The sequence below is a fragment of the Hydra vulgaris genome, chromosome 03 (assembly GCF_038396675.1).
Source record: "Hydra vulgaris chromosome 03, alternate assembly HydraT2T_AEP".
Classification (NCBI taxonomy): Eukaryota; Metazoa; Cnidaria; class Hydrozoa; order Anthoathecata; family Hydridae; genus Hydra; species Hydra vulgaris.
The window spans coordinates 30079137-30223315 of NC_088922.1; the positions used below are offsets into that span (position 1 = coordinate 30079137).

Sequence of the window (144179 nt, forward strand, 5' to 3'; positions counted from 1 at the left end):
ATAGTCATACATATCACGACACTCCAAATGAATCTGAATACCCATATATAATTTTTTTGCACTAGAACACATGCTTATTGTATTTAAACTGTTTGTTTTGGCAGAAAGATCAATTTTTTCCTGTTTCCTAAACCGATTGGGAGGAGCCTTTCTTTTAACTTTTCTTGCATTAGTTTGCTTATTTCCATTGGTCATTGCTATATATTTATGTCTAAAAGAGTTAGAAGTAATAAAAAATACAAATAAGTCATTACACCTCAATATACATTCATAAAAATCTAATAAATAATATATTTTACGTTGCTTAAAGCGTAAGATATTCATTCAACCGATGACTTTAAGTTTATTAAAAACCATAAAACCTAAGAAACGTTACAAGACATTACGTTCGATACGGAGTTGAGGATTATCTGAGGAGATAAACCCAAGATATTTGACATTTCAATTGAAGTTACAAATGAAGAAAAACGTGAAAAACAACAATGCGAAAAAAAACATTATATACCACTATATAGAAATGAGAAAAAAAACTTTATATAAACTGAACATATATGATCTATATACCATTTTAAAGAGGATAAAATTCTGCTCATGAAAAAGGTTTTTTTTTTTTTAAAAAAAATAAAAATCAAGATTTATTTCTTGGATAACCACCTTAAACGTCCTTCTTTCACTTCCGCAAACAATTTTCTTCTGATTGCAACCGTTTCGCGAGAAAAATCTTCATTTACATAAACGTTTGTTCTTCTGAGACGAGTTGCGATGTGCACGTTCAATTTCAATGCCCTTTAAACCCAGTTTTCGTAGAAAAAATGAATGAACCTTTTCTTCGGTTGCCTCCCAAGATTTGACTTCGTCTTCTCATATTCCATCAATTCTTAAATTACCTCTTACGGATTTTTTCGTTTAAAAATTCATTATTAATTCTTTCTTTCTCTAATTGTTTGTTATCGATTTTGTTAAATAAATGTTTGATGTTATTTTTAATCTTTTTATCAATTACGTGTTCGTTGAAGTTTCGTTACGTGTTCGTTGAAGTTTAAACTTTCTTTTATTTCTTCAAGCTTCTTTTTCAATTTTTTTTGATTTTATTTGCATTTGTAATGATATTTGTCTCAAGTTTATCCATTCTTTCGATGAGTATTTTTGTGTTTGCACTAACAATAGCAATTACAGTTTTTTCTTGGTTTTGAAATATAACTTCAATTTCCTTTTTAAAATCATCCAGCATTTCTTTCATAATTTTTTTTATTTGTTAGAGTGTTACCGCCATACTTAAAATTGATAAGATCTTTTCAGTTAGTGGATTCGTAGGTTTTTTAAATGTTTCTACATTATCTTTAAAATTATTTGACTTTATTTATTCACAAACTTTTATTTACCGGGTAAAATACGGAAATAAAGAGCAGAAAATTTCTCCCATTTCCACCACTGCCCCAGCCTAAACCTTCTGTCAATATAACAGCGTTCTTTTGTGAGTTCTCCTTAAGTCAGTAAATGTATGTACTGAAGCCCGCAAGTCTTTTACTTCCGACTTTTTTTCTTGCACCGTTGAAAATTCCTCATTTTCATAAATAACCGCAATAGAATGCAAAATACTTTAAAAAAAGCATTAAGTTTTGCACCAATTAACATTAAATATAAAATTATTTTGATTTTTGATACTAAAATTGGCTTTTTCCCTGTGGTATCATCTTAAGTAAACTGAGATATCATTGGTTTGTATTAATTGAAATAGATTTGCGGTTGATGCGGTTGTGCAACCACATTAAAAATTCGACCAATCTTTTTATGTCTTATATATAATAATCAACAAATTAATTTAATTTACTGACTTAATTTGTTTTAAAACTGTATGAAACTCTTTATTACTTCTTCAACTTTTATCATTATTAAACAAAAATATTTAATAAAAATAATAATTTTAAAATCAAATTATTGATTTGATTTTAAAATTTTATTGATTTAATCTTAAAATTTTAGTAATAATAAAACTCAAAACTTTCAGTTTAAAGGAACTCACGTCAGATCACTCTGTCTATGTCTTGCAGATGTTAAAGAAACAGTTAAGCAAAGGTGATTTTAAAAGTCTACTTTTGCTAAAACCTTTAAAGAATATATGGAAAAAAGAAAAACCTTGATGAGTAATTTATTTTTTTGTGCAGTGGTCTTTTCAGATTTCTGCTACCAATGCTTTCTTTACGAAGAACAGCAAATACTATTTTTGATTAATTTTTTAGATTAAAATTTTTTTTTAACTTCTAAAAAAATATGAAAATTAATATACTAATATTTTTGGCTTTGTTTACTTTGATTAAAATTTTAAAATGTGAAACTTCAGTAAAAGTAACTGAGATTGGTAAGATGGTTTTAAATGTTTTCAAATTTGGCAAAAAAAAAATGTTTTATTTATTCTCTATTCCAATTTCAAATTAAAAATTTCAATTCCAAAACCCTATCTCTGGGCAGGTTTTGCGACATCAGTTAGGAAGGAGGCGTGAACTTCCAATTAAATGTTCATCCGCGGTGCTCTGTGATTAGACCGTAAGGACTTCTTGAGGCACCGAAATAAAAATGAAAAAAAAATTCAATAAGTTGATGAAGATGCTCTGTGATAAGACCGTAAGGACTTCAGGGAGCACCTCATTTTTTTTTCAAACTATTTTTAGGTGCCCCAAGAAGTCTTTACAATCTTATCACAGAGCACCGTGGAAGACCATTTGAAAGGAAGTTCATACCTCTTTACCGATTTTATAAAGCTTGTCGAGAGGTGACGTTATACTATGGATCTCTAGCTTCTGAGGCAAGAGCGCTAACCCCTGCGTTACCGGCTCCTCAACAAGTGTAGAATCACACACACACACACACACACACACACACACACACACACACACACACACACACACACACACACACGCACGCACACACAAATATAATTAACTTATTAATCACTCACACAAAAAAATAACTTTGGTTGGTGCAAAAGCACTCAAATTCTCACACGTTTGAGTTTTTAAATTATAAGCAATTGACGGAATCTTTTGTACCGACAGTACGAATGAAGAAGCGAAAAACTCCCAAAATGAAAATCCTTAAAAGAATGGAAAGAGCAAAAAAATCTAGCAATATATTTAAGAGTCTATCCAAAATAAGGGAATAGAATAAAATGAAATTCAAAAATACAGTTTAAATCTGACAAACTTGCTCATAACCTGCCGAGTAATTGGTAAGCTTTAGAGGAAATAAAACTTTCTTCTTCTATTATCAAAGCAGCACGCAAAATCACTACAACACTTCCACTTACTGGATATTTTTTGTTATTTTTTTTTTGTTATTAAGGTACTCACAGAATACTTATCGGTCTTATTACAGAGCACCACGAATGAGCATTTGATTAGGAAGTTCTTTCTCCGCTAATAAACGCGTCTCCTTTGTAACCTCCTGGATCCAGTCAGGTATGGAAACTTTGTATACCTTTTCATCAGTTTCAAGAAAAACTTCATTTTACTCTATAATTTTCACTTTCTTGAGCAGCTGCTATATCTAATGGTAATTTTTTAAAATATTTTTCTAAAGAACAACCCTCTTGGGAATAAACGTCAATTTTTAATTGTAAGATATTAATGCAAAAAAGGTAAGTCTAACTATTACCTCTCTCAAGGATAAGACAGAACTTTTAGCATAGAACTTTTCTTCTTATTCAAATATTGAATTTATGGCCATACTATTCCTGTCATTCCAGTTAAACCGATTTAATTTTTGTCAGACAAAAATTAAATCGGTTTAACTTTAAACCGATTTAATTTTTAAATTTTAAATCACTCTGGCTTCCGTTGCTAAAGTCTCAATTAAGCTCTTTTACAGCTTGTGATCTAGACAACATTCTTGTCATCGTCTTACAAACAAGCTCTCCAGAACTTTCTTCAAATCTCTCAAAATTATTTAGTGCTTAACTGAACCTTAAACTTATTTTAGCGTTTAACTGAATCTTGTATTTCTGCTGGAAAATGGCATCTGTTCCAATTTTTAACAACTCTGGAGTACATTCTGACCCCTCCAACTATCGTCCAATCAGTCTTTTCTCTATCATTAGCAAGGTCTTTAGGCCTTTGATCAACAAATTTCTTACATCCAATTTTGAGTCAAATAACTTTCTTTCAGACAACCAATACGGTTTTCGATTATCTTGTTCAATGGCTGACTCGCTAACTGCTGTGACTAAACAATTCTACAATATATTATATAAAGCCAGTGAGTCAAGGGTTATTGTTTTTGACACAATTAAATCTTTCGATAAAGTTTGGCATGCTAGTCTTCTCTATATCTTTGGCTCATTTGGTATATCTGGGAAAGTTTTTGAGATTATCAAATCATTTCTTTCTAACCTCATTTTAAAATCATCATCGAGGGCCAACATTCTTCTTCATTTCCAGTAAGTTCTGGGGTTCTATTTTCCACTCTTCTTCATTTCCAGTAAGTTCTGGGGTTCTATTTTCCAATGTTCTTCATTTCCTGTAGGTTCTGGGGTTCTTTTCAAGGTTTTATCCTTGGTTCTGTTTTGATTCTCATCTAAATTAATGATCTTACTAACAACCTTGCATATAAAGTGGCTCTATTTGCTGACAACTCAACTTTATACTGCTGTTTTGAGGAAAAGTATTATCTTTTTGATCGTTTAGAGAAGCGGGATCAGATTCTAATGATTCTCTTTCTCTTTTAGACTTTTAGATTAAATAGAACCTTGGCTGCTATGAGATATTAGTTTGAGTGAAGTCAACTTTTCTTTATTCAATGCTAAAGTGTAAAATTTAAACATACACCATTATACTAACAAAAACGTGAAAAATGTTTTAGTTAAAGAAGTTACTGCATCACGCTGTACGCTCAAAAGATAACATTGAAAAAAATTTAGCAACATAATAAAAAAGCTCGAGGTAACAAAAGTTCGGGTTAAACGGTTTTTTTCTTACCGCGAATTAACTTTATTTTTAAAAATTTGTCTTCTGCGAAATTGTCATTACTAAAATAATAAGTCCATAATAAACCGTAAAATGTCTATGTCAACTATAATAAGCCAATTTATCTGAAAAAACTATGAAGTCCTTGTGCTTGTTATTTATATTTTTTGACTGCACCTTAACTAAATATTTGTTAGGTGAAAAAAATGAAATCAACATTTTAAAAAAAGAACTCAAAGTTTTGCAAGAAGCTGGACGTCAATTAAAAACTAAGAAGAACATCGAAGATGCTCATTCGTTATTGTTTAGTAAATATGTTACATTGCTAAATCGTCCTTATGCTTCTGATACAAAAAAATGGAAGAAAAGACTAAATATATTTAAGGTAAATATATATTTACTCTATGTAAATAGATCTAAAGCTTGATTAGATGATATTAACTCTATTCTATTTGACATATTCTAAATCATCAAGTTTCTTTGTAGACAGTTTATATAAATCTTCAAATTTGTTGAAAGGACTCTTGTTCAAAATTTTCTTTTTCTCTTTTTCTCTTTTTTCCATTTTTTAACATTTGCATTTGGTTTTTTGAACTCTCTGATCTTATTGTATCTGTATTTATCAGTCAATTTATCTTCCTTTATTTTAGGTACGTGGACTGATTTTTTTAAAATTGATTAAATACTAATATGATATTTATCATTAAAAAGTTCTCAAATACAGTATTTTAAGGGTGAAAAAATTATGAAAATCAGACAATTCTATAAAAAGTTATGACGTTTTTAGTAGCAAGTTTTCAATATATGGATTTCTTGATAAAACTGTCAAAAAAAATTTTTTTTTTACATAAATTGTTATAAATTTGTCAATTCTTATACAAATATCTATAATTTGGTATCAAAAAATGTTTTTTTTAATGAAATTTGTAATATTTATGTATAACAAGTTGTTATTATTTTACTCCACATCACTAGCCAATATTACAGGTTTATCTTAAAATTGGGTTTTGGGTTGTGGGTAAAGTTTAACACACCCTATCAAAATTTCATTCTTGGGTAATTCCACATCAAATCAGTCCATTGAACCATGTGTCTTCTTTTTGTGTTATATTTTGACACATTATTCTTATTTATAAAAAAATACTGTATGCAAAATTTCAGCTAAAAATGTTGAGTAACCACTCAAGATACTGCAGTTTTAATATTGACCTGGTTTCCCAAAATGACCCGGTTTTGATAAGATTCTGAAAAAATTTCTTAAAAAAATAAGAAATAAAAATGACAAAAATATGAAAATAAACATATATAATGTTTTTATGATGCTGAATTCGATAAATGTACTTAAAATGCTGACATATTAAAGAAACATACTCAAAAGTTAATAAAACAACTAGTTTCTATAAACCAACTTTGGGGCCCATTATCTAAAAACACCCTGCCAAATTTTTTTTTTTGCTAATAATATTTTCAGCTGCTTAAAATCTTACTAGGCACCAAAAATCTAACTGGAAAAAAAACTGAAACATATAGAACATTAACTTCAAAGATATATCACTTTTTCAAGAAATCCCCAAAAAATATTTGTAATTAAAATAGAAATAAGTTAATCGTAATTTAAAAAGTTACTTAAATATACAAGATTTTCAAAGGTATTGAAGATTTGAGTTATTTTGACTGTATTTGTAATAGTTCACAATATTATTGCCATTTTACTTGTACTTCTTCTATTTCAGCATTTCTCCAAGATGTATAAATTGATGAAAGCTACAAATACCAGGTAGAGTTGTTACGCCAGTAGATCTTTCTTTTTGCTCTTCACGTTGCAATTGTAGACTTACAATCTCTTTATGCAAATGAAGTTAACAACCTTGATTTTCTTAATACAAAATTCATACATAGCATCTGATGTGAGAATTTGGATTCTGTATGATCGTTTTAAACTTTCTTGCCCTGTTAACCATTTTACAGCACCACTAATCCAATTGCTAGTAAGCGACCAGGACACCGGCTAAAAAAAAGAGACTTAATCCAATAAATTTGCCAGGACCGCCAAACCCAGCTCTGGCAAATTTATTGGATTTAGCAGGGATTGATAGCCGGGTCTAGAAAAAAATTTATAATTCTTAATATATTATAATTTTATGCTTATATTTACTACTTATTAAATATGGGCATACATTTATATATTTTTAAACTACAATTTACTTTCAACAAGATTGCAAGCAACCACTATTAAGTTATGAGTTACTTTAAAATAGAAAACAAGTTAAAATACTAGGAAACGTATAACTGAAGACTTAAAAAGCTGTAAGTTGTATAAAAAAGATAAACATTAAGATAGGTAAGAGTTATAAGGTTTTTTTTGATGTTCAAGCAAAAAAACTAGATTAATAAAAGTTTTTATAGCATGAAGGGACAGGATATAGCAAAAGGATGCAACTTCTTGAAAAAAAAACCAAACAAAAATGAGTTTTGGTTTATCATTATAGAGATGATAGCTCGTTTGAGCTTAGACCATGATTGTATTTGTAGAAAAAAGAAAGAAATGCAACCTTACAACAATGGGAGAGTGACTCAAGTTTGGCAGATAAAACAGGTCTAATTACATTTACAATGTGCTTTTAGACTTGGTCTGAGAGTAAGAGAGTTGTTATTCATCAATATAGGAATGCCAACAATATTGCAATATTTTTTGCAGCTAATAAATGAGTTTTGTAGTCTAACAAAAATTGTGGACTTTAAATCCAGACTTAAAATCCAAAAGCCACTGCAAGCCTTAGGCTGTTACAGAAGAGAGATCAGATTAAAAATCTGCTGCTTGTTCTAAGCAATCAAAAAGTGAAGACTTTTTGTCAAGAGAAGAGTACTAAGTCGTCAGTAAATAGTGCCACTTTAGATTTCATGAAGATTGTTATTGTAGAAAAAAAACAATACGAGAGCAAAGGTAAAACCTTTGCTACCCTTAAAGTTACTTGAAATAAAGAAGAGGGTAAGCCTTCAAGAATTACTTTGCTACTGCAGCTAAAAAGAAATAATTTAACAACCTCAAAATCTTTATATAAAGAAACTAATAACAGAGTAAAAACTAATTGTAGGATAGTTGAAGAGGTCAAAGTGTTTTCTAGAGTTTTGAAAAATTGGAACCACTTATTTACCACTTTTTAAAAGTTTAGCAATAATTGAAGAGAGTTCTAGAGAACACTTTTTTAAGACTATGATGGAAATCTATTCTGGAGCACAAACTGTAGAAGTGTTTAATTGAGAATTAACTTTAGCATTAGAATTGGATGTTTAACAATGGTAAGTTTGTTTAACTGTTAGGAAGAGTATGGCCATTATATTAAAGAGTCAAATTAGAGAAAGATTTCTTTGCAAATAACTCTGCTTTATTCTAGGGAGAAGTAAAAAGATCAGACCCATGAATTAAAGATTAAATGTTAGATTTACTTTAGTTAATGACACTATTGAACACTAACCAAAAGTCTCTAGAACCTAACATCTGAGATAAGGTACAAGGTTTAGTAAACTGAGAATAACAGAGCTTAACATCAGGCAGAACTTTTTTAAATTGGCTTTTTGCAATAATTAAAGGAAATTTGTTCTTAAGAGAGATGTTTTTGTAAAAAAGATTAAAAAAATCATAAATGTTTAATAAAGCAACTGCTCAAGATGGTGAAAACTGTGGAGTAGAATGAGGTTTGACTTTAAATTGAAGAGAAGTAATAAAAGCTTCCAAACTTATATTCCAGAAGGAATAAAAGCTTCCAAGATGCATACATATTATGAATATAAACATATATGTTTGCTATTTATTTAGATGCTGGTATTCAATATCCTTTCATTGTTATATAAATGTTAGTATTTATATGAATTTGTATTTGCCGAATTAGAAAATAATCATATGGATGTGTGGTGTGACTCAAGCAAGACAAAAAAAGAAGGCATAATCTTAGACAGATTTGAAAAAACATTGTATCGAACAACGTTTGGTAGAAAAGAATAAAGTAATTTAGGTATCACATGTAAAGAGGCAGCAGCTTCAGTAGAAAATGGTAGTGGTAGAAGTAAAAAAACTCGAAGAGAGTGCCTTACATATTGTATGAATGAGCTTTAGTTAAGAAAAAAAAATGCTCTAGATTGTTTATATTAAAGAAACGGCATAAAACTGTACCGTCCTGCGCAACCATCAGTGAATAAAAATATTTTTTGGACAGATTGGAAAATTTTGTTTATAATATTGGTATGATTAGTTATAATATTTTGTACACATATGTTACACGTGTAATGTCATCTGATATAAAATAGTAAGAAATATGTTTCAATACACCTTTATTCAACAGTATATCACTAATGAATGTAAAGAACATTGTTGGGGTTCCAATAATAGCTCTGTATTTCATCTTAGACTACAAAAGCATAATTTTCAGCAAAGTCGCCAATAATGATAATGTTTGATTGATCCATATTTTATTTTAGTTAGTTAAGGTACTATGGTTGAGAGTGAGCAATAAAAGAATGAGCTTGTAGCTTTTCAAAGCAAGATACTAATAGTTCAACAAACGTTGGAACATCTGCTGTTTAACTTAATAGTGTTGCACGATCAGTAGTTTGCCATTGCTTTTAGTGTCTCTCAAAATCATCTTTGTATTCTACAAAATTCTCATGCAAATATTTAGTGAGGGGTTCTTTACCAGGACAATTATCACGCTGTGCAAGCATGCAGTTTTTTTTTTCTACTGAGTAAACAATTTTTGAAAGTAAATTCTTATACTTTAGTGCAATATTTAAGGCATCTACTAGCAATATGGTATTTTGGTGATAAGAACAAACACAAACTGAATGTGTAACGCTTGCACCTGGCAAAATGCACCACTTTGGTCTAAGTGAAGCAAATTTTGAGTAACTTATTTGTATTTCTGGATTTTTTTCTTTGTATAATACATATAGTTCCTTTAAATTACACAAAAGCAATTTTTTTTGTTTATAGACCTTCTTTTAAATGCTAACATAATCTTTTTTTCCACAATTTAACAGAATCTTTTATTTCTTTGTGTTTGACTTTACCTTTATACAACGGAGAGATTTTTCTTTGCTTGTTATTCTGTAACTGCAAAGTTATTTTGTACTTCTAATATCGACCAACTTGGGAGTGCCAGTGTTAGAAGTTGAATTTTGAACATAGACTTTTTTCTTTTTTGATAAACTCATGACGTCACGCTCGACTTAGAATAGTCAGTATCATACCATTCGTGACAGAGTTTTCTGATAACAATCCTTTCAGACATTACATCATCTAAATTTTTAAGTTGCTTTTCCAGATAAGTGTTTGTATAAATTCTTCATTTCACTGATAGTTAACACACACAGCTCGTGTTCTAACTTCCGTTTTTGTTTTTCATCCATTTTTTGGCTTTTAAATGTCTGTCTCTTAGATATCTCTACTCAAAGTGTATTATGTTCTAGTCTTGTTCTAATTCTTTTTTTTGTCCCATGTAAATTGACCACCTAACTACTTTTTCTCTATGCAATTTTATGCAATAGATTATCTAGATCTATAGTCCTATTCTTTTTGGATCTTAATTTGCTTGATATATAACAAAGTATTGCATTTGGGCATCTTCCTTTGTTATCACTAAACATGCAGAGTCATTTTGATAAGTTGGTCATCAATGAAACATAAAGTTGTAATTGGTTTTAAAATATTTGGGAACAGTTTTTTCCTAAAAAAATCTGTACTTCTGCAAAATAAAACAAAATGCAACAGGATTAGATTTGCAATTAGTAATTGTTTTTAAAACATCTTTTATTACCTGGATACCAATGACATGATCAAAACTTGCATCCTCAGCTGATACATGAAATTTTGTCATCCATGGTCCATTGAAGTTTTCCAAATAGTGTAAATCTTTATAATGTTGCATAAAAATAAAACAAGTAAATAATGTGAAGGGGGTTTCTTCGATATCTTAGAATAATACAGCGTTTTTATTACATCTTTAAATCTCATCTTGTTCACAACTAAAACAGTTTTGACTGCCATACAATCATTTTCAAATAATTCGCAGTGTTCCAATTCTAAACACTTTAAGGCTTCATGACATAAAATAGCATTGTCTAGACAGTGCAAATGACAGTTTAGCTTGTTCAGATTCTTGCCCCAGGTATCACATATTTTGGTAATGGTAAAATGGTTTACTGACGCTCTGTCAGACATTGTGTTGGATATATTTGAGATTATTGAACTACAACATTCATTGTAGGGAAGCAAGTAAAAATCTCAATACGTAAGAGCTAAATGATCAACTGCACTACATATATGGCTTTTATAACCAATTGCTGTTCCACCCGGTAATTTGTCTAGAGCAATGACCTGACAGTTGTTTATAGATGTAACGTGAACGGTGTTAATATGAACACCCTCTTGTGTTGTTGCATTGAGTCTATGGGTAAGATAAGAATTACAGACAGCCCATTCTGCTGATTGCAGTTCCGCTATAGTTCCAAGTTCACGAGTCATTTGCTCAACAGTATAAGGATGAAGAATATCAGTAAATTTAACGCCTAAATATTGCCCAATTTTTTGATTTAGGAATCCGATATTACTTTTCGGAACATAAGCTAATAACATGCTATAAATTATCATCCTTATTTGTAAAGGGTAGGTCTTTTTATCTTCTGACAAATTAGCATTTGGTATTTTCCCCTTTTTCATCTGGTTCATATCATTTTTTAATTGAGCAATAAACTTTTATTTGCCTTCATGTCAGTATTATGTTTTACTTTTATTTGCATTAAATTTTTCTTTTACTTTTAATGTCTTTGTTTTTGCTTTAAGGTTGCCAATTATCCTTTTGTAATGATTTGATTTCATTTGTTGTTTTAGTTCTAACTTCTGCTTTTAAAGCTGAGATGTTTTCTTTTCTTTTGATATTTTGCCTGAGTACTTTTAACTTATATGACATGCTATTTAATTTCGGTTTTACTTGTGCTATTTTTTCCCAGTGATCTTTGGTTGAGCTTACTAACTGAGAAGATAAGTATGATAACTTTTTGAGGATTTTTTTTTTCATAGGGGTGAGTTCTTCTCATGCATGCTTTCTTGTTTCATTTTTTGTAGTATTTAAAGAAGAGAAAGGTTTGCTATTAAAGAAAGGTAAAATAGCAATTTGTTTATTGGTTGATAAAACAGAATACTCAGAAACAGGAATTGATGAATTACATTGATTAAGGTACATTGACTATGTCATTGAGATACTTTTTGAATGGTTCACAAAGGGTTTATTACAAAATTCAGTGAACTTTGAATAACTTCATACATAGTTGCTAACCCATTTTTTTGAAACATTAAGAACATTATCGAGTTGATATTTATTAGTGCTTAAGTTAAATATCTCATTGACTTGTTTAGGAGTTTTAACAATTGACTCACTATTAGTAAGAAATAAAAAGATTACATGTCAATTTTTATTCAGAATGTGTTTATTTTGTCATGCAAAGTGAAGTTAACAGCTAAATAATTCTTCACTGCACCACGAAACACACCACTTTTGTTTTTCGGACCCTTTTCTTAAAAAATTTCTTTAAAAAGTATGTAAAAACAGTTCATAAAATATAATTTAATTTAGGAAAAGTGAATCGATGAAATATTGTAAATGGTTAACAATTGTTAACATTATAATCAGTCGTGGACAGAAAAGGCGTGCGATCACACTCTATTCCTCTATACACATTTATTTATATTTTGCAACAACTTAACCACTGCTTGTTAGGTTTTTGAAAATGTTTTAAAAATACACTAAATAAAGTATAAGGTAATAAAACGAGAAATTGCTTTTAAAGATTGTATACCATAAAAGACATTTATTTAAATTATCGAAAGATATTATATTGTTAAAAAGTGAATATTTTACGATGAATGTAAATGTTTTTAAAACAATTTGTACAATCAATTTTATAAACAACAACAAAAATGATTGTTTTAATAAACTTTTTTTGAGAGTCCATAAATTTAATAGTGGAAAACATAACAAAGTTATTATTTTTATGTAAACTTTCTAATAAAATTTGTTTACACTAAGGTAAATGGTTTTTAATAAAGTTTTGAAATGCTATTAAATAAGTTATCATTGAATATTAAATAAATAATTAAAAATAATTTTTTATTAGAGTTTTAGTTTTTCAGATTTATATTAGTTGATTTATTTTTAGAGTTATTGGTTTTAATTTCTCTTTTGTTAAGATTTCTTTTTTTTTTTTATAGTTTAGCCTGTTAAGTCTTTTGTTGGTTTTTAAGCTCGTTTTTAATTATCTAAAGAGCTGTGGTCAATAAAAGTCAAAATAAATTAAAACAATACAAATAATTTTCATAAATTTGCAAAGTACTGATCATATTATTAGCATAAAAATTGGTTCCGTAAATTACGATTTGTGCGTACCTGTTTATCTATTGGTCTATATATATACAACTCTCGGAATTAGGAAAAATGAGGTCAGCCATATATTGCTGACCTCAAACTGTTAGAGCTTGGCATTAGGCCGGCAAAAAAAACTGACACAAAGGGATTAACATGAAACAGAAATGAGGTCAGCAATTGCCAAATGCCGACCCTGATTCAGAGGGTTGTGTGTGTATATATATATATATATATATATATATATATATATATATATATATATATATATATATATATATATATACATATATATATATATATATATATATATATATATATATATATATATATATATATATATATATAAAATTTAACAAATTGTTGCATTAGATGTTGCACTAGATCTTCCTTTAGCTCTAGTAAACATATTACTTCTTCACTTTATATATATTTTGAAACCTTGCACTTGCTGTCTCTTTTTTAAGTGTCTTGGTAATTGAAAAATATCTCTGTTATTAACAATTTATTACATCTTTCATCATGTTGATAAGTTGGCCATTGATAGAACATAAACCTGTAAAAATTTTAAAATTAAGAATGCCAAATTCGATGTTCTGTGAAACAGAACAGTGCAACTGAGTTCTATTTACAAACTTGAATTGTTTGCAAAATGTTTATTACTACCTGCTGGGTTTGACTCGATACAAAAAAATCTAATAGTGAAAATTATTTAAACACTTTATTTGAAATTCCCCTTCCCCACTTGTCTTTGTAATTACTTTATTTTGTAATTGCTACTACATATTTATTACTATTAAGATAATATTTTTAGTAATTGATTATACTTAACATACTTTAAAAAGTAAAATGCAAATATTACGATATTTAAACTACTTTAAACAGTTATAAAAAAATTTAAATTAGAATTGATAAAAAACATTATCGTCATACAACATTAAGCTTAATAATGTTGCAAACATTATTAAGCTTAATGTTTTATGATGATAATGTTTTTAATTAATTTTAATTTTTATAATGTTTATTATTTAATTTTATTATATGGGTGTCACTGCTGTTTCCATTTAATTAAATTTCTAATTATTTTGAGTGAACATTAAAAATTTGCAAAAAGAAATTTTAGTCTTCTAAAATCCTATTTGCAAATTGTTTTAAATTTTTATAAAATTTTTTAAAATTTCAAATTTCAAATTCAAGATTATTTGAACAAGAGAATTTTAGAAGACTAAATTTCTCTTGTTCAAATAGATTTCTTTTTAAAATGAATTCCTAATAAATATCTTGATATCACTATAAATAAAATAAAAATATGAAAAAGAAATTGTATTCCCTTTTCCATAATCTGTTCAAAATTTCTTCTTAATACAATTTTTAGTTTTAACAATAAATATGGTATAAATAAAAACTTTGCAAATGCTAACTTTTGCAAGTAAATTTTGAGCGTATTAAGTATATTTATTAGTTAAGTTTAGAATTTAAATTTATGGTTGTTTTGATTTGCAATATAGGAAAAATTAGTGGGTTGTACTTATCCATTAAATACATTCAGGGACCGTTTTGGACAGCGATACAAATATTGTTTTTTTTTGTTGAAAAAAACGACGGTATTCAACAATATTTCCGTTAAATTTTTCTGCGACGGGGGTACCGCTGCCCAAGTTTTTTTCCTAGAATAGTCCCTGACATCACACTAAATTTAACTTCAAAATAGATGTTGGAAATTATTGACTTCCATAATAAATAAATTTATTTGCAACAATGCAAATGATCCCAGTCTAAACATGGCTCAGATAAGTGGCACTTGTGAATTTTTGTGCTTTTACACTTACAAGATTCTCATCTCGCCTTGCTCATCTCATGTGCCTTGCGGTCTCCGAATTCACCCTATGGTGTTTTAAGTGCTTTGCTTGCACTTTTTCACAGGTAAAAACCCACTGGTCTTGATAAAAATACAAAATTACATCCACGAAAAGTTTAAGTATTTACTTTTTTTAATAAATAGGAAAGCTTGGGAAGACATCAATTGTTGAATAACTATGAAGTTTTATATAATGGCACAGCTAAATATGGTATCAATCAATATTCAGATTGGTCTCTTGAAGAGTTCAAAAATTGTAATTTTTTGTTTTGTTTCTATTGTTACGTTTTACTTTTAACTTTTTTTGTTATTTGTTAAATGCAAATGCAGTTTTTGTTTTATTTTATAATGAAATTAGAGAGCAGATATTTTTTCGAATTTTACAGAAAAAATATATAAAAATTATTTAATACTATTTTATAAATATTACAGATGTACAATTGTATAGTATTATTTCTGATTTATTTGCGTTTAAAAAAATACGAAATAAAAAAAGGTAATACAGGTAATATTAAAATTACTCTTATGTAAAACCAAAATTAAAAAAAAACAACTAGTTAAAATAGTGTGCAATGGTGATGAAAATTGTACTTTTTTAAATTTGATTTGAACAAAAACAAAGTGGGCGAGTAAACAATATAATCAGGTAGAGAATTCCTTATCTTGATAATTTTTTCACAATAGAAAAATCTTTGTGTATTATTTTTACATTTAATCATTTAATATGTGAATTAAGTTTTATATATATATATATATATATATAAAACTTAATTCACATATTATATATATATATATATATATATATATATATATATATATATATATATATATATATATATATATATATATATATATATATATATATATTAGGGTGTCCCAAAAAACAACATTTTTGAAAAATATATGCAGAGACCCCCTTAATGTGTTCTATCTAATACAAAAACACTAGATTTAAAATTTTTTTAGATAAAAAGTATTTTAAGGGGTCCCTCAAGACCCTCGAATATTTAATGGGTCCCTAATATTTTCAAAAAAAAAGTTTTTTAAAAGTATGTCAACCTGGTACTCAAATGAAGCAAAATTATATAAAAATTTCAAAAATAATATTTAATTTGGAAAAATTTTAACTTATTTATTAAAATTGTCATAAAATTACATAAAAAATGCATTTTTTTGTTTTTTGTTAAAAAATGTAATTTTTCATAAAATAAAACCAAAAATAACAATTCTATATTTGAAATCTATATTATTTTTGAAATTTTTATATAATTTCGCTTCATTTGAGTACCAGGTTGATATATTTTTGAAAAATTTTTTTTTTGAAAATATTAGGGATCCATTAAATATTCTAGAGTCTTGAGGGACCCCTTAAAATATTTTTATGGGGTCCCTCAAGACTCTCAAATATTTAATCTTTAAAAACACTAGATTTAAAATATTCAAAAAAATTTTAAATCTAGTGTTTTTGTATTAGATAGAACACATTAAGGGGGTATCTGCATATATTTTTCAAAAATGTTGTTTTTTGGGACACCCTAATATATATATATGTATATATATATATATATATATATATATATATATATATATATATATATATATATATATATATATATATATATATATATATATATATATATATATATATATTAGGGTGTCCCAAAAAAAAAAAAAAAATTTTTTTTTCCTTTAGTTTTGTGTGTAGTTTTGTCCATTAAAAGTGAAAATAAGAAGATTATTGGAAAATTATGAAGTTTCCCCCCCCCCCTTCTTTTAAAGATTTTATGTGTACCTGTCATTCACCTCAAAAATGTTTGTTTTGCTGACCTGGCAGATTATGGAAAAAGTTATAGAGAAATTATCACAGTTTTGTAAATTTACTTTACTATTTTATGTGAAAATATGGCTTATGTGCACAAGCACAGTCGATGCCCCATTTAATGACTTGGAATTCTGCAAAGAAATGCTTATTTATAAAAAAATTGACAATGATGTTGCTGTTGCTGCCCTGGAAACATTTAATCAGCATCTTTGATATTTAACCGAAGAAATATCCCCTCTTTCATTATTTTCTGATAAGATATCTGATTGTGATAAAACTAAAATTGGTGAAACAATTCTGAAAAATATAAAAGAAAACTGTGAACATGATATAGGCTTTGGTTGGCAAAGTCCCCAACCACCATCCAAAAAAGTCAAAAATAAAAATTTTTCGATTTTTTTTTTTTTTTACTTTTAGTAGATAAAAATACATATGAAACTGATTGAAAATCTAAAAATAGTTAAAAACTAAAAAAATTTATGTCATTTAGGGACACCCAAATATATATAAAAATTATTTGAACATAATGAATCTGAATATTTAGTCTTTTGAACATAATGAATCTGAATATTTAGTCTTTTGAACATATTATCTTCTTTTGGAAATGAGTAAAACTAAAACATAATAAAAATGAAAAGTTCTATTAATGGTGGTAGCAAATAAAAGCTGCTTAAAAACAAGTTCTTTTAAGAAGATACTTAAAAGTTAAGTTAAAGCAAGGACATTTTTATTTAAAAACATTTTATCATCAAGTTATATTTTAACAATGACTATCATTTAGATCGTCTTACTAGAGATCTGGGAATGTTTTCTGATTTTTCTACTCAAAAGATTTATTTGAACAATGAAAATGAAATTTGTTCCATTCAAAAGAAAGCATATCCTAATTCAAAAGATTGGTAAGGAAATAAATAAAAAATTCTTTAAAAAAAAAAGTAAAATAAAACGTCTAAGAAAGTTTCATTTTTATAAAAGCTTTTTTTAAAAACCCTAAATTATGATAAATTTAGAAATAGAATATAAAAATCTGCAAATGATTATAAATATTTCAGAGGTGTATGAATAAATATTTTATATTTTTATATTTTTTCAGAGTTGTATGAATAAATATTTTATATTTTTGAGTTGTTCAATAATAAGAATTTTTACTAATTTAGTTTAATATAGTATAAGTATATATAGTATAATAATATAGTATATTAATAGTTAAGATTAAATTTTTTATTTTTTAATTTTTTTTTAATTTTTTTAATTTTTATTTCATTCTTTTTAGTTTTTAAAAACTTTGAAACTTAATTTATAAACTTTAAATATTATACTTCAAGTGAAATAAGTAACTAATAAAAAATAAATATTGTTCATTGTTTAACTACTCCAACTATTTCAGGTGAAGTAAATAATTCATAAAAATTAAATATGGACAATTTTCCCTTAGTAAAAAAAAAAGTTTTTAAAGTGGATTACCCACATAAATTTGCCCAAGGTTATTGCACAGATAATCATCATAGATCAGATACCCCTTTCGTTTTTATGATTGACAAAGATTTTTTCTATGAGACAAAGGTGCAATATGACTTCTTGTCCCACTAACAATGTTTGCTATTGAAAATCTATTAACAGTAATCAAAATTTTTTTTATTATGCAGTATTTGACCTGTTGTCGAACTTTGTAAACAAGCAACAAATCTTTTCACAGTGCCATCTTTTTTATCACATGTTGGTTTGTCATGGTTTGTTGCAAAAAAATCCAGATGCAATGAACAGAAAAATCTTCAGCATGGTGACATAAATTGTTAAAATGTTTGCAGTTTTTATTATGTCCTGTACACAGAAAAATAATCAATCTTTATAATTATGCAACAAAAATTTATTTGATATGATTAATGGTTTGATGCATTGTCCAATCCAACATCATTGTTAGTCTAACATCATTATCCAATCCAACATCATAGTCTTCTGAAATTGCGCAAGAAGAAGATGACTCCAATTTCTTTTTAATATGGTAAATCATAGTTGGATAAAAGGAGCACTACCTGCTTCAATGGTAAATCTGTATTTCATCTTGTACTAAAAATATGTCTCTGCAAAATTTGCCAAGATAGTTGTCTCATTAAGAATAATTATCTCCTTGAGATCATTTTAATTGCTTGGATATGATTTGGTGATAAATGAACAAGGATTAAATTTATCAAGCTTTTTACACAAAAAATGCTTCATTGTTAGTTATAGTTCATAATTATTTCTTATTGTTTGCTTCAAAGGTCAGTTCTACCCATTGTTGCCCACTGTTTAAAAGCAACTGTTAACTTCATTTTGATTACTTTCATCACTTTTATATTACTCTTCATAATTATTATTTTGTGTAAGATAGTGTTGCATGTAATTTATGGCAACTTGCATGCTAGGACAACTGTTGCATTGGTTCATCTGCTGCAGACATGATGTTAATTTATGTCTGCATTGTGGACAAAGTATTCTATCTAGTACTAAAAATTTTATTTTATTGTATAGGACTTTGCTGTGCACAAGTTGTTTTACAAAGGCTGTCAGTAAAATAAAATTAACTCTTTAAATATCTATACAAATATTAATAAAGCTATCATAAGATAAAATTTGTCTGTTGTTTAATCTATTTAATTTAAAATAATTTTTTTAAACTTGTAACATTCTCCAACATTTATTGGCAAATTTTAAACTAATTTTAGTTTAATGTCTCTAGGAATAAATGAAAGTATAACCCAAAGTAACAAAACAATTTGTCTTGCTTATTTTAAAATCAAAAAAGGATCATCAAAAATTTTGAATTAAGTAATTTTTATTCCATCTTCAGAATTTAGCAACTTAATTTTTTTTATTTTTATATTTTAGCAACAAAATATTTAGGTAACTTTTTTTTTTCGTTTTCTTTAGATAGAGTTTAAAATTTATCATAAAATTTTTTTGCTATAAATAATAATATAGGGTTTAAAATTAAAATAACTGCTACAAAATCTATAATGGAGAATGTCGTGAGTCCAGATAGGGAGTTTTTAACCTTAGGTTTAAAATGTCATATCTTCATCATGCCCCAAGAGGCCTAAACCATATTTTACATTGAGATAGATCAACTTTCATTTGAAAAAAAATTTGAATCCAAGGAAGTTAGGCAACTCTGGGAGTTTATGAAAGTGCGACCTATAGTAATGGAACATAAAAATTGTCTTAAAACTTTAAATTGATCGTCACCACATCCTTGAAAGTACTGTGCTTAACATGTTTCTCTGTGCAATGATCTTGTTTGCCAAGGTTAGTATTTCAGAGTTAAAATTCTAGAGGTTTAATGACGCATCAAAAAAAAAAAAAAAAAAAAAGAGTAGAGACCTTGTCTGTAGTCAAGGAGGGGATTTTGAGTTACTAGCTTTTAAGTCTTTTTTGAAAGCATCAAATCACATGGTTGGCGTTTATATGAGTCATCCTCGCCAATTTAAAAATAAACAACATTTTTTTGTTAACATTATTATTATTTGAACATTTTTATATTATTTTAAAAGCAGTTATTGAAGTGTATTTTTTAATATTATTTTAAAAGCAATTATTGAAGTATATTTTTTTAAATCAGGATTGGAATGTCAACAAAGATTAAAGATCAGAAAAATGTAATTTTTTTACTACTAATTTTTATACTAATAATTTTTTTATATTGGTGATTATAGTAAAAAGTGCATTATAAAGGTTATTGTGTAAAATACTATTTTTTAATTTTTAATATTGCTTTATTAAAGTTATTCATTGTATTTATGGAGTGTGTTAAAACCAGTTTTGCTTATGCTTAATGGTGTCTGGTATTACAGGTTTTGTGGGGATTTACATGACCCTTAAAGTCTTTGATATAACCTTTTGTGATACAACAAAAAAGTGCAAGGTTTTTTATATTCCATTAAATTGTCAAAGTTACTTTTTGAATTTTAATTATCTTAATTTTAAAGTGTTTCAGGGAGATTGTTATTATTCTTAGTTAGCTTAGTAACAATTAAATGAAGTGTTTTTAAAATCATGATTGCTTTTTTATTTATGTTATTAACAATTCATTTAAATTGTTTGATACTTGTATTACTGAATATTGGTTGAGTAAATCTTCCTTATTGTGAAAATCAACTTAAGTACTTAGTTTTTACTTTTCTTTAATATTGTTTTTTCAAAAAAAAAAAATCTTCTTTTTTTTTTTGTAACATTTTGTTAATTGTCATCATATTGGTATAATAATGCAGGTTTGATAATGCCTCCTGGTGGTAAAGTAACATTCTGTTAAAAGGCTAACATTTTAGGAAGGCGGAGGCTATTGGCAGTGGCCTCGTTAAAAATGTTTGGAATCAAAATAATTTGGTTTCTGCCTCCAGTGGCTTGAACCTCTCAATTTGCGTTCACAGTCAGAGTTTTTTATTAGAGACAAAAAATTTTGAAGATCAACGGTAGTAAGGAGGCAGAAGCCATTGGTAGCTGCCTCCAGAAGAAATTTAGGAGGTAAAGTGATTTGGGCGCCCTGTCCAGTAGCTTCTGCCTCCCAACTGACTGTGGCTGTGAAATCGGAAGCGGAATTTTTGCCTCCCACCAGCGGAAGTAATGAAAAACATTTTCATTGTTTTTAAGTTAACAATTTAAATATTAATTAAAAGTATAAAATGTTTAAATATTAATTAAAAGCAAATATTAAAAGTTTGATATCAAAGTTGCGTTTTATATGATTTCATGCAAAACAAATAATTATTTTAAAAAATTTTAATTTTTCTTCTAAAATTATCGAATAAATTAGTAGTTTAATATTCAAAATAAAAGTTAAAAATGTTACTTTCAAGCCATTGGCAAAAAAAATCATTTAAAAAAAAAAATAATATTGAGTTGTCACAATCTATAAAATGTTTAAAAGTATTGAATTAATACTTTGAAATTTTTAAAAGTTTAATATGTTAAAAACGTTTAAAAATTTTAAACTTTTAAAAGTTTAAACATTTAAAATGTTTAAAAGTTCAAAAAGATTTAAATTGAGTTAAAACATTTTAAAAGGTTCAAATTGAGTATTTAAACATTAAAATTGTTTCAGCGGCATTTCTTTTTGTAAGTTTCCAACCTATAAAATGCCATCAAGCATTATTTGTATATATACCGTCAATTGATATATGTTTACTTCACTGCGCCTATCCCTATTTATTTCATTCAGTCAATGTACACTATACTAATACACTTGGACTACAACTTGTTGTGTTGAAGTTGTATGTTTTAGCGGATATTTTTCATCATTGCACTGTTTGTCAAAGTGTGGAAAGACCATACAAAAGATTTCTCAAATTAAAAAAAAATATAAAAACAATAAATAAGTATAATTTTTAATACATAATTATAGGAAAAATGGTCATGCTACCTCATAATGTAGGCTTTGTGACATCTAAGGAGCTACACCATCTTTAATTTAGAATCGCTTCTGATTGATTTTAATTAATGGAAAATTTTTTGCAGTCATTCTAAATATCGAGGAAATACACTCATCAAAAGTCATTTTTATTGTTCACTTTTTTTTAAATTCTAACCGTCTTGTTTATAAAGATCCCCCCATTTATTTGGCAGGTGAGAGTATTAAGTTTTTTTTTTTTTAACTGAATAGCTGTCATCAGACTTTCATCAGACTTAAAAAAATGCTAATTTAAGAGCCATTTTTTAACATAAACCATTTTAAAAACCATTTAAAAGATAATCCAAAGATGGTGTCAATAAAAATGATTATGTATTAAATTTTCATTAAAAGTAGTCTCTAACGTTGTCCAATAGCTTATGAAGCAACTGTTTTCCCTGTTTAAAAGAGCTGCAGATTCTTTATTTTTTGAAATGTTTAATATTCTGACTCTCCCGTTTATCAAGATTCCCCTGGTTTATAGATCTTATAATTTCTGACCACTCTGTTTAATTTGCAGGTGAGAGTATAAATTTATTTGTTATATTTCAAGCTGAACAGCTTAGACTTTCATCAGAACTAACAGAATACTAATATAAAACCCACTATTAATTATCAATTAAGATTAGTATAAAATCTTATGCAATTATAGTTGTATGTAGTTGAGAATATGATACGATTTGTTAACAGTATATCAAAATATTTAAAGTATAATCATTTCCAAAAAAAAAAAGTTTTTAGTCAACGCTTTTAAGTATTTAAAAAATCTGTTTTGTGATCAGGTTGTATTTTGTAAATACTATTGAGTCAATAGTATTCACAAAATACAATTTTACATGGGGAGTAATACAATAGGAATTGTAATACCAGTTATTGGTTTACCGGTAAATACCTAAATTTGGTTCAAGTTTTTAACTGGTAAATTTTTGTTGTTTACTAGTAAATCAAGCTTTTTGCTATGTCAGAATTGTTTTAATTCCTAATTGCTAAATATTTTTATCTAATAAAGAACGTACTCTAAATATTGAATAAATTATTTATTTTCTTGTCAATAAATTAAAAATTAAAAATATAAGTGTAAATCATTCTTTTGTTTGAACTTATTGCTTGAGTAAACTTAACCACTCTAATTAAACAACATTTGAAATATCAATTCTGTTGTAAGAAATTTTATTAAAAAAAAAAGTTAAACATTAAAATATATTAATTTTATTAATTCTTAATGATTGTTCTAAAGATGTTGTAGTTTTCAATAGAAAGGTGGATGCTACTAGAAATATGGATAAAGGTGGATGCTACTAGAAGCTTGAACATTTTGCAGCTAAAAATTTATTTATTTTTATTTAATTTATATTCTCATATTTAATCAAAGATGAAAAAAGGTGCGACCTTACAAAATGACCTTAAGTGGAACACACATTTCCAAAATATCCATCAGAAATGTTGCGCTGGAATGTCTGCTATCCATCGCCTCATTTGGTATCCTTTAATATGGAAAACTTACTAAACTAGAGTATCATTTTTACAATGTTTAAAAAAATACTCAGATCCAAGATCAGTAGCAAAGTGACATACAGATTAACACATAATGCAGAATATTTATTGAAAATATTTAAACCAATTGGATAAGTTGCAAAGAGATCAAACAAAAATGTGACACTGTTGAAATTCTTAAGAGCTGATTTCATTTTTATCAACTAAAAAAAAAAAATATTGGAAATAAGATATCTTAGACTGTCAGTGATGCTTATTTCCATTGCAAACACACTAGATCCCAGATATTTTGGATCTAATCTTTCTGAAAATGAAAATGAAGCTGCAATGACATTCACAGATAAAGAAATTAAGAACTTGGTACCAATAATATTCTAGCTGAAAGCCAAATCTGCTCCATTCGATAAAGGCTATTTGTATAGTAAATCTGATTTAAAAATGTAAAAAAATTAACCAATAGAATGGTTAAAACCTCTAAAATCTTTGGACTGCAACATAATAGAATACAATAGAATGTTAATAGAATACATAATACATAATAGAATACAATAGAATGCAACATAATAGAATACAATAGAATGGTTAAAACCTCTAAAATCTTTGGACTGCAACATAATCATGGATATTGAATTTTTATTAGAGGCACCAGCTTCTAGTGCTAATTGAGAGAATTTTGCTAATTGAGAGAATTTTTTCGACTTTTGGGCTTGTTCATTAAATAATGATGTATTGGTTGATAAATTAAAGCAGTAATGTTAATAGAAAATATAATTTACTCAAGTAAAACAACTAATGCTTTTTTTTATTGAAAAAGTTGACTAAACAAGGCTTATTTAAAAAAGGAGTTTAAACCAAAAAAAACATGTTTTTTTTTTTTGCAACTCTGAGGAAAATGTGCATTGAGCAAAAACAACTTCATAACTTGATGAAGCAAAAACTACTTAATAACAATGAACTACACAAAATAAACTTGATGAAATAAGATTGAAACAAAAACAACTTAATAACATTTTACAAAAAGAATTACAAAAAGAAAATTTTCCAAAAAAGAAGTAAAAACAAAATATAAGTACATTTTATTTAATAACAGTGCAAACAATTATAATCTAACCACTTGGCATCTTTTTCTGCACAATTCACATGTGCCCACTGCTGACAGCTTAAACACTATCATCTTTTTTCTTGTTGCATTTTTTTTTAAAGGTTGGCTGGTAAAAATCTGGCTCATTTTAGACCCTTTGATTTTTGTTTTTTTGCTGCTTTCTGTACCTGTTCCAAGACTTTTTAAACTGGTGTATCAGTTAATATAGCAGAATTTTGTTTCCGATTTCTGGGCTTATTTAAAGAATTTTTTCTAGGTTGAGCTTTTTCAAAAAGCCTCACTTTTTCAGAAGATGGTATAAATGAAGGGTTTGGACTAGTACCTGGTGTGCTGTTTAAATCTGGAAAATTTCTTTTCTTAGATATTGATTCGTTTGAATTAAATTTATTGAGATTTTTTTGTTTACAATCCACAGCTGAAACTTTGTTACTAGGTGTTTATTTACAATCCATCGCTAAAACTTCAAGTCTAAGCCTTTTTTTTGTGATGCTAAATCCGCAGATGACACTTAAGTTCTAGGGTCTGGTCTATCTGTTAAATATGATGGAAAAAAATCACTTTCTGAAAAATATCTCTGCTAAATGGATAAATACCTGTTGCTTGGAAACCACTAATTATGTTCCTTGTTGTTATAGTATTAGGAAGTGCTGTTGTTATAGCATTAGGAAGTTGTTGCACTGTTGTGATTCCAGTTTCATCAATGTTCCAAATATCTAAAGCAGTTAGTTTTAACCTTGTCAAAACATTAACTTTAAGTTTTCAAAAAATAAGTTAACATTACGTTGATTAAAACTTGTGTACTGAGCTAAACTTTTTGTTTGAGGAGAGCGAATAGAAAGCTTTGAATGTCTTTTCAAGAACTCGGAGAACCAATCACTACCAGCAGTTTAAAGTTTTGTCTATGAGTGGGGAATTTTTCTGCTGCATGCAACAGCATATATTTATACGCAAACCGTTGAACTTCTTTAGGAGAAAAACTAAAGTAAATGTCACTTGATTTCATTTTTCAGCCAAACTTCCTGCTCAGGTTCAAATACCTAAAGAAATATAAAATGTGTATTACCATTAGATATTACAAATCGTAATAGGTATCTGTCCTAGTCTCTAAAAAAAGTCTTTCAAATTTTTAAATATACCATAGCAATGTTTTATATTGAAGTGTCATATTAAATGTTTAAATAAGTTTTAGTACTAAATTATATTTAAAACAGTTAGAGAAAATAGAAATACCTAAAATCTTTTTACATAGCCCAACTTGTGCCAAGGTTTTTTATCTAATTTAGGCGATAGTAAATCTTTCCCTGTAGCTGTGTTATCAGGCTTATGCTCTGTGTTAGGCTTATATACTGTTGCAATAACATCAAACTCAGGTATGTTATTATTGTTAGAATTTGAAGGAATCACTTAGCATTCAAGTTCAGCTTCAAATTGAACCAAAGATGTAGATAGCGACCTTTTAGATATGTAATACCTTCCTAGAGTTTTATGTGGTATGTTAAACTCTCTACTAACTGCTCTAATTGATCTTTTATATTTTGTTACTTGTATCACTGTCAAATAACATTGTTTCCTCTGACAGTTTTCTATGTTGTGATTTGCTAATATAGTTTTGTACCATTATTAGGTAGATCGAAATAAACAATGCAAAAACCAAAAGTATATTACTATATTATAATATTTTATATTTATTTATTGTTTTTCATTCATTTATATACCTGCATACATATATATTTACAAAGTTACATTTTACATTTTTATTTTTATGTAAACATTTATGTATCATATTTTTTTAAATTTACATATATAAATTATATTATAAGTTAAATAATTGATATAATAGTAATATATAAATATATATAATATTTAAGTTTGGATATATGTAAATCTAAGTTAGAATTGCATTTATCCAAATTTAAATATTATGTATACAAGTAATATTTTCTTATTATCACCATATAAAATCATCATAAAATTAACAAAACAAATGTCAATTTTTTGGCTGACTACTCGTAAATCAACTTCTTTATATATAAATGCTATCATAAGTATAGCTCAAGCCTGCCAAAATTTTGGTTTTCTAGGTTTAATCTCCCAACTAAATGAACATGTCTAGGTCTCATGTCAGGTCTAGCGTATGATCGTTATATTGGTAGTGAAATAGTTAAAAATAAAAAGCATAAGTTATTCTTATCTAAATGTGTTGTTAACAAAAATTTATGAAAAACGCTTGACTTAAAAACAGAAAGAAACTTTAACAAAAAAAAACCTGAAAAAATGAAACTAAACAAAACAAAGCTTAAAAATATGTGAAAGTTTCATCAAAAGCTAATTAGAACTAAAAGTTAGAATTAGAACTAAAATTAATTAGAACTAAAAGAAAATTTTACCAAATTATGTTAAATTATGTTAACAATTACGTTTAGAATAACTAGAAATATGCAGTTAAAGCTTAAATTAATTTATTCGAAAAATATGACAGTTGCTGCATTTTATAATATTTGTAAAATACAGCAATAATTATTATGTAAATAATTGTATATTATGTTATTAGTGTTACTTTTATTTGTTTTTAATTGTTATGTTATTAGCGTTACTTTAATTATTATTATTTTATTTTTCAACAATTTACTTTGTTTTATTTTTTTTTTAGTGTGGGAGTTGCTGGTATGTATTTAAGATAGCATTTCTTTTGTATCCAACTAGAGACTTAAAGAACTATTTAAAAATACTTTGTTGCATAAAGAAATTTATTTCAAAACAAATTAAAAACATACATTAAAACAAATTAAAAACATACAGGACAACAAATTAAAAACATATATCACAACAAATTAAAAATATACATCAAAACAAATTAAAAATATACCGAACAACAAATTAAAATCTTTAAACACAATTATCCAAAAACATAAATCCCAATAAAAGAGTCTTTTAAATAGTATATGACAATAAACCAAATAATGTAACTTATAAAATAAATTTGATTAAAATTATGTACATCATTTCTATTGTAACAACTTAAAAAGTAATCATACATATATAGAGGTGTATGCGTACATATATAGCTTTTTTTTAGGGCTTTTGTTGCAAGTGAGCAAGTGGAAACATATCTTGCAATAGCTGGTCAGCCAATTGTTGAATTAAGTCCTCAAGAGTTAATATCTTGTTCACCATCTATGGGCTGCCATGGTGGAAATACTTGTACTGCACTAAGTTGGATGAAGCAGGTTTTTATAAGAGTTTCTTTGTAAAAATCATAAATATATATATATATATATATAATATATAAATATATATGTTTATTTATAATGATAACATTTATATAATATATAATGCATAATATATACTATAAAGATATAAATAATAAAGCATTCTTGTTAAAATACTTTTTTATTATTTAAAATGTTTTTAGACCCGCTCGTGTTTAAAAACAGAAAAAGAATACCCTTATGAAGAAAAAGTATCAAAATGTCTTTATTCTAATTGGTATTTTACTTAATACAAGTTATTTAATTTAGCACAAGTTAATTCAAGTTGTTTAATTTAATACAAGTTAATTCAAGTTTTTTTTTTTTTTTAAATTCACCATCCCAAGGCCATGAAGACCACTACAGTTTTTAACTAACATGTTTCTTCTCCACTCTTGTTTAACATAAATATACCAAGACTAAACTTAATAGACTATCTGATCTTAAATAATATTAAAAGCTGTGTAAATATATAATATATAATTTATTATATATAAATGTATAATAAATATAAAATAACTGTAAACATGTAAATGAACGGTTTTAACTAATAAATTAAATTAATATTAGATTTTAAAACTAAATAAAATAATAAAAAGATTTACTCGCTAAAATTTCGAGTGAAAAGCGTGAGAACAACAGATATTTAAAAAGTAATTCTTATTAGTTTTAAATGAATAGCTATGCTTGAATAAATTTGAAAAAAAAACAAAAAATGTTTTTAAAAAAATTTAATAAATTTATTTTAAAATAAAACTTGTCAAACTTGAAAAAAACAAGCAATTACAATAAATTATGAACTTATAATGAACGAATGTTTTTACATATTTTTTATATATATTTATTTTTGCATGCTGACACTTAAAGAGATTTAGATCAGCAATTGTCATAAAGCATGGATTGGTCAAATTTTGTGTCGGCATTGCCAAATGCGAACCTTAATTTTGCAGACTGCACGTGGGGTCATGGTGATTTTTATAGTGACACCTGGTTACACTTTAATTCTGAAAAATTAAAAGTTGTTTAGTTTAATACAAGTTATTTAACACAAGAGTTTTTTAAAATTTTATTCACCTCTCTAAGGTCCGGAGGCCACTACTGTCAAGGAGGCTACATTTTTGTGGTTACAACCCTCTCTTAACTCTTTAACTCTAAAACAAGAACTTTGACAAACAAGGCCACTGCCCAGAGAAACAAATTAAGTGTGGTACTATTATGAACAATGTGGGGATTGAACTAGGAACTTCTTGCTTATGAAGGGAGTGCTCAACTATGCACGAATTCCGCACGAATATAATAAAAATAAAAATAAAAAGAAAATTTATTTAATAAAAATAAAACTTTTACACTTGTTTGCATGTTTTTTTTATAAACAAAATGTTTTGTAATAGTTAATAATAAAATTAAAAAAAATAATAACAATAAAAGTTGTAAATAATTTTATCTAAGATGAGTTATTTAAATCATAGTGCTACTACTCAGTAAGGCTGTCGAAAATCATGAAAATGCTTGTCTGGGTACCTGTTGAATGGTTGAACAAAAACTAGTTAAAAAAACAATACTTTATGAAAAAGTTGTTCTTTTAAACAGTAAAAACTTTTTATTCAATTATGTAATTTATTTAAAGTTGTTCTTTTTTACTTATAGACGAGTTGCAAATGTTTACAATTTAAGCCCATGCGCTGTAGTTGGTAGGCAAAAATATAAAATAAACAAGAGGACTACTTAATAAAGTTTCATGTCTTCTTACTTAAATTCTCTTCTTACTTCAATTCTCTTCTTACTTCAATTCTTTTGCTAATCCTGACAAAGAGTTTTATTTGAAGAAGTTGACATTAGAAAATAATGTTTTACTTCCAGATCCTTATGGTATTGAAGAGAAATTTTGGAAAAACAATGTTAGTCTGTTTCCTGAAGTCAGTTATGGTGATATATACACATATTTAGTAGAATCACAAAGTTTATATAGCGAGAAAGTATGAAAGCATATAAATCCCTTGAGGCTTTTAACTATTTTGTCTGTGGACATGTGCAAGATGTTTTTTATGTTGATTTAAATAAAGAGTCTGAGTTTTGTGCTTTAAAAACAAAGGTAAAAAATTTTAGTGAAATCTAAAGTATAACTAAGATATATGACTACAATAAATTTTAAACCAAATTAATGTTGTTATTTTAGGTCTTACCAAGTCAAAGACAAAAGAAAAAAACAGCAATCTATGTTGTTTGGATTTATGTTCATAAATCCAAAGGATATATTTTAAATGGAAACAGCAGTTGTGTTGCTGGGTATGTTTACTTAAGCAATTAAGGTTGATTTTTTTAGTAACATAAAATGGGTATGTTAACTTTAACAATTAAAGTTAACATACTCATAAAGTTTGGTTTTTTTAACAACATAAAATTTTATTAAGATCATTAAGGATTATATTATGATTATATTATATTAGAATTATATTAATTAAAATAATTTATAATGATTAATTAGAAATAGTAATTAATATAATGAAAATAATTAATATAATGAAAAGTTTTTAATAGCTTATGTTTTAGATTTGGATCAGCTTGCAGTCATATTGCAGTTCTACTTTTTAAAGTTGAAGCCTGTATAAAACTTGAAATCAATAAAACTGCTTATACAAGTTTACAATGTGAATGGAATCGATCTAAAAAGCATGTTAGTCCCATAGCATTAGCAAACATAAATTTTAGCTTCCGAAAAAAAAAATATTGCCCCTACATAATTAAGTATCTAAGAATGTTAATGAAAAAATTCCTTTTTTTTTTCTTTTTCTGCTGTTCCCAATGGAATTCGGTAAAAACTTAAACAATCTCTTTTTTTTTTCCTACTTGAGCAATCAAAAGCACAACAAGATATAGCAGGGTTTGTGATGAAGAAAATCGCCAAGTGTGTTATATCACGCTCATAAAATTATAATATGTTGTTATCGAGCGCAATTATGCGTGCTCAGGGTCAGGGCGGTAAGAGTGATCTTGAAATTTGAAAATTGCGGAAGACTGTGTTTATAAAAAACTTTCTATTCTATTCTATTTCTATTGTTATACGACTTTCATTTGTCAATGTTTGAAGTAGTATCTACAACAGCGCATTTATATTACTTCAACAATGTAGTTTTTTATATTTCCCAACTTCTTGTTTTTTATTTGCGCCAGATCGCTATTTTTTTAAACTAGTAATGGTAAAAAAAAACGCAACCAAACAAAAACGCAAGTGCCTAATAAGTTCTTATAATAGTGTTGAAAAATAAAATCGTGGCTAAAATTGTTTGCTTTTGTTGTTTTGATATGTATTTAAAATGCTGTTAACTTAATATTTACAATTAACAGTTTTTATAATTCTTGATATTTTTTTAATAGTTAATTGTTTTCATAAATTAATTAATAATTATTATTATATTTTTTTATAATTTCTTATTTAAATAACGCTTTTTTTTATCGTCAAAAAATTAATAGATTATAAAACAAGAATAATATTTAAAATTCTTCTTCAAAACTATTACTTGTAAGTTAAATAACAGATTTTCCCCTCAACTGTTGTCAGTGGTCTTTCTTCTTTTTCATTTTTGAAACTGAATGCTTATTCGTCAATCATATCTTCATCAGCACTGTCTATTTCATTGTTGTCATTGAGAACTTGATATGAAATTAATGATGTTGTTGTCGTATAGTCATCTGGGTCATCATCAACCTGAAGTAATCGTCTCTTATTCAAATAAATATCTTTTGCTCACTTTTCTATGAGGATTATTTATTTTTTTGACCAGCTTCCATGGTTTCCTAATATCACATTGCTATCATTTAGCGTATCGTGACTCATGGATAAGCGTTGATCTATCTAAATATACAGCTATAGATTGATTTTTTAATATTTAAAAATGTAGGTATTTTTTATGATAAATGTAAATCTTTTAAAACTATTTGAATGATTGCTTTTATACAAATAATACTTTCAACAACAATTGCGTTTTTAATTAAATTTTTTTAATATTATTAAAGTTAATAAAACTAATAATCAAATAAAGATACAGGACGACACAAACATACATATATACTAGGGTGTTTCATATTTTATCGATTTCTGCAATTAAACTTGCACATTAATTTATAAAATGACTATATATATTTAGATGTAGTTAAGCAAAAAAAAATTTTCTTTTTTGTTAATTTTAGAGTCCCAGCCAACCTAATTTTGGTCCATATTTGTTGGGTGTTTTATATGCTTGACGGAAACCTTGAAATTTATTCTATAATTTTTTTTATTCTTGTAAATGGTATATATTGGATTGAATATTATTTAAAGAAAAGGAACATGTTGTAAAAATGAAGAAATTAATCTTTACAATCTTCAGAAATTGGTGAAAAAGTAAGGTTTTTTCTGAAAAAAATGCATTTATTATTCGGTGGCATATGGAAAAATATTTTCCAAATAAGCTGTTTACATACACAAAACAATCTGTAACTTGGATAGTTTTATATTATATTGTCAAATGAGGTCTTAAAAAAACTCTTTGGACGACAGGGTAACCACATTTTGACACTAACCTTATTGACCCCTACTTAATAAACATTAGACCGCAATAAATTTAAAATCCGGAAATTTGGTCAGAAAACTTTAAAAGTCTAAAAATAACAACTACTCCAACAATCTGTTAAAAAATTAACAACTACTTTCCAATGCTAAAACAAAGAAAAAAAAAAAAACTTAAAACTGCATTTGGAATACTAATAACAAGTAGTCTTCTAAAATATTTAGAATAGTTTAATTATCATTCAAAATGGCTAAAGTTACAAGACTTAAAGCTAGGGCATATTTATTTGAAGAAAAAAACCTGATAGAAAGTTTAACTCAAATAATTTTTGTAACAAATAAAAAATTGATTTTTAACTTTCAATTTAAAAGATCTAGAGATAAGTTATCTCCGTCAAAAAGTTCATTGGTTGTACTGTTGAACCCAGTAAAATCACAAAATGCTCTGATCTTATACATTGCCCTGACGACTGTATTCTATTTGCAGTGAAAAAACCTTGCTTAGACAAAGTTTATAAAAATGGATTACTCACTGTCAAATCTCTAAGGTAGGAATTTTAATTTCTGCACTTGTGAAGCAACGCATTTATTGTGGTGTTGTCTTATGACCTTGGGGAACAAAGACAAAGGTATAACTTGAAAAATAAAGAAAAGAAACAGTTAACATATTTTTATATTAAACAATTATCTCAAGTAGGTGAAAGTCTAATCGGCGCTGAGTTGACTCAGAAAGGCGTTGTGTAAGATATTTTTCCATTTTAGAAAGGCAATACTTTATTCTGTTGAGCAATTTTTCAAGATTATCAGCTTTCCAGGGTAAAAAAGCAGGTAAAAAATCAAAAAGAGATAGATTTGCAATCTTGGTAAATATAAAGCTGCTTGGCATTTCAGCAATTGATTGTGGTACTAGACAAGTTCAATACAATGCTGTTTGTATTTTGATACCACTGCTACAAATACAGGAAGATTTTCTGTTACCAATTTCAGGTTTAGTCAAGAACAAAGCTTTATTTTACTATAGGTGGCTTGCAGGAGACATATTTATGAATTACATCTCAAACAAAAACAATGAAAAACTTACCGCTGTAAAAACTAAATCTCCAGAAAATGTAATGTTCAAACGGTTCCAAATAAACATTAAAAGTAGCATTGGTTCTTCAAAGTTTAACATGTCAATCTAATGCTAACACTTTCTTAGAAATTGCCAAACTCAAAACTGTAACATTTTGTGAGAAGGTTCTTAATAAAAAAAAATTTTCTTCGTAGGAGATTACAAAAAGCTAATGAAACTGACTCTTATGTATTTATGCCCTGAAAGAGTTTTTTAAATTCACACTCCAGGGTGTGTGTCTCATGCACATTTATGTCCAAGGCTATCTATTATCTAAAGATTCAGATATTGAGTTTGTAGCTTTCTTATGAATTGACAAATAATAATAAAAAAAAGAAGTGCAGACAATGGCCGAATTTATTTCAATCTTTTATTCCGTCTGGTTTTTTAAAACTTCTTTACCATATGCTGCGCCATTCCAATATCTAAAAGCCTGTTGGCAAATGACAAAATATAGAGAATACGTAAAACAATATGTTCAGCATTTTGAAACAATATTAAATGGAATTGATGCCACGATGGTTTCAATGGAATCACATTCATGGTACCTTGATGAAACCTCGGTTCCACTTACTCTTTTAGATCAAGAAATTTCTTTTGCAGAGAGTTGTTGCAAAAATGCTCTTCTTAAAACCAGTTCCTGAACTGTTCAGGCATTCAGAAAAATTAAATTTGTTAAAAGCTCTTAATTTTAGGCTAGAAAAACCACTAAGTAGTACACAATTAGTGATGAAAAACTTTTGGTTCATATTTAGTTTATTAAACCTGACTAAACTGAATGATAAACTTTGGTTAAACAGCCTGGCAACAATTTGGGTGTACGTTGACCAGTTTAAAACTTTTTTTGTCGCTAAACTTGCAGAGGGTAACAAAGTTTTTGAAAGATCTAAAGTTGTATCAGGCTTTGTAAACAATTTTCACAATGAAGACGATTGTCAGGAAGATTGTTGTGAAGCAAAGACTAAGGAAGATTAACAATTAGCATATGAAGCAATTGCAATTTAAATAAAATAATTTTAAAAAAATACCATTTGTTTGATGACAAAATATTGAATTGTAAATATAATTTTTTAATACTTAGTAATTCTTAAGCATTTCAATTGGTTTTTTTTTATTTAAAAAAAAAAAAAAATTATACAACAATACTATGTGAATCATTTAAAGTTGAAGATCTTCCTTATACATCCAAATCTTGAGGCAAAAAATAACAACAATACTCCCAACCACATTGCATTAAGTTCTCTAAATTTATTTATCTTAAAAAGAATAAAAATAAATGAAAAATTATTATTAATCTCTTTATCAAGTTCAATTAATACTTAATTTGATAGTCATAGTTCAATGTCCAAAGATCAAAAATTGGGGCAAGGCCCTGCCCCAAAATATTTTATTTTTTTATGTTATGTTATTTTAAGGCTAATGAAATGTTATTTTAAGGCTAATAATTTCAAAAATTTTGAAAATAATAACCTTAAAACTTGGATATTGTGTGTATGCGAGGGGTGGGGAGGGGGAGGGGCCTCAACCTCCAATATCAATATTGTAGTTTTGGCTCTGCCTATACAAAAAAAAGGTGTTTATTACTTGGTGACATTTTTCATGTCACCAAGTAATAAACACCTTTTTTTTGGAGCAAAAATCTTACTTTTTCATCAATTTTTGAAGATTCTGCAGAATTATTTCTTTTTTGCCTTAATCATATCTAAATATTAGTCAATTTATAAATCAAGATGCAAGTTCAATTTCAAAAATCGATAAAGTATGAAACACCCTAATATATACACAGTGAATTATAAGTGGATGAACACTGCGCCAGAGGTTCAATCAAAACAAAAGATACAAATATATAAATTGACTTGCAGATAAACCAGTACCATGCCAGAGGTCCATAAAGAACCCAAATACACAAATATATTGACTGATGGGTGAACCAGCACCGTGCCAGAGATCAAGACAGAACACAAACACACAGATATATAAAGTGACTTTGGAGTGATCCAGCACCGTGGCATAGGTCCAGATAGAACACAAATACACAGATATAAAAAGTGACTTAAAAGTTATTAATTAAAAAGCCTAATTACTAATGATCATCAGCTTCATAATTTATTTTTACTTTTTTAGTTTAACCATAAAAGTTTGCTATCAATTAATTTGATGCAATAAAAACTTGCTATTATTTTGCAACATACAAAATTAAATCACTTAGAATGTAATTACATAATTTATAATACTTATTATAGTATACTAAACCAATGGACTTAGTAAAATATAAAGTTATAAAATGTATACTTAGTCTGGATACTTATCATTATAGACTGCTGTTAGTAATTATTAATTGTAAATGTAATTTATTTTCTTTATGATAAGTTTTTTTTTTTGTTAAGAGTTCTTTTCTTTTTTTAATCGAGTTTTTTTCTTGTAATTATTTACGGTCAGTAAATTTACTCGTTTTTTTTAGTTAAGTTTTTTTTGTAATTATCTATCATCAGTGAATTTACTATTTTTTTTTTAGTTGAGCTTTTTTTGTAATTATTTATCGTCAGTCAATTTACTCTTTTTTTTTAGTTGAGTTTTTTTTTGTAATTATCTATTATCAGTCAGTTTACTCTCTTTTTTTTGTTGAGTTTTTTTTTTTTTGTAATTGTCTACTGTCAGTCAATTAACTCTTTTTGTGTGCATTTTTGAAATGTTCTCAAATGTTACCAACTTGTCGCAACTAAATTATATGCGTGGTTAGTTATAGAGTGCAATTGCACTCACTTACAATCAAGCCTGTGTACATTGGAAAAATATTATTTTTTATTTTATTTATTTGAATTTCATGGTATGTTTTGCTATACAATGCTCTTATATCTGAAGATATCGATGGCTTAATATAGGAACAGCCACAAATTGTCATAAAGCATAGCGTAGTGTCTTTTATTGATCAACATTATTGCGTACTAAAATACTATTCAAGTATTTAGTTGATGGTGACTAGATTTGAGCTTGTATTGCACAACAGTCTTGCTTTTAACATTTTGTTTAATGCTCTAACTAAATGAGCTATCCACATTAAACCACATATCCAGCCACAATAATAATAGTTAGGAGGAGTAATAAGCATCTGAGACAGAAGTTTTCTGAATGTTATATTGAGTGTTTTCAGAAATTCTGATAGTGGTAAAAAATTTAAATAATTTATAACAACTAAATCTTCAAGACTTCTATCACATACCAAATTAATAATGTTAAATTTTTATATTACGATTAATGATTTTAAACTTTAAAAATGAAAAAAATGAATTTTAAACTTATCAAATGACGGTTACCCGTTATTTAGTAATCCTACCCAAGCAGTAACCAACGGATGGTGCTTGTCGACAGCCTTACAAAACTAAATTTAATTTAATATTTAAATTTAAAAATTTTTTTTTTTTTTTTGTTGCTAAATAATGAAAATAAACATATAAAGGATTTTTTGTATTTTTGTTATAAAATTAATGAAGTTTTTATATATATTAGCACTTGAAAGTTTTTATATATATATATATTTTTTTTTTAAACATCTTCGCTTCCAACAAGGCTGCAAGCAGCCACTAATTAAAGTTGGAAGTTACTGTAAGAGAAAAGATGAAGATTGTAGAGCAAGATAACGATTGACAGATGATTTAAAAGATTGCAAATTATATGAATCAGGAAAGCAAGATAAAGGAAACGAATTCCAAAGAACTGATGTTCGAGGAAAAAAACTAGACAAATAAGCGTTTTTGGAGCACTTAGGAACATTCACAGAAAAAGGATGACTTAATTGAATGACGAGTAACACGAAAATGAATTTTAGTAGATGGCACAAGAGACGCTAGCTCTTTCGAGCAGTGCCCATTATAGTATTTGTAGAAAAGAGAAAGAGAAGCAACATTACGACGATGTGATAATGGTTGAAGGTTGGCTGCAAGAGCAGGTCCAACTATGTTTACAATGCGTTTTTGCACCTTGTCTAAAAGAGAAAGGGCATCATTAGAAGATCCGCCCCAGATATGGCAACAGTATTCCATACAAGGCTGGATTTGAGATTTATAGAGGTAGAGAATAGAATCCAGAGTAAGAAAGTGGCGAGCTCGATAAAGAGATGCAACCTTAGCAGATGCTAATTTTGCAACCGATTTGATATATGGTTTCCAAGAAAGATTGGAAGTAAGAGTTAATCCTAGAAGATGAAGAGTAGGTGACTCATCGAGTACATCACCGTTCATAAATATAGGAAGATCTAAATTATTGCGATAACGATTGGCTGAAAAAAATTGAGTTTTATCTGAATTAAAGTTCACCAGCCACTGTGAGCCCCATGCTGTAGCAGAAGTGAGATCCTTTTCAAGCTCAAATGCCCCCTCCAGGCAATCAGAGGGTGTTGGTTTCTTATCACGACAAGAATAAATGGTAGTATCATCAGCAAACAATGCCACCTTAGATGTGAGAATATCTGGAAGATCGTTAATGTAAATTAAAAAGAGTATAGGGCCAAGGATAGAACCTTGAGGAACCCCTGAAGTTACAGAATAAGAAGAAGAGTGTTGTCCATCGAGGACAACTTTTATGCTACGATTGGAAAGGAAGGATTCAATGATCTTAAAGATGTTGCCGGATACACCATAAGAAGAAAGCTTATGGAGAAGACCAGCATGCCAAACTTTATCAAACGCTTTTGAAATGTCAAGAGCGATGGCCTTAACCTCTCCACCTTCATCTAATGCACGATAAAACCTGTCAGTTATTACTGTTAGCAAATCAGCTGTAGAACGAGAAGATCGAAATCCATATTGATGGTCAGAAAGTAAGTTATTAGATTCAAGATGAGAAATTAAGTGTTTGTTAATTAAAGATTCAAAAACCTTGCTTATGATAGGAAGAAGACTTATGGAACGGTAGTTTAAACGAATCAGATCGATATATATTAGCGCATAAGGGTTTTACTTAACTATGCTTTAAGATAAACTTTGTTTTTTGATTTTTTTAATCTTCAATTAAAGTGAATTTAAATTCACTTTATCGGTGTATTTTTTTTCCTGTTGTTGTTATGTTCTTTTTTATGTCATAGAACTTCCTTTCTTTTTGCTTTTTATCAAATTTTGAAAAACATTTTTATTTAAATTTTTAGCACAACTTCAGATGCTAGAATATATGCTGTCTGTGGCTGTCAAAGGTTTTTGTTTTTCTTCAAAGTTTTTTTTTCTGGATTTTTATTTATTTTAATTTTTAAACTTAAGTTTTATATTAAAATTTTCTGTTAATTTTTCTGAACAAATATATATTTTAATTGTTTACAAGATTAGCCATAACATGGCTCACATTAGTATAAAATATATGTTTCACATTAGTATAAAATATATGTTTCACAAAATTTAAAAATTAGCAAAAATTAAAACTATTAAAGCAGCTTTCATTTGAATGAATCTGTTTTTTTTGCCACTTATAGAAAAAAATATTATTTTAAATTAAACTGGTATATTCTAAAAACTGCGCCTGCCTATAATAATAACATTTCCAAAATATGTATAATATGTTTACAAGAAAAATTTGAAATTATTACTCATTTAGATCAAGTAAATTTACTGAATAAAAAATCTGAATTAATTTCTAAATGCAGTCATGAAAATAAGTTTCTTTTAAAAAATTATAAAAACAAATGAACAATAAAATATATGATTTCATTATTTATTTGAGCTACTTTTTTTGTTGTTTGTGGTATTAAATTCCATTATTACTGATTTATTTTAATTTATTTCTGCTGAAACTTGAAGCTATTATAACAATTGAGTGAACTTTTCTTTTTAGTTTTGTTGGTAATGAAGAAAATATGATTCGTGTATTATCACAGAAAGGTCCTTTATCAGTTAATGTTGATGCTGTATCATGGCAAGATTATATAGGTTAGAATTTGTTCTGTTTTAGATTAAACAAGAATTAATGATTAGCTTAAAGAAATGTATTGAAATATAATTTAGATGTAAAAATTGCATAAAAACATTTGAATTATTTAATATGGGTTTTCTATCATCAAAAGCCAAACGATAAATAAAAAAAGGAAAAAAAAAAAATAGTTTTTTCTTCAAGTTTAAAAAAAGCTACTATAAACTGTTTAATTGTGTAATGTTTAATTTTTAAGTTAAATTTGATTTATAGATTGAACATAAAATTTTGGAAAATATATATAAGATCTATAATCTTTGAAGTAAATTAAAAGTATATAATATTTTAGAATTTTCAGTTTTATTTGTTGCGATGTAGTGTTATTTGCAATTTGCAGTAGTGATGTAGTGTTATTTGCAATCTTTATTGCAGTATTTGGTAGTGATGTAGTGTTATTTGCAATCTTTATTGCAGTATATGGTAGTGATGTAGTGTAATTTGCAATCTTTATTGCAGTATATGGTAGTGATGTAGTGTTGTTTGCAATCTTTATTGTGGGTAAGTGGTAGTAATAGAGTTATAGGGTTATAACAGCAGTTTAAAAAAAAAAAAAGAGTGATCTCCTCGACTTTAGTAGCTCCATGGAATGGTATATTTGTAAAAAACTTTTTTATTTAAAAATTGAACCTTAACCCTGTAAATCTCGAATTATAAAAAGTGAAATAAAAATTTTTTGATGAAATTTATTCAAAAATACATTTCATGAAGAAAAAAAATTTCACAATTCTTAGTTGGTTTTTTTCCATGACTCCATTTGGAGTCAATGGGTCTGAAACAAAAAATAATGGCAAATGTGTCTTTTAACTTCACATTATTTTCTCGACATTATATGTTAATTCAAAAGCAAATAACAAAGCAAGTATTATTAAACAACTAATGCTTTTTTTTTTCAAAAAAATATTTTAAATATTTTCTGTCCTTTATTCAGAAAAAACTTCTTTTTATAACAAAATCATGACCTAGTATTTTTTTTATACATGCACTACTTTGTATAAAAGATCATGAAACAGTTTTTGTCCTTAGTTACACATAAATGGGAACTGCACTTTATGCATTTCAGTCTCACGTATGTGTTGCACACTTTACATCGCTGTTTCGGCTTTGCATGCACAGAGCCAAATAGCGAAATGCAACATGGAAAGTAGCAAATGTTGTCATACCGCCCTGACAAGTTGAAAAAAATTAGTTTTCTTTTTTTCTTTGTGTACGCATGCTATTCTTTACTCTGATATTCGTCTTTATCTTCTTCATCATTTCCGGCATGTTGAGGAAATCTTAAAGATCTGGACCCTTACGAGCATGGAGTGGCAGTAGCTTTTCTTCGAATATAAGACTTTCACTGATACTGACGCTCAACTTTAGAAAATCAAGTTGGTTCTTACGTGGAGTTTCATTCTGGGTGAAGATGATACAAGATCCATCCATTTATGATAGCTACATTAAGGACCCAGAAAAAATGCGACGATACCACTTACAACTTTACATCAAGTAAAGTTTTACAAAGTGACATCAACATGTCAAAAAGATCAACCCCACCCATATGTTCATTATATTCTTTCACAATAACAGGACAATCTATTTCAACATACTTCATTTTCTTTCTGTCCCATCAATTCATTTTTGACATTGTCTCTATTCCAACATGAGTTGGTGACAACTGTACAGCCAAACTATCCATTTAGCAAACAACATAATCCATTGTTGGCATCAACTTGGTAGTCAGATGATTCGCGTCCTTCTTTTTTGAACTGTTTCCCTGATTTGAAGTGACATCCTCTAGTCCCATTTAATGGGATAGTTCCAGCAGACCAGATGTCTGATTATTGCAGCTGTGTGTGTAATTCAAGGAAGGTGAACCAGTTGTCAAAGTAGACTTTGAAATTTTTGTCTACTCGAAGAGTTTCACAGAGTTTTATGACAAAGTCACCAAGTTGATATCCACAATTTTCTGACACTGAAGGACAACTAATATCGTACAACAGAAAATCGTAAGTCAATCGGCTAACTTTGCATTGTGCAATAGCCTTAAAACCCCATTTCTTTGGTTTTTTAGGAAAATATCGTCATAAACTGTTCTTCCCTTTATATGGAATCATTTGCTCATCAATGCTCATCTTTTCTTCTGGCTTTGATTTGTAGGCAAGCATCACATAGTCAGCATGAGCCCAAACTTGAAATATCAAGTAATAACTTCAAGAACAGATTAGATGTGGTCTAGCATAGTTACTAACTAGACTTTCTGGAAATTGCTCTTACAGATAATAAGCAACATGGGTTGATATTTGACTGGGTCCAGGGACGGTTTTGTGAGCGGGGCTGAATAAACAGATATATATACTAAATATATATTTTTATTTTATATTATAGTTATATATATATATATATATATATATATATATATATATATATATATATGTATATATATATATATACATATATATACACATATACATATATATATATATATATATATATATATATATATATATATATATATATATATATATATATATATATATATATATATATATATATATATATATACAAGGCTCGAAGTGGTTTGATATATGATAATATGATCAAAATAGAGTTTACAGTTTTTAAAAAGCTAAAAGTTGCACACAATCTATTTCTTTTAATTAGAAACCATAACAACGTAAGTTGTTGAGTTTTAAGCAACTGCTAGTTAAACTGAAACTGAAACAGAAAAACTGAAATAAAATTTTTCAAAATTCAAAGAGATCTCAAACCTCCGAGAAAAGTTGTGTTCATATTAAAGACAATCATGTAAAAAAATTGGCTAAATTTTTTTATTAAAACTTTTTCATTTTAGTCGAGCTCGCCTTCTCCTTTTTGTTGTAGGCCAAAAAGCCTACAATAAAATGGAGTAACTTGAGCACCTTGGTAATATGAGCATATTTAAAGATTTCTTAGATGTAAGCAGTGAAGTTAAAGTTGTTTTGTATTTTTTGAATCGACTTCATGTGATGATAACAGGAATCAATATAATTAGCGTAATCAACAGGAATAATAATTAACAGGATAACAGGAATCAAGTAATTAGCGTAAATTTATATGCAGTAACTAGCGGCTATTATCTAATTAAAACGCAGTTAAATATTTCGCGTTTTTAAAATAATATTATTACGCATGAATAAATCTGTGGCGCCAAATTTTGGTGCTAAAATAATGAAATTAATTTTTTCATAAAGAAAAATATGTTAGCTAAAAATCAAATCCATTTTTGTTTGAAAAACAATGCATAGAAAAGTACACAAGAATGGCACCTTTATTAAAAGATTTTTCGTGTAGTATGAGCATGCTAAAATTACATAATGTTTTTCATTGAAATTACTAAGTTTAAAGTCCTAAAATAGCATGTTTTGTAATTTTTAAATAAAAACTGTACTTTTAACATTCCTATATTAATAATAGTGTCTTTAATTGCTTTTTGAATAAAAACAAAACATAGTAAACAATTTTAATATTTTAACAATACTGGATATTTTTCTGTAATTTAAATTCAAAAATTCTGAGTTTTTATCGTTTAAAGGTTTGAGTTAATAAAATTGAAAAATTTTTGGATTCAGCATAATTATTTTCGAAAATATTCCAATTTTCGCTTAAGATGCTCATATTACCCTATACATATCAAATATTAAGTGTAATTAAATATAATAAATATAATATTTTTAAATGTTAATTTAAAAATATATATACATATCAAATATTAAATGTAATTAAATATGATGTAAATAAACTGTTTATTGCAGCGGTTCTCAGCCTTTACATTGCCGCGACCCTTTTAATACAACCCCTATGATACAGCGATTCTTTTTGTCAGTTTCAAGTCCAACATCATTGGTTTCAAGTCCAGCATCATCAGCATCAGCATCATCATTTCACTCCATGGTTTTAAACCTTCTTGTGCAGCTGATATATTTAATAATTTTTAAAAATCTTTTTCACAAAAACAACTCTCTTATGAAATGTCTTTTTATTATTTTATTATTTTTTTTTTTTATTATCAAATTATATGAATCTGGAAAACAAGATGAAAGGAGCAAATTCCAAAGAACTGCTGTTCGAGGAAAAAAACACTAGATGAATAAGAATTTTTGGAACTTTTAGGAACAGTCACAGTTTAAGTGTGTGACTTAATTGAATGACAAGTAACACAAGAATGAATTTTAGTATTTATAAAAAATAGAAAGAGAAGTAATAAGAGAAGGGCCATCATTGGAAGATCTGCCCCAGATAAGGCAACAGTATTCCATACAAGGACGGATTTGAGACTTGTAAAGATAAATATAGATAGAAATAAATAAAGATAGAGTTCGGAGTAAGAAAGTGGCAAGCACGATAAAGAGATGTAACCTTAACAGATGCTAATTTTGTAATTGATGTGATATATGGTTTCCAAGAAAGATCAGAAGTAAAAGTTAATCCTAGAAGATGAAGGTTAGATGGCTTATCCAGTACATTACCGTTCATAAATATAGAAAGATCTAGATTATTTTGATAGCGGTTAGCTGAGAAAAATTGAGTTTTATCTGAGTTAAAGTTCACCATTTACTGAGAGCCCCATGCTGCAGCAGAGGTTAGATCCTTTTCAAGCTCAAATGCCCCCTCCAAGCAATCAGATAGTGTTGGCTTCTTATCAAGACAAGAATAAATGGTAGTATCATCAGCAAACAATGCCACCTTAGGTGTGAGAATTTCAGGGAGATCGTTAATGTAAATTAAAAAGAGTATAAGACCAAGGATAGTACCTTGAAGAACCCTTAAAGTTACATGATATGAAGAAGAGTATTGTTTAACGAGGATATTTTTTATACTACGATTGGTAAGGAAGGATTCTATAATCTTAAAGATCTTACCTGATACACCATAAGAAGAAAGCTTATGGAGAAGACCAGCATGCCAAATTTTATCAAAGGCTTTAGAAATGTTGAGAACGATAACCTTTACCTCTCCATATCTGTCTAATGCACAATAAAACTTATTGGTTATTACCGATGACAAATCAGCAGTAGAATGAGAAGATCGAAACACATATTGATGATCAGAAAGTAAGTTATTAGATTCAAGATAAGAGTTTAAGTGTTTGTTAATTAAAAACTCAAAAACCTTGCTTATGATAGTAAGTAGACTAATGAGATGGTAGTTAAATGAGTCAGATTGCTCTCCAGAATTTTTGAAAATAGGGATAACAGATGCTGCTTACCAGCAGGCTGGAAAACTTGTCTCTGATAAGCATTTGTTAAATAATTTTGAAAGTATACATCTTTTAAAGATGTAATTGAGAACATAAAAGTTCTAATTAAGAAATCCCAATATGTAATTTAGAAACACAACATGTAAGCAAGAAATCGTATTAAGTAATTAAGAATACATAAATTTTAATTAAGAAATCGTAATATGTAAATGAGAATATATAAATTGTAATTGCAAATGGGTCATTCCATGCCAAGTGGTGAAAGGTCCCTTATGGACCATCTCAGATTTTATTGAAACTTTTTGATTTTGTACATATATATGTTAAAAGCATGTTTTGAAAATTTTAGATCAATATCTAATATGGTTCTTGAGAAAACGCTATTTAAGTAGTGGGCTATTTTGCATAAAACTTCACTCTACAAGAAAAAAGGGTTTTTTCATCATTTTTAACAGCCAATAACTTTTGAACAAGTTAGTTTTATACTTCAATTATTATAAGATAGCAAGTGTGCTGTGGATACTTTGAAAAAAGAAAAAAATATTATTTCTGGCATCTTAACTTTTTCCATAATGGCGGGCTAAAGTTGATATTTTTTGTTTTAAGAATAAGTTTTTTTGTGATTTTAAAGACCTTAATCTTAAAAACTAGTTACAAAGTTAATACAAATCAAATTGCCTGCTGATCTACATGTGGTGGATAAACATTTTTAAAAAAATCAGTTGATTAAAGAGCTGCATTCAAAAGTTATAGGTCTCCAAAATGAGTCAGATCGAGATTTTCGTAAAATTGATCTGTGATGCAAAGCATCTGTTACCTAAGATGGCACTTTTTTTTTTTTTATAAAATTTTTTATACGCATCAATTAAAGACTGTTAATTAATAAAAACCAAAAAAATTAATGGGCGCTTATTTATAACCCCCAAAAGGTAGTCTCTAAAAGTCAGGTAAATTTTCCATAAAATTCTGAAATTGACATAATAAATAAATGCATTGAATTATATAATGTTATTTATTATGAAATATCAATTAAAAAATATCAATGCTTTAAGCCTTTTAATCCCTTTAGATAAAGAACTTTTAAATCCCAATAGATAAAGTCCCCTCCCCTATTTATAATACAATAATTTTTTTAATGAAAAACAAACAAAATGTTTTTAAGAAAATAAACAAAAATAATAAAATTTACAAAAAGTTAAATTTCTCAAATAATAAAATAATCTCATTGATTTCTTTTAAGTCAATATTATAAAATCTTCCACTGTTTGACTGGACTTTAAGAGATTGCACTTTGCACAAAATATGCATTAGAGGTACCCAACAAAGATCATCTCTGCATGGCCACGTAAACTTGTTACATAAAGACTTTTTCATGAATTTCATATTAAGATCTTGATGCTCTTCTGAAATACTGAGAATATTTCCTAAATACCATTGAGCATCGTAAACGCAGGCCACATATTCTCCTGGTGAGTAACTGGAAATTTTATTAATATAAATTCTGCAAGTAGAAAAATCCACATTAGTGCAAATAATATCAAATGAGACTCTTCTTATTTTTATTGAGGTAAGTGACATTGGGATAAAACTGTGGTGGTTTCGTGTCCCAGGTATTGTCGAACAAGAACGATATCTCTCTTCCAAATTGAAGTTTGTAGTATGTGTTTCTATTGAAACTTTGTCAACAAAAAAAAAAGATATTCCTTTGACGTGTTAAACACACCAGCTGTACATTTTGCTTGGTGTGTCAATAGGATCATTTAGTGATTGTAGACTGGCTCGTGCAACAAGACGTTTCACTGTTCCACCAACACCATCGCAAGGGCTTTTACCATGCGATGTTGCAAAAAAGTGCCACTCTGCAGTCATGTCAAAATCGTGTTTATGGTAGCATAAGTTGATAAGATTTTTGTAATTTTTATATTGTGATGCAGCTCCATCACTAAAATAGATAATGTGTTCAAATGCTTGTAATTGTTTAAGTTTATCAATAACATTACCAATAAAGCAATGAACAGCATCTGTTCCATGTTTCAGATGATCTGATATAACACAATAACTTTGACTATCAAGTTTTCCATCTTTTATAAACAAAGGGGTGCACAGTTGCTTGGCTGTTATTCCAGTGAAAACCTTGCACTGCATCCTGTATTAGAAAACTATAGTTTTCTGCAAAGTCAAGAAGAACCAAAGCTTGATTTTCTTTTAAATTAGTTTTCAAATGTTGGTAGTAGGTGGCTTGACTTTTTGATATAAAATGATGCACTCGTAAACTATCTAACTGTTCATAAACCATTTCAATAAATTCATCTAAAGGTAGAGTTGCTGGTACTAAAGTACATTGGTAATTTGATTTTTGCCATTGATAAAAGTTAACTTTACTAATTTCTTTTTCTGTAAACAAAGTGTCAATGTAGTCTAACAAAACCTTTTTAGCAGGACATTTATCGCAGCTATGCAGCATACAATCTCTATTTTCAATGCTACAAACCATTAATTTTAATAAGATTTTGTAATCAGAAATTCCAGGAATTTTCTGTACAAGGAGCTTTACATTTTGATGGTACTGGCAAACACAAACTGCATGCAGACCAGAAGCACCACCCACAGGAATGCACCACTTGGGCCTTAGCTCACAAAATTTTGAAAATCCAACTTTAAGATAATCATATTTCTTTTTAAACTCAATATGTAGCTCTTTCATATTGACTAGTAGAAGGCGCTTTTGGATATGTTGCTTTTTACTATCTACTTTAACTGAAACAAACTCTTTTTTTCCTGGACAAACCCTTGAATATTCATCGCATTCGTAGAAATGAACAACCTCTGTAATTACATCTTCGCTTAGTTTTCTACCCGATTTTGGAGAAGGTTTTGATAGTATTCCACTTTTTTTACTTAATTTTCTGGCTTGTACTACAGATCTTTTTGAAGTAAAAAAAAACTTCTGAGTTTTCTCTATTGACCAACTGTCTGGAGTGAGTGTAAGAAGTGTGATTTTTTCAAAATTTGACAATGTTTTTTCAAATTTTGACTTAATTTGAGTCATAATATTGTCTAAATCTGTGTTTGTTTTTTTCAAACATTTTTTTGAGGGTGATTCAATTCCACAAAGTGCAGCTATTTCTAAACCTAGCACATTGGCAACAGCCTTTTGTGTATGAGCTCTTACGCTATCAATTTTACGCTTTCCATATGCAACTCTATCTTTTTTTGAAACAAGTTTTAGAGGTGAGCATCCAAAACTTGCAATACTTGAATTAAGATCTTCTTTTAATGTATGGTTGTCAACATAAATTTCTTTTTCTTGGAGTTCATTTTCTTTTGTATTATGTTTGCAATTCAGAACTTTTCTGCAACTAGTGCAAATTTTTTGACCAGGTATTAAACCAAAATCTTTGGCATATGAAAGACTGATAACTCTAAGAGAATCTAAAAAATAACGGAAATAATTATTAAATTATTTTTTTTTTATTTATTTAGTGTTATTAAGGTATTTTTATTAAATTAAGATATTAAATATTGAAACTTACTTTTCACATTTTTTGCGTGCTTGTTCAACGGATTACAACAATACCTGCGATGTTCATTCTCATACCTCGACAAGTAAACTTTCTCGTCATAGCTACAAAAAAAATCTATGGGATTTATTTTGCTTCTCAAAGAAATAAGCTCTTGGTTTAGTTTAGACAGTTCTTGGTAGCGTTTACTTTTATTAGATAGATAGCACTGTTCATTTAATGCTTTACCAATACAGCAAGTAGAAAGCTCAGGCATATTACTTATTATTAATTAGTTCTAAAATACAACAATTTATTTGGTTTTATTAGTACTTTTTAGATTGACATACTAGTAATATAGAATTATATGAAACAATAACTAAACTTTTAAAAAGAAATAATTTTTTATGGAAAATTTACCTGACTTTTAGAGACTACCTTTTGGGGGTTATAAATAAGCGCCCATTAATTTTTTTGGTTTTTATTAATTAACAGTCTTTAATTGATGCGTATAAAAAATTTTATAAAAAAAAAAAAAGTGCCATCTTAGGTAACAGATGCTTTGCATCACAGATCAATTTTACGAAAATCTCGATCTGACTCATTTTGGAGACCTATAACTTTTGAATGCAGCTCTTTAATCAACTGATTTTTTTAAAAATGTTTATCCACCACATGTAGATCAGCAGGCAATTTGATTTGTATTAACTTTGTAACTAGTTTTTAAGATTAAGGTCTTTAAAATCACAAAAAAACTTATTCTTAAAACAAAAAATATCAACTTTAGCCCGCCATTATGGAAAAAGTTAAGATGCCAGAAATAATATTTTTTTCTTTTTTCAAAGTATCCACAGCACACTTGCTATCTTATAATAATTGAAGTATAAAACTAACTTGTTCAAAAGTTATTGGCTGTTAAAAATGATGAAAAAACCCTTTTTTCTTGTAGAGTGAAGTTTTATGCAAAATAGCCCACTACTTAAACAGCGTTTTCTCAAGAACCATATTAGATATTGATCTAAAATTTTCAAAACATGCTTTTAACATATATATGTACAAAATCAAAAAATTTCAATAAAATCTGAGATGGTCCATGAGGGACCTCATTAAAATTTGCACCACTTGGCATGAAATGACCCAAATTCACAATTTAAACTTATAGATCATTATAACAGGTTTTCTGAAACATGAATTTCATTAAGTTAGTAATATTAAATTAGGCATTTGTATGCACAAGCAGTAATAATGGAATTGAAAGATCGTTGTGTTGTTTGTCAATACACTATGACCGGAAAGTCTGCGTTCAAATTGAATCCGTGTCAGCATTCATTTCACCAAATTTAGCTTACATCTGCTTCTGGAACAACCAGAACCAACTTGTCTATTTTGTTGGCATGAAATACATACAACTGAACAAGTTGAAAGAAATTATTAGAGGTTGTCCATTAAGTACGTATGCCAAAAGTTGAGATATTTGAAATCCCTTCCTCCCCCTGTTGCCATGCATACTTTTAAGTCCTCCCTTCCCCTCAAAAGTATGAACGCGTTTGGATACCCCCCCCCCCCTCCTTCCTCTATTTTTTAAAAAAGTTTAAATTTAGAAAAAATTGTATACTGTAAAACTGTCTAAATCCGGATGTAACAAGCTTCATAACTTACTTATTTTAGCAAAATTATTAATTTTTTTTTTAATTAATGAACATCTAAACAAGACAAATTGAACAATATTAAATGAAAATTATATAAAATATTGCATACTAAATTAACAAAAAAAGGAAAAAGTAAAAACATTATTTTATGCTGATTATTTTAATAAAATAAAAGTTATTAAATTATCATTTTTATTGATTTAAAAAAAAAAGAAACCCTTAAATCTGGATACATGTAATTATTTTTTATGTGCATGAAAAAAATAAAAAGTAAGTTAGCCACCAGCTAAAAAAAAATTGACACTTCAATCCTGATAGCGGTATTTGTTATTTTATGTGCATGAAAAAAATTAATTAGATTATTTATAAATTAAGTAAGCGGAATGCAAACTATTAGAGCAGTGGCATTTTCAAAACAGTAAAAGGGGAATGGAAGCCAATAATTGAAAGTTATTTGACTAAAAATCACTTTTGAAGCCTGACAAATTTACATGTTCCGGCCATGTTTAAAAATCTCATCTAAAATGGTGGGTTTAAACCTGAAAATGCACGGAGTAATATTCAATATACTGATATTGGAATATCAGAATATTGGAATAATAGTTAAAATCAACACAATAAACTGCATAGAGAATACAAACAAACACAAATATCATAAAAAAATACCATGAAAAATTGATAACAATTAACATAACAACATACTTAAATAAAATATTATGCATAAAAAGACAAAATAACTTCATAAATATTGTAAAAAGAAAAAATATCTTTGTAAATACCGTAAAAAGAACAAATAAATTTATAAATTCATTAAAATGACATGGTTCGTAATAGTAATAAATAAATTGAGGGTCTACAAATTTTACAAAAACATTTTCCTCCATTCCAGTGTAAAATAATATTTTTGAACACCAGGAGACTTTTTGAGCACATGGTTTTATTTTTAAGGGAATACCAGAGTAAGGTGGCTTTACATAAAGTTTGTATTTTTATGATTAGAGCCTTAAGGCGATAGAATCAATTTATTGCAACATCTAAGTTGAAAGGGTAAATTTTTCTATATAAATAATCCCTTCATAAATTCAGGGTTTAAACCATTAGGGGTTTAAATACTTCAATCATTAGAAAAGTTTTGAAGATGGATTCTTGGGTTTGTAACTCGTTTTTCATCCAAAATACAAAATTAAATCTTTTATGGACTATGTGGAGTGCTTTTTTATGAATGATATTAATAAAGTTGTCATTGTATTTTGGGAAAAATATCAAAATCAAAACAACAGTACGAAAAATTAGACAAAATATATGCATTAGATAATGTTTTTAAGATATAAAACCTCTTATTTGAAAAAGGGCAAGACACTTACTATTAGTTTTTTTGCACAGTTATAATGTGATCACCAAACTTTAAATCCTTATCATTTGTCCATTAGATCAATATTAATTCATCAGACACCGTCAAGAATGTCAAATTGCAAAGTTTTGCTTAAAAGCTTTGATACTTTGAATTATGCTGTTCAACAAGTTGGAAAAGATATAAACAAATCAGTGTTAAGTATGCTCAGAGATCAATTGACACCAGTTCTAAATATAAAAGTTTCAAATGATTCTAAATTACAATATGATTTCGGCGGATGCCATAACTTTGATGAAGCTGAACAAGCTACAAAAATACAAAAATTAGACAAATAAGTTGCAAAGAAATTGCCTAGAGAAAAAAAAAAGGTTGCTACTGCTACTCAAAATGCATACAAATTGAAGAAAAAAAAAGTTGAAACATGTTGGCTAAACTACCAGGCAAAAAAGTTTGAAAACCAAAGAATCATTCAGAAGACCCATATTTACCTCAAACTTCAAATAGCATTTTGGTATCTGATGATCGTCATTATTATTCTTGTGAAAGTCATTAGGTAAATAGCTTAGATGGTTTAAACCAATGGTTTGCATGTGAGCCGTGTACTCATTGGTCATGCATTGCATGTGTTATTGATTATCATCCAACTATGGAATTTATTTATAATGAATGTGAATGAATAAATAATGTATTTTCTTTTTTAATTAAAACAATTTCATTTTGTTAATAAACTAACTTAATTAAATGTTAGTATTAATTGTGTGTGTTTTTTTGTGTTTTATGTGCATCCAGAGTGACATAGTGACATAGGCCCCGAATTCCGGATAAAAACTGTATTTTTTAAAAATTAAATATGAAAGTTGAAATTACAAAAAGCTTTTTTATATTGTGAGATATGTCGTTTATAGTGTTTTTTATGACATTTATTTATTTAAAAAAAATTATTCAAAAAAATTGACTGAAGATCAAATCAAAAATATTTTGACAATTTCTCAAAACAAAAATATTTAGACATTTTATTATCAGCACAACAACAACCGCATTTTAGCATCAGCACAACAACGACTTCTAGTTAATTCGAAGACGGATGTTTTCGTTAAAAAAGTGCTTTCTACAAAAAACAGTAATGAAAACAAACAAAAAAGAGCTGAATATGTGTATGAATATGGAACATCAAGGAACAAATCACAAATGATCATCAGATAGTTTGGTTGGATGAAACAAATTTTAACCTTTTTTTGTAGAAAAACGCTAGGATGTGCAGGAAAGAAGAGCAATAATGAAAATGCCTGCTTCAAAAGATGCAAACTTACATTTGATTGCAGCTATATCAACAACAAATGTCATCATGATGGAAACTCACTGAAGATTGTTTAATGCTTTCACCAGTGGGTTATATCCGGGAATCTTTTAGAGGATATAATGTAATAGACAATGCTCTATTTCATGCTTGTTTGAAAAGGGTGTTTTCCAGCTCAGTTCTTACTTTTAGGACCCTACAGTCTAATGTTAAACCCACTGGAAACAACTTGGTCTAAAATTAAAATTAATGTTAAAAATAAGATTTATATTCCATCTTTATTCGGTGATGGAATTGTGGAACAACCAATGCAGTATTTAGAAAGAATTGATACTGCGGCAAAAAATACAGTAATAGGAGGTGATTGTGCATGTGCTGCATCAAAAATGATGAATTTACATTTGCGTGCATTGCAAATGCACATATTCATTATAAACTTTTCTTAATTACAACTATTATATTCTCAATTACATCTTACGATTTCTTATATACAACTTTCATGTTCTAAATTACATCTTACATTTCTCAATTACATTTTGAAAAGGTGTAGACAACAGCTCTGGAGAGCACCTGCAAGACTAAAACAGTTTTGGGCTTGAATGAGTTGCCTAGTCATAAAAACAGAGAGTTGAAAAAATGAGTTGCCTAGTCATAAAAACAGAGACACAAAAAAAATCCATGCATTGAAGAATCCATCAAAAAGATCCAGCATTCAACATACTAAACTGGAAACAATGTATTATAAATGCATTTATGCCAGCCTAATAGCTGAAGATGGGAGTACAAGGCTGTTCAAAAGCCCCAAGGCAGGGGCTCTTGGTTAAGTAAAGGTTAGAGATTCTAACTGTTACTTAACCGAGAGGTTGTTTTAAGTCAGAGTTGGCTTCTCCTGGCTTTTGTCTAAAAATGTAAGGGTTATTTCTTTTGAGATATTGAAAGCTTATGGTGTATCTGGGAAAGTTTTGAGATTATAAAGTAAATTCTTTTTAGCCACAGTATTAAATACATCCTTAAAGGCCAACACTCTTCTTCATTTTCATTAACTTCAGGTGTATTGTAATAATTTATCTTTGGTTCTGTATTTTTTCTTATCTACATTAATTATCTTCCTGACATGACAAAAAAATCTTACATCTAAAGTGACTCTATTTTTCTTTGCATATCAGTTCTTTGAAACTTTCGCCCATCTTTTCCTGACTCATACAACCATAAGTATATAAATTACTAGATAGAGCATAGGCATACCTGGATTAATAAATTTAGAAATTTTTTTTTTCTTATTATTAATCCAGACATGCCTATGCATTCGTTAATATTCACAAATTCCCCAGACTTAAATCCTATTGAAATTATGTGGTACTTAGTGAAAACCACAGTTGTCTTTGTAATGCAATTCTGGTTAGCAACAACAGTTGACGGTCCTAAAAATACAATTGGCTATGACTGTTTGCAAGAGATAACTACAGAATTTTTTGAAAATTCGTGCAATTTAATGTTCAAGAAGATTTCTAAAGTCTTGAAGTTAATAGGTTAACCATCAAAATATTAACAATAGTATTCTTTTTTGACATGGAATTGGACAATTGTTTTCTTTTTGACTTTTTCTTGTGTTTAGTGTGTATATAGCTAATCAACCATAAAATAAAGTACTGTACTTAAAGTAAAGTGGAGTAATTTACTATTACTCATTGTTAATATAAAGTTTAATATATACTAATGTACAATAATAAAATTGTTTATTAATAATATAAGTTAGTAGAAAATCACTTAACAAAATTTTTTTTTATTCAACATTAAATTTAAATTTAATAAGTATATTAAAGTTAAACAAAAAAAAAATTTTGTCAAGTGATTTTCTACTAATTTATAATTGCTCTGTTCTTTTAAGAATATTGAGCACTCTATTTTGAAGAATACATTATATATATATATATATATATATATATATATATATATATATATATATATATATATGTATATATATAATATTGTTAATATGCAATTTTAATAAACTCTCTATTAACAATTAAAAAATTCGAAATATGTATATATATGTATATATTTCAAATAATTTACAATTTTTTTAAAACTTTTTGACATGTTTCATCAATATCAATTGACATCATTAGGTATAAAAAATTTGTTACAATATCTGTATATAAACAATATTTTTTTTGCTACATTAAAAAATTAGTATTTTTTACCATAGTTACATTTTATAAAATAAATAATTACCCTGAAATTTTACAAAAGATTACACAAATGGTGTGAAGTAATTAGTAATAAACAAAATAGGAAATAAAAAGTAAAATAGTTGAGAAATTATATTGTTATATTAATAGTGTATGAGTTGTGTATTAAGAAGAGGTTTTTCCATTTCAATATGGATACCTTAATTTTGAACTCATACTTGGAGGAAGCTCTGTCAATAATGGAAAAGCAATCAAGATTTGTTGAATTTTTGCATTTTTGTGATGAATTGAGATGTTTGTAAATATTAATGGATACAGTAATAAAAGTAAGGGAGGCCTTATCTGAATTTAAATGTTCTGAAATCTTTGTTGTGTAGTGTCTGGTGGATTCACTGATGTATCCAGCATTACAGCTGGAACATGCAAATTTATAGACAACAAAGGATTTTAAGTTTGAGGGTAAGGGGTCTTTTGATGAAAGCATTCTACTTATTTTAAAAGGTGTAAAAACTAGTCTTGCCTTTATATTATCTTTACAATATTTTTTATTATATTTATTTAATTGGTGTTGAATTGTGTTTGAAATTTGTCCAACAAGGGAGTTTAAAGTAATGTATATCAGATGGTTTTGAAGATGACATGTTTTCTTTAGGAGAGATAAGGTTGTTTAGTAAATTTTTTAAGGTTTTGTCAATTAACTTCAAAGGGAAAGAATTTTTTTGGAGAGTTTGTTTAATTTTTACAACATCTACATGAAAACTTACCCAGTTGCTGTTGATTTTGAAGGCCCTGTCAATCAGAGTTTTAATGAGTCCTAGTTTATAATTAATATTAGTGAAGCTGGTAAAATTAGTCAGTAAACCTGTGTAAGTTTTTTTATAAAACGTTGAAGTATAAAATTTATTATTTACAGAATTAATCATTATATCAAGAAAATTTAATTTGTAATAAACTTCTTTCCCTTTAGTAAATTTGAGGTTAGGATCAGCGCCGTAGTGAGATCAAAAATCCTTTCAGGCAAGGAGAAAAAATGCCGCCTCAAATTCAATAATTTTTTTAATGTTTAATTTGATTCAAATTTTGATAAACCTACTTAAAGCACATTTAAAATCAACTTTAAATCGTGCTTTGTGGTTGAAAGTCATTCAAAAAATTACCAGGCATTAGTTTTTTTAATAAATATTAAAATTAGACACATTCAAACAAAATTTATTTTTCTAGCTTTCAATGATGCAAAGTTATCAATAATTTCATTGTAACACAGATATTTTGCCAGGAGATTTTCAATTGACAAAATGGCAAGATTAGTCAAACGTTCTTGACCTATGGAGGATCTTAGATAAGTTTTCAAAAGCTTAAGTTTGCTAAAGCTTCGTTCACATGATGCCACAGTGATGGGTAGTGTGAGAAAGATTCTAAGAGCAACTTCAATGAAAGGGTATGCCTCAGTCAAAAAATAGGTGTGCATAAATTGCAAGATTTTCAATGGATTTGCGTTTTTTAAATCTGGAATCAGGACACTGGCTTGAAACTTAAAGCTTTTAATTTCAGATAGAAATTCATAAGCATTAAGATCACGAACATATTTTTGACAAAGTTTATCTTCACATCTCTTCAGATCTTTAACTGACATACTTGCAAGAGAGTTACCATTTAGAAACTCAAAATCTGATGAAATCTCAGCCATTGTTTCAAATCTCCAGTGTAATTGTGTAATTATACTGTCAAAGACTATATTACAATTAATTTCAAAATATTTTTCTAGAGGTATGTGTGAACTTTCTTCCCTTGTTTCATCATCAAACATCCTTTTTGCATTTTTTTTCTTTTGATTGGAAAGCTATCTTCAATGTCAAGATCTTTTGATATTATTTCAGCTTTTTTCATGCTGTTATGAGTGCCCCTGTCTCGAAGGTTTTGTATAGAAGCAATCAGACCAGCAATTTTTTTTGGTGCAATATCAATTGTCATATTTTTTGATTGTAAGCTGCGATTCTCTCTGTCAATTAATGTAAGTATCATGTTCCAAAGGTAAAGTCAGCAAAGAAACTCAAAATCAACTTGAATCAAAATCTCTCTAGCTCCGGACCTTGTTTCAGCATTTAGCAGAGAATCATTACTAATTTCTTGTAAAACATTGCAAACATTTGTAATTTGATTATTTAGTGAATGGATAGCCTCCTTTTCGGCAGACCAGCGTGTTTTACTTTGACTTTTTAGGGTGACTTCAAGTGTTTTCATCAGTTTGTCCCATCTGGTGGTGGAACTTGAGAAGAAATTGAATATTTTTTGAACCTTTCCAAAAAATGTAATCATAAATGGAGAAACTTCTGCTGAATGGACGCCTACAAGATTTAGAGTGTGAGCTGCGCAAGGCACATACTGTGCTAAATCATTTTTTGCAGTTATTTGGGCTTGAACACCAGAATATTTTCCAGACATGTTGGCTCCATTGTCATAACCCTGACCTCGGCAATCTTCAATGTTTAATTCATCTTTATTTAAGCTGAATAATATTTCTGAAGCCAGACCAACTCCGGTTTTTTGATGAGACTCAATGAAATCTAGAAAACTCTCTTCAATAGACCATTCTCTATCAGTGACACAAACATATCGGATTATTTCTGACATTTGTTCTTTGTGAGAGAGATCAGGAGTGCAATCAAATAAAATTGAATAATATTTGGCTTTTTTAATTCTCGTGACTATCTCACTTTTCACCTTCCTGCCAAGAAGTTCAATTAGTTCATTCTAAATGTGTGGGGAGAAGTAACTAACAGATTTCTGCTTAAGTTTAACATTTGTTATGTGTTCTGCTAAAGGATGATGATAGCATGCTATAAGTTCAATTGTATTGAGAAAGATTCCACTGTTTGGCTCACCAATAATAATGGAACTGCCTCGAAAAGCCAATTTGTTCTTAGCGCAGAACATAATTGAATCTATAACAACTTTTGGAATATTTCGCCACTTTTCTTTTTCAGTTTGGATGGCATTTTGAATGTCCTTGTCTAAAGATCTTCCCTCTCTCAGATTTTTTTCCATTTCTTTCCATGAAGTGAAACACTTTCTATGTTCACAGCTATTCTCGTGTTCAGGGATTCGAAGGTTTAGTTGTTTCCATTCTGAAAAAACTTTTGATGTATCTGCAAACTTGCTTGTATTTGTGTTTGAAAAAAGGATACATGGAAAGCAAAACAAAGAATTTTTTGATGCACTGTATAACAACCATTGACGATTAACTTTTTCCCCATTAGGATGATTTTTTCAAACCAACTAGAACTGAAATGTCTGTTTTCTGATGATGTTGATGTGGTTGGATAGACTTCTCTCTTGTCTTTTTTAGCACCATGTTCAACCAAAGAACATCTTAGACTGTCATTAATTTTGGGCCAAGTTGGTGGATCATCAAACTTGAATTCTAACAGATTTGTTGTAACTGCATTTTGGTTGACTTCACTGTTTTGCAGTAACTGTTCATCATCACATCGAAAAAAAACTGGACTTTTTTGCGCTGTAAAAATAAAAATAAACTATATCAACATTTTTTCCATTGTAATATTGCAAATGACATGGCTTAGTTTGCTAAGTTTTTTAATTAAATTTATTTGTGATTTTGACTTGAACATCCATCAATAAAAATATTTTTACCTGGTTGTTCTGTTTGATCTTTGCTTTTTTTAATCCATTTTGCAAACACCTTTTATAATTTTTTGTCACTTTCAAGTCGTTGCTTTTTTAACTTTTTTAAAGCTGAACCAGATAGCTTTATTCTTTTTTTTGATGGTGACATAATAGATTTTAAAACTTTTATTTCAAAATATTTTACTTTTCTTGACAAAGAAAGAATGAAAGTTTCTGTGTGCGACTAGGTGTAATCAATAAATACAAATGCAATTATTTTGCCTCGATTTCTTTTTTAAAAGTTTTTAAGTCAAAAAACTGTGAGTTAAAACTATTTTCATTAAATTGCAAATCTGGGTCGTAAAAGTCATTAAGTAAAACATTTGTAGTTTCGAAAACATTAAAGTGTTGCATTCCAAAATCTATTGTTTGTTTAGCCATATGTAAGAGTAATTAATTCTTACGCTTAAAAAAAAAATTAAGTTATTTTTTAAATTCGCGATAATTAATTTAGTTATATTTAGTCGTTGCGTATTTACCTTGATTGCGCAGTTTTTTCACTTCTTCCCATAGTTTCTTTCTCTCTTCCATAGTTTCTTTAGCCGACAACCCGTAGATGTTGTCCGAAAGTTTTTTCCACATTTTGTTGACAAAAAGTAAAAACTAAAATGCAAGACCGGAATTATTTTTTTTAATAACTGATAGACTGCCTGCCCCAACCAAACCCTCAGTCGATGTAGCAACACTTTCTTGCAGCTCAGGCTAAAAGATAGTAGATGTAGCAGCACTCCCTTGCAAGTCAGGCTATTTGTCAGTCGATGTAGCAGCACTCCCTTGCGAGTCAGGCTATAAGAGAGTCGATGTAGCAACACTCCGCGCATGATTTACAGTAAAAAAAATAAAAATAAAAACATTTTATTAAAAAAATTAAAAATAAAAACATTTTTTAAAAAATAATAAAAATAAAAACATTGTTTATATTGTTAAAAACATTCAGAATGTTTTTAAAACAGTCTGGTCAATTAAATTTGCGTTTTTGTGGGTTTTTTTAAAAACAATTTATTTATAATTAAATTAATGGTTTTTACTTTCGTCCAACACGCAAATGTTGGACGAAAGTCAAAAGTAATTAAAAGTGACGTATGTGTTGGCGTAAGAATCACTTTTTTCCTTCCGCTCTTCCCAAAGACAACAAACTATAGATCTATATATATATATATATATATATATATATATATATATATATATATATATATATATATATATATATATATTTATATATCAGGCCTTGTTAAGGAGCGTTACGCAGCTCGCATTTTGCCTGCAAAAAGGTGATTTGCCTACCACGGCTGTTTCAAACCGAGCTTAACGGCTTCTTGTTATTTTTTGAAAATATTGACTTAAGGGGTGTTACTAAAACTTCTATAACTTTTAAAATATTAAAGATAATTTTGTTTTGTAAAAATAATAAAAACACCTATAAAATGTTTCATCTTACGACATTTAATGCATTTGTAAAAAAACTTCTTTAAGTTTAAAAAAAACGTGACAAATGATGAAGTTGGCTGAATTTTAGTAATTTAATGTTACTTTTTATCAAAAAAAAATCAGAAAAATTTATTTCTGATAGTTATTCTCAAATATACCCATTGTTTGACCATTATAAAAACAAAAAAACCTTACTTAATTGTTTAAGGATAGCTAAAACAGACTTTATTGAGGTCTGAAAGCAAACCGCACTTTTCACAAAGTTATGAAAAATGTAGTTAAAAGGGGGATTAGCTGTTAAAAAAGTACATTTTTAAACCTAGGAGTTCTTGTTTTAGAAACTTATTTTCCTAAGCCAATAAATTCATTGCATTGCAAAATAAAGCCAGATTTCGATTTTGGAATATTTAGTCAAAACATTTAAAGCTTAAGCATTTATTTTTTTCTGTGCATACAGTTCTAATAATATGGTGTTAAGTTGTTAATAAATAAACACTCACCAAGTCTAATAAAATAATTCATGACCAAATTTGAGTTTAAGTTTTTGAATTAACCTCGCTTTTGGTAGTAGAGTTATTTTATAGCACTTGAATCTATAGTCTCTTCTCTCAGTAAATAAAGTGTTTGAATATACAAATAGCTAATTGAAATCTTTTGAAAATTTGTTTTTATTCCCATTAAAAACTGTTTTATAATCAGTTGGTTTACTGATTGGTTCTTTAAGTAGTAAACTATCTTTGTACATCCAATTGATATCAGATTCATACTCATGCTAAACCAGAAAAACAATTGCTCCACTCAAAGTTTTGATAACGTTTAAAAATTCTTAATTTATTGAACTAAATTTTTACACCAACTTGATATGAGATTTATATTCCATTCTTTAACCAGTGAGGAGGTATGCAGAGCAGAGGTACTGCAAAGGTAGAACTAACTTCTGGTGATAAACATCGAATGGATATGTAATATATCTATAAAAAAATGTTACATATAATGACGGACAATACATTTTTTAAATTAAATACACAAACATACAAGATCATACCCAACCAACATGACAGTTGCTCTGATCACAAGTTAATATATAAAATTTAGATTTTTACATACATTTGATGCAAGACTAGTATTCCATTCTTTAACCTGAGCGAAGGTATTGCATAGGTATAAATAACTTCTAAAGATATGAACAGAATGGGCACCTACCTAATATATAAAATCAATATATTAAAAAATAATATTTTAAACTAACATTACACAAATATTAGAACAGAATAAAATTATCTTATATATAAATTAAAGATCTCATATAATTTATCTTACTTGTAAATAGTTTTTTTTGTTGTTGTTGTTTTTAATTTTTTAAATATTTTAACTAAATTTGATGACCACAAACAAGACAAAGACCTTGTCTATAAAATGAATTTTCGCCACGCTCAGAACACACAACACACTTTCTCACCTTAGAGACTTGAAGCTTCCTATCAGCTTTGCTGTGCAATTCAAAGCGTTTTAAAACAAGATGCAGCTTCTGCTTCTGATTTCTTACTGAATGCAACTGTCTTAATTCCTTATTTACGCTATTATGCAAACACTCTCCCTCCTCTTCACTTAGCAACCCAATAGTTTTATGGAATTTTACAAATAGTGGCACATTAAAAATAAGTTCATGCATTTTTCGTGTGATACTTTTATTTGGAAAGCAAGCATGAAACTCAATAGCAAATAAATTTATATATTGATGAAGCTCAGTAATTAGCCTAATACTCATAGTCTCTAATTGAGAACTTAATGAGTTACAATGTGTGTTGAGAGCCCTATTTTTAGAATTTAAATCTGTAATTTCAGCTTCTAACTTAAATACTTGCATTTTAAATTTTTCTATTTGCTCCATATTTGTTTTATTTTCAGAAGTTAATTGATCAATTTGATTCAGTAGCTCCTGACTGTTATTTAAAGTGAAGAAGTCATCTGCATCTGCTTTTTTTTTTTTTTTTTTGGGTGGAGCTTGCGACAGTTGCATTTTTAAAAATTCTTCGTTTTTTATAGCTTTAAAATTTTTTTTTTATTTCTTTATTTGGCGTGTTAACTTTAGGCATATTTTATCAAACTCGTCATTACTAGGCATATCAAAATCAATTGGCAAAAGAAAACTCATAAAACTAAATAAATCACCTCTTATTTTAAAGACTGTCATTAAAATGGAAATGACATTGTTACTGATCTTATCTGTCCTAATTAATCGCTTAACAAAAGGAAAGTTACACCTATCTTCCCAACCATTTTTCCATCCAATATGTTGTTTTAGAATTTCCCTCTCAGTTGAATACATTGTTATCAAAATAATATTGACTTATTAATAAATATAATAAAAACAAATAAAATAATATTAATTAACAAATATATGCACTAGATAAAAGTGGATTTAACAACTTATCTGATATTAGTTTGATAATCCAAAGAGAAAAATTCCGCGTAACTTTGTTTACTTTTATACTTCAAAAATTGACTCGCCGAAACAGTTGTTTGGAGAATATTCGTTAATAAATAGTTTGGGACGTAACGCATCAAGGTTACTTCATCGCAAAAAAACGTCAACACAAATGTACGCCTAAAACTAACAAGATTAGTTGTAAAACATGACATTTTTGAAAACATATTTCATAACATAGCTGAAGGCACGTAAAATAATTTTTTTATTTTCATTTGTATAAAAGGTTGAAATTTCATTAAATTACGTCATCCATCAAAAAAGTTACGTTTTGCATTTAAAAACGATCAATTAAAAAATATAAATGCTTTAAAAACAGTCTTTTTGTAAAAAATTCTCTAGAATTTAGGGTTAAGTGTTCCAAATTTCAAATATCAAGCACAAAGCTGTGTTATGAAATCTTAGTTGGCCCAACTCATGTTTTCCGGAATATATGCGAAAATTAGAAAAGTGGTTCTAAATTATTAAAAATATTTTGGCAATATTTATTTTTATACCAATTAATGTAAATATTTATTTAACAAGGAAAGATAGATCTTTTATATTTTTTTAATTGCAAGATGAAAGCATTTATATAAAAAAGTTACTATTAATTTAAAGTTTGTGAATTTTTATACTTTTTATGCAGAAATACTTTTTTTTTTTGATAAACTCATGACGTCACGCTCGTTTTTATATTGAGTGAAACAGCCGTGCTACGCGTTCAGCAGTTTTGCGATACGCAATAAACTTTTAGAATATTTAAATTATTTTTTGATTGTCGTTAACATGTCGTTAACATGACGTTTATTCAGAAGAAATAAAGTCGTAAGTAAAAGCATTTAACCGCAATTGTAAACTAATAGATTTTTTGTTAAAGAAACAGTTTGTTTCATAATTTTTTTTTGTTGTTGTTAAAAATTAGTTAAAAAAAATAAAGTGTTTTAAGTTTTATCTTAAGGAATTAAATATATAAATTCCTTTTGAATATAAAGTTTATTTTTAGTCATAATAGTTTAAAAAATGCACGATGTATTTTGATGTAAATTTTATATTAATAAAATAATTTGTTTATTGATAATTCAATAACGTAAAGTTTTAATGACGTTTAATTTATGAAAATAAATTACGATCACGAATATGTTATCGGTAAACAACAACAAAAAACTCTTGTTTAAAAACAAGAAATGAGTTCACAAATTAAATAAGAAAAAAATTATTAACAGTTAAAAAAATAACCAAAAACCAACTGTAAAATCATATGAAAATAGACAAACATTATTTTACGTTTCATGAAAAAAATATTTTTTTCAAAATAAAATTTAGTTCATATTTGAAAAAAATAATAAAAATGATTTTTTAAATAACAACTTAGATTTTATTTGTAACTTTTGTTATAGTGAGAAAAAAACAAATTGTATGATTTTTAACGCGTTTATAAAATAACTTTAATTACAATGGGGTACTTGAAAAGACGCGAGTGAAGCAATATAACTTCTAACGATGCAAAATATATTTGCTGAGTTACTTAGAAATGCATTAGAGTTACTTAGAAATGCTTACGCGTTTTCGTTACGCAGCGAAATCTCATAACAAGGCCTGATATATATATATATATATATATATATATATATATATATATATATATATATATATATATATATATATATATATATATATACGTATATATATATTTCAAATTTTTTCAATACCCAAATTGGAGACCTAAGACTTGTCTAAAAATAGTGAACCTGATACGATCACACCTATATACTAATTACTTTGTATTAGTATATTGACTTAAACTGTAACAGTTTATCGTGTTCAAGTCTTTAATAATTAGACAATTTTTTCAGTTTATTTTCAAGTGTCGGGTAGACACAAATTTGATTAAAAATTTATTTAATCTTAGATTGTTTTTAATAATTTTATCTAGTGTTACTTGATTGCAACACTTAAATAAATAACAAAATTGACTAATAGTTCTGAGCATAATTGACAAATAAGTCTACGCATAAAATAAGTTTACGCTTAAAATAAGTTTACGCCTAAAATAGCAATCCCAAAAGAGCCACGAGAAATAAAAAATTCTGCACCAAGAATCTTTTTATGTAGAGTCTTGGGTTAGTTTATTCGGTTTAACTAAAACTTAATGTTTAAGAATTATTTATGAATTTAAATGCCTCCAAAATGACTTTATAAAATAAGAAATGCAAAATATAACTTAAAATTAAAATAATAAATGTAAATATCTGAGTAATATATACGCTTTTTTTAACTAAATTTGTTTATTTTATTTTTGCCTCACTCTATATCATCATGGTAAAATTTGCCCAGCTTCATTTTTTTCTGCCTATGCTGTACCCAGTAATTTATATATCTATCCGTACAACCTTCAACTTTTCAAGTGTTTTGTCAACTCCTGCCTTGTTCTTTAAAACTATTTTTTGTTTTTTAGTAACTCTAAACTGTGTTGCTTGCAATTATTACTGTCATTAATTGCAAATAATTATTGGCATTAATGGCAAATAATTACAGGCATTAATGCCAAATAATTACTGTCATGCTTTCTTCTTAAAACTAATCTTCCTTGTTGGGAGTGAGTTTTGAAAAGAAAACATGACAGTATTTATGAAAAAGTAAATGTATATGCATAAACTTATTATATATAATTAATATTAAATTTTACCAACCCATGCTAAATCTTATAATCTTAATGGGGCTTGTAAAAAGCCCCATATTTAGCTGGGATCAGGGCCCGCGTCACTCACTACCTGTAGAGTTGTTTACTAAATATCATTCAAGTAACTTAAACAATTTAATTTTAAAATAACTCAATTTAAACAACTTAACTAACTAAAATTCAACTTAATTTAAATTTTAAATAGTAATGTTGCTTTTTCCTTGATGTGCAATACTTGCAGTTTTATAATTTATAAAAGATGATTTATTAGATGTCCTATGGTAAATTATTTTATGAAATTTTTTTGTAAATGTTATTTAATATAAGGATAGGTTTAGCGAATCGCTTTTTTTCAGGAGGTATTATACAACATCATTGTACCAATAAAGACATTAATCATGCAGTACAATTGATTGGGTACAACTTGGATGATGGTTTAGTACCTTATTTTGTTGTTCGCAATCAATGGGGTCCGTTATTTGGTGAAGATGGTTATCTTCGAATAAAATATGGCGGTAATATCTGTGGTAAGTCGAATCTTTTGAATGAATGACCTTTAAATCACATTGAAGTTATTCACATTGTTATGAATTGCTTTAGTAACTATTAAACAGTTAGTTATTGGGTTTAAATTATTAAGAGCATAAACGAGAGCCCATCAATGAAAGAGAAGATTTTCGAAAAGCTTGATAAGTGCTAAATTTTATCAGCAATAAAATGTATTAAGCTGTTTCAGAATTTTTCAATTGGTTTCAAAAAAAGAGAAAAGTATACACAAATTATTGTATATGTGATCGTCCATAAATTACGCAAAGCTAAATTTAACTATTAGACAAAACAAAAAAGATCAACTGTTTTCCCTTTCAGAGTCCTTAATTAAATCAAGTATATAAATAGCCCGTAAAAATCGCTACACAAGAGAGCAAATGATCTCCTACTTTATTTATTTTTTTCTATTTTTTATTATCCTTTCTATTTTTTTAATAAGTTTTGCGTTGCGTAATTTATGGACGATCCCTATACATATAACAGATAAATAGATATAACAGATTTTTAATGAATTTTCTGAATAGATATAAAAAGTATATTAGGGGTATAAAATAAAAAAGAATTTCAGGATTTTTAAATGAGCATGTCACCTAGTTATGAGCTTTTATATTTTGAAAAAAATGACAATAATTTTAAGGCACATCTTTTTAAAAAACTCACGCACCAAATGAATTTTGGTTCCTAAATTACACAACGCTAAATCTATTTAACAGAAGTAGGAGATTTTAAGCTCTTTTACGCGGCGATTTTCATAAAACTTAACGCGCTATTTTGATTTTTAATTTAACTTAATGCTCTTCGACGGAAAAGATTTTTGTTTTGCTTATTAGTGAAATTTAGCGTTCGTAATTTAATCCAATCAAATAATAAATTGTATAAGGCATTACAAGCTCATTTATTACACAACCATTCAATATGTCAAACAAAAATTCTATTGCAACCAAAATATCAAGAGACAAAAAAGAATTTGATTAACTTCGAAAAGAATAAAAGATTACGTAAGAGTAAATTTCAAAAATCATTTGAAACAGTATGTAAAATGCCAACAAATTGGCAAATAATTAACAATACACCAGCTTGGCATCAGATTGTAAAAATGTTAAAGAACGAATAAAGAAAATTTTACATGGATGTTTAGAAATATGGGCCAATTTGAATTTTCCAACAATAGACAAAAGATTAATGCCAAAAATAATAGAAAAATTGATTAAAAAGAGACAAATTGAAATCAAAAAACCATGTACTTATAGTTTTGATGGTTTATTAGATATAACGAAAGAGGATGAACTTTGGTTGCATTCTGAAGATAAAAATCTTTATTTAAAGCAATTAGAGATTGGTAGAGTGGGGTATACTACAATGAAGCCTGATGATCCTAAAAAAATACATCCTTCAAAGAAAATTAAAATTGGAAACGTTTTATCAATGCCATTAACTTCAATTCTGAATGAATACAGAAAAGAACACGAAAATAGAAATGATTCAGTAAGTGACAGTGGCAGTGATTATGAACCTTCAATAAATATTTATAAACTAAAAATTAAACAGAGGAAAGTCGAGGCTGTTAAATTGGTTTGTCAAGCAAAGCTAAATACACGAAAAGCTGGCACAGTGTTTCAACAACTTCAGATGGCTTGTGTGTATCTTCCTGCGCCAACTCAACCAGCAATCTATATGGCAGTCATCAGGGAAAGTAAAAAGTAACGAGATAAATTGAGGAAAGAACTGAAGGTCGAAAATTATTGTTTGCATTTTGGTGGAAAAAAGAATGCTGGGGTAAAACATCAAGTAGTCGTGATAAAGAACAATAAAAAAGAGGTTAGGCTAAAGTCAATGGTATTGAAGAATGGAAAGTCAGAGGCAATTTTTGAAGGACTTTGAGAACTTTTGAATGAATATGATTTATGGGGATAAACTGAAATGGAGAGAAGACATGCAATTTTTAAAGCATCTGATTAACGTAGTAAAATACTTTTGGAATAAAAAGAACTTTTCTAAGGTTAATTTTAAAAGTTTACCAAATTTTTAAAATTAACCTTAGAAAAGTTCTTGCTTACATACTAATTCCTTTAGACAGAAAGATCCAACATTTGTACTGAACGAGCAGTAAAAGTTTTAGAGGATATCAAAAGTCTTTGTTAACTTTTTATTTGATTATTTATTAACATATAAAGATTAAAGCAAATGCAAACCTTTTTTAACATTTTGATGTTTTGTTAATTTTATAAATATAGTTTTATTTGTGTGATATCTCGATTACATATTTGAACATAACTTATTATTTTAAGACAAAGCGGAAAACATTTTACTTCAAATTACCAGTAAAGAATTTCTAGGCGTGTTTGTAATGTGGTTAACAGCTTTTGGCTTGGCTTTCTAGTGGGTCAGTGCGTGAGTTTTTTTCTAGAAACATAATGAAACTAAATTCTCTTATTTATTTACAAAGCTCATCAGATTATGACATGCTCATTGAGTTTGTAAAAGTATTATACCTCTAATATAATTTTTAAAAATGAGTTTAAATATTTCTGATTAGAATTAATATTCTAAATAGAATTAATTAAAAATATTTTGAATTAATTTAAATAAGTAATACTTATTTTCCTTTGATACATCAAATGTAGTGATCATTAATATGTATGTAATAATAGAATTTTCTTTTGGCGGTTTGGAAGTTATTATTTAAAATTTAATTTGCAATTTAAAAATGGTTAACAATAAATTTTAGTAAACTTAATTAATCAATTTAATCCTAATTTTAATTTTGATTTACTTATGATGATGCGATCTCACTCAGCTTGTTTAACATTATAATTTAATAAAATGTTTTATGTTCTTATTTATATAGGTGTTGCAGAGCAGCCTTCGTTTATAGTTGCTTGATGTTTCTCCCTTATATAGGTGTTGCAAAGCAGCCTTCGTTTATTGTTGCTTGATCTTTTTCACTTACAGTATTATAAGTTTTAAAAGTTATATATATATATATATATATATATATATATATATATATATATATATATATATATATATATATATATATATATATATATATATTAAATTAAAGAAATTGTAAAAAAAAAAATTAAATGACGTAAAAAACAAAAAAAAAGTAAAAACTAATTTTTGTGGCGTAATCTTATCAATTTAATATAAATAAAATATATTTCCAATAATATTGTAAACTTCAAAAATTTGTTTGAAAATTCTTTAAATCAATTATTTTTAAGATATACAATAATTGCCAACTTTGCGGGTTTTTTTGTTGTTGTTTTTTTGAGAAATTTTTTACTATTCATTTTTTTTCAAGGCATAGCCCTATATCAGTAAAATCATTATTAAATAAATAGATCCTGTCTTTATTAAAGTTGTATAAAATAACACTAAATGTATTAACTTTTCAAAGTTATTATTATATTAAATTTAGTTTGATATATTTGAATGTGAATACAATATTTTTTATCAGTAAGTAAATAATTGAATCAAAAAAATCCTCGTTTTTTTTTTTTTTTTTTTTTTTCTTTCAACAGAAAGTAAGTTGTGGGGACCTTTGTATTGATTCGTTCAATGAAAGGTAAATTGTGGGACCTTTGTAATGGTTTGTTTAACGGAAGGTAAATTGTGGGGGAATCATACTAAGTTTTTTTACTTTACTTTTTTTACTCAGTATGTCACTTTTTCTATGTAAGCCTGAATTAAATGGTATAAATTTTTTGATGAAAAAACAACTCAAGGGAAATGTACTTTTATAAAAGTTTTTTTTGTTTTTTTCCCTAAATGTTGACTCTTTATGTGACAAATGTACATAACTACTATAATATTGTTTAACCCAATGCGTTAGTATGATACAATTTTTATAGTTTTTTATAATACTATTTTGTGTATGAGTATAACTTAACTCTCAAATATACCTTATAAATATGATAATAAATATTATAGATTTAATTTCAAATTAGTTGCTATTATTCCTGCATTTTTATCTTTCAGATTCATAATCTATTCAAAAAAGTAAAACGGCATTGTTAGATGGTATTAAAAAAAAAAAAAAAAAAAACATAAAATACATTAACAATAAGTTGATCAAGTGTTAATTTATTTTCCAATTTTTAAAGGTTCAAGAAAGTTCCTCCAAACTGAATTTTTGATAAATTGTAAAAAATCCTCCTAGTAAGAAACTTTTTATAGTATTACTTATGAAATTGCAGAAGTTTATTTCTAACAACGAGTTTAAACAGCCTATAATTTATTTTTAATTTTAAAGCTATAGAACTATGACTCGGTAGAGGTTAGTCTGCATTCTTGATACTAAGATAGCTCGGTACAAAGCACAAAAGGCCAATAAAGAACACTGGGAACCTAAACTTGATAAACTTTTAGACATTGCTTTTTTCAAATGAAGAATTATTTACTGCAGTGAATGTGATGCCCTTTGCAAAGAATCTTGTGATGATCGTGCTCATTGCTTTTGCAAGTATGACTTAAATTTAAGAATTTCTCAAAAAAAGCTTATTTGGATAAAAAAACAGCGAGAATAACATGACAGTATTTCATTTATGCAAGATTTTGGACTAGATGTTAAAGAAACTGCCAAACTTAGGCTCAAAACCTTACGCGAGAATCGACTGACAACGAGAAGAAGCTTCGAAAGCAAATTTAAAGTTATTGGTAACTGCTGCACATTTACTGCTAAATTATGGGTGTTCCAACAGAAATGAACAATAGTCTGAATGTTGATACGGTTAGTCACTAGCGGATTATCATTGAAACAAATGAGGCCATGACCTCAGGCTCCACAATTTAAGGGGCCCCAAAATTTAATTTTTTAGAAGAAAAAAATTTCTGAACACATTATTTTCTTTATACAATTTCTCTGCAACCTTCAAAAACAAAAGCCTAATTGTCTAATTATACGAGTTTATTACCTTACAAGGTTATCACTTCTCAAGGAAATCATGCAAAAGAAAAAATAATTTTTCGCTCAAAAATAATCTGTCGTTAGCATTTTCTCTTAAGATTCAATTCATTCAAAAGAAGTGTGTAAGTATTTTAATTAGTTAATTACAAAAGTTTTATGAAGTAAAACATTACTATCATACAATGAGTTTTGTTTTACACGAAAAACTTGTTTGAAACGTCATTTGTGTAACATTGATAAAATTAGGTTTGACGGTATTTGGTTTCAGTTAGTATTTCTTTTTATTGCACGTTTTAGGTGGCTAAATAATGTCTGGTTTCTGTCGGACTTATAAAAGCAGTGCTGCAAAGCGAAAAAAAACTTCAGAAAAAAGTAAAAGAGAAGAAAATATATTAAAGAAGACCACCAAACTTGATACTTTTTTCACTTTCAAGTCAAGAATAATGGATTCCATTAGTAGAAATGCAGTCTTATTTAGAAGCAAACAACAACATAGATACTTTGTTACATACTAATGCTATGGTTGCTGTCAAGCAAATTTATAATCAAACCGACGAAGAACATCAGGATACATATCAAACCGATATAGGGTCGCGGAAAAGTGTTTCTAAAGATATGCAAAAGTACTTCATCAGGAACGGAAGTGCTAAAAGTCAAAACATAACTGATAATTTTGAAAAGTCAAAACGGGTATATGATAATCCAAATTGGATTCGTAATTGTTGATCTGCATTATTCACACGGATATATCCTCTAACTAACGAAAAATCCAACCGTGCTGGCTTTGTTATTCCCCAACAAATGGAAAGATATACTGTTTTTTTGTAAGCTGTTCTCATCTACTCAAATAGATTTATGTCATAGGTTCAATGATAGGAATAATGCCAAACGCGCCATTGATATGCATGAGAAGAGTCAAGCAGTGTTAACTTTTATAGTTAATGAAATGAAGGAAGCGAAATATTACAATGTTTCAATTGACTCAACACCTGTTGACTAATTGTCTTTTACAGTTCGGTATGTAAATAAAACTGTGCCTATAGAAATTTTCTTAACATTTATTATTTTACAAACCCATAATTGTCAAGAATTAGCAAAAGTACTGCTGTCTTGTTTAGATGATAATGGTATAGATATCGAAAACTGTCGTGATCAGACCTATGACAATGCCTCAAATATGTCTGGTCGATATAATCGAGTTCGAGCAAATATTCAAACGGTGAATCCACTCGCTATATTTATACCGTGTTTTGCACATTCATTAAATTTAGTAGGAAGCAGTGCTGTTGATTGTTGTCCAGCTGCTGTGAAATATTTTGATCTTGTTCAAAATGTATACACGTTTTTGAGTGCATCAACACATCGCTGGCATATTCTTCTTGTCGATTTGAGTAAACACGTATCGGTACCAAAGCGACTTTCTCATACATGTTGGTCCAGTCATGCTAATGCAACACGAGCACTTTCAAAAAGCTACAAGGACTTTTGCTCTGCTCATAGTGCAATTTCAAAAGATAATGAAGAGAAAGCTGTTACTAGGCAGGAAGCTGTTAGTTTTTTAAATCGGTTTAATATGGTAGAAGCTGGAATTTTAACTGCGCTTTGGGATACAATTCTTCAGAGAATAAACAAAACTAGCAAATTTCTGCAGAGTTCAACACTGGATGTAAATACACCTGCATTTCTATAGCATTCCTTGAAAGATTTTATAGAATCACTCCGCACAGAATTCAGTCTATTTGAGGAGCAAGGCATGATGTTGATTAAAATCAAGATTTAAAAAGAAGATAGTAGCAGAAAGAAGAAAAGGAAAGTTTAGTTCAACGAAGGATTAGTCAAGGATGAATGCTCTGGGGACTCGGATCAGACCAAATTCAGAAGAAACGCTATTATCCCCATTCTCGACAAACTTATCAATGCAAAAAGTTATTATTCCACATGCAATATCTTTACCTGAAACTAAATAGGTCTTTATAGGTTGCATGTTAGGTATTATTGCCCCCTTCTAAACTTTTTTTTTTTTTTTTTTGAATTTCCAATTTAGTTTATAAAGGCCATTTCTTTTGAAAAATCCGGCCCTAATAGACCATGGACTGAAGGAAACATTTCTTAATGCCGAAATTACATTTCGTATTTATTTGAGTCTGATGGTGTCTAATTGTACAGGAGAAAGAAGTTTTTCTAAACTGAGTAGAATTAAAAATGAACTGAGATCAACAATGACACATAATAGATTAATTAATCTATCACTGATGTCAATTGAGCGTGAAATTTTGAATGAAATAAATATCGGTGAAGTTGTAGAAACATTTGCTATAAAGAAAGGGAGAAAAATAATGTCAAAGGAAACCTAAGAACTAACTTAATTTTGGAATTCTCTATAATATTGTAGTCTAAAATAAACGATAACCATGAATAAAAATAACGACAAATGTAGCAAAGTCCGGATACTAAACTAATTTACTTTATAAGGGCTGCGCGGAATTATTGGCTATCAGTCTCAACCTCTACCATCCACCTCTCAAGATCAACCTCTACCATCCACCTCTCAAGATCATCCTCTACCATCACCTTCTCAGACTCAACCTCAACCATCTCCATCTACACCAACCCAATCAACCAAACAGACAAAAATGAAAAGTTTTTTGAAACCAAATGAATCACAGTCTCAAAGTCTACTACAAAGAGCTAAAAAAAGGAAACTTGTACTTGAATCACCAATGAAAAAATCACCAATGAAAAAAAACCCTATATATGATGCATCTAAAGATTTATTTAATACTGAAGCTATGGAACTGATAGTTCTACTAGCGTAGCTTATAGCAGTGCTAGTAGTAGTCGCAAGGGCAGCAAGGACAGTGTCACTGATCTCACCGATAGTGATTTAGAATAACTGTATTTATCAACTGTATTTCAACTGTATTTTTGAAAATAAAAATTAAAAAAATTCAAGTTTTTCAATTCTTAGTAACAATTTCGATTCTTTGTAGCATTTTCGATTTTTTGCGATATTTTCCGCTAAGAACCGAAATTGGAACCATAATTTACGGTAATTTCGATTATTGCTTAAAATTAGGAATCGAAAAGAACCGAAGTTATCGGTTCTTTATCAGAATCGGAATCGAAATTTACCGTAATTTCGATTCTTTCTTAAAATAAGGAATCGAAATTTCGAATCTTGCCTAAAATAAGGAATCGAAAAGAACCGAAGTTATCGGTTCCTTATCAAATTAGGAACCGAATTTTACCGAAGGAATCGTTTTTCGGTAATTCCAGTCTCTAGCACCTTACGAGTGACAAGCAATCGCATATTTTTAAACATTTAAATTCAACCATTAATTGTAAAACACTAACTAATTATGATTGCTTTCAGATTTTAGATACTGCCTCTACCATTAACAAATTAAAAATAAAAGAAGCACTTCATATTAAATGGGAAAATCCTTCTTTAAATAAACAAACATCTCATTATATTATAAATTTATCTATATAACTTACTATATTATTCTTATTATTAATATTTTAATATTAGGAAGTTTATTTTGTCATAATTTGTAATATAATTTTAAATTGGTTTGTAACAAGTTTATTTGTCCATTAATTTTTCTCTGTATTGTCTTCAGTTTTTAAATTTATTTACCAGAGTTTTAATTCTAAATCTTTTGAAAATGTAGTAAGACTACGAAACATGTCAAGAATAAAAAATATTGTGATTTTTATTAAAATTTTTACAAATATATATATATATATATATATATATATATATATATATATATATATATATATATATATATATATATATATATATATATATATATATATATATATACATTGAAATATTGAAATATTATTAAGACTTTTTTCAAATTCTAAAAATGAAATATATAGTAATTGGCATTTTTGATATAATAATAAAATATTATCAAAGAATAATGCCAGATGGAAAATACTGTCTTGTTTTTATTTAGCTTTTTTTTAATCAAATATAACTCCTCAATTTCCTTCCTCTTCGCTTTACACAACTTTTTTTGTTTATTTGACTTTTTTAAAAACGTAAACTTTTCTTTTCTGTGTCAATGGCAAGTTTGTCCGACTCGTTAGATTACAACTCAATTTGACTTTGAAGAAGTCGTCGTTTTAACTCATCATCAACAAATCTTTCGCTTTAACGCCACATTGTCACTTTTTTTAATTTTTGCTTTCTCAAGTCTTCATGGTATGAGCTGCTTGCTTTTCTAGCATGTTGCTGCATTTCTTTGGTAATTTTGATGCTTTCAGGAGTTTCTCCCGAAGATGAAAGGTGGTCTTCAATGATACGTAAAGCAACAAGGGATTTATCCTTCAAGTTTTGAAATAAAAGTTGCTTATTTACACTAAAACCACGTTCTATTGATGACTGACCATGCAAGAGCACAAAGATCAATTTAAAAACCTTCCAAACTTCTTCATAAGCTGTATTTTTCCAAATGAAGTCTGAATAAAATTGGTCAAGTCTATCATTTTTAAGGTCAAAATTTTGAAATGCGCTTTTGTTGATGTCAACAATTTCAAATAGTTTTTTGTATTGTTCTTTCGCAAGCTCTGCAGACTTTGTTGACAGACGATTGCAATTTACTAGTTTTTGTAAAAGAACAGAAAAACTTTTGACACAGTTACTTCGTTTGCTATCATTAGCCATTTGGATTGGATTTACAGATATTGCAGAGCGTACAATGGAAAACTTTAATGGGGACTTGTCGAAAAGATGTGCCAACAAAACTGCTAAAAACTCCCCAGCTTCACTTTTAAATGCAACTACTCTGTAATCGGTAGAAGCTAGATTGGCTTGGTCAAGTTTTAAACGAGAAGCAAATCCAATATCAATGTCTGCTGGAGGTTTTCGAACATTTCTATTGTTTATATCAAGTTGAAGCAGCTGATAAAATCCATCACATTTCTTTAAGACATCTTTGAGAATAAATCAGCTCAATAAGTCTTTGATAATATCACCAAGAATAGCACTCATTATTGATACCATGGGTTTATCTTTTTGAAAACCATTTAGAAAGGCATTTAATTTCTCAGATACCATTTCAAAGAATTTCTATTTTACTGGTAAAATTCGATCATGTATCATAACTTTTAGTCTCTGACAACTTTTATTATTGACATCAGGTAGCTTGCTTTTTTTTAGACTATTAATGTATGTTACAAATTTTTTGTAACCATCAAGAAGAGATTAAGCTTTTTGTGCACAGTTTTCATTTTCATACCACCTGTGTCCACAAAATTGAAGTGGATATTCTAGTGTTTCAGCAATATTTTCATAAGTTTCTAGCCGTGTGGGCGAATCGTGTAAGAATTGCCACATCGATTTCAAAGCATCATTTATTTTCCAGCCACTTGCTTTTGCACCAGCTTTCAAGCTTCCGTGAACGGTGTGAAGACCACATGTTCCTATATCAATAAGAGGATTTAGTTCTTCCTCTTGCCTTTGTTCACTGAAATTTTTGAGAAATAACAAGTTGACATTGGGACCATTGGAAGACACTTGTAAAATCTTTGCTTTGTCAATTTCGGATACACCACTGAGAAATGTATTTAAAACATCCTCAGCAGTGGAGCGTCCCATAAATTCTGAATTAAAATATCGAGTATTAACGATGTAAGTAGTGTAATATGAAAAAACATGAGAAAACGGATAAATTAAAAAAAAAAACTTAAAAAAAATGCTTGTGTCATTTATTTTTTTGCCTACTGTATATAAATATATATATATATATATATATATATATATATATATATATATATATATATATATATATATATATATATATATATATATATATATATATATATATATATATATATATATATATATATATATATATATATATATCGCTGCCTAGGCCTTTTGGATTTGTTCAAACAGTTGATCCTTATTACGAACACCTTCACGATTAATTCTGCGGTTGACGATCTCCCACAGGTTCTCGATAGGGTTGAGATCCGGAGATTGAGGCGGCTAATCCATCACCGATAGGTGGTTGTCTTGAAACTATTGCTTGACTCGTTTTGCAGTGTGTTTCGGATCGTTGTCTTGTTGAAAAACCCATTTTATTGACATATTCCATTCAGCATGAGGTAACAGGATATTTTTCAGGATATTTTTATACATGAAACGGTCCATTATTCCATCGTTTCGATGTATTGGATCTAGACCGTTAGCAGAAAAACACCCCCAGACCATTAGATTGCCTCCACCAAGCTTCACGGTCTTATGGCAGTAACGCAAATCGAGGTGTTTTCCGGCCGTTCGACGTACACGGCAAATGCCATCGCTCCCAATGATGTTGAACTTCGATTCATCACTGAACAGGACAGTTCGCCATTTCTGCAAATTCCAGTCAATATGAGATGTAGCAAACAGGAGTCTTTTCTTCTGGTTTTTTATTGAAATCAGCGGTTTCTTTGCAGGGCGTCGAGAAAACAATTCGGCTTCAACAGCACGTTGTCTGATTGTTCGGTCCGATACAGACAGCTCTAATTGCTTTTGTATCTCGACTGATGATATCCAGGGATCCTTCTTGACGGATCTGACGATCATAGAGTCCTCTCTAGAAGTGGTGGAACGCGGTCTTCCACCTTTGTTATCTGCTGCCAACTTCCCCGTAGAACGATATTTGGAACATAGTCTTGATACGGTCCATTTTTTCACGCGATATTTATCACAAATACTTTTTTGTGACATTCCACTTACGTAATCGCCAATAATTATCTTTCTTAGTTCCAATCCAAGACTGTCGGGAGTCATTTTTGCACTTGAAGTCATAAAAATAATAAAAATAAATAATCACGCTTCTCAAGGCTTACCGTGTTTCATTTACCTTGTGATGATACAATAATGCTCTGTGGAACACAACGTCTTGGTTAGATGTGGACTGTATTGATGTAATGAAACACTTGTTGTATTTCACTTCTTGTATTGATGTTCTTCGATAAAACACTTTGATAAAACTCACTTCGATAAACTGTTTTGATAATACTGACTGATTGACTTCCATATACTGACTGAGTTACATGTCGATTTACATGTCTCTAATATAGTAAAATGAACCTGTGTGAACCTGTTCTGGAAGATTCTAGATGCTTCTTTTCGATGCTTCTGGAAGCTTCTGGATGCGTCTGGATACTTCTGAATGTTTCTGGATATTTCTGCATGCTACTGGATGCTTCCAGATGCTTCTTCTGGAAACTTCTGGAAGCTTCTGCATGCTTCTGGAAACTGCTGGATACTTCCTTTAATTATTAAAAAACTTCTGTGACGTTGACACGGACCAGACTTAAGAAAATGAAACAAACCAAAAAAGTTGCACTTGTTTTTTCCGCTGCAAAATTGCACTTGTCAACGAAATTCTGCCTGTGTGCTGTCACCTGTCAGCTGATTGCTCATGTCATAGCATGCTCTGACTCCAGACTCCTGAACTGTTTGCTGTGGTAGTATAGTTCGTTTCGTTTTTAAGACATGTAAAATTAGGAACACTTTTTAGCATTGTTCGATGTTGGTTGCAAATGTTTTGTCCAATACTGTATGTATATATATATATATATATATATATATATATATATATATATATATATATATATATATATATATATATATATATATATATATATATAACTTTAATTGGTTATTTAGTTCTTACAGAATTTTTGTTTATTAATAAATTACACAAATAGTATTAATTAGTTGAATATAGAGGCCAAAAACTTATATACGACATGTTGTTAGTTACTGTAATTAACCACGCATATGGTAATTTTGGAACAAATCTGCAAAATTCGTACAAAAATCTTTACTTTTTTTAATAAATTTAATTAACGTTATAAAAACGTGATAATAACGTTACGTGTCACTGTAACGTAAATACGACTAATTCTTGACGTCGCGACTGCGTTGTGATTACGTCTTTTGTTTCGCGGGCACCTTTCTTATCTTACGCCAGAGCCTAAATCAGAAATATTTAAACCAACCACGCAATGCTCTATTGACTTACGCCAGAGCCTAAATCAGAAATATTTAAACCAACCACGCAATGCTCTATTGATTTATTTAACTGGTTAATGGAAAGAGGTAAAGACCTTAATCTCTTTCTAATTGGCAGTGATGCTGCATATGTCTGAGTGGTAAGGTGCGTATGTCTGAGTGGTAAGGTGAAATGCTTTATTTTGTGGAAGAACTTCTCAATCGAAAACATTATAGATTTTTTTGCTGGTTTCACATTAATCTAAAAAAGGATGGTGTGGTTCAATAGGTAACTATTTTCCAATGTTAATAATTTTAAATGAGTTTTTTTTATACCAACCACAGCTGAGTTTGTGGTTAAGATGGAAAAAGAGATCGTTTTAAACGAGCACAATTGAGAAAATTGAGAAATAATGCCTTTGTTAAAATCAAAAAAAGACTATATTTAAGAGATCAATGCTAAAAATAACTATAAAGAAAAGTATTTGAAAATAACTCTTACTTGTTTTCATACAGAATGATTTTATCATTCAATAACTTTTTTTATTATTAATTTAGTATTAATTGTCACTTGTTTGTTTTATCTTCGTGCTTGTTAAATTTATTTATTTTTCATCAATTTTTTTTTCTACTATGCATAATGAATTGTCTACAACAAGTTAGGTGCACAAAAATATTTTGTTCTGCGATTTGATTGCTAAGAATGATATAAATATTATTATGGTGTTTTATTGATTAGTTATGCATTTTTTTATTATTTTAAAACTTTAGGAAACTTTACTATTAAAGAGATACGTAATAAAAATAAATAATTCATAGGTTCATACCTCATAGGTTTATACCTCATAGGTTCATACCTCATAGGTTTATACCTCATTTTAATACCTCATAGGTTATGCAACAAAAATTTTGCGTATAGTAAATAAATTTCGTATTATACTTAATATAATACTGATGAGGTTAAATAAAATATTATATTATAAACAATCATCGTTGGTTGGATAACTGTTATATTCACTATCCGACAAAACTATGCGAATTAATCTTTATTACCACGCATAATTTTGTTGCCAACCTATGTGGTGGTATTACAGGTGATTATTTGGTTTTACCGTCTGAACGTTGTTGGACACTTGATTTGTCTACATCACTTCTAACTTTTCACTTTTTTATATCTAAACAATAGCTAATGTGTAATATGCACTCATAAAAACGAATATTTTTTTTATGACAAGTTTTTTATTTCACCATTTTAGGAATCCACAACATATGTAACTTTTTTTTGTTGAGAACGAATGCTAGTTAAGAGATTGCACACTTCTCCATCTATCATTGAGAGCGGGAGGCTGAATAAGCGCAAATTAGCATGTGCAAAGAGTTCGCATTTATACCAGTTTTTTTAACTGCTTCGCACTTATGCCAATTTGCACTTATGAAATTCACGCTTATTTAGTCGTCCCATTGAGAGTTCATGTTTAACAGTTATTTGCAGTTCGCTAAATCTTAAATTTGTTGGATTTAGCTTTTTAAAACTTAGTTTCTGCTGTAGTAAACACATTTGTCTCTTTTGAAAAAATAAACTTAATAGGTCGGCATTAAAGTGTAGATAATGACCGCGGATTTTGCTAAATAATATTTTGGCTGTCAGAAACACATAAGTAGAATCAGAGTTTATAATTACTGTTTATAAGTGAAATGAGCGGAGCTCCCATCACAACTCCATTTGCTAATTAATGTGAATGGCGTAGAAAATGTAACATTTTAAAAAACTTTTCAGCTGTTGTCAATTCAGTGGAACTTCACAATTTTACCAAGTTTTCAACTTTACATTTTTAGTTTTAAAGTTTTCGAAATTTCTTTAGAATTCCTCTAGATAATGAAATAGGACATCGCTGATATGTATATATATATATATATATATATATATATATATATATATATATATATATATATATATATATATATATATATATATATATATATATATATATATATATATATATATATATATATATATAGGGGAACCTGTTGTACCTTTGACCACTTTTTGCTTTAAGGCGTTTTTTGCGTAGCCTATTGAGTAAATCCAAACCATTCAAACTTTATAATATTCTCTTTGTTATTGTTAATTGTTATATATTATATAGAAACTTTTGGTCCATCTTGTATCAATAAAAAAAATTTAATTATTTTGTAATCAATCCTAATTGTCTAAAAAAAAACTAGAAAAATCAATCCTTACAATCTTGCAAAGACTTGTGTATTAAAGTTACGATACTCAGTATTACTAATTTTTTTCAATAAAATCAGTTATTATAACTATTTAGATAAAGTCACATATTTTCTTTAGTTAGATGCTACTTACATGAAATAATTAGGATTAAGGTCCAAAACTTTAAACGCGATTTAATTGTACAAAACATATTTTCTAATATATACAGTTATTTTTATTATTTTAGATAAGAAAACTTATGTTAGCTGGCGGTCTATATTCATTTACATATGATCATAATGCTTTTTATAAAAAATATCTTAACGATGACAACAAAAAATACAATGATAAAAGAGTAAAATATATTAACTATTGCAAATAGTCAGATCAACATCAAACATTAGATACTGACGCTTAGATGAACCATGACCAATACTTGGTGGTGGAAGTTTCATAACAATATCCTTAAGTTCCAAATCATAAAGATTGTCATCTTCTCTTAAAAACTTGTTACAAAAGTCTCCTGATTTCTTAAGATACTTAATTTTGTAAACTATACCAACAACTTCTAAAACTTCTGCTACATAAAATCTAGAGCATTTCTTTCCAGCCAACTTGACAATTAAAAAATCTCCAGAAACAATTTCACGTTCATTATCAAGTATATTTACTCCAAAATCAATTTCATTAGAGCTTTCATCATTTAAACATATGTCAGACTGACTAAAAATAATCTGCTTTGCCATTTTTTTTCTTTTGCTTGAAGAGGTCTTTTTAAATTGTTGGTTATTAGATTTTGAATCTAGAATAACTTTACTTTCAGGGGTATCAGTTAAAATACATGATTTTCTATTACGTCTTTTTGAAGTATTTGTTTTTCTTAATTTGGCTTTAGGATGAGGTCGTATTATCTCAGGTGAAACAATTGATCTTGATGGTAAACTCACAGTAGGGATTTCCCCTAAAACAATAGATGACGTTGATGGTACACTGGATGGAGCAGTTTTAACATCAATAATCTCATTAGAAAGGCAAGCTTCAGTATTCACTATTGGCCTATCAGTAACATTTGCAGCTAAAAAGTCAATATCAGTAAAAATATTTTCATTAAATGGATAAAATCCAGTACATTTAAAACTGTTTATAATATTATTTGGTACAAAAGCATGAGGATAAGCTTGACCAACAAGGTAAGATATATCATAAATTGTGACTGGTTTACCAGCATTGCCTGGTGATATCATCCAGTTATTCATGGCATTGTTATAAAAAGTTTTAAATGGTCCAAAAACACCACGATCAAGAGGTTGCATTTTATGGGTTGTGTGAGGATGAAATGTCATTAAAACTATGCCTGATTTTTTTGCTAACTCAATAACAGAAATGTTTACATGACTCTCATGATTATCCATTAATAAAAGAACAGGTTTTTTAATTGACGGTCGCACATTACTAATAAAATGTTCAAGAAATTGCACAAAAATGACTTCATTTGACCATCCAGACTTATTAGCTGCTCCTACACTTCCAGGAGGACAATTATTTAACATGTAGTCTTTGAATTTAGCACGTGGAAATACAAGTAATGGTGGGATGCTATTTCCAGTAGCATTAATGGTTGCAATAATTGTTGCATTGTTGCCTCGTTCAGCACTAGTTATGCTCCCTATTTGTTTTTTACCTTTTGGAGCTAGAATTTTTGGTGGTACGTGGACTGTGGTAATTCCTGTTTCATCACAGTTCCAAATATTTGATGGGTCAAAATGATAACGTTCTAAAACATTTTTGTAATTTTTATATACAATTCTTACAGTTTCTCTATTGAATGCAGAAGATCTACCAAGACTTGTAGGTTGTGGTTTACGTAGAGATAGCTTGTTATTATATCTTTTGCGAAAATCTCGCAGCCATTGTTCACCTGCACATTTATTTTTCATCCATGAAGTTTCAATTTTTTTATGATTTGCTAAAGCATACTCATATGCAAAGGATCTTATCTGCTTTAATGTAAGTCCATAATGCATATTTGCAGCATCTGCCAAGTAGTTTACCAAAATTAATTCTTCTTCAGTTGAGAATACTTTTTTTGGTTTGGTATGTGAATATAAATATTCGCAACTACCAGATTTTTTAAATTGCTTCAACTGATATATTAAAGTTGACTTTTTAATGTTGCAATGTCTTGCAGCTTCACTTAAACTCATTTTTTGTTAAAGCACAAAATTCACTGCATTTAGCATATCCATTTCGGAAATCTTTTTGCGAAAAACACCAATCTTGCTCCTCGGCATTTTAAAACTAAAATATATTAACAAAATTAATTAACTATTTCGATACATTTAATTCCCTATAGCTGAGCAGAAACTAGGTAATAAAATGAACTTGACAATAATATTGCTTCAGCTGTCCAACTAACTAAATTAACAAAATTGATTATTCTAAGTGTAGTAGTGGTTCAAGAATAAATAGTGAATTGCATTAAAATTCAATGGAATTATTTCATCATCATAATACTAGAAACAATTTTGCATTAAAAAGCAATAAAGCACAGACGACGCCTAATAAGGTAGATTATAAATTTTATAATCTTGCCCTCTTAAAGCCCGCAAATTACCGAGGAAGCAGTTTTTATTGGTCAAAGGTACAACGTCCTTGACTGGTCAAAGGTACACGAGATGGGTTTCTTTAACAGTTATTGTCTTAATCCCCATTTACGGTCAGACATAATCATCCAAAATTTTCCATAACAAAAAAAAGATGTTGGGTAATGTTTACAATGTCGTAGATGAATCAAACAACAATTTATCACAGTTTTAAAATCAGAATAAGATTAACACAAATATTTACTTTTTAAGAGTCAAAACTTATAATTGCTTGTGGATCAATACCATCTATCCCAAGTATAATGTTTTACGATAAGAAGAGTTGTCATGGACTACTATTTCAAATGACACTTCCCGTTTTTTTTAAAATAATAATAGTAAGCCAACAGAGTAGAGTGACCAAAGGTACAACGTGGTCAAAGGTACAACAGGTTCCCCTATATATGTATATATATATATATATATATATATATATATATATATATATATATATATATATATATATATATATATATATATATATATATATATATATATATATATATATATATATATATATATATATATATATATATATATATATATATATATATATATATATAAATCTTTATTTAAAATAGATCAGCATTACAAATAATGAGTTGTACAATTTTATCTATTGTTAAATAATGAGTAAAAGTTAGCTAAGAACACAAGAAAAAGAACTGATCATTTATGTGTTGAAAAAGTCGCGGAGCTGCCAACGATTCGTGGGAGGTAGAGGTCACTGAAACCATCAGGAAGAATACGTAGGTATTTTTGAATAAATGATTGCTGATAGGTAGTAGTGATTGCGTAATTTAGAGTGAATGGGAATCTGTTGGGGTTTCTGCTATTGGTGCGAGGTAATTTAGTGGTTATCAGATGGTTTGTGTCTGCAAGGATCTTTTTAGGGATGTTTTAACATTGAATAATTACTTGACAAGTCTTGTCAAGTAATTATTCAATGTTAAAACAAATATTGAGACGCCTCAAGTTGGTTGCATCAACTCCGATGATGTGTAAGGCATTTTGTGGAAATGTTGTATCTATTTTTTTTGCTGTAAAACTGCAAGAGGTAAAAACTGGGGCACTATATATCATGTGACTAATAGCGTAAGATCTGTAGACTTGTAGAAAGTTGGGTTGAGTGTGTCCGATTTGTTTAAGGCGCTTGAGTAGAAATGTCGCTGATTTTATAGTGTTGTGCACTTTATCCATTGTTCATTCCAATCAAGATTCTCATTGAGCAGGATTTCAAGGTATTTATAGCTGTATTTTTTAAGTTCAGTTTTATTGAGTATGAGAGATAGTAGAACATGAGTGTTGGAGCACCGAGATATGATTCTAATGACTTAACATTTTGAGCTCATGAGTTTCATTCTATTGGCCACCCCAGTGAAAAATAAAACCGCGTCCCACATGGGTTACGCGTGGGTTCCGTGTGGGATTGATGGGATTTACGTGGGACGGATTTTCCCATGTGATATCCGTATGGAAATGTGTCACCTTAAACCCATGTGGGTAATCCCATATGGGTTACATGTGGGAACCATATGGTATTTACACACATGGGAAATCCCACGTGGGTTTCCTGTGGGATTTGCATGGGAATTAATTTAAAAGCCGGAAACTAAAGAAAAAACTTTTTTTAAAAAAACTAAAAAAAATTTTTAAATCGACATAGCATTGCGTTACGTTTATATTGTGTGAAAATATTTTATATTACATAGAGAATGGCAAGCAAGTATGTAAGTACCACGAATAATGTTTATGTTTCTTTATAGAAATAAGATTAAGTTTTGTGCAAATAGACGTATTATTAGGATGATATAATAGTTATTTGAATATAGATCTTGAGTAAATTATTTGCAAACAATTAACTGATGCAAGTTGCAATGTTGTCAAAAACCAATCTTGCATGCATAAAGAAATGCACAAAGAAATGCAGGTTTGAAAGTCAAAGAATTCCCAATTATCTTTATTAAAAAAAGAAAAAAATAGGATGGAGATGGGTTTCTGTAACTTTTTTTATGCTCCAAAACTTTTAACTTTAGATATAATAAGGTCCTTAAGACTTAAGGGACTTACGAAGTACATTGAGGAACAAAAACAGGATATTTACAGAAACTTTTCAATTTTTAATCTGGAGTACCACAGTGTAATTGGGAATAAAGTCTCTGGGTCCAGTTTTCAAAGTAATTTGATCTAAAGTAATGTTTAAATAAAATAATATGCTTTAAAATGCATAGAGTTATACATATAACTCCTGATAGTTAACTATATGTATAACTAGTTATACATATAAATTGTTATAAAAACTTATTTTTTAAGGTTATGCTTTAACAAATTAGTACCAATTAATTCAAATTCAAGATTTAGTTCAAGTTCAAGTTAAAGTTCTTATTTGTTCATTGTTTTTGTTAATTTTATATTTATTTGTTCAAATTTATCAGTTAGTACTAATTCTTACTACAGTAAGAATATTAATCATTGTTGAACGTGATTTTATTAGTAACTTAATTTTACTTTCAACATATTTTGACAACAACCTTTACATTTTAAATGATGACAGCTTTACTTTTCTATTGATGTTAAATTTATTACGTTTCAATAACTCAGATTGAATTTTAACTGAATTATTGTAAGCTTTGTAAGGGTTTGTTGTATATCAAATGGTGTTGTAAATAAATTAAAAATAAAATATATATATATATATATATATATATATATATATATATATATATATATATATATATATATATATATATATATATATATATATATATATATATATATATATATATATATATATATATATATATATATATATATATATATATATATATATATATATATATATATATATATATATATATATATATATATAATATTAAAACAATAAAATCGATACAAAATTTCACCATTAAACGAATAACATTAACATTGTGATGATAATAGCATTAGGAAACTAGTATTTATGTATTATTATTATACTATAAATAAATTGTTTTTTAATTCATTTTATAAAATAGAGACTGATAACTGATAATTAATGGAAATAAATACAAATTATAAAAATCAAGTAAACTTCATTTATTATTTCTAAATACTATATTAATGTTAGTCTACAAAGTTAAAATCAATTTAGAGCATTGTTATTAGTTCTTTTGCGATTCGCACTTCCACTTCTGTCTCTCAAATTTATAAAATAGGTGGTCAAAGCTTGCTTAATAGGTAGGTTCTCAGCATAACAATGCTTTTTTCTTACACTTTATAAAGAGAAAAATGGCAAATTAATTACTTATTTTACCTAAATCATAGGGTCATCTATGCATAATGATGTCAGACGATGACCCGGTTTATTGAACACCCTCACCCTTTATCAAACTCAGTCAATTTTTTGCCATCTCCCATTGAAAATGATGTCAGTTTTTGTTATCATATTATGATGGTGTATCTGAATTGTTAATATAATATAAAAAATGCATATACCATCAATTTTTTTCTGGTTCAATTAAACATTTATTCTCAACAGTACTAAAAGTAAAAAAAACAAACATAAATTGTTCTTTCAAATAAGTAAGCTAATTTCTGAATTTAAATTGTTTTTCCTATGATCCTCTACAGTTTTAAGCAACAAAAGCAAAAAGTTTTTAGACCACACTATTGGTGTAAATACCTCTAAAACCTGCTCATAGCTGGCATAAATTGTTTTACTTTTTTTTTAAATAAAATACTTTACTTTTTTTTTTAATTCAATTTTTTAATTGACATTATTTTGGTTTTAACATCCCCTCCCCATTGTCAATTATTGTTAAACTCACACTGCCCTTCTATCTACTGGCATCATTTATGGATGATCCCATAGCCTAAATACTATATATATGTATATGTATATATATATATATATATATATATATATATATATATATATATATATATATATATATATATATATATATATATATATATATATATATATATATATATATATATATATATATATATATATATATATATATATATATATATATATATATATATATATATATATATATATAGTATTTAGACAGAAACCTCCCTATTTGCAGATAATATACTCAAGAACTATATTCAAATATCATATGAACATGTTAGAGAATGTTCATATGATATTTGAATATCACAAATTTAATAATATTGTTGTGACATGTTATATAAAGAATACCATAATAGATTATGATATGAAAATAAGATAGGATATAAAGGCAATCATCAAAGAATAAATTTACTTATAGAAATTTAGATGTTTGTTTATTAGTTTCAGAATATTATATTATGTGTGACCGCGGTCTATAATAACAGGCCTTGACATTGCACAACAAAGTTGTTAAACTGAAGGCCAATTCCTAATACTGTGTTTACATTTTCATCTTTTAACATTAGACGAAAGTTTGTGTTCACACTTTTTTAATAAATCTTTAAAATTTGATTGGTTTATAAAGTAGATAGCGCAACTTCAAGACGATTACGTTGTTAGGTTCAAGGCGTTAACATTGTAAGGTAATAATATTGTCAAACTAACGATAAGTTTTTTTAATAATTAAAATGCCTTTAAAATGCTGTGTATCTCTTATGCAATTTATACAACTACAACTACAATATTAATTACAACTACAACAAAATTATCAATACTCAACCACAACAAAAATATCAATTTATAAATTCCCGAAGAATCTAGAGAGAAAAAGATGTAGTGAAGCTATCCCAAGAACTGGTTTTATTGTTACAGACTATACAGCAGTATGTCAACTGCATTGGCCAAATGAAGCAACTTTTGAAAGCAAATATGGGAAGCAACGACCTTTAAACCCACCATCTGTTATTAAAAATATTCTGCCTAGTTGTTTAGCCACACCAGCAAGTAAAGTTAGAAAAACTGTAACTTCAAGCGGTTTTCGAAGAATTTTACCAGATAAGTTAATTGATTTTCTAAAAGAGGATGAACTTATATTTGACGATATTCAATCTTTATTAAGTGGTAATAACAATGTTATTGTTTTTCAGCTTAATAAAAAAAGTTTACACATACAATCAAAAATGTACAAACTTGGTGTTCCATTATTTATTTTAGTAATTTTCAATGATTATTCATTTGTAGCTAACCATAATGGCACAACTTGTAATATTTCATCTTTAGCTGTAAACAAATTAAAGTTAATAAAAACAAAATCAGCTTTATTTGAAGCAGTTAGATTTTTAAAAAATAAAGAAAGTTTGCTTTAGTCAAATATTCTATTCGAACACCTTAATGCTATGAGAAAAGTTAGTGTTGGTGAAGTTTTATATACTTCAGATATTATATGTAGAGCATATGAGTATTTTGCTATGCGACGAAGTTTAGATGATTGTTTGTATAAGGACTTTAACACGATTGACTTCAAAAATAAGCTCAATGGAGGACCTAAGTTTCATAAATAGTATTTTTATGAATTTAAATCCATTGAAAATAACTTTCATACTACTAATTGATAAGGTCTATGTCAAAGCTTCATTACTTTACCAAAGAGGTGCTTTGTTTGGTCAAGCAGTAAACTACCCTGAAAAGTTAGCTAAAACAATTTTACCATTTATGATTAAATGTCTTTTTGGAGGTCCAGAATTTATATGTAGAGCTCAACCTGTTGCAAATCTTTCCTCTGAATTTCAGTTTGCTCAATGTCAACAAATTGTTAATATGATAAATAATATTGAAAATAGTAAGACACTGGTAATAATTATTGATGGTAACCGTGTAAATCAAAGATTTTTTGGAATGTTTAAAACAGTTGATAGTAAACCATGGTTAACAACATCAGGTATATATTTATTGTATGATTATGTGCATCTCTTAAAATCTATACAAAACAATTGGTTGACAAAAAAGAACTTCAATTTTTGAACAATAAAGAACTGGCTTTGGCTAAGTGGAGTGATTTAGAAACTTTATATAAAACTGAGTATAATAGTCTTTTTAAACTCTCTAAACTTACAGCTAAATCAGTTTATCCAAAACCAATAGAGAGAAAATCTGTAAAGTTTTGTTTGTCTGTTTTTTGTGAAGAAACAGTAGCTGCATTAAGAACGCATCCAGAGATTGAAAATATAGCAATTGAAGGTACTGCTGTATTTATTGAAAAAATAATTTTTTTTCAAATGTTGTTAATGTCAAAGCACCTGGTGCTGGCATTCGGTTTAGAAATGAATTATGCGGAGAAATCCACTCAGTTGGTGATCAACAGTTACAACTGCTACGAGATATTGTTGAACTGTCAAATTTTATGAAACCTACAGGTAAGCGTGAAAAACAGCTTACGCTAGATACTAGCAATGCAATAGCGCATGTTGGTGATTTTTATTGTTACCATTTTTAGAAAAAAAAATTAAAGATACAGTTATCTTTCTAATATATATATATACTTTGTTATGGTTCTGCTTGTTATTGATACTATTTAATATTACATAAATATTCTTAATGAAATTTGAATATTTATGTAATATTAAATAGTATCAATACTATTTAATATTACATAAATACTCTTTCTCTCTCTCTCTCTCTCTCTCTCTCTCTCTCTCTCTCTCTCTCTCTCTCTCTCTCTCTCTCTCTCTCTCTCTCTCTCTCTCTATGTATATAAATATATATATATATATATTTATATATATTTGTATTTGTATTTTTTTTTTTAGAAAATGTTTGAAGAAAGTTAGAAGATACTAAAAACCTTGGTATTATGCAAGCCGAAGCGATTTAATTAATTCAATCGACAAAAAACGGCGTGTAAATCGCAAAAGAAAAAATATTTTTAATATTCATTTTGGATGTATTGATTAATAGCATTTATTTTAAAATAAATTCATTTTGCAACACGTTTTTTAATTTTATAAAATTTCGTCATAATAGTTTAAGGTAAATCCCACATAGGTTATAGGTGGAAAACATCACATGTAAAAGATCAAAAATGCTGCACATTTTGAATACCAAATGGGATAAAGTAGCAAATACCAGATTAAGTTAAGCCTCTCTGAAAGCTTCGATGATTAATTTTAAATTACTATTTAAGTTATTTTTAAATTAAAAGATTTTTAAAAATCATAGAAGCATTCGGACTTTCATTTGTCTAGTATTGACTACTTTTATACGATTTGGATTAAAATATGTGGCATTTAAGATCTATAACATGTAGTATTTTCCACCTATATCCCATGTAGGATTTACCACATAAAACCCATGTGGGATTTACCATATGAAACCCACATGGGACAAAATAATAATCCCCATATGGGTTACATATGGTAAAAACCCACGCGTATCCCATATGGGATTTACCATATAGAATCCATGTGGGATTTACCATATGAAACCCACATGGGACAAAATAATAATCCCCACATGGGTTACATATGGAAAAAATCCACGCGTATCCCATGTGCGCTTTTTCACTGGGACAGACCAATGTGCGACACCAGCAATGGATTGAGGTAAATTGGCAGGAACTTTATCATAGATAATGTTGGTCAGGATGTCGTCAGCATACTTTTCGAGAATGGTTTCAGATGGGAAGTAGGTATTTATATCGGAAATAAATAGGATGACCAAGATATGCCCGAGAACACTACCCTGAAGTACTTGTATATATTTCCAGTCAGTGGTGAGATTACTTGTTTTTACTCTTTGGCAACGATTAGATAAGTAAACTGCGATCCAAGATGTGAGCCAGTTAGGTAGAATATTCACCAACTTTAGTAGCAACTTGTCATGATCGACAAGATCAAATACTTTTGCAAAATCAAAGAATATTGCAAAAAATTGATTTAATATTATCTTCAGCATGACTCCAATCCTCTATAACTTGAATAATAGCGTCCATTGTACTACGGAAAGGAAACCAAACCGTTTGTTTGAGACCCAGATGTGCTTAGTTTGAGTAACGATGAATTTGGTGACAATGCGTTCAAAAACTTTTCATAACGCGGACGTAATAGCATAACGCGGACGTAATATATATATATATATATATATATATATATATATATATATATATATATATATATATATATATATATATATATATATATATATATATATATATATATATATATATATATATATATATATACATATATATATATATATATATATATATATATATATATATATATATATATATATATATATATATATATATACATATATAATTTTACAAAATTAGGTTTGGTGTCACTCGCATAGTTAAAAATTAGTCATTAGAGTGACACCTCTAATGTTTTAAAGTTCATTTAGGAATAATACAGAAAAATAAGATGGTCAAAATCATATCACATAATACTAATTTTAGATAAAAAACATTAGAATTTGATTTAATATAGAGAAATATTGGATCGTTTACGATTTTTTTAGCAAGTGTCACTATATAGCGGTCTTCTGTAGAATTAGTGCATTTATGACGTTTTTGACCTGGTCGATTTTTCATTGGTAAATTCAATTTAATTTTATCAGCAATATTTTAGACAAATTTTATGGAAGTTTTAGCACATTTAGCAATATCAGCAATCTTAAATTGCTGTTGAAATAAGTTTTTTACAAGTTATCGCCCATTGCACAAATTATATTTTAATTTTAAAATTACTAAAAAAACTTTGAAAAATTATAAGATTTGATATTTTAAATAATTAATTGTGACGATGGTAGATAAATATTTTTTTGCGCTCTTGCGGAAGAAAGACGTGTTATTTAATATCGAGAAATTTTTACAAAAAAAAATGGATATTACGATGAAAAACATCGAAAAAATTATTTCAAGTAAGCTTGAGGAACTTAAAAAAGTCTTCTCAAAGAAACGGAACGTTTGTTAAAAGACCAGGAAAAATCATTTACCTCAATAATCAGTGCAAATCTTAAAATTATTACAGATAGATTAGACATGCTAGAGAAACATTAATAACAACAAATGTAAAATAGCTAGAGAAACATTAATAACAACAAATGTAAAATATCAAATATAGAAAAAGATTTAGGTGACATTAATGTCACCTAAATCTTTTTCTATATTTTTCTATAAATTTTCAAGAAAATAACATCTCGGAAAAAATATCACAAATAAAGAAATACTATGACAGAAATCAATTCATTATAAAAAAATCCATAGATATAGAAAATCGATCGAGAAGAAACAACTTAAGAATAGATGGACTACAAGAAACACCAGGCGAAAGTTGGGAAGACTGCGAAAAAGCTGTTAAAAAAATTTTCAAAAACAAAACTGAAAATACAAAGCGAAGTGGTAGTTGAACGAGCTCATGGTATTGGACAATTCAAAGACAACAAACCAAGAACATTAGTCTTAAAACTTTTAAACTTCCAAGTCAAAAACAAAATTCTCAATGCTGTAAAGTATCTTAAAGGAACTGGCCTATACATAAATGAAGACTTCGCTCAAGAAACAATATATCATCGAAGAATGCTATGGGAAGAAGTTAAAAAACTAAAAAGCGAAGGAAGAATGCCATTTTAAAATACGATAAAATAATTAAAAATATTATTAAAAAATAGCGCTACATCTTTTTGTTTTACTTAGTAAACGCGTTCTAAATTCTAAACTAAAGGCAATAAAAAATAAAACAATAGATCTTGAAATGATGCGCTTTAATGTCTTTGAAACTGCGAATAATATACACAACGACGCTGATGCGCAAATTTTTCAAACGAATAATTTTAATTCTCGATATTTTTAAACAGAAACTTTTAAAATTGAACTTGAAGCATATAAAAATTTTACGGTAATTCACATAAATATAAGAAGCATAAATAAAAGTTTTGACAAACTTAAACATTTCCTAATTGATTGCAATTATTCAGTATGATTTGCCTAACAGAAACTTGGTATTCTGATGAATCAATCCAAAATAACTCCAACTTTCAAATTCCCAATTATGAATCATTATCTTCTGAAAGGAAAGCATACAAAAAACGAGGAGGAATCGCAACTTATGTTTGGAATGATCAAGTAATAAAAGATCATTCCAGTTCTAATTCCGATAGTGAGGTCTTTACAATAGAGATCATCAACTCCAAGTTTAAAGATATTTTAGTCTCTACCTGTTATAGACCACCTGAAGGTGATATTAAAAAACGTTCTAATTATCTAGAAGAAATTTTTCTCAAAATCAATAAAGAGCAAAAAAAATTGTTCTGTATCGGGTACTTAAACATTGTTTAAAATACAAAGAGTATCCGATTACTAAATTATTTTTTGATAACGTGTTTCAACATTGTATTTTACCAATTACTAATAAACCCATATAATTACATATTTACTTTTTTTATAATACTTACAATACATTACATATAATACTTTCACAGATATTTTTCTAAAACACTATAATAATCATTTTCCAATCAAAGAAAAAGAAATAAAAGTGAAATATTTGAGCTGTCCACGGATCACCAGCGGAATCAAAAAATCTTCAAAAACAAAACAAAAACTATATGTTAAATATTCGAAAAACAAAAATGAAGATAACCTATAAACAATATAAAAATCTTTTCGAAAAAATCAGAAAACATTCTAAAAAATTTTATTATTCTAAATTACTTCAAAAAACAAATGAATATACCAAAAGAACATGCCCAGTAGGCACAGCGACGTGACAAAAACGTGAATTTCACGTTATTTTGGCAAGTGACAATTAGGTGACTTTTTGGTCCCCATGAAATGACCAATTCACGTGATTTATGGACGTTTTTTTCACGTTACTTTTGGCACGTGACATTTAGGTGACTTTTTGGTCCCCATGAACTGTCCAAAAGACGTGCTTTTTACGTTAATTTTGGCACGTAATATTTAAGCAATAATTATGCTTTATAATTACCAAGTGTTTGGATTCGTGTAAAGAAAAAAAACTCATCGTCGAGGAAATATTTTATTAGTCAGTATAATTTTTATTAGTCAGTATATTAGATCTTGACATAAACATTTTTAATTTGTAATAAAAGCTGCACTTTTGTTAAAATATCCTCCTTATATCCAATAAGCAATAAGTACAACGTTGTAGATCTGCAACTTACGAAGAGCACGCTTCAATCCACAAAGAGCACACTTCAAATTTAGTCTAACGAATCAATCGATATATTCTCCCAAAAAAAGCACGCTTTAAACATAATCTAACGAATCAGTCGATATTTTCTCCTATAAGAGCACGCATCAAACTTTATCTAATGAATCAGATTTAGCTGAAAAGAAACGAATAAAATCTTAAATAATAATATGATTATTTAATAATTATCTTAAATTACAAACTTTTAAAACGAATCTTACTTGGTGAGTTGCCAACTATTTTGGCAACAAGACTTTCTAGTGCTGTTATTTGTTTTCTTTTATCTAAATCATTAAATAATTTAAACATTAAAAAAAACAAAAAAAGTCATTTGCCTTCTAATTTTATACTCTGATTGCTAAAAAATGAGAATTTAATAAAAAAAGATAAACAAAAAAGAAGACAGATGATTAAAAAAATAGAATTACAAAATAAAAAATACAAGTTTATAAAAATATTATTTATCTATATATATCTATATCTAATATCTATCTATAAATATATCTATATCTATATATAATGGTAATAACTGATGGGCATGATTAGAAAAAGACCTGTTCTCACCTTATGTGATAACATCTGTGTATTATGTGATAACGTGATAATTTGTTTTCTTTGTTTTCCATCTTCTTATATTTGCATCTGTTTCTGCATTAACTTGTTCATACATTAACTCACTAGATGCAAAGGTGACAGCCCACAAAGTTGCTTTAAATGAGTAATCTACAAAGTTTTGAACAGCATTAAATGTCATTTTAGAATGCACACAAAAAAATTAAAACAATTTATAAAAATGTAATAGTTACCACATAACCACACAACATTATAGTGGGGATTTTATATCATGATTTTCCTTACCCATGGTAAGATTTTCACCTTGAGGCTCCTTTTGCTGTGGAAACACTCACCACGGCTAAGGAGCTCCATCTACCCCTAATTATATATAATATATTAAGTATAAAACTAAAAATATGTATAATAAAGTATTGTCAAATTAGGTCACCAATAAATACAGAGTGCTGAAAATTCAACTTAGAATCAAGTTGCACTCTCCAACAAGATATGAACTAAATTAAATTCTTGCTACAGGGTGCAATCACAAAAGAAGACGAAGAGAGGGAAAAGTGAAATTTCTCAAACTTTAAAAGTTAAAAGATTATTGGGTCTTACTACAGAATGATATTACTAACCAATAACATAACAATACCATTGGGTCTTTTTAGTCAATAATATTTTATGCAGAACTTATCATTTGTCATGTAGCTTAATAAATTTGATATTAAATAAGTTATAATAACTTATTTATTATAAAATTAATTACATCGACAATTTTGACAGTCTAAAATAATATACGATAGGGTAGAAAAAAAAGTATACCTTGTAGAAGGGTTTGATCTTTTGCGTGTTGCAATATGAGAATTATCTGCCATAACGTTACACAAATTTGAACTAAGCTTTGTAATATATTTATTAAACCTAAACTGATAAAACTTAGATATAAGATAATATAATATGTTTAGATAAACTATTTTATTTTTGTCAAAAATGCATTGCGACGTTATGAGATATCTTACGCCCTGATACTTTTTTTATTAATTATTATAAAACTACAATGCAAAATAATTAAATTATTATAAAAGTAAAATAAAAAGTAATTACAATAATAAATATATAAACTATATATTTCATATAATCATTATATTTAAAAAATCCGGAAAATTGTTTCGGGAAAATGTCCTGAAAAAATTCAGAATACTTTTCCCCTTAATTTTGCACTCAGCCAAGTTGTTTCTCAATTTTTTAAAAACTTTTCTTAATTTTTGTATGAATGATGACTAAAACAACATAAAAACAAATAGAGGAATAATATATACTTTAAGGTGTATGTAAAAGAAGTTTATAAACTCCTATAACTTATAGGAGTTTATAAATTTCTTTTATAACTCTGTTTATAAACTTATAAAGTGGATGTTAAATTGGTTCCATAGTTCCCCATATTAATAGTCACACTGTAATTTATAATATATACAAGTATAAATAGATAATAACACAGCTTATGAAACAAAATTCTACAATTCAAATAATGATGGTACGATAATAACATAAATATTACAGCAATATTGTAACTATTTTAATATTGTAATTATAGTATAAGAAAAGTGTAATTGTATTATTTATTGTATATTATCTTTAGTAATTCGCATTTTTTGATTATGCTGCTTTTTAAAACTGTATTAAGTTTAGAAGAAGCACACAGTTTTATTAAAGACCATGAACTTGAGTATACAGTTCGGTTTAGTACATCTTTCTCTGCCAAAGGCTTCGGAAATACTGGTATATTACATATGTTCATATATATATATATATATATATATATATATATATATATATATATATATATATATATATATATATATATATATATATATAAAATATATATATATATATATAATATATATGTATATATATATTATATATATATATATATATATGTATATATATATGTATATATGTATATATGTTCATATATATATATATATATATGCAACTAAACAACACAAGTTCATTCCCATATTTGGCTAAAAACCTTTTCTGCCATGCATTTTGATTGTTAATAGTTGAATTACGAGGGAAAAATCTTTTATTTGAGATTTCTGGGAGAACGGAACCAGTTTTATTGAAATTGGGTCAATGCTCTGTGAAATACCAGAATCCTTATAGATGGACATTTGTAGATATAAATGTATTATCATTTAATTCAAAAAGAGACTTACACATAAGTAGAAGGTGTAATGTAAATGTGAAAAACAAAATCAAAAAATAAAAAGTTACAAATACCTTGGCAATTATGTGACCGTTGTGTGACAAAATATCTGGTAAAACAATACAAAACTTTCTTATTTGATTGATTTCCTAATTTGCTAATAATAATGCATACCGAAGTTCCTTTGATTTTACTTTCCTATTTCTGACAGTATATAAATATAAATATATATATATAAATATATATATATATATATATATATATATATATATATATATATATATATATATATATGTATATATATATATATATATATATATATATATATATATATATATATATATATATATATATATCCAATTTTGCACTTCTTTAATCGCATTTGACTTTACATTTGATAAGAGCCAAAATATATATGGAATTTTTTGTTTTTGTTTACAATAAACATTCATACACATAAAAATATCCTACCTTATATTCTTGAAATTCTAAGTTTTCTGTAATACTAATTTGTGCTGGACAATCAAACTTCTTGCAATCTTGTATGTGAGTGTATTTTCTTTTGTAGTCATGATCAATGTTCTACTTTATTAATAATTATTTGGCAACATATTATAAACAAATAATATTGGTAAAAAAATCATAAAATATTGTTAATGGTAAATGCAATGGAATCGGTTGACCAATATACTTTGTGGTTTTTTTCCTTTAGATCTTAAGAAACAAACAATATGCTTTTAATACTTTTACATACTAGTTGATTTTACAATTATTTCTTAATATGGTAGTGTCACAGTTATTGGCATGACTCAATTATTGGCACTTTTCTTTTTTTTTTAAATTATATAGCTATTTCTAGTTAAAAAGTAAAAAATTATCACTGTATAAACAGAGTAACCTATCGTCTACTGTTTGAGCAAAATAATTTTTCTGGTTGTCAATTTTTTTATAAAATTTTTTAAGTAAGAAAAAAACGCAATAATTAGCCGAAAACGTTAACTTCGATACGGTTTTTGTTTCTGAAGAAGATGAGAACATTATTTTGATTCCATAATTTATTAATTATAATCAGAAGTCCAAAATGGCACCAAAGGTAATATGAAATGTTGTTTAAAAGTTAACACAGTAATCTTATTTTACAATAAAAATTTCCTGAGTTATTCTTTTTTTAAATTTGGGTGCCAATAATTGTGACAATAACTCAAACATTGGCATGGTAATATTTTTAATTGGATATGTTTATAACTTTTAAAATAAGCTTTTTTTCTAGCTTTTGTTTTCAATATTAATTATATTTAAGTTATTACTAAACAATACAAAAATCAAAGAATTCTATTTACAACAGACAAGTTAAGATAAAGCAGTATGACAGTAGAAGCATGGAGCGAGCGATTTACTTAAACAATGGGAGATGTCTATCAAATCAGCTTTTTTGATACTAATTTCTGTACAAAAATCGTACCAGTGAATGAAACTTTTTCAAATTTGGCACAATATTTGCAAAAAATTTAGTATATATTCTCATTATAATTAAGTTGATTCGTTGTACCAAGTTATTGGCACTTTTACTCAATTATTGGCACGCGCGACTCAGTTATTGGCATCAATTTGAATCCAGATCTAGAGAACCTAAACATCGATTATTTTTTTTCGTTTTAAATTTTTGTTTTTGTTTGTACAAGAACTTATAAGTATACCGTATGTTAAATACATATATATAATAAAAGTGTTTTATCAATTAAAACCGCAAAATTAAAGAGAATTTACAGAAATAAAGTTATTTATTTAAGTATATTTTTGGCACGCAAAAGGAAAGTTCTTTCTTTTAATAAATTTTTTTATGTTTGTCAGCCTTTTGTGCTCCTCAGATATACAGTTTAGGTGCACAGCACAATCCCATGTATCACAGTTCACCCGCAACTTTGATCTTATTTCTTCATCATAATTTGCCTTGCCAAAATTACAAATCCAATTTTCATCTTCTATTGATATATTGACTTTATTTATTAGTGTTTGTCCATACACTTGTGTAGATAGAGCATACACTAGACGTTTCTTTCGTTAATTTATAGGTTTATTGGAAATGGAACTTTTAGTATTATTCCTATACCAACATTTAAATAACTCTTTTAAATAATAAAGGAAAGTTTCCCCTGGTGACACTGGACCAACCTAAAGAGTGATGCTCTGATGTTTAAGACTTCAAGTTAGGGTGCCTTTTTAGATATCGGTATGACTGCTTAAACCAGATAGTTTTGTTTGTAGATTACTGCGAGGAACATTACATTTTTTTGCAGCTGATTTGATAGACATCTCCAATTGTTTAAGTAAATCGCTCGCTCCATGCTTCTACTGTCATACTGCTTTATCTTAACTTGTCTGTTGTAAATAGAATTCTTTGATTTTTGTATTGTTTAGTAATAACTTAAATATAATTAATATTGAAAACAAAAGCTAGAAAAAAAGCTTATTTTAAAAGTTATAAACATATCCAATTAAAAATATTACCATGCCAATGTTTGAGTTATTGTCACAATTATTGGCACCCAAATTTAAAAAAAGAATAACTCAGGAAATTTTTATTGTAAAATAAGATTACTGTGTTAACTTTTAAACAACATTTCATATTACCTTTGGTGCCATTTTGGACTTCTGATTATAATTAATAAATTATGGAATCAAAATAATGTTCTCATCTTCTTCAGAAACAAAAACCGTATCGAAGTTAACGTTTTCGGCTAATTATTGCGTTTTTTTCTTACTTAAAAAATTTTATAAAAAAATTGACAACCAGAAAAATTATTTTGCTCAAACAGTAGACGATAGGTTACTCTGTTTATACAGTGATAATTTTTTACTTTTTAACTAGAAATAGCTATATAATTTAAAAAAAAAAAGAAAAGTGCCAATAATTGAGTCATGCCAATAACTGTGACACTACCATATTAAGAAATAATTGTAAAATCAACTAGTATGTAAAAGTATTAAAAGCATATTGTTTGTTTCTTAAGATCTAAAGGAAAAAAACCACAAAGTATATTGGTCAACCGATTCCATTGCATTTACCATTAACAATATTTTATGATTTTTTTACCAATATTATTTGTTTATAATATGTTGCCAAATAATTATTAATAAAGTAGAACATTGATCATGACTACAAAAGAAAATACACTCACATACAAGATTGCAAGAAGTTTGATTGTCCAGCACAAATTAGTATTACAGAAAACTTAGAATTTCAAGAATATAAGGTAGGATATTTTTATGTGTATGAATGTTTATTGTAAACAAAAACAAAAAATTCCATATATATTTTGGCTCTTATCAAATGTAAAGTCAAATGCGATTAAAGAAGTGCAAAATTGGATATATATATATATATATATATATATATATATATATATATATATATATATATATATATATATATATATATATATATACATATACATATATATATATATATATATATATATATATATATATATATATATATATATATATATATATATATATATATATATATATTTATATATATATATTTATATTTATATACTGTCAGAAATAGGAAAGTAAAATCAAAGGAACTTCGGTATGCATTATTATTAGCAAATTAGGAAATCAATCAAATAAGAAAGTTTTGTATTGTTTTACCAGATATTTTGTCACACAACGGTCACATAATTGCCAAGGTATTTGTAACTTTTTATTTTTTGATTTTGTTTTTCACATTTACATTACACCTTCTACTTATGTGTAAGTCTCTTTTTGAATTAAATGATAATACATTTATATCTACAAATGTCCATCTATAAGGATTCTGGTATTTCACAGAGCATTGACCCAATTTCAATAAAACTGGTTCCGTTCTCCCAGAAATCTCAAATAAAAGATTTTTCCCTCGTAATTCAACTATTAACAATCAAAATGCATGGCAGAAAAGGTTTTTAGCCAAATATGGGAATGAACTTGTGTTGTTTAGTTGCAACATATCGTAACATCTGTTATGCATTGCCACTTTTCTAAAAATAACTTCATTTTTTTAAACTATTTTACTTCTATAAGACTGATCATGTAACTGCAGTTAAGAAAACCCCATTTTTTTAAAATTCTTTTTATAATCAGCGTTGGGTGACAGCATATCATCATATCTTTCAAATCACCGGTATAGTTATCTTACTAGGATGTTAACTGTTGTAATTGAGGATTTTCTCTGTGATAAGTATGAGAGGTATGTTAACATTTTAGTAATATTTATTTTTTTATAAATTTCTAAATATTCCATAACAAAAGTAATTTTTTATAGCTATATTAAAAGCAATCAGTTAATGAGTTCTAAATACATGTGTTATGCTGATGCTATTGATTGTTGGATGATAGATCGCCCTCGACCTATGGTGAAACATTGTCTTGTTAAGAAATCACTAGCTGAGAGTATTACTTTACAGGAATTCAAGTTGAAGGGTGTGGAAAGTTTTCTTACAACACTGCAATATTACAACACTGAGCGAAGTTATGCAATAAATTTTGTTGATGAAAGCAAAATGCCTAGCTGCATTTGCATTGATTGGAAAAGGTCATGTTATCCTTGCAAGCATTTTTTTTTTGTTTTTAAAAAATGTCCGGGTTGGAACTGGGAATAAATCTCTCCTTTATATAGAGTGTCTCCATATCTAAATTTAGATATTGGTTTTGAATTTGATAAAGCAAAGACCAAAGGACCTAATGATAAACTTAATGCAACTACTTATGCAAGTGACATTTCCAACAATGAGCATAAAGAATCCAGTACTGACAGAAATGAAAATAGTGAAGTGTTAGTGAAAGCATATGCTCAAAAAGGAAGAAATACAGGAAAGCAATCAATTACTTGTAAATCAATAAGAAGCCTTTTGAGTGAATTACAAAGTCTGAGTTTTCTAATTAAACAAGATGAAAATATGCATGGAAAAAGATATATAAGGAGTTGAGTAACATCATTGAAAATGTGAAAAATGCTGTACCTAAAGGAAGTTGCTTGCCACTTCTGCCAAATAATAAAAAAACGTCACATTTGCAGAAAAGCTGTGGTAAGTATCATAAGCTACCAGCACCAAAAAGAAAAAATAAAAGTTTAACAAGTTGGAGAAAAAAAAGAAAAACTATTGGCTGCTTCTAAAATCTAAGTAACATTTAAACCAGAAAAAAAACATGTAGAAACTGAAGTAATAAATGATAATTTATTAGACTATGAAAACTTATTAGAGTTTAATGATAAGAACATTGTTTGCAGTAATGATGAATATACAGGTTCTGATGAAAATACAAATAAAAAACAGTAAACTAAGTCTCTGTCAAAATGACTTGTCAGATATATCAAACAATAGATGGCTATCTGATAATGTTATAAATATGTTTCAAAACATGATGAAAATCCAATTCAAAGATATCAATGGTCTGCAAGACACTATTCTTGGACAAAATCTTGCTTTCAATACTTAAAATAATATACCGTTTGTTCAGGTTTTGCACGATGGTCATAGTCACTGGGTTGCTATTTCGACATATAGATGTAAACCTGATGAGGTTTTCTTGATGGACAGTCTTTACCAGTTCATGGTAAAGTTGCACATCATACAAAGCGACAGATATGTGTCATTTTGAAATGCACGCATAACAAGTTAACTATTCGTGTGTTACCAGTTCAACAGCAGTCAAGTGGAGCAGATTGTGGTGTCTTTGCTATTTCTTTTATTTATCATATTGTTAGCACAAGAACAAACCCTGACATTATAACATTCTCTATACCAGAGATGAGAGCACATATGTTGCAATGCATTCAGGTTAACAAAGTTTCTTCTTTCCCTCAATTGTTAGCAGACAGCAAAAGATGCATTCAAAAGGGTATCTGTATAGAACGTTTTCGCAGTTGTAGAATGCCATGGAATCCTGCGGAAAATCACCTGAAAGAGAAACAAATGGCGCAGTGTAATTGCTGTTCACAGTGGTTCCACAGAATGTGTGAAAACATTCCAGATTTTGTTTTTTCTAAAAAGAATCGTAGAACACCATGGTATTGTTATTGCTGTGGACAAGCAGTTTGATAAATACTTAATTAAGTATTGTAGTAAATATCTTAACAATGATAATTTAAAAAATCGTAGCGTTTTTTCATATGGTTTTACATGTCAAACTAATATAAAGTGGGGTATATTTTACTTTTAATAATAATCCTTCCCCATCCTGCATTTTGACTAAAATTTTGAGATGTTTTAGTTTGTTATGTTTGAGAATTTTGTAACATTTAGTTTTTAACTAATTGTTTCGAAAGGTAAGATGTTTTTAATTTCAGTTAACAATAAGAGTATTTCTAAGTATTGGTAATTTATTAAATACTTATTAGCAATAAATTTGCTTTACTTTATTAACCCTGTAGATAATCAGCTTTAAGTTTTTCATTTGTGTATGTTATATGCATAAATAATACATTTTCTATTTGCATCAGTTAAAATATTTTGACATGTTAATTTTATAGGTATGTATTTTAGAAGTTTATTTTATAATTATTTATTTCGTTCTTCAGATTTATATTTTTTTTTGTAAATCGTCAAACAGATTTTTTATAATTTATTATTATAAGCAAATCACCACATATATGGGTATAGTTTGATATGATCAGGTTTATTTTTAAAATCAAACTACAAACCTTTTAAGAACACTAACAATTTTCTAAAATTACTTTTATGACCTTAAATTACTTTTATTATAAATATTTAATATATTTTTATTCATATTGCATCCAAGAACTTTTTAAGTTGGTTAATTACAGTGACTTCTTAGCTGTGAAAGTATTATTTTTGAATATTAGTTTATTTTAGAGGATTTTTTTTTAGTTTTTAGATGACTTAAATACTTCATGGAAATTAGTAATGTGACTATTATTTTTTATCAACAATGCTTTAAAGATTTTATAAGCCAACTATACGTTGTATTATCGTTCTGGTATGGTTATTTTGGTGTACGTTGTTTAGTTGTGGTATGGTTATTTTGGTGTACTATTTGCAAAGATTATTTTTGAGTGGTGAGAAGCTTATTTCAATTTTACATTTCATGGATTGATTCAGTATTAATATTTATCTATTTGATGATTCAACTAGGGTCCAGTTATTATTTTATGCATTACCATTTGTTAACGAATATCTCTATATAATAATACTGAACTTAATGTTAATGTTAACAGTACCCCTTTTTTAATTAAAGTGCTCCTTTGTGCGTTTTTTGAAACATTGATTTCAAGAAAAGTTCTTATTTATTGTTATATTCTAAAGTTCTAGTTTATTGCTATATTTCATTTATTCAATTATTTCATACATTCTATATATTCAGCTAAATATTTCAATAGTGATATAAAACTCATGTTGTACCTTTGACTTCTTCCTTTACTGTAACGTCAGGGTTGACTCATGGTTCTATCCTTGGCCCTCTAATTTCTACTAATTTTCTACCATCTACTAAAATTTATTCTTGTGTTCCTCGTCATTTAATTAAGTCTCGTCCTTATACTGTGTCTGTTCCTAAGTGCCCTCAATCTTTTGAATGTTCTGTTAATTGTTATCATTATCTATAGCCTTAATCTTCAGTCGCGTTTAAAACAAAACAAAAAAATCACTATTTATGTTTAAATATTTATTACTATTATAGTTAAAAACTTTGGTTAAAAACCTTTAAAGATTTAGAGATTTTTATTGTTTTTATTGTTTGTGTTTTTTTGTTTATTTATTTGTTTATTTATTTAGTTCTGCCATTCGACTAATTTGTTAAAGTTTCCTTACTGTGGAAACATGATTTTAATTTAGTAAATTTTGATGATTTCAAATTTACTTTATTAATCATAAGCCAACAGTTTAGGAAAAGAACTTAAATTCGACACAAGGTAATACTTTTGTTTTTTGGAAACATTAAAAAACTAGTTAATGCTATTCGTCACGTTACAGCTTTTCATATTAGGCTGGGTGAATAAAAATGAGCAATTGCTCTTTTTACTCAGTAGTTGGTCAGCTTTACTAATAAAAACTTCACCAGTTTTGTTCATATTTTTATTCACGTAAAGTTAAGCAATTTACTTTAATAGCTGTACTTGACTTCTATTATGATTTGTATTTTTAATAGCTGTACTTTTGACTTCTATTACACGATTTGTACTTTTGATGACTGTACTTATGGCTTCTATTATATGATTTGTACTTTTGATGGTTGAACTTTTGGCTTTTATTATACTTTTTGTATTTTTAATAGCTGTACTTTTGACTTCTATTATATGATTTGTATTTTTAATAGCTGTACTTTTGACTTTATTATATGATTTGTATTTTTAATAGCTGTACTTTTGACTTCTATTATATGATTTGTATTTTTAATAGCTGTACTTTTGACTTCTATTATATGATTTGTATTTTTAATAGCTGTACTTTTGACTTCTATTATATGATTTGTATTTTTAATAGCTGTACTTTTGACTTCTATTATATGATTTGTATTTTTAATAGCTGTACTTTTGACTTCTATTATATGATTTGTATTTTTAATAGCTGTACTTTTGACTTCTATTATATATTTGTATTTTTAATAGCTGTACTTTTGACTTCTATTATATGATTTGTATTTTTATTACCTGTACTTTTGACTTCTATTATATGATTTGTATTTTTAATAGCTGTACTTTTGACTTCTATTATATGATTTGTATTTTTAATAGCTGTACTTTTGACTTCTATTATATATTTGTATTTTTAATAGCTGTACTTTTGACTTCTATTATATGATTTGTATTTTTAATAGCTGTACTTTTGACTTCTATTATATGATTTGTATTTTTAATAGCTGTACTTTTGACTTTTATTATATGATTTGTATTTTTAATAGCTGTACTTTTGGTTTCTATTATATGATTTGTATTTTTAATAGCTGTATGTACTTTTGACTTTTATTACATGATTTGCACTTTTGATAGTGTATTTTTGGCTATCGCATAGTTTGCTCTTTTGATAGCTGTACTTTAATAGTTGTACATGTCAGAGATTTAACTCACACTACACGTTTGATTGTACTGTTGATATAAGGCATTCTATCAGAAAAATCTGCTGATCTTTCTTGATCAAAAAAGGATGTAAGAAAGCTTAAATGTATTTAAATCAATATATTTCTGAAAAATTAAGACTGTAGAGATAACATATTAATAGGGAAAAAACAAAAAAAAATTAGTTTTTACAGAAAACTATGACTTTTTTTTTAATGCCTCCCATAAGTTTCTGGACAAAAAGGTTTTTGTAAGTTTTAGCAGCGTAATCCCGTTTTTTCTTCAAATATGTAGCTGATTTTAGTGTTTTTCCACTTAACTTCAAATTCTTTTTTATGATGGCCCAATATTTTTTAATAGGATGTAATTCGGGGCAGTTTGGAGGATCTTTTTCCGAACTAACATCACTCCATTTTCATCATAAAACTTTCGAGCAACTTTTGAGTAATGTATTGTGACTAAATCAGGCCAAAATAATACTAAAGTACTTCTATGAGCTTTAATTAGTCGTTTTATACGAGAAAGACAACATTTCCCGTATTCCGAAGATTTCATTGTGCCCAAACAAACATGAATTGGCGATTTTTTGCCGCAAGAGCAAAGTGCCTACCAAATCATCAATTTTTTTGAAAATTTATCAGTCATTACATACTTGTATTTATCACTCACATTTCCTCTTATTTTAGAAGCATAGTAGCGCTGCCCAGGAATTAGTTTAAAATTCATTTTAACATATGTTTCGTCATCCATCAAAATGCATCCATTATGTTTTGTTAACAAGTTGTCATACAACTTGTATGACAACTTGTTAATACTGAAGTAATTCTATGAAAAAAAAAAATCTGTTTTAGAAGTCAAAAGTACACAAACTATAATTACGGCAACCGTTTATAATTTGAAATCGAGGCGTACTTTTGACTTCTATTATATATTGCTTACCGTAAAATCCGGATTTACGCGTACCTAATATTACAAAAAAATAAAGTATTTAATAATAAAATATACATATATCAATTATTAAAAACGTAACACATTTATTTCTTGACTTTATCTTGTATAAATTCTTTAACCTTGTTTATAAAAACCAAGTTAAGAAAGAAATTTTAGTTTTGTTTTTTATCTAAACGACTCTTGAGCAATAATGTATGCAGAAGTTCTGGGGACATTGTTATTGCTCAAGAATCAAGAATAAGTTATGCTAGAACTTATAATTTGTCCATGTAGCTTATTTAATAATTAAATAAGCTTTATGGACAAATTATATTTTTTGATATTAAATTTGTCATAACTTATTTTGTACTAAATTAAGTAAGCAAAATGGAAAAATTCGCCAGTCTAAAATATTATATCATAAAGTAGAAAAAAAGCATACCTTGTATTTGAGTTTAATCTTATTTGTGTGGCAAATAGGGACGTTTGGTACTAATTTAGTTAACTTAATTTGATATTACAACTTAAAATATATTGTACTTTTTTGTTCTGTTTTAAATGCATTGCGTTATAAGATATTATATAGACCAATTTTATTTTTTTTGTAATTATGATAATACTACAATAAAAATTAATTATATTATCATAACAGTAAATAATTATAACTACTATATTAAATACAAAAGCTATACTATAAAAAAATAATTAATATAATAAAAAATATTATTTCACATTTCTTAATAATAACATTTCTTAAAAAAAGTTCCGAAAGACGCGATATTTTGGCACGTAACTTTCACGTAAAATAGTAACCTGGACGAAGTCACCTAAAATACACGTGATTGAAACGTGAATAAAACGTTGCGTGCCTACTGGGTGGAACATCATTAAAGAAATAATCGGAAAAAAATATATAAAAACAAACAGCTTTATCAAATAGAATTATCATAAATAAAACAGAACACAACGATAAGAACTCTTTTGCCGAACTATTTAACAATTTCTTTGCAAATACTGACCCTAACATGGCGTCTAAAATTCAAACCTCAAATAACTCCTTTGAAAATTATTTTACTAACCTAAATAGCGAACTAACTTTTAACATATCAAGCTATGAAGAACTCGAAAATGTAAAAAAACTCTTTAAAAATCAACAAAGCACCAAGAATTGATGAAATTTGTAGCAATGTAGTAATGAGTATCTTTCCGATAATAAAGAAACCCCTCTTCAAAATATTTAAACCAGCAACTACAATAGGAACCGTTCTAGAGAAATTAAAAGTTGAAAAAATTGTACCAATATATAAAACTGGAGAATCATACTTACTAAACAATTATAGACCAATCTCAATTCTTCCTGTATTCTCAAAACTCCTCGAACGAATAATTTATAATAAACTATACAAATATATAACAAACAACAACATCTTAAATACAAAACAGTTCGGCTTTCAAAAGCAACATGCAACCGAACATCCAATCGTAGATCTTGTATTTAGCATCAATTACTCTTTTGTTAATAAAGAACTTGTTCTAGGAGTCATTATAGATCTATCGAAAGCATTCAATACTGTTGATCATGCTATTCTGCTCAAAAAATTGGAAAAATATGGCGCAAAAAAATGTTGCATTACTCTGGTTTAAAAACTTTTTGCTGAACAGACAGCAATGTGTTAATACTGATGAAAACTTCTGTTCAAAAATGCTTAAGTTTAAATGTGGCGTTCCCCAAGGTTCGATTCTAGTTCCCTTATTGTTTTTAATATACAATAATGATCTTCCGAAAGTCTTAAATAAACTTGATGTCATAATGTTTGCAGATGATACTAATTTATTTTATTCATCTCAGTCTATTAAAAAACTCTTAGAAACAAAGAATATTGAACTTGAAAAACTTGATATCTGGCTAAAATCTAATAAATTATCTTTAAACAGAGAAAAAAACCAATTACATCTTATTCCATCCCAATCAAAAAAGAAAAAAAAACTAAATATATTACAATTGCTAAAAATAGAAAACAAAAATATTGAAAGAACCTTAACAACTAAATTTCTGGGTTTACTTATTGACGAAAATATTTCATGGAAAGCACACATTGACTATTTAAATACTAAAATAACCAAAAACATTGGCGTGCTTTACAAAGCTAGATCAATGTTATTCCATGAAAATCTAAAACATCTTTATTTCTCATTTATACAGACCTGTTATACGTATGGTTATATAGCATGGGCAAGTAACAATAAATCCAATTTGAAATCACTTTATCGACGTCAAAAACATGCCGTTAGAATTGTCTATAAAAAAGATAAATTCACTCATGCTGAACCTTTGTTAAAACTTCTTAATGCACTAAATGTTTATAGAATAAACATTTATCAAAACTTATTGTTTATGCTGAATTATAAACTCGGGCTTGTCCCATCACATTTCTCAAACGATTTCCTTAAAAGCAATAGAAATATATATGACACTCGAGAAGGGAACTTTTAATATACCGTTTAGAAAAACAAAACTATCGCGTTTCACAATTTCATATCGCGGTCCCTATCTCTATAACAAACTGATATCCAGAAATGCCATAATTACAAAATTAGATAACCTAAATTGTTTGAAAATCTTACTAAAAAAATTCGTTTTAAATAGAAATAATTATATGAACTTACACTAAACTAATACTGAAACTAGAACCAAAATTAACGTTGAAACGAAAATCCCAAAAAGCTTCAATAACAAATATCAATATAAAAAATATATAAATCAAAAATATTTTTATTTATGCCTAATCATATATTTACGTGTACAAAATCTAGCATTTATTTTTATTGTATGTGAATCCAATATAAAATGAACTACTATTATATTTTGTGAAACTGGAAACATGAAAAACGAAAATACAAAAAATATTACTAGTTACAAGCGGTTTCTTGATGACAAGACCATCTGGTCTTCTGCAAGTTTCCCGCGTTCTTTTAATATTAATGATAGCCTGTAGTTATATTTTTTTGTATTCTATAAAATTGTGAGATTGTTATTTTTTTTCTCTTAACATTATATATTTTATAAACATTGTAAATTTCTATCAGTTATATAGAATCACAACATCGTAAAGGTATAACTAGCCGAAAATTGATAAAATGTTTTATTAACAGAATAATAGAATTAAAAACAGAAGAATTAATAACAGAACGAGTTAAAGTATCAGAAGAAGAAAAAAACAGCATTTTAGATTGGAGTAAATTATTTAATAATAAAAAATACGATAAATCAACAGAAGAAATAAAGGTAACACAAGGTATTATAGATTTAAGTAAAAATGTAAGTAAAAGAGATAAAAATATTTTTGTTTTTGGTATACAAAATTCAACTGATTCGAATGCTGGAAATAGAAAAAAATTATTGAAAATATTCTAAAAAATATTTTTTCTAAAATAAAAACTAATTCTGACAAAATAAAAAGAATCCATCACTTCAAAAATACAAAGAGCTTGATCTTAAAAGGAAATTCGAAAGGTCAGTTAAATAATCCCTTTCAATTTGGAATCAGAAATAATGTTAAAAATATCAAATCAAATTATGCCATCAAACAAGTATGGTGTTCAGTTGAGATTGGTCTGAAAAATATCTTATGTGGATGTATATATAGAACAGGTGCTGGTGATATATCAAGTTACCAGAAAATAACCAAATCTCTTCGACATGCTTATAAAGTTTAGAAAAATAGTAAATACACGGGAATTCTAATTCTATAAAATGGATCAATGATGGTTCATGTAAACTTGAAAATGATTCAGATTTGATTGTCTTAGAATTTATAGAATTTTTAAGCAATTGCTTCATATATCAAAATGTCTTGTTACCAACTTCAAGTTAGCTTTGAGTTTGACACAAATTTATTAGACTTGGTCCTCAAAGAAAATAAAAATCGAGTTTTTTTTTTTTGAATCACTTACCTCCCTAGGTGTAGGTCTGTAAATCGAGCCGAATGAGCCAAGCTTGCCAAGTCTCGGCTTGACTCGTTTACATATTAAGAGTGTTCAGGCTCGGTTCGAGCTCGTTTCGAACATGAGATTCTTTGTTCGAGCTCGGCTCGTTAAGGATTAGTATTGTTTGGGGTCGGCTCGTTTTACATGTTGCTTGAGCTCGACTGGTTTAAAACTCGAAATAATTATTGTAACCTGTTAGTTTAAAGCTCGTTTAGTAAAAAATAATTGTTCGTTAAAGGCTCGTTTGTAAATAATGCAAGTCCAAATCAAAAAACAACATAAACAATCCTACAGTCTATTAAACATGCAAATAAACAACATAATGAAATAAGATCCCACAAATCTAATAGTTCAAAATAAAAGTTAAAACTAATAGTTCAATGTTCAAACTTAATGTTCAAAGTTCAAACATAATGTAAACTCTCAGAAACATAAAAATTCCTATTAAACACTGCACTCTAATAGTTCAAATTACAGAGGTTAATGCGGCGGCAATAGTCGTCGGAGATCCAGGTTCGATTCCTGGTGAAATCCATGTAAAACTTTTTTTTGTTTTAATAACGAATCAAATGTAAATAAACTATACTTAAGGTGGACGTTTTTTTCAGGCACCCCTCTTTAGTAAGTAAAAAACGAGTCTAAGGTGAGATCAGTAATATTGAAAACAAAGGGTAAAACCCAGTGGGAGAGGGCAACAGCAAATTTTGTGCCCTTTTGCTAATTAAAGAAGCTTTTTATTTTAGCAAAACCTAGCGGTCAAATTTGGAAGATTTTGAGACGCCATTGACACGTTTTTGTTGGGGTAGACTCCGTCGCATCAATTACGGCCCTCAGGTCTTACTCAGGGCCAGTATATAAGGGGTGGCATGTGTGCATGGGCCCCCTCAGAATTTTTCGATGTTCCAGATAGAAGACTTTCACACATCGTGCAAACTTAAGTTTGTTAATATGCCAAATGAGGTGGCCTTGCAAAAAATTTGGATGGCGGAGGCCTGGGAACAATAAGCCTTAAAGCGTTTGCCTCCCCCCTTCCCTGCCCAAACGTGAGGGAAATATGTAGCAAAATTTTTAACTTTAACATTTAAAACTAAACTTAAATTTATCGACAGATTTTAATTTTTGTAGAAAAATATTGTAAATTACGAAAAAGTTATGACCATGCAAAATTTACATCCCTCTTATTTTGGGGGTCGGGAGGGTAAGCATTTTAAGGCTTTTTATTCACAGGCCTCCGCCATCCCGATATTTTGCAAGGCCTCCTCATTTGGCATAGGTATAAACAAACTTAAGTTAGGAGTTTGCACGATCTGTGAAAGTGTCCTATCTGGAACATCAAAAAATTCTGAGGGCGCCCATACATGTGTGTGCATAGAGGAAAACTATACCCTCTATTCGATATACCATACATCTTTTTATGTTGGCAAACTAGAATCTTTAGTCAGAATGTAACTTTTCTATTGATTAGCTGGTTAATTGTGATAAATTAGAAAATCGAAGTACGTACTTTTAAATTGAACCCTTCCCCCCCCCCCTCCCATACGCTTTCGTACGCTTTTTGAAGACCTTCCCCCTCCCCCTATGAGCGTACGTACTTTATGGACGACCCCCTATATGAACGAGCCTATGATGTTCAAGCTCGGCTCGTTTAATAAACGAGCCTGATTTTTTGTTCAAGCCCGGCTCGTTTACCATTCGAGCCGAACATGAACTTGTCGAGTCGATCACTGAGCCGTTCACGAACACGAGCCAGGATTTACAGCCCTACCTATGTGGAATTGAACATGGACACCATATATTGAATTTCAAATATTTTTATAAAAACAACAATATTGATCAAAAACCAAAATTAAAAACAAAATTATTATATGTTAAAGGAAATTATGAAGAACTTTCAAAATATTTTATAAGTTTTGATTGGGAAAATGAGTTTAAAGATTTAAATGTTAGTCAAGCTTATAAAAAATGGCTAAATATATATCATACTGGATATTGTAAATTTATTCCAATTATTAGTTACGATACAAGTAAAAAATATGCTCTATTAATGACTAAAGAACTTCGAAAAAATGGTTACGTTAAAGAAAAGGTTATGGTACAAATGCAGTTATTCAAGATTTAAACAAACTGACAAGCTAAATAACTATAAAACATTGAACAAAAATGTAAAAAAAAGGTAAATAAAGATAAAAGAGCTTTTGAATTAAATCTGGCTAAAACTCAAAGAACAACCCTAAAAGTGTTTATGCATATTTAAATAGTAAAATAGTTATAAAAGATTCAATTAAAGCACTCAAAACCTTTGATGTTTCAATTATAACAAATAAAGTAGATATTGTTTAATTGTTTAAATGAGAATTTTGTTTCAGTATTTTAAAAAAATGAGGTATTAGACCATGTAACTTTTCCTTCAAAATGTAATTTTTATTGTATCGATCCAAGTTTTAATGAAACTGATGTTAAAAATCAGTTAGTAAACCTTAATGTTAATAAAAAAATCGGTGTTGACAAAGTTCATCCTCGTGTTTTCAAAGAATGTTCAAAATAACTTTCTCATCCTTTATCACTGATCTTTAAAATGTCATTTTATAGTGTTTATTATACCAAACGAATGGCTAACTGCAAACATAACTCCACTATTCAAGAAAAGAAATAAGTTAGATCCTTATAATTATCGATCAATATTAATAACATCAATAGTATACCAGGTTATGGAGAAAATTATTCACAATGTTATGAACCATTTGGCTTTAAATAAGTTAATTAACAAGTGAACAGCATGGATTTGTTAATGGTAAGAATTGTTGCTCCAGTTTATTAGAGACTTTAGATTTTATAACAAGCAAAATTGAAACTGGTAATAGTATTGATATAATATTTTTAGAATTTGCAAAAGCCTTTGATTCAGTTTCTTTATTGAAATTATGCTGAAAGCTTTATGGTTATGGTTTTCAGTCCTATATCCTACAATGGTGTAAACCATTTCTCAGCAATAGAAAACAACAAGTAGTTCTGGATGAGTTTGTTTCAGATTGTCAGAAAATCACAAGTTGAGTTCCCCAAAGTTTTGTCCTTGGTCCACTCCTGTTTATCATATTTATAAATGAGTTAAAAATAAACCGTACTAAATAAATTAGAATTATTTGCAGATGATACAAAAAATAATGTCAGTAGTTAATAATGAAAGTAACAACAATGCTTATCAAGAAGACTTAAATAAGTTAGACTGGTCAAATATGTGGTCTATTAAATTCAAAGGAGAAAAGTGTAAAACAATGTACATTGTTAATTTGAATCCTTTTAGTTACAAATTAGGTGAACACATTTTGCAAAAAACAGAAGTTAAAATGTGTAGCAAATACGACAATTCGAACACTGGGTTTTTTAAAACCCAGATTTAAATATCTTGATGTTTCCATATTAAAGTTGTTATACAAGTCAACTATTAGGCCACAGCTTGAATATACAGCATCTGTATGAAGCCCATTTTGTACTAAAGATATTAAGAGACTCGAAAACGTACAGCGTAGATCGACAAGGATTGAATCACTGAAAGGTCTCTGTTATGAAGATAGGAGAAAAATATTTGGTTTATCAAATTTACAAGAAAGGAAAAGAAGAGGCGACTTAAAAGAAATTTTAAAAATATTAAATTCAACTGAATATATTAGATTTGAAGAGCTTTTGAGTTTTTATAACAGCATGTCCAGGTATCGTCATAATAAAAGACTTCATCGACAATATGCTAAGAAGCTATGCAGGTATTATTATTTAACAGAGTGGTCGACGATTGGAATTAACTGTCACAGGGTGCAATCGATTCTGCAAACAAAAACACGTTCAAAAATAGAATAGACAAAGTTTTTAACTTTTGATACCAAACTCTATTAAAGGACTTTTTTTTATTTTATTTTCGAAATTTTATATTTAACGGCTGTTACAGTCAAAACTCTACGTAGTTTTGACTCACCAAACTTAAATAGTTTGTACAAGAATTTTTATATTATATATATTATTATACATATATTGTTCAATTCTAAGATAAATAATGAACAAAATTTTTAATTTTATCTGGACATTTTAAATGACTTATGTAAACGCATTTCAAAAATACAATACCTCTCAACAATATGATTAATGTATACAAAAATTGTACATGACAATCTTATTTTAAAAGGTTGTGCTTTAATTTTGACCAGTACTTTATTAATATAAATAATGAAACAACATAAATTAATAAAACTTAAAAATTGTTCCTTTTGTTTTCTTTTAATAAATTATTAAAATTTTTTTAATATCAAATTTATCATAACATTTTTATTCTTTTAACTTTGAGTTGTTTATTAAATGTTTTTCTTCAATTTTTATTCTTTAATATTTTCATATTTGAATCTTCTATTCTAACAATTTTTATTTGTTTTTCTTTTCCTTCTTTATCTATTTTTCATCTTTTCGCCGTTAAAAAAATATTTCCGTTTGCAATGTCATTGCCATAGCCGTGGCTAGGCTCCCCCCCCCCCCATACCAACAGAAACTACAAATTATTCTGATTGTCATTATTTGAATACTAGAGTCAGTTATCAAACGGTTTCAAAATAATTGAAATCGATTTTCCATACAATTTAGAAAGAAGAAGATTTTCACTGAATTATTATAACCGCAAGATGAAGAATGGAGAAATCATTGTACGGACATGGCTCATATATTCTTCGAATAGCAATATAGTGTTTCGTTTTTGTTGCAAACTTTTTGAAATAACTTCATCACCATTCTGAAAAGGAATGAACACTTGGGAAAGCTTATCAAAAAAACTTAAAGAACACGAAACATGCAGTGCACGTTTCACGTGCTTTAAACACTGGATGACTTTACAAAAAAAGTTAATTGACATTTCTTTTAATTTATTGCCTTGTTACTTTTTTTTATTTAATTAATTTTTCTTCTCAATTTTGGTAATGCAGACATTGCAAATCAAGCTACCATAGACGAGTCACAACAAAAGTTGCTTCATAAAGAGCGGATATTTTGGAGGGTTGTGTTAGAAAGGATGCTGGACATTACCTTATTTCTTTCTGCAAGAAATCTTGCATCCAGGGTTCAGACACAGCCATTAGTTCAAAGAGCAATGGAAACTTTCTTAGGGTGTTTGAATTACTGGCTAAGTGCGATACCGTTCTCAATGAGCTTATACAGAGAATTCAGGACAAAGAAACCAGGGAGCACTATTTGAGCAATGATACACAGAACGAGTTGACTTTTAGCCAAGGAGATTGAGTCCAAAAACCTTTCAAAGATAAAAAAGGCAAAATACTATTCTATTATTTTAGATTGTACGCCAGACGTTTCGCACAAAGAACAAACGAGCATTCTGCGATCAGTAACATGTACTCCTGGGGTGGGTATCAACATTTCTGAATGTTTCTTTGGATATCTCACAGTAAATGATACCACTGGAAAAGGGCTTTTTGATGCATTTATAAATCAGGCAAAAAATTGGGATCTAAATATTTTAGACTGTCGATATCAATTTTATTATAATAATGCTAATATGATAGTAAAAGTAAAAAGTATTCAAGCAAGGTTTCTGGAAATGAATCCTTAGGCCTTTTATGTTCCTTGTGCAAACCATTCACTCAATCTTGTTATTGTTGATGGTGCACTGTCATCCATCAGTATTGTTGATGGTGCACTGTCATCCATCAGTATTGTTGATGGTGCACTGTCATCCATCAGTATTGTTGATGGTGCACTGTCATCCATCAGTATTGTTGATGGTGCACTGTCATCCATCATCAATAACAAGATTGAATGGTTTGCACCAAAAATTTCTTTTTTATTGGTATTTTTTCAAGGTTATATACACTCTTTTCATCGTCTCCTCCTCGATGAAAAATTTTAAAATCGTGCGTGGCAATTTCTGTCCAACCACAATCAGATACCAGATGGGAAAGTATAATAAACTGTGTTAAACCACTTCGCTATTATTTAAAAGAAATTCTAGAGGCACTCGAAAGATTGGAAGAATTTGCCTTAGAAAAGAGAGATGAGGCAACAGTCACAGAAGTACGATCGCTGATGGAATATATTAGAACATGGCCTTTCTTATTATCAATCATTATTTGGTATGACGTTTTATTTAAATCAATAAATCAAGTAAGCTTCTTCAGTCTTCTGCAACCTCTCTCGACATATTAGCTAATGAAATAAAGACAACAAATGTATTTCTTTATGAGTATCGCGAAAATGGATTTTCCGACGCACATATTAAGGCACCAGAAATCGCAGAGGTATTGGGCATTGAAAAGGTTTATCCAATAGTGCGTTCACAAAAAAAAAAATCGATTTCTTCATACGAGTGTGTTGATCACACTCGTATGAAGAAATCGGAGCGTTTTGAACAGATCAGTATTGTCACAAAGCTTTATGATTTTCTTTACCGATCTGAGAATCTTATCAAAGCCTGTAATGAAAATTCTCTGTCTGTATATTGCTAAAGTTTGCAAATGAAACTTGGTGTATAGATTCTGAGGATTCGGAAATAGAGTTAAAACGATTTGTCATAGTTATAAAGGAGGAAAAAAATACTCTCCTAAAATCTGCGCATGACTTCCTGAACTACATATACAAAGAAGAGCTGCAAGACGTTTATCCCAATCTAGTTATTGCGTTACGAATCTTTCTTACTTTACCAATCGCTGTTGCAAGTGCAGGACGTAGCTTCAGCAAGTTAAAACTAATTAAAACTTTCCATAGGTCAGTATAAATAGTTTTGCTTCATTATACTTAAATACATTTATACTTCTTTGTATCTTTAAATAGGTCAACAATGGTCGATGAACGTTTGTCTTCCTTAGCAATGCTGTCAATTGAGAACGAGTTTGCAAGGAAATAAAGTTATGAAGGCAAAATAAATGAGTTTGCAAGCATGAAAATATATCGCAAACCCTTTTTATGATGGTTTGCGACGTACTAGTATTATCTGCGTAATACATTTACAGTAAAAACTCTTCACTCGTAAACTCTATTTCAATTTAACAATTATTAAACATATTTAATTGAATTAAAGCGTTGTTTTCATTGTTTTTATCTTATGAAGGGCGACGTAAAAACTTGTCAGGTACTCAGCTATTTGGGGGTAATCCACTTTTTTAGAAAAAAAATTGGAGCCCTGATGGCTAGTTTATTATTTTGGAGGAGGAGGGGGAGGGGGGGGAGGGGCAGACCCACTTGCCACGGCACTGATGCTTAGTTATTTAAGTATAGATACAAATATATATGAAACATAGCAAAACTTCAAACTAAAAATTTGATTTATTTTTGACTGTATAAGTGAACGATTATTAACGGTTATTCATTTATTCATGACAAGATTAATTTATCTAACTCCTAGGAATTTGTATTGTTTAGTGTTTGTATTTTTTTTTTTTTTTTTGTATTTTGAATTACATTTTGTTGAAAATTATATTTATTTCGAAATGTCTAAAAAAAACTGTATATAAAAGGTTTATGAACGAACATGAACAAAGTGCACCAAATGATCGACTTAAAGCTTAGTTAAGGATGGCCCTGCAGTTGACGGTTACGTATATATAGACTATAAGATTTTTACAAGCGATCCAATTGATATCATAAATCGAGAAGTTCTGGAATGCATTTTAATCAAAGATTGACCTGTGCATAAAGAGGCATAAGGTTAAACCAGGGCCGGTTTAACTAAAGAAACGGATTAATGTTTAAAATATTTATTATTTGAAGGAAAAAGTATTATGAGAAAATTAAATGGGTGAAAATCCATTAACACAGTATAAGGAATTTAAAATTTAACAAAACGCACACTTAATTTGAGATATAGACCCAACATAAATATAGGGTAGGGTGGGGCAAGATGCCCCCCTTAACAAACTTTAGCGTATATAACAAATACTTTTACATTTTCTTGTAATTTTTCTTTTTAATATCTAAGTCTACTTATAAGAGAAGACATTGGTAAGATAAAATAACTACTTTATTACTGGTGATAAACTTTAAAATTAAAAAAACTAATAATTGTGCAAGGAGACATCTTGCCCGAGCCGTGGGGCAAGATGCTCCAAAGAGTGCATCTTGCCCCAAACCTTTTAAACAGTTGTTAAAAATAACTATCAGTTAAAATAAAAGCTATTAATAGTTCTTTATAAAAACTCTTTACATTTTATTAAAATAACTGAAATATAAACACTGCAGTTATTCTATGCAATTGTCTTAAAGATAAATAACTTTTTTTAATTTATATCACTAACATAAATGTTCAAATAACATATACATGATTATGATTCACAGTAGTAGCATAAGTCTGAATCATCTGGACCACATGAAAAGTGGTACCATGATGTACATTTACTACATTGTGTCCAATCATCAAATGGTCGCACATTGTATGGACAAGAGCATATGGTGCATAGAGTTGTATCAGTGATAAAAATTTCAGAGGCAGAAACCATATCTTTCTTTTTCATTTGTTTCTTTATGCCATTAGATCTTTCTGCTTTCTGCTTTTCAGGCTTTTTCACCTTTTTTGTCTTCAAATTTATTGATTTCATTTTTTGCTTGATCACCTTATTAAGTGCAGCTTTTTCTTTACGCAATATGACTGCTTGTTGCTTTTTTTTTACATTGTTTTCATGCTCTTCTAGTTGCTTCTTGAAAGGTGAAGAAGTAAGGTTTTCAGCTGACTCTGTCTTTCTCTTTCGTTGTCTTAAAACAGGAATTTTGGGACGTGGAGAAATTTTTTCCAAAATATTTAAGGGAGAACTAAGGCCAAGATACTCATCAACAATTGGCAAAACTGCATCATCAACAGCCTTCAATTTTGCAGCAGTAGTTGTGGTGCTCATGACGTTTGCCAACTGTATAGGTGCAACAAGAGGCAAATTAGGCAATTCACTAGATTGCTGACAGATTTTCAATGGCTCAGCTTCATTAGTGAGCAAAGCTGCTTCAAAGGCTTCATCATTAAAAATAAGGTCATTTATTGGGTACAAACCAGAGCATCTAAAACCATTGATTGCTTTGTCAACGTTTGCAGTAAAGTTGTAGGCAGTTGCAAAAATACCTGCCATGTCAAAAAATGAAATTCTACGCCCCTGATGTGATAACATCCAGTTGCTTGCTGCTGTATTGAAGCCAACTTTCAATGGTTTAAAAAATGTACAATCTAAAGGTTGCATCTTGGTGTACAATGAGGTGGAAGAGTTATGAGATGGATCCCATTGTCACGACAAAAGTTAATGGCCTCAAGTGTTTTGTGACTGTGATGACCATCAAGTACAATTACTTGCTCATTAGTTTTAGATGCATGAGTCACAGCAACAAAATGTGTTAACCATTCAATGAATAAAGATGAATCAGTCCATCCACTGTAGCTAACTCTAATAATTGAGCCTGAAGGTGCACCAACAGCCAGCCTATCAGTCATTCGCTTACGGGGAAATATAAATAAGGGTGGGACATAAGTGCCACTTGCACTCATTGCACACACAACTGTCACAGTAGCACCTCTTTCTCCACTAGTTATTTTCGAAACTTGTCGTTTGCCTTTCGTTGCAATTATTTTTCCTGGCTTATGGACATTTGTGATTCCAGTTTCCATATTCCAGAGCTGTTTGGCTGAAAACTTATGTTCCTCAAATAATGACTTGTATACTGAAAAAAACTGATTTACTTTTGGTTTATTGAAGCCAATGGCTCTGCTTATACTGGTGGCTTGTGGAGTTCGAATTGTAAATAGTAAGGATTGCGAGATATGAATCCTCGGAGCCAATCCACTCCTGCCATTTTTGACTCTTTATTAAAAGGATTATCGATTCCCATTTGCTTAGCAAAATCATATGCTAGGCGACGCACATCTATTGTTGTCAAGCCAAATAATGCTGTTTCCATAATCTGAACTTGTGTAACAATCTTTAATTCAAATTCTTTACTAAAAACAGGAAATTTTCCACCCAGAGACAAACAACCAGCTACTTTTACTTTTCCATCTCGATGACGTTGTAATATTTTTTTATTAATACTAAATTCTGATGCAACATTCTTTAGACTGCAGCCCATCGTTATTACATCTAATGCTGACTTTATTCTATCATTTGTTGCACCTCTCTGTGTTTTTCGCACATAATTTCTCACCATTATTTGTAATATTTAAATATGTATCTAAAGAAATATTAAAACCTTAAAATTTTAATTATATAAACATACCAACATATACACAGTATTATATAACTATTCAATACATTATTATTTTATACATTACATAACATCTATAAATTAACTCTCTTTGAGTTAAATAAGAACTTATTAAAGTTACATGTACATACAAAATTACTCAAGATTATTAACAATAACACAATGTTGCAATTATTAATATGATGTTGCATGCTAAACACAGCTCCTTTTAGTAGAAATTGTATTATGCGCATGTAATAATATATGAAGTTGTATTAATACATCTTCATTCAGCTGAATGCAATGCATATTTGTAAAAGTTTTACAAATATGTATTGAATTGCAGCAATAGCATGTGATACAGCTTCATTTTACTTAGCATATACATTATAACATTTACTTAATATATAAAATTATTTTAAAAAGCTATACGTTTTTATGTTCTAAAAACACTTTAAAAATGGTAGAAATTCCGTAAAACCACGACGCAAGAAGCCCTTTAAGGGCATCTTACCCCACGTAACCGAGGACATCTTGCCTCATCTGTAGTGAGTGCAAGTTTAATACAAATAAAATTAATTTTATTGCTAAGTTATAAAATTTCTTGACTATATATTATTCTGGGATAAATTCTCTATAAAACAACACATTTCTTACCTTAATCGCATAAGTATTGCCAATCCAATAAACATTCAAAATTAGAAGCAACTTACTAACAAAATACTCCAAAAAGTAATAAACCGATTTAAACCTCACCTACCAGCAATATTAAAAACATTTTTTATTCCACAATTTTGTTTTAACTTTATGAATAGTATTATAGAGGGATAAAACATTACTGTCCTATGATACTCTCACATAAGCAAAAAGACTTCTTGCCCCACCCTACCCTATATATATATATATATATATATATATATATATATATATATATATATATATATATATATATATATATATATATATATATATATATATATATATATATATATATATATATATATATATATGGAAGAAAAAAAAATCGTAATATATATATGAAAGAAAAAAAAATTATTTTAATAAGGTAAAACTAATATTAAATACATTGAAATATTTCACGACCTGGAAGTAATCCACTGCTGAAGAATGGCAGCTCTCCTAAGAAAGAATTTGAATTGATGTATATAATTGTAAATTAACAACAAAAATCTAAAAGAATCCATAAATATGAGTGTAATAAAAAAAATCAATCAAAGTTGTGATCAATTAGGCCCTAGAGCAAGCAAAAATAGAAGTAACCATCATTAACGATACATCTGACAAAATTAAACAAAAATGTAGTTATTGAAATGATCAAAACTACGTTAATGGTATTCATAACCCAAATCAAACAGCAGCATGACAAAGAGATCAACAATCTTAGAAATCAATTAAGTAACCATTAAAGTAACAGTGACCATTCTTTTCTCGATATCGCAAAGCGAAACACTTTTGTTAACCTGGCAGCAACTGAAACAAAATTTAGAAAAGAGAGAGACTTGAATATAGTTGTCGTTGGTCTTTAAGAATCCAAAAAAGAAGTGATGAAGATCTTGTAAAAGAGTTTTTTGAAGCAATAAAATAAAACACGAGGAAATTGTTCATGTTTGTCGTTACAAATACAAAAATAGAAACAATTGACCAAGCAATCATCAGAACATGAACCAGGACAGCCAAGATCCAACCGGTGTAATACAAGCTGTGTTCAAATCAACAGATGTAAAACAAGAAGTTCTGGCAAAAAACGACTTCAACAAGGAGGAAGCGTTCAGAGGAGTACACACTCGAGAAAACCAAACAGCTGCAGAGCAAGAAACTTTCAGTTAACTTTATAACAAAAAGAAGCGAAAGAATGAAGACCTTTTGTTAGCTTAACTGAACAAAAATTTTAATGGATCATTGACAGACGGACCGGAAATGTGCGCTGTATGTACACAGCCCAAGCTGCCAATAAAAAAACCACTAGCACCACATTGACCAAGATTACTGTTAGTCAAATAATCCTCATTCGTTATACAAAGTCAAACAAGATGAAATAATTACGAATATTGATAACGATAAAAGGAACCACATTTGCTTTTTTTTCACTGACACCTGGTTTGATCAAACATCAGACACTCAACTTCCTGTGTCCTAACTTCATAGTAAAAACCAAGGAAGCAGAGGAGATTGTGTAGCCATTTACTTAGGTTGAAGCCCAGGAAAGAAAGCAAAATTGAATCAAATCAACAGATATTGAATAAGTAAAGCGAGTGATAACGGTCGGTGATGAATCTATCTTAATAGGTTGCATATACCAACCGTATGAAAATGACATGGGAGTTGTATAAAAATTATCAAATCAAACAATAAAGCAAAGCAAAGCTTGTCAACTTTAGGCTGCTCATCTGTATATATATATATTTCAACTTCAACAATTTCAACTTCAGATTTACAACGTACGAGGTACTTGAGACTTGAGGGAACAAATAAATCCCAAAACTTCATACTCCACCCCAAACGTGAGGGCAACAAGTTAATAAAAATTTTTTTTACTTTTCTCAACTTGACTTATATTCATCGATAAATTTTAAGTATCATAATATTATCTCTCAGCGTTCAAAAATTATGACCATATAAAGTTTAAACAACCCTCAATATGAGGGGGTTTCAAATTTTATATGACCATAATTTTTGAACGCTAAGAGATAATACTATGAAACTTAAAATTTATCGATGAGTATAAGTCTAGTTGAGAATAGTAAAAAAAATGTTTTATCAACTTATTGCCTTCACGTTTGGGATGAGATGGATGAAATTTTGGGGCTTATTTGTATCGAGACTCCAAATTCTAATTTGTTGCCATCCACCTTCATGTTCTAACTTTTCACTATAAGATTAAATTTTAAAAAAGATTTTAACAAGATTTAAACAAAAAAACTCGTTTTTTATGCGTCTTCTTCAGCTTTTTAAAGCAAAATCTTCGATTGGGTATCATTTATAATAAAAAGCCAAGTACCTAAATACGCTCAGCTGAGCTCAGAAAATTTGGTTGTAAATTTTTATCTATATATGAGAACGTAATTTAGGTAGATCATGTGCGGCCTAGTGTTTTTCTGTTTGTGTAAAGATAAGTGTTAAAAAAATGTTGCGCATTTTACTAGGTTTTATTGAAAAACACTTTGAAAAAAGCAAGCAAAAAAAATTAATTTTTATATATTTTTTTTTTATTTCAATGTATGATGTGAATGGACTAATATAAATTGTTAAGAAATTAAAATGTTGTAAATTTCTTGCTAGCCTCATATTTCATTTTTATATAATTTTTTACATTTTCACTAATATTTGAAAGGTAAAATTTTTTTTTTAAATTTTTTTTTAAATTTATTATTATTCAGTGATCAAAAAAAAAAAAAAAAAAAATGCAATAAATCTGGTTATAGTTTGATGAAGAGGTGCTACCACAGGCCCCACTCACTGCTGCTTGGGAAAGTGCGATCCATTGGACAACAACTCTATTTTAAAAAAGTTATGCTGTTCTTCACAATTTTGTACAAGCTGGCGCTCTAGTTTCTGAATATGCTCTCTCAAAATTTACTTGGTTTTACTGTTTGAAAGTTTTTGCGCGACGAAAAAACTGACAAGTTTGAGTTGACATGTAATTTTAAATTCTTCAATTAGGTCTGCTCTTTTACAGCGTTCTTCAAGTGTTGTTAGACCAAGCTGTTGGAGACGATTTTCATAGAACAGGTTTTTAATAGATGATATTGTTTTTGTTGCTCGATTAGACTTGCTTGAGGATAGCAATGTCGGACTTTAAATGCGGCGACAAAGCTTGAACAGCAAATTCGAGGTGGAGACGAATGTAAATAAGACAATTTACGCCATAGATAAAAACTGCAACTCCGAAATATTTTTTTAAGTCGCCCTAGCATTCTGTTTGCAACTGATGCAGGTGACTCTACTTGCGGTCTGACGTTAAGATCTTTGGAGACCATCACACCAAGGTCTCGTTCGACTACAGTCTTTTTGAGTGGATAACGCGTGCCGTCAACGTTCGCCATTGAGTAATTGCGTGTTGACTTGTTACATGCGCGGCCAACATGTAATACTTTGCATTTCTCAGTGTTGAAATGCATGAGCCAAATATGTGACTATTCCACTGCTCTGTCAATACCAGCTTGGAAAGTGATGCTGTTTTTAATTATGCCAATAATTTTACTGTCGTCATCATGCAGTTTCGTATGATGACTAATGCTGTCCGGCAGGTCATTAATGAAGATGACAAAGAGCAATGGGCCCAAAACCAAGTCTTGATACACGCCACTAGTGATCGCTTGTCATTCAGAGGTGATGCCGTTGATGACCACTAGTTGACTTTGGTCGCGTAACCAAGCAGAAATCCAGTCTAAGAGTGTGCTTTGAATACCGTAGGCTCTTAGTTTATGAAGAAGGCGTTTATGCGGCTCTTTGTCAAACGCCTTCGCAAAGTTGGTGTATATGACGTCTACTGCGAGGCTGCGATGAATGGCTTCCGTTATTATATCCCGAGTTTCCGGCAGGTTTGAGATGACTTGCGATGAACAAAGCCATGTTGCTTTGGAGTAATTAAGCCATTTGCAATACAGCGTTCCAATATACTTTTTTTAAGAATACTTTCATTTTGCATGAAATGGATGTGTACGGGAAAGGCCGGTAGTTTGATATATTTAGTTTACTCCCTTTCTTGAAAATAGGCATTACATTCGATTTTCTCCACAAGTCGGGGATTACATCAGTCACAAACGAGCACTTAAGATAAGGAAAAGGAACGAGCACTTATAGATAAGGAAAGAGGTTTGGTACATTTACTAAGGACCTGTGGATGTAAACTGTCGTAGCCGATTGATTTTCTTTTATCAAGGTGGTCCTGGCACTTTTGTACTATATCGATAAAAAAACTTGCTGGGTCGACGACACAAATTGCTTCAGTACGAATTTCAAAAAGTGGCATTGGACCTTCGGGCTCCAAAACAAAAACCGATATTCTTGAATTGCCAGTTTGTCTGGAACCACCAACACAAAAACCTACCTCTTACCTTCAACAATTTCTTCCTAAAAAATGAAAATAACCGATACTATCTTCGATCAACTGATAATCTGAATCTTGCAGTCTTAAATCATTGTTCTGTTACTTATGAATATGAGTCCATAAAAAACCAAAGTATAAAATCTTGAAATAACCTTCGCTATGACCTAAAAGCTCTCCATTCAATCTATGTTTTTAAGAGTAACCTATTCCATTCCTTCCTAATTAAATATAGTTTATAAATCCAAAGATATGTGTATCAATGTATAGTTTATACCATGCGAATAAGTGTGAGTGTATATGTATGTATATGTATATGTATACACCGATGTGTATGTGTATGTTTGTATTTTTATGTGTATATATATGTGTGCGTGTGTATGTAAGTATATATATATATATATATATATATATATATATATATATATATATATATATATATATATATATATATATATATATATATATATATATATATATATATATGTGTGTGTGCGTGTGTGTGTGTGTGTGTGTGTTTATTTATGTGTCTATATATGTGTGTATGTAACATAATTTGTGTATGAACATAATTTTAGATTCTAATATTTTCATAATTACTGTCGTGTAATGTTTTTATATAAAAAAAGTTATTAATATATTTGCTTATCTATTCGAGTTTATAAATCACAGTATAATATAAATCACATTAATAAAATATGATAATAATATAAATCACATTAATAAAAGGTGTATGTGTGTGACTAATACTAAATTACTATTATTCTTTTTATGATCATTATAATTATTTTTATTGTTGTCTTTTTATTTCTATTATTATCATTATACTCTTATCATTGTATTGTTATTATTGTTACTACTACCACTCTTAATATCATCATTATTAGTATTTTACTCTTTTAACTTTTAATGTTCGTTTTGTTACAGCTGTGGACGATTTATATTACTTTTAGCATTAACAATATATTTAGTAGCTTTTATTTACAACGTTTTTACTTAGGATTAGTACATGTACTATTTGTAAACTTCCGTGAATGTAACAACTATTTCAGAATAAATGAATTGAATTGAGTTGAATGAAAATAGTTACTCAACAATGAGTATAAATCGTCGGTATCGTAGTGATGTTGTTATTAGCTGTTTCTAGCAATGTAATAGTGTTCCTGACGCTCTGTTTGCTTTGTACTTATGCATGTAAGCGTTTAGGGTTGCTTTGCAGTCTCTGGTGATTTTCTCTTCGTAGTTATGCCTAGCAGATTTTATCATTTTAGTATAATTGTAGTACCATTCTTTGAATAATTGGTGCATATTGCGACCTGTAATAATGTACTCGGCCGAAGAGGCGCGCTTAGCCTTGACCGCCTTCATAAGATCTGATGTTACCCATTGCTTCTGTTTCTCAGTGAAGGGAGTAGTTGTTGATGGGATGTATAGATTAATGGCTTCATTATACACGTTTACTAGAAGCTGGTAGTTATCGTTTGCATTTAGACCAGTGAATTCTTTTTTCTTATCAACTGCTGTAATGTGCGAAGATATTGCTACGTAGTTTACTCGGTTCCAAAAAAGTTGAGGTCGTAATGGCAAAGTAAGCAGGTTGTCAAGGCCAACAACAGCGAGTTGACCTTCAATGAAGCAGTGTACCTGCCCCATTGGAGTGTTACCGAGAGAATCACCTTGTTCGATGAAGATGGCTTCTGATGGTTCTGGCTCATTTGTTATGATCAGATCAAGTGTGCTAGTGGGCTCGACGTGTCGACTGCTACGGTACGTTGGGAATGTGACAAGCTAAGTTGAGGGGACATTCATGAAGACACTTTTGAAACCTGATATCGCCTTGGCGCTCATCTCTCAGGTGAGCAACTGTTGCAATGCCACCGTTAACTTCGATAGATTACAAGGTGTATGGCTAAAATTAAAATCTCCATATAGCAGCATTGTCGAGCAGTTTATATAAGGCAATATCTGCCAAGCGGCCGTGATTGATGTGATACACTGAGTAAGAACCTAATCATTAAGGTCGTAAGGACGATATAAGCAGCCAAGGAGAAACGATTCTTCACCGATTCTTATTTTTTGCCAGATTTTCTCAATTGATGTTGAGTAGAGCTGAGTAGAATTAACTTCTTTGACAATAATATTATCTTTTGCGTAAATGGCAACTCTGCCGCACATATTGTCTCTGTCTTTGCGGGTATGGCAACGTCTGAAAAATAAGTGAACCAAGTTTCCACAAAAAAATGACGCGTGGTCAAATAGATTTAGGCTGAGCAGATAGTCTGGCCAACAGCTCTTGGCGTTTGTCATTATTGAGTGAGTATGGTTTGTTTGCCCAGTAGCGTAAATGATTAAGTGGAATGATGAAAAATATTGACATTTTTTTGGTAAAATTGATATAGTGAGCTCAAAAATCACAGTAGGGAAAAATATATCGGTTTTAGAGTGCTGGGGGTCTCTAGATTACATTAAAAAAATAACTTACTCCTATATAAAAGTTGATTTTGAAGGGTTTTGCTCACCTCTGGCCCACTGCCCATTGCAGTGTAATTCCAAATTAATTTCGTCGCCTTCTCTTGCAGCTAAAACAATGTTGCTGAAATGGTCATTGACGCAGGCTTGATGCACTTCTTTGTTAAATTACTACTTTGTGATAAAATCAAAATTACTATAACCCGCACTTTTAATGCCAATATCCTCAAAGATAATTCGTCCGGTCGGTCAAACGAATACCTCCAGCCATTAATTTAATAATCAAATTAGGATACCAATAAAAAATGATAGAGACAATTATGACTCGTTTTACTCACATGTACTGTAGATTTGCGCGTGCGAAAATGTTTAAAAAAAAAAAAAAAAAAATGCTTACAATATAAATAACATCTGCATTTTCAAATGATTTTTTAAGTAAGCTATATGTTGATGTTTACCTCGTAATTCTAATTCTACTGGTTTATTAAAAATGCTATATCAATTTATAAATTAAGAGGTTGTTAACTGAAATCTGATTGAAACTAATGTTCAATCAGAACTTTTATAAAAAACATAACATTTTAATAAAAAAATATAATAATGTTATATTTGTTTATTAAACTATGATAACGATGTAATAAAATTATATTTGTTTATTAAAAGGATCAATTTAGGCATAGTAATCTGCCCCCGATATGTGTATGTTTATCTATCTATCTTATTATTATTATATCTATCTATCTAGATGTGTGTGTGTGTGTGTGTGTGTGTGTGTGTGTGTGTGTGTGTGTGTGTGTGTGTGTGTGTGTGTGTCTGTGTGTGTGTGTGTGTGTGTGTGTGTGTGTGTGTTTTATCTGTATATCTACCTAAGTGTGTATGTGTGATTTATTTATCTATTTGATAATCAATCCCTTGTACCTAATGAGTTGCTAAAAAATTTTTTTGATATATTTTTTTCAGATTTGAATTAAACAATGTTGCTTACTTAAAGTGTTAATCTTTAGTCTTATCTAAAGATTCTCATTCAATGAGAATCTTTAGATAAGACTAAAGATGAGAATGGTCTAGATAAGACTAAAGATGAGAAATGAGACTAAAAATGAAATGGTCTTGATAAATCCAGTATTTAAATCTCTCTAAATTCAAAAATAGTGCTTTTTAGAGGATTTTATCCACTTCAACAAACAATGTTTGCAAACAAGGCAAACATTTGCAGAATATGTAGATTTTGTGTTAAGTGATTTTTATTCTGCTGCATAGTTATAGACTTCTTGGCTTTTCAATCTTTTGTTAAAAGCTTGGTCATTATTTTGAGATAAAGGTGTCTATGCAATGAATTAAAAACAGTAACGTTTTGCAGAGCAGTCTGATTTTTTTATGATATTTTTTATTAAAAAAAAAATAATAATATATATATATATATATATATATATATATATATATATATATATATATATATATATATATATATATATATATATATATATAATTAAAGAATTTTAAAAATATCATTAAAAATTATTTAGCAAACTTTATGTTATGTAAATATCAAATTTCTTAGTACAATATATTTTTGCATTTGGTGGCGAGTATATTGCATGTGTTATATTATAGTTTTCAAAATGTGTTTGTAAAATCTATAAGATCAAAAAAAAAAAAAAAAAAAATTTGAATTTCAAAAAATAATAGTTTACCATCTTTTTAATTTATTTAATTTTTGAAGACAAAATTTGGTAAAAGGTCGGGTAAAATGTGTTAAATGTCTAATTTTGTTTGTTTATAAATGAGTCATACAAAATTGTGGAGGTGGAACTAGAGATGGTAGGCCACTAAAGCAGAGATTGTAGTAGTATTTGTTGAAAAAAGAAGATGCAACTTGGCAATCATGTGCCAGAGGCTCAAATTTAACAGCAGGTTCAGCTACATTTATTTAAAGAGGAAGAATATCATTAGAATAACCAGCCCAAATATCAGAAAAGAGATAGGTGCAAAGAATGAAATCAGAAGTGTGTTATTAGTTTTGTGTCTTTGGTTTCGTTATAAAGTTATAATGAGAAATACTAGAGTATGCTTATCAGGTGCAGGGTTTTCTGATAACAATCAGAAAAATAATTATTAGATGTTGTTGACAATAGTTTATTATTATCGTTGAAGATAATCCTAACATATACCTAGAATGTTCATGTTGATATATGACTTTGTTTCTTTATTTAAAAAATACCCAAATAATGATATTTATACATATGGCAGTTAGTTTTAATGATTTGGTATTATTTTCATTATTTCAAAATTTTTTTCCATTAATGTGATACCTTTTTTTTTAAATCTATTTAGATAAATCATGTTACGCTCTCTTGATACCAATAGGAACAAAATCAATATGTGAGTTTTTTTATTGAAAGTATATTAAAATTGTATAGTTTTATTTTTATTTGCTTAATTTTATTTTAAAATTTAAAGGATTCCTTGTCAAGTGAGCCTTGAGAAACTTGCACCAAGTCGATATATGCACAATGAAAAGATATTTGATTTGCGTGATACTTTAAATGACAGGAGGTCATCATCAAAGAATACACCTGTATCAATTTGTGAACTTCCAAATGTTTCTTCTACAGAAGTTGTTTTATCTGATGTTCCTGACACTGATTTAAAAAAAGCATACATCGTTCATAATTTAAAATTAAATAATACAAAATCAATAAGTTTTAGTAACAATATTGGTGAAAAGCAATTTACTAAAGTTCAAGATGCAAATGTACATTTTACTGAAGACCAGTTGTTAAATGAACAAGATGATTCAGATTTATCAAATTCATTTAGTGATGAAGATGAAGATAATATTTTAAAAGAAGAAAACCATGAAACAAAAGGATCTAATTTAACACATGAAATTGTTGATTTTGATACCATGTCAATCATGATAGATGACGATTTAGATAATTTAAATAATGATTTAGATTTAAATAATGATTTAGATGAGTTATATGAAAACCAGCTTTCAAATAAAATCAAGTAAGAATTATTTGTTAATTATTTTGCAAAATTAACAAATGTGAAATCGTATAAAACTTTCATTTTTTTCAAAAACTTTAGATTAAATTTTATTTTAATATTCTTTCGCTTTATGTTAAACTTCTGTAACCTTTAGTTAGATTTTGTGAGTTTTTTTAATGAGTTTTTATATTAACTTAAATTAATAATAAAGTCTTATGATCAACAATTATATGGAAATTATGTTTGTTGGGTTAGCTCATCGAAAGTTTTATTAAGTTTGCATAATGAAAATGTCAATGGTGTTTAACCATATTTTTAAATGTTAATATATTAAATTTTAATAAGTTATATAAATGATAATATAATATAAAGTATTTTTTTTTATATATATAAATTTTTTTATATTTATATTTTTTAAACCATATATTTTTAAATGTTGTAATTAATATTAAAGGATTGTCTGAATGATGCTAAAGTCACTTTTGGGATTATATCAAAATTGTTACTGGAATCTAATTCGAATTTCCCACCTTGTTTCTGGTTCTTTTATTTTTAGAAATTATTTGATATTTTTTTGCAATTGTTTAATGTATACTACTAATATTGTTAGTATAGTTGTTTAATAAGTTACATCAATCTAACTAAATGTTAAAAAAGCTTAACATAAAATTTACAATATAAAATATATTATAAATATGATAATATATTTGGGTCAAATCATTATATATCAACCAATTTTGAGAAAACTTTGTAGGGCATCATCTCTGATTTTCCTGATTTTTACATATCATTTATCTACATTATATAGATAGGTTAAATTTGAAATTTCAGACTTTCAAGTGCAACGGTTTAGAAAATATAGCTTTATAAACACTGCACAGTGGCCCCCCTCGATTTAAGAATTGTAAAAATAGGCTACTTTAAAGCCTCATAACTTTTTTCTAACTTTCAACATGTGTCTCATTTTTTCTAGAACTGTTTTCTGGGTAGTTCTGTATTAACAATACTGGTTTTTGTTAACTTGTATCATATTAGAAAAAAATTATAGCCTGCTCAACTTCGAAAAAAAATTGAAAATGCTAAAAAAGGGCAAAATGAAGTTAACTGTAGTACTTTTCTATTCTACAACAAGTCTTTACAGTTTAGTTTTCTCATTAGCTACTCTTATCTGCAACAAACAGGCAAAAAAAAAGCCGCTTGTTGCAGTTTAGAACTGAAATATATCTAAAAATATATTGTCCGTTTGCCAAAAAAGTCCCATTTTCAGCCATTTTGAAATGCTCGTAATTTTTTCTAAGACTTTGTATTGATCTAAGCTTAACAGCAATATAGACCATAAGATCCAACTATCTGAAAATGCAAAAATTTTTTACTTGTTGCATTCACAACAAAAATAGCAGCATTTTAAAATAGCTTTTAATTATCAAGGGTTGGATTGGTGCCCCAGTGCCCCTCAACCTGCCTATTAGCATATTCAATGGGTGCAACTGATCATAAATTGTTTTATAAAAAAATAAAAGATATGCTTGATTGCCCCATGCTGATCTATTTTTTAACCTGGTTAGGGGCACAAATAAAGGGGCAATAACTAGTTAAAACCCAGTATTATTGTTAAATAGTGATACTTTAAACATAGTTTACACAATTAAGGAGTGTTATATCTCAACGTTAAAGACCCTTGATTTGTTACAAAATAATGTTGAACATTTTTTAATAAGACTTTCATAATATGTTAAGGGGATATTCATGATATGTCAGGGTGCCTAAAAAGAATAATAACTTCTATAATAAAAGTAAATAATATTTAATAAAGAAAAAAGTTGAAACTTGTTAGAAACCACTTTTATTATTAGGTTTGGTTTTTACTTTTTAATTGATAATTAGTTGCTAATTCAAAGCAATTAATACAGTATAATTTATTTAATCTTGTTTTTTATTAAATAGGAGTAAAATTCTCTTGTGTTTTGGAGCTCAGGCTCATGTAATGTGGCAATAATGTCATTATCTGGATGCCAATGAATATCTGGTGTTTTTGGATATTTTTAAAATTTTCTTTAGCTACTAAAAACATGTCCTTTAATGTCAAAATTTGATTTCCAATTGGCCTTTGCAGATACAGGTTATTAATTACTCTTTTCACTGTACCACCTACTCCATCACATGCACTTTTTCTATGTGCACTTTTTCTATCTGCTTTCAGCCCGAAGCCTTTTTCATGAAAGCAAATTAAACCTATAATACATTAAAAAAAAAATCATCCATATGTATAATACATTCATTTGCTTTCAGGCTTTCTTTTAACTGCTTTAAAAAGTATGTCTGAGATTTGCCGACATAAGGATGTTTTGTGAGTTCATTTAAGTTGTTTGTTAACTCTTCAAGAAACTCATCAAGGTTTTTAACTATTGTTTCTAAGGAGTATCTATCAATTTTCAACCATCATTTATAAGTTATTTCATTTGCTGAATCACCAACCAGCTCATTTAATTTTATTCCAATTCTTTCTTTTCCGGGACACTTTTTACATTCGTGAAACATACATTCTTTATTTTCTAATGAGCATACAGCTAAGGCCATCAGTTCTTTTAACTTTAATTCATTTCTAAATGCTTTTACCATTAGTTTTGGGTTTTGATGGTGGATACGAACACAGGCTGTATGGGTGCCAGATTTTCCAGCAAATACACAGTGTTTTGGCCTTAAAAGAGCAAATGATGTTAATCCCACCTTAACTATATCATTAGACTTTGATTCTTCTATCCATTTTTGGTATAGTTCTGAAAGATTACATAATATGAGTCTCTTCTGAATGTGCTTTCTACCTTTAACTGTTTTTATGCTAATATAATTCTTTGTACCTGGCAATAATCTGCTATTACTATCATCTTCATAAAAGTTGACAATTTGATTTATAACTTCGGAAGTCAATTTTTTTGGATTTCTTATATCAGTTGATCTTTCACCGAGGATTCCTTTATTGTCCCGCAAAGCTCTTGCTTGCTTTTAGGGGTAGCTCAAGACCCTTAAAAATTTGACTGGTCCCTAAAATTTTAAAAATAAAAGTTCTTCTAAAGTATGTCAACCTGATACTCAAAAAAAGCAAAATTATATAAAAACTTCAAAAACAGTAATCACTTTACAATGTTTACACTTTGCATGTTTAAAAAAACTATTTTTTTACAACTTGAAAATAATGACTTTTTTTATTTTCAGCTTAAAAACAATAGTTTTTATGCATTTATTTAAGAAAAAAGTGTTTTTTTTGTAAATTGATTATTATTTTTAAAATTTTTATATAATTTCGCTTCTTTTGAGTACCAGGTTGACATACTTTAGAAGAACTTTTATTTTCAAAATTTTAGGGACCAGTCAAATTTTTAAGGGTCTTGAGCTACCCCTAAAATAATTTTTTGTTCAAAAAAATTTTAAACCTAGTGTTTTAATATTATATAAAACAAAGTAAAGGGGTAGGAACAGGTTTTTTTCAAAAATGTTGTTTTAAGAGCCACCCTACTATATAAATTTATAAATAAAACTAAGATACAAACAAATAAAGAAAAAAAAATTGCAAAAACAAAGTTTAAAATATGAAACAGATTTTTATATGTATATATATATATATATATATATATATATATATATATATATATATATATATATATATATATATATATATATATATATATATATATATATATATATATATCTGACTACTAATCTATATTTCTATTATATATACATATATATAATATATATATATATATATATATATATATATATATATATATATATATATATGTATATATATATATATATATATATATATATATATATATATATATATATTTAAATAATAATCTGACTACTAATCTATATTTCTATTATATATAAATATATATATATATATTATATATATATATATATATATATATATATATATATATATATATATATATATATATATATATATATATATATATATATATATATATATATATATATAAATATATATACGATTGCACTTGAAAGTCTGAAATTTCAAATTTAACCTATCTATATAATGTAGATAAATGATATGTAAAAATCAGGAAAATCAGAGATGGTGCCCCACAGGCCATTGGTTGAAGTATAATGATTTGACTCATTCATATAAAATTTAATCTTAAATTTTTAAATTTATGGTTAGACAAGCAAAACGTTTGATTAGTTTTTGTTTTTTTTATGTAATATGTATAAAAAAATATGTACAATAATAAATTTATTTGTATGTGATATAAATTTATATATAAATCGTAAAAATTGATAAATTGATATATAATTAGTACATACTTCTGAATTCAAAACATTTTTCAAAATTTTTGTTATGCACTAATGCGCTGCGCAAATTAATACATGTGATAAATGTGCTACGCAGTAACTACTCAAAAACATAAATTTATTATCAAAAAACTCACATCAAATTACCTATTAATAAAATTTTTTTAATTTTATGATTTTTTAAAATAAAAACAATTGTTACTTTTTGAATAAAATAAAAATTTAAAATATTTACATACCATAGATAAATGTTTAGTATACATTTTATATTTTTTAGTTGTAATAAAGTACTTAAAGCGGGGACAAAAAGGTAAGTTAAGTTATTGAATATTTTGAATATGTGCACATGCATGCATATCTAAATACAAAGATACATACATATATATTCATACACACACACACACACACACACCCACACACACACACGCACGCGCGCATACACACACGCACAGACACACACATATATATAAACTTGGCAGGAAGATGTGGAATTTGAAGTCTTTATATGACCACCCAAATAATATTTTAAATTACATTGAAAATAAATAACTTTGACAGGTTTATCTTAACTAACCTTTTTATATTAGCAAAACACTTTAAAAAAAAGTAGCTAATGATGTTAATTAAAGCGTTATGGAAAGTTGTATAAAGTTTAATTTATATTATTTAGTTATATAAAATTTTTTTATAATTAAAATAATAAAAAAATTTAAAAAGATTTAAAAAAACTAAATTTTATAAGCAACAACTTTAAACAGCAATGGTCTCTTTAATAAACTTTAATAAACTTTAGATTAATTATTACCATTAAAGTTAATTCACTCATAAAGTAGGAAGATTTTGTTGAGAAGAAAAAAACAAACTTTTTTGAAAGACATTTAAATTAAATAATGATCATCAGCCGTTTGAAATAAATAATAATGATTACTTATGTTTTTATATTATTGAAATGCATTTAAATAAAGTAACAAATCGCTGCTAATCATTTTTTATAAAAATATTTATAAATAGTAAATATCTTTTTTATAAATATATAAGTATAATATATAAAATAAGTATTTATTTTTTACTATAAATATCTTTAAAAAAAAGTTATGTCAACTTTTTAAATAAATAATTTAATTATTTTTCTTTTTTTTACATTACTGCAACGAATTGTTCAGAATTTTTTTTTTAACTTTTAAATGTGCGCATTTATTTAACAATCGTTAGATGTAAGTTGTTACTTTATTTAAAAAGGGTTTTGTATACTATTATATTTTAAAAATAGTGAAGATAAACAATTCCAAGTTATTTATTTTAAACAATCTTACTGTTGTAATTTATTATTTATTTTAGTTAACTTTTAATTTTATTTTTTTATTTTAGTTTTAGTTAAGTATTTATTTTATTTTTCATTATTTTTTTTACGAAGATTTATGTGGTTTATTACGATAAGTTTCTTCATAGTTAAGCGCATTTATAAAATGTATGCAAATTTTAAAAACATGTTAACAGCCATGGTCAAGTTTTAAAATCAAATAGTTATTTGCGTGGTCATATTATGACATGAAATAGCACACCTTTCTGGCCAAGCCAGATGTATATATATGTATATATATAAACATATATTTACATATGTAAATGAGTGCAAGGCAAGGCAAATTATCTGTCCTGGTATTTGTGTGTGCAGTTTAGAGTTTTTTTGTGTTTTTTGTGTAAAAAAGCATGGTTTTTGTTTTTTTGTTTTTTTGAATGTGTTTTTTAATTTAAAAAAACTTATTACATGTTATATATAATTTATGTTAACAATTAATATAAAATTTAAAATATTTGTCTAAATAATAAATTTAAACTACTTTTAAGACAACAGGTTCTGTATCCTGGATTTTTTGTTTAGTAAGAATGGTTCTGTAACTCTGTACAGTAATATTGTCCAGATTAAATTATTGGCTTTGACTTTAAGTTGTAGATAAGACCGGTGCAAATAGGTGCCTTATGGTTCATGCCTACTAAAAAAAAAAGTCCTTTAATTCCCCAATTTGCTGACTAATCATACACAGTCAAAGTCCCATTTTGCAGAATTGAATTATCTACAAAAAGGTCCTAGTTTGAAGACTGATTCATTAAGTTGGAGGGCGCAGGTTCTTAATTTGTCAACCAATTCATTTAGTGGGGAGGGGATCACCCACCTCCTTTTGCACCAGTCTTGGTTGTAGATTATCCTACATCACATTTTTGACTTGCGATTTCTAAATTATGGGAAATAAAAACTTTGATACTCCTTCATTTGTTAATTCAGGGCCGGATTTACCTTATTGGGTACCTTATGGCCCCTGTGCCATGTTGATGTGGAAACACAATTTCTTTTGGAAATAAAAATGTTAGTTTGTGAGTTTTATCACCATTATAGACAAAAACTGTCGACTAATTTATCTTTTGACCACTGTAATAGTTTGTGGAAACGATAACATTTTACTAACAATATTTGACATTATTGGAGCACATGACCAACATAAAATGAATAACATTACAACAAGATTAAAAATACCTATTACAGACTAACAAAACTAAATCCTCAAAAGTTAAACACAGGTATGTTTAAAATTCAATACAATAGTATAATAAAATAGTAAGTATACTAATTTCTTTATAAATCAAATAATTGTAGATATTTGGAACAAGTTAAGCTCTGTTACAATCAATGCACAGAGTTTAAATCAATTCAAGACTTAAAAATTTAACTATTAGGAAATATTTTATAGATATTTAAGCCAAAATATGGCTGTCATAACCTGACAAGTTAAGTTCTGCAGGAGTATCTGCTACTGTTTCAACACTTTATTATTATTATTATTATTGTTAATAAAAAAAGCAAATATATAATTGACACTCCACTTAGTCAAAACTGTTCGTGACATCTCTAATGTTTTTCTCACAATTTTATGCTAAATGTTTGCACATTCAATAATTAATCAAATCCCGTTCTTTAAAAAAACATCCATTGTTTTTAAGTGTATGCGTGTGTGTGTGTCTGAGTGTGTGTGTGTGTGTTTGTGTGTGTGTGTGTGTGTGTGTGTGTGTGTGTGTGTGTGTGTGTGTGTGTGTGTGTGTGTGTGTGTATATATGTATATAAATGTATGTATCTTTGATAAAGTGCTGACTAAAGCCGCAAAAGTATGTGTGTGTGCATACACACATTTCTTATTATTATTGTTTTTTTGTTTATAAAATATTTATATTGTTTTTAGACCACAAGAAAATAAAGGTTTAAGCAGTGATTCAAATCAAAGTAAAAAGACATTTAAAGCAAAGCCAAGACTGAAAAATCAAATACGTGCACCTTTAAACTCAATTACTATTAATAAAAAAAAAAAACCAAAAATGTTTAGCTTTCCTGAAATTAAAGACAATGGCTTGAACAAGATCCTTCAACAAATTGTTCCTTCTAACCAACAAGTTAATTCTCCTAAAGAAAAATTAGAATTTGCTTTAAGTCCATTAGAGAAAACAGATTCTACATTTGATGAGTCCACTCCGCACCTATCTACTCAGTCCCTGTCCACTCAACACTTATCCAACCAGTCTGTTTTTGTGCATCCCTCTCAGGTTGAAAATAAATACATCAATCAATCTTTTCAGGATAATTTCAGAAATAAAGGAGACAAGCCTCATATGTATTATGCTAATGTATGTATTATTATTTGATTAAAAATCATTATTTTAGTTAATCAATTGATAATAAATATATAAAGATAAATTGATAAATATATAAAGTAAACTGTTATTTTAAATAATGAATACCACAAGTAATTTATAACATTGAAATAGCAAAGTATTTAAATGGTGAAAATTTAGAATTGGTTTAAGACTTGATAAAATATATGTAACAATGCAAATAACTGGCAAATTGATCAAACAAAAACATCAATGGCTAAAAAAATACCAGGTGCTGTTGTAATATTTGAGCTTTTTCTGACCTAGAATGCTTTGCTTCTTTTTGTAATGTGTAAAGAGAATTTTTTGCTGCTTATCAATATAAGATAGGGAGCAATTAAAGGGATGGCCAGTTTCCTTTACAAAATTACTGACTTGTAGGTTAATTGCTTAAAAGTTTTTTTTGGTCAATATTTTAGCAGGATATCCTAAACATTTTTTATACATAATACTTAATACAAAATAATTAATACATAATTTTTTATCCATAGTACATAATACAGAGTCAAAACGTTTAAAAGCAGTTGTGGCGCAGTGGTTAGAATATTGGCTCAGAACCAAGAGGTCCAAGGTTTGATGTCAGCTCTGGTCAGATAAGCAACATTGGTCAGGAAAAAGGCATAAAAACACACACAAAATTATGTTATATATTCTTTTAGGAGCATCTTTGCTGAAAAAATATTTAAAAGAAATGATTTTCTGTGATTTTAATTTTTTTATTTTTTTTTATTTTGTAGTAAGAGTAAATTCTTCAATGCTTCACTTTTATTTAATTTTTATGATTTGAATTTGCATTAAAAATAAAGGAGCAAATCTTATTTAAAATTTGTGCAAAAACTTGTGAACACCAGTTTTTTAAAATGGAGACCATGTAAAATTTAAAATGCTCTCAGTAGGGAATGGAATTGTTTAAAACACAAGTATTTGTCTTAGAAGTCATGTCATTTGGAGGTTTCAAAAATATCTACTCATGTAAAAACTTATTCAGTCCTTTCAGATAAGGTTGATTGTGAGTTTTACAGGATATGAAGCAATTAAATTTTGTATGACTGAAAATTAAATTTTGACTGAAAAATCCTTTTATTTTTAACCCTTGATTTTTCAGCAGTTTAGATTAGATTTATATCTGGCTTCGAATCTAGGACAGTTTTGGCAAAGGACCTAAATATGATAAGATTTAATAAGATTGTTAGCATGTTTTTTTTTTTTTTTTTTTTTAAACATCTTCACTTCCAACAAGGCTGCAAGCAGCCACTAATTAAATTTGGAAGTTACTGTAAGAGAAAAGATGAAGATTGTAGAGCAAGATAACGATTGACGGACAATTTAAAAGATTGCAAATTATATGAATCAGGAAAGCAAGATGAAGGAAGCGAATTCCAAAGAGCTGATGTTCGAGGAAAAAAACTAGACGAATAAGCGTTTTTGGAGCACTTAGGAACAGTCACAGAAAAAGGATGACACTTAATTAAATGACGAGTAACACGAAAATGAATTTTAGTAGATGGCACAAGAGACGCTAGCTCTTAAGAGCAGTGCCCATTATAGTATTTGTAGAAAAGAGAAAGAGAAGCAACATTACGGCGATGTGACAATGGTTAAAGGTTGGCTGCAAGAGCAGCTATGTTTACAATGCGTTTTTGCACCTTGTCTAAAAGAGAAAGGGCATCATTAGAAGATCCGCCCCAGATATGGCAACAGTATTCCATACAAGGCCGGATTTGAGATTTATAGAGATAGAGAATAGAATCCAGAGTAAGAAAGTGGCGAGCTCGATAAAGAGATGCAACTTTAGCTGATGCTAATTTTGCAACCGATTTGATATATGGTTTCCAAGAAAGATTGGAAGTAAGAGTTAATCCTAGAAGGTGAAGAGTAGGTGACTCATCGAGTACATCACCGTTCATAAATATAGGAAGATCTAAATTATTGCGATAACGATTGGCTGAAAAAAATTGAGTTTTATCTGAATTAAAGTTCACCAGCCACTGTGAGCCCCATGCTGTAGCAGAAGTGAGATCCTTTTCAAGCTCAAATGCCCCCTCCAAGCAATCAGAGGGTGTTGGTTTCTTATCACGACAAGAATAAATGGTAGTATCATCAGCAAACAATGCCACCTTAGATGTGAGAATATCTGGAAGATCATTAATGTAAATTAAAAAGAGTATAGGGCCAAGGATAGAACCTTGAGGAACCCCTGAAGTTACAGAATAAGAAGAAGAGTGTTGTCCATCGAGGACAACTTTTATGCTACGATTGGAAAGGAAGGATTCAATGATCTTAAAGATGTTGCCGGATACACCATAAGAAGGAAGCTTATGGAGAAGACCAACATGCCAAACTTTATCAAACGCTTTTGAAATGTCAAAAGCGATGGCCTTAACCTCTCCACCTTCATCTAATGCACGATAAAACCTGTCAGTTATTACTGTTAGCAAATCAGCTGTAGAACGAGAAGATCGAAATCCATATTGATGGTCAGAAAGTAAGTTATTAGATTCAAGATGAGAAATTAAGTGTTTGTTAATAAAAGATTCAAAAACCTTGCTTATGATAGGAAGAAGACTTATGGGACGGTAGTTAGACGAATCAGATCGCTCCCCAGAATTTTTGAAGATAGGGATAACAGATGCGGCTTTCCAGCAGGCTGGAAAACAAGACTCTGATAAGCACTTGTTGAATAGTTTTGAGAGTATAGACGACAGCTCTGGAGAACACTTCTGCAAGACAATAACAGGTATGTTGTCTGGGCCACAAGCTGTAGAAGAGTCTAGGCAGGAAATCACTTTAGATACAGATGCTATAGTGATATGAATGTCAAGCAATGGATCAGCCTGTTTGTTGGCAATATCAGGTAGAACGCAACTAGTGGAATCAAGAGATGATATTGATGAAAAGTTTTTAGCAAACAGTTCGGCTTTGTCTTTAGGTGAGGTGACTAAGTCTGAACCATACAAGAGAGGTGGAATTATAGATTTGCCCTTATTATTGATATTATTAAAGATTCTCCAGAAGTCACGAGAGCCTAATTTTTGAGATGAGATACGAGATTTCATGACCTGAGAATAGCGGGTTTTGGCGTTAGACAAAACCTTTTTACAGTTGTTTCTAGCAGTAATAAACAGATGTCTGTTTTCTGGAGAATTGTTTTGCTGATAAATATGGAAGTAACGGTTTCGATTGGCAATCGCAGCAGCACAGTGTGAGGAAAACCATGGAGGAGAGTGAGGCTTGACCTGGAATCGTCGAGAGGGAATAAAAGATTCCATGCCAGCCTGAATCCACGAAGTTATGTAAGAAGCACATTTGTCGACAGGAAGTTGAAAGATTTCTACCCAAGGGCCATCACGAAGAAAATCACGGAAAGAATCCCAGTCAGCTTTACTGTAGTTGTAAGAGGTTCGATAATAGGGGTATTCAGGTGATGAAGAAGAATGAGATATTAGTTTTAAAGAGTTCAAACTGTGATCAGAAGCACCTAAGGGTGAATGTGGAGAAGCTGAGCACTGACTAGGATTAGAAACAAGACATAAGTCGAGTAGAGAAGGTAAATGATTAGGGCTATTTTATTATAACAAGAAAAGTTTATAATATGAGAAACTATGTTATATTGATGTAAAATTTTAAGGGAAAAATTTGAGTTTCTTGGAATGTATCTTTCTGACTTGTTTTTTACATCAGAAATTACATCAGAACACATCTATAAGTCCTCAATCAAATGAACTTACCAAAGTGGTATTGTTGGAGGAGGAGGTTCCTGATAGTGTCTCTAGGGGTTTTTGACTTAGAATTAAATACTTCTCCCCCTACTTAGAAACCTCTCTTCGAGGACTCAGTAGTGAAGCATCAACTTCTGGTAGCTATCGCAAAAAATCTCTCTGAAAATTAT

General features: G+C 28.4%; 3 protein-coding genes and 2 long non-coding RNA genes across 6 annotated transcripts; 2 read left to right on the forward strand and 3 right to left on the reverse strand.

The window, feature by feature from the left end:
- Positions 1 to 5011: 5011 nt before the first annotated feature.
- On the forward strand, positions 5012 to 69084 carry LOC100199722 (cathepsin O). Its single transcript, XM_065792909.1, has 11 exons — positions 5012 to 5343; positions 15372 to 15483; positions 17831 to 17948; positions 20648 to 20684; positions 27718 to 27731; positions 28144 to 28294; positions 28480 to 28553; positions 39113 to 39157; positions 39790 to 39884; positions 65753 to 65923; positions 68794 to 69084. Exons 1-11 carry the CDS (start codon positions 5095 to 5097, stop codon positions 68826 to 68828), a joined length of 1101 nt encoding a protein of 366 aa, XP_065648981.1. The 5' UTR covers positions 5012 to 5094; the 3' UTR covers positions 68829 to 69084.
- Positions 60637 to 62943, reverse strand: LOC136078073 (uncharacterized). The gene is made up of 2 exons (XR_010637499.1): positions 61354 to 62943; positions 60637 to 61217 (listed from the first exon to the last, which is right to left on the reverse strand). It is a non-coding gene; the product is annotated as an uncharacterized LOC136078073 (long non-coding RNA).
- A 25605-nt stretch (positions 69085 to 94689) lies between the features above and the next one.
- LOC136077706 (uncharacterized) lies at positions 94690 to 97169 on the reverse strand. 2 transcript variants are annotated; one of them, XR_010637202.1, is made up of 4 exons: positions 96188 to 97169; positions 95375 to 95533; positions 95032 to 95094; positions 94706 to 94946 (listed from the first exon to the last, which is right to left on the reverse strand). It is a non-coding gene; the product is annotated as an uncharacterized LOC136077706 (long non-coding RNA). The 2 variants fall into 2 exon arrangements; XR_010637201.1 differs by lacking the exon at positions 96188 to 97169 and having other exon boundaries at positions 94690 to 94946; positions 95375 to 96180.
- A 20469-nt stretch (positions 97170 to 117638) lies between these two features.
- Positions 117639 to 118438, forward strand: LOC136078611 (uncharacterized). The gene is made up of 4 exons (XM_065794393.1): positions 117639 to 117668; positions 117714 to 118008; positions 118068 to 118272; positions 118366 to 118438. Exons 1-4 carry the CDS (start codon positions 117639 to 117641, stop codon positions 118436 to 118438), a joined length of 603 nt encoding a protein of 200 aa, XP_065650465.1.
- Positions 118439 to 120739: 2301 nt separating this feature from the next.
- LOC136078612 (uncharacterized) lies at positions 120740 to 121174 on the reverse strand. The gene has a single exon (XM_065794394.1). It carries the CDS (start codon positions 121172 to 121174, stop codon positions 120740 to 120742), a length of 435 nt encoding a protein of 144 aa, XP_065650466.1.
- Positions 121175 to 144179: the final 23005 nt, after the last annotated feature.

Coding starts and splice junctions, on each gene's coding strand:
- LOC100199722 (XM_065792909.1), top strand. CDS start 5,095: ATGAAGTCCTTGTGCTTGTTATTTATATTTTTTGACTGCACCTTAACT. Junction 28,295..28,479: donor CACTAAGTTGGATGAAGCAG/GTTTTTATAAGA, acceptor AAATGTTTTTAG/ACCCGCTCGTGTTTAAAAAC. Junction 39,885..65,752: donor ATCATGGCAAGATTATATAG/GTTAGAATTTGT, acceptor GCTTTTTTTCAG/GAGGTATTATACAACATCAT.
- LOC136078611 (XM_065794393.1), top strand. CDS start 117,639: ATGGCCTTTCTTATTATCAATCATTATTTG. Junction 117,669..117,713: donor TTATTATCAATCATTATTTG/GTATGACGTTTT, acceptor AAGCTTCTTCAG/TCTTCTGCAACCTCTCTCGA. Junction 118,273..118,365: donor GCAGGACGTAGCTTCAGCAA/GTTAAAACTAAT, acceptor ATCTTTAAATAG/GTCAACAATGGTCGATGAAC.
- LOC136078612 (XM_065794394.1), bottom strand. CDS start 121,174: ATGGAAACTGGAATCACAAATGTCCATAAGCCAGGAAAAATAATTGCA.